Source organism: Oncorhynchus clarkii, chromosome 16 (genome assembly GCF_045791955.1).
Source record: "Oncorhynchus clarkii lewisi isolate Uvic-CL-2024 chromosome 16, UVic_Ocla_1.0, whole genome shotgun sequence".
Lineage (NCBI taxonomy): Eukaryota > Metazoa > Chordata > Actinopteri > Salmoniformes > Salmonidae > Oncorhynchus > Oncorhynchus clarkii.
Window position 1 is genome coordinate 53,504,692 of NC_092162.1, and position 118,992 is coordinate 53,623,683.

At 44.8% G+C, this 118,992-nt stretch overlaps 1 protein-coding gene across 1 annotated transcript; it reads left to right on the plus strand.

Annotated features, from left to right (window-relative positions):
• The first annotated feature begins 18,562 nt into the window (after positions 1-18,562).
• Positions 18,563-88,765, plus strand: LOC139368728 (semaphorin-3G-like). The gene is made up of 16 exons (XM_071108021.1): positions 18,563-19,021; positions 46,196-46,356; positions 55,041-55,103; positions 64,671-64,790; positions 70,820-70,910; positions 72,366-72,482; positions 72,699-72,841; positions 76,544-76,658; positions 76,774-76,843; positions 77,056-77,200; positions 81,210-81,441; positions 81,555-81,646; positions 81,765-81,806; positions 81,938-82,163; positions 85,340-85,473; positions 87,305-88,765. The coding sequence occupies exons 1-16, from the start codon at positions 18,913-18,915 to the stop codon at positions 87,797-87,799; spliced, it is 2,355 nt and encodes a 784-aa protein (XP_070964122.1). The 5' UTR covers positions 18,563-18,912; the 3' UTR covers positions 87,800-88,765.
• Positions 88,766-118,992: the final 30,227 nt, after the last annotated feature.

The window sequence follows — 118,992 nt, forward strand, 5'->3', positions numbered from 1 at the left end:
AGTTTGAGAAACAGACACCTCACAAGTCCTCAACTGGCAGCTTCATTAAATAGTACCCGCAAAACACAAGTCTCAATGTCAACAGTGAAGAGGCGATTCCAGGATTCTGGCCTTCTAGGCAGAGTTCCTCTGTCCAGTGTCTTGTGTTCTTTTGCCCATCTTAATCTTTTCTTTTTATTGGCCAGTCTGAGATATGGCTTTTTCTTTGCAACTCTGCCTAGAAGGCCAGCATCCTGGAGTCACCTCTTCACTGTTGAATGTATTTCTGATACATTTTATGTTATTTTAATGGACAAAAAAAGTTGCTTTTCTTTAAAAAACAAGGACATTTCGAAGTGACCCCAAACCTTTGAATATATATATATATATACACAGTATATCACAAAAGTGAGTACACCCCTCACATTTTTGTAAATATTTGAGTATATCTTTTCATGTGACAACACTGAAGAAAGGACACTTTGTTACAATGTAAAGTAGTGAGTGTACAGCTTGTATAACAGTGTAAATTTGCTGTCCCCTCAAAATAACTCAACACACAGCCATTAATGTCTAAACCGCTGGCAACAAAAGTGAGTACATCTCTAAGTGAAAATGTCCAAATTGGGCCCAATTAGCCATTTTCCCTCCCCGGTGTCATGTGACTCGTTAGTGTTACAAGGTCTCAGGTGTGAATGGGGAGCAGGTGTGTTAAATTTGGTGTCATCGCTCTCACACTCCCTCATACTGACTGGTCAATTTGTGGAATTTCCTTCTTAATGCGTTTGAGCCAATCAGTTGTGTTGTGACCAGGGGAGTAGACCGAATTTTTTGGGGGGGATAGGCCTCGAATAATTTGGACAGGTATTTTTTCGACTTATCTATTACATTTTTTTGCGATGTGCACTGTATATTACTTCGTAATACAATTGTTTGTATTGTAATACAACCTCGTTACATATACAAATAATTACCAATCCCGGCATTTAAAAATAAGACAGTAATTTTAGACCAGTTGCCAACTTGCCAACAACATAAAATGTATCTTCATGCACACTTTAATCTCGATAGGAAAACAAGTCTATATTTGATGTTACCATTTATACCACGGCAGGCAGTAGTACTATAAAAAGGTACCTTACCTTCAGTAGACGTATCATAAGGCGTGACCTACATCACAAGGCACAGACAGCGAGGCTTTGAGTTGAATATGGTGATGATTTCATCATAATCCAATGTATCTGTCAGTTCACGGCCAAAAGACAGTAAACTGAAGTGGTTTAGCCGGGCGCTTGTCTTTGATGTGCAAAGACTATTTTTTATTCTAGTTGTTGTTGCGAAAAGTCTCTCCACACTGCATGATGTCATTGGAAGTGTGACAATGATCCTTAACAGAGAGTTAAAATATCATCAGGGCAGCTGTCAAGTACACTCATTATGGAGGAAACGTCACTCTTTCCCATGTTCATTTTACGACTCAACTGCTGAATAAAAACAGTGAATTCAGCATCCTCAATTGATATTGTATAATGATCGCATGTGGTCTTCAACTGCTCTTTAAGGCTGCAGGTTTGGGATTCTTTGGAAAAGGAGGCTGCCGCTCGCATGATCCCATGTGTCTCCTTGAAATCTTGAGTTTAACTTAGTAATCTGTCTGTCTAGAATATTGTTCCAAAGTTGCCTCAGGTCACCGTCACTCTTGATGCTGGATGTTTTCCCTAATGAAGTTGTGACTACACTGTCTGTCAATTTTACAGGCAGTTTTCGCTGCCGTAATGCGCTCACACCCCAATTACTAATATCATGCTTAATCCTCATCTCTTCAGTTAGCTTGAGAACTTTATCAGTCCGTCCCCTGAGTCTCCCCCTGAGTTAGCTCTGAACTTAGAAAAGCTGCTTTTGAGGATTTCAATTAAACCAATACAGTCCGTCACAGATAATGTAGAGCTTTGTAATCCCTTCGTAGCAAAATCACTAGTGTCAAACAATTTACTAAACGTGACTAACAGGAATAAAAACGTCTTGTTCTGGATTTGTTGTAAGAGGGCATCGGCTTCTAATGTGGTTTGTCCACAAGCCTCTGGAAACTCTGCAAGAACCTCTAAAATGACATCTAGCAATAACAGCACTTTACACACAGACCCTGATTTTGAACTACGTGGAAGACGCAGAATGAACTTCATCTTTTATCCTGCACAGTAACAATGATGCTGCACACTCCAGCAACTCGTTCTGAATTTCACGGCTCGTAATCGTGGCATTGTGAGGTAGCTCATTAAACCTGTTTTGTATTCCTGAGTCATACTTTGAGATGAAATTGAAGATTTCTAAAAAGTTACCTTTGTTGATTGTCTCTTTGGTTTCTCTATGCCCTCTGAGTGGAATTTCCTGCTTTGCACACAATTGAACAATATCTATGACCACTTTAACATGTGCACGGTTTCCTTCTATAAAATCCATGTTTGCATCAGCACGTATTTGGTTCAACACAGTCCCACGAATTCTAGGCCCATGGTTTCTCCTTTTAGGATTCACATTTTTCAAGGGCACTAGCATGTAATTTGCTATTCTCGTGTTTGCAGCAAGCATTTCTTGTGAGTTTCCAAATGTCTGAATTTGACATTTGCCCCAGAAAAATGCAGACAAAACTTACAATAAATTGCATCTTTTGCTTTACTATACTCAATCCACACGAACTGGTCATACCACCTTGAAGAGAAGCAGTGTGATTTGCCGTTTATCATACTTGAAGGGAACTTTGCTAGCTTTGGTTGACAGGCTGGATCATCAACGGCAGACACATCTGTCGGTGGACCTACTGCAGGGTCACCCCCGCCCGCAGCATCAAGAAAGAGTGGAGACGGTGGGGTAGGCAAGCATGCCTGGCTCAATGGGGCATTGGCGGTTGTGATGGCGATTGCAGTTGTTTCTATCCTGGCACCACCTGTTAATGTCTCATTCTGGAAGCCATCGGTAGATTGATCCAAATTATTTTCTGGCACACACTCCAATTCCTCCAGACGTCTTTTTTTGAAAAACCTATCGATCGACATTTGGTTTGCCATTGCTAGAAGTACTAAATTAACTTAGCTGGTGAGTCAATTCGAGTAAGCTAGCGTGGTAGAGCTTGTAAGTTTATTTGCTACAAAGTTTATCCACGTGACATTGCCAGGTAGTTCAGGTAAACAACCATATAATTTAAAAAAAAAAATGTAACCAATTGTCGGAAGCCAAATTGATTGTCACGGACTATTTCTTTGTTACATAGAAAGTGAATCTCACATGCATTTATTTAAAAAATGTAATAAAATATATACAAATAAAAATGTATATCGAATAATTTCTGGAACTTTTTTGGGGTAGGCCTGAGATTAAACTGGCCTTACCCGTGGCTACGCCGCTGGTTGTGACAGAGTAAGGGTGGTATACAGAAGATAGCCCTATTTGGTAAAAGACCAAGTCCACATTAGCTCACATAAGCTAAGAGAAACGACAGTCCATCATTACTTTAAGACATGAAGGTCAGTCAATATGGAAAATGTCAAGAACTTTGAAAGTTTCTTCAAGTGCAGTCGCAAAAACCATGAAGTGTTATGATAAATCGTGCTCTCATGAGGACTGCCACAGGAATGGAAGACCCAGAGTTACCTCTGCTGCAGAGGGTAAGTTCATTAGAGTTACCAGCCTCAGAAATTGCAGCCCAAATAAATTCATCACAGAGTTCAAGTAACAGACAGATCTCAACATCAACTGTTCAAAGGAGACTGAGTGAATCGGGCCTTCATGGTCGAATTGCTGCAAAGAAACCACTACTAAAGGACACCAATAAAAAAGAGACTTTCTTGGGCCAAGAGACATGAGCAATAGACATTGGACCGGTGGAAATCTGTCCTTTGGTCTGATGAGTCCAAATGTGAGATTTAATGGTTCCATCCGCCGTGTCTTTGTGAGACGCAGAGAAGGTGAATGGATGATCTTCGCATGTGTTTCCCACCATGAAACATGGAGGAGGAGGTATGATGGTGTGGGCATCCTTTGCTGGTGACACTGTCAGTGATTTATTTAAAAACACACTTAACCAGCATGGCTACCACAGCATTCTGCAGCGACACGCCATCCCATCTGGTTTGCGCTTAGTGGGACTGTCATTTGTTTTTCAACAGGACAATGACCCAATGCACCTACAGGCTGTGCAAGGGCTATTTGATCAAGAAGGAGAGTGATGGAGTGCTGCATCAGATGACCTGGCCTCCACAATCATTCGTCCTCAACCCAATTGAGATGGTTTGGGATGAGTTGGACCGCAGAGTGAAGGAAAAGCAGCCAACAAGTGCTCAGCATATGTGGGAACTTCTTCAAGACTGTTGAAAAAGCACTCCAGGTGAATCTGTTTGAGAGAATTCCAGGAGTGTGGAAAGCTGTCATCAAGGCAAGGGATGGCTACTTTGAAGAATCTAAAATATATAATGTATTTTTATTTGTTTAATACTTTTTTGGTTACTACATGATTTCATATGTGTTATTTCATAGTTTTGATGTCTTCACTATTATTCTACAATGTAGAAAATAAAAACTCTTGAATGAGTAGATATGTCCAAACTTTTGACTGGTACTGTATATACAAAGTGCATTAGGAAGGTATTTTGTTATGTTACAACCTTCTTCTAAAATTTATTAAATAGCTTGTTTCCCCTCATTTATATATAAGAATAAAACTGAAATACATATTTACATAAGTATTCAGACCCTTTGCTCAGTACTTTTTTGAAGCACCTTTTGCAGCGATTACAGTCTCGAGTCTTCTTGGGTATGATGCTTGGCAGACCTGTATTTGTATTTCTCCGATTCGTCTCTGCAGATCCTCTCAAGCTCTGTCAGGTTGGGTCTGGGAGTGTCGCTGCACAGCTATTTTCAGGTCACTCCAGAGATGTTCAATCGGGTTCAAGTCCGGGCTCCGGGTTCCAGGTTTCCTCCAGACGTGAAGCTTGGCATTCAATATTGGTTTATCAGACCGGACAATCTTGCTTCTCATGGTATTAGAGTCTTTAGGCGCCTTTTCGCAAAATCCAAGAAGGCTGTCATGTGCATTTTACTGAGGAGTGGCTTCTGTCTGGTCACTCTACCATAAAGGTTTGATTGGTGGATTGCTGCAGAGATGGTTGTCCTTCTGGAAGGTTCTCCCATCTCCACAGAGTAACTCTGGAGCTCTGTCAGAGTGACCATCGGATTCTTAGTCACTTCCCTGACCATGGCCCTTCTCCCCTGATTGCTCAGTTTTGACAGGCTGCCACTAGAAGAGTCTTGGTGGTTCCAAACTTCTTCCATTTAAGATTGATGGAGACCATTGTGTTCTTCAGGACCTTCAATGCTGCAGACATTTTTTGTACCTTTCCCCAGATCTGTGCCTCGACACAATCAATTTTAGAATAAGGATGTAACATAACAAAATGTGTAAAAAGTGAAGGGGTCTGAATACTCTTCAGAATCTTTTTCCAACAGTCTTGAAGGAGTTTCCACATATGCTGAGCACTTGTTGGCTGCTTTTCCTTCACTCTGCGGTCCAACTCATCCCAAACCATTTCAATTTGGTTGAGGTCAAGGTATTGTGGAGGCCAGGTCATCTGATGCTGCGCTCCATGTCTCCTCTTCTTGGTCAAATAGCCCTTACACAGCCTGGAGGTGTGTTGGGTCATTGTCCTGTTGAAAAACAAATGACAGTCCCACTAAGAGCAAACCAGATGTGATGGCGTGTCGCTGCAGAATGCTGTGGTAGCCATGCTGGTTAAGTGTGCCTTGAATTCTAAATAAATCACTGACAGTGTCACCAGCAAAGCACTATTACACCACCTTCTCCATGCTTCATGGTGGGAACTACACATGCGGAGATCATCCGTTCAACTACTCTGCGTTTCGCATCTACAGTGCCTTGCGAAAGTATTCGGCCCCCTTGAACTTTGCGACCTTTTGCCACATTTCAGGCTTCAAACATAAAGATATAAAACTGTATTTTTTTTGTGAAGAATCAACAACAAGTGGGATACAATCATGAAGTGGAACGACATTTATTGGATATTTCAAACTTTTTTAACAATTCAAAAACTGAAAAATTGGGCGTGCAAAATTATTCAGCCCCTTTACTTTCAGTGCAGCAAACTCTCTCCAGAAGTTCAGTGAGGATCTCTGAATGATCCTAAATGACTAATGATGACAAATACAATCCACCTGTGTGTAATCAAGTCTCCGTATAAATGCACCTGCACTGTGATAGTCTCAGAGGTCCGTTAAAAGCGCAGAGAGCATCATGAAGAACAAGGAACACACCAGGCAGGTCCGAGATACTGTTGTGAAGAGTTTAAAGCCAGATTTGGATACAAAAAGATTTCCCAAGCTTTAAACATCCCAAGGAGCACTGTGCAAGCGATAATATTGAAATGGAAGGAGTATCAGACCACTGCAAATCTACCAAGACCTGGCCGTCCCTCTAAACTTTCAGCTCAAACAAGGAGAAGACTGATCAGAGATGCAGCCAAGAGGCCCATGATCACTCTGGATGAACTGCAGAGATCTACAGCTGAGGTGGGACACTCTGTCCATAGGACAACAATCAGTCGTATATTGCACAAATCTGGCCTTTATGGAAGAGTGGCAAGAAGAAAGCCATTTCTTAAAGATATCCATAAAAAGTGTCATTTAAAGTTTGCCACAAGCCACCTGGGAGACACACCAAACATGTGGAAGAAGGTGCTCTGGTCAGATGAAACCAAAATTGAACTTTTTGGCAACAATGCAAAACGTTATGTACGGCGTAAAAGCAACACAGCTCATCACCCTGAACACACCATCCCCACTGTCAAACATGGTGGTGGCAGCATCATGGTTTGGGCCTGCTTTTCTTCAGCAGGGACAGGGAAGATGGTTAAAATTGATGGGAAGATGGATGGAGCCAAATACAGGACCATTCTGGAAGAAAACCTCATGGAGTCTGCAAAAGACCTGAGACTGGGACGGAGATTTGTCTTCCAACAAGACAATGATCCAAAACATAAAGCAAAATCTACAATGGAATGGTTCAAAAATAAACATATCCAGGTGTTAGAATGGCCAAGTCAAAGTCCAGACCTGAATCCAATCGAGAATCTGTGGAAAGAACTGAAAACTGCTGTTCAAATGCTCTCCATCCAACCTCACTGAGCTCGAGCTGTTTTGCAAGGAGGAATGGGAAAAAATGTCAGTCTCTCGATGTGCAAAACTGATAGAGACATACCCCAAGCGACTTACAGCTGTAATCGCAGCAAAAGGTGTCGCTACAAAGTATTAACTTAAGGGGGCTGAATAATTTTGCACGCCCAATTTTTCAGTTTTTGATTTGTTAAAAAAGTTTGAAATATCCAATAAATGTTGTTCCACTTCATGATTGTGTCCCACTTGTTGTTGATTCTTCACAAAAAAATACAGTTTTATATCTTTATGTTTGAAGCCTGAAATGTGGCAAAAGGTCGCAAAGTTCAAGGGGGCCGAATACTTTCGCAAGTCACTGTACATGGAAACAAAAATCTCAAATTTGCACTCATCAGACCAAAGGACAGATTTCCACCGATTTCCATCTAATGTCCATTTCTCATGTTTCTTGGCCCAAGCAAGTCTCTCATTCTTATTGGTGTAGTGGTTTCTTTGCAGAAATTCAACCATGAAAGCCCGATTTACGCAGTCTCCTCTGAACAGTTGACATTGAGATGTGTCTGTTACTTTTTTCTGAGGCTGTTAATTCTATTGAACATATCCTCTGCAGCAGAGGTAACTCTGGGTCTACCTTTCCTGTGGTGTTCCTCATGACAACCATTTTCATCATAGTTCTTGATGTTTTTTTCAATTGCACTTGAAGAAACTTTGAAAGTTCTTGAAATGTTCCGTATTGACTGACCTTCATGTCTTAAAGTAATGATGGATTTGTTTCTCTTTGCTTATTTGAGCTGTTCTTGCCATAGTATGGACTTGGTCTTTTACCAAATAGGGATATCTCTTGTATACCACACCTACCTTGTCACAACACAATTGATTGGCTCAAATGCGTGAAGGAAAGAAATTCCACAAATTAACTTTTAACCAGGCACACCTGTTAATTAGGGAAAGGCGCCCGTCAACGGGACTGGTGTAAATCATGGAGTGCCTTGTGTCATGATCACAGATATTAGAGAAACAACAAATGTCGGTACATATACAGTTGAAGTCGGAAGTTATACACCTTAGCCAAATACATTTAAACTCAGTTTTTCACAATTCCTGACATTTAATCCTAGTAAAAATTCCCTGTTTTAGGTCAGTTAGGATCACCACTTTATTTTAAGAATGTGAAATGTCAGAATAATAGTAGTGAGAATTATTTCTTTAAGCTTTTATTTTTTTCATCATATTCCCAGTGGGTCAGAAGTTTACATACTCTCAATTAGTATTTGGTAGCATTGCCTTTAAATTGTTTAACTTGGGTCAAACGTTTCGGGTAGCCTTCCACAAGCTTCCCAAAATAAGTTGGGTGAATTTTGGCCCATTCCTCCTAACAGAGCTGGTGTAACTGAGTCAGCTTTGTTGGCCTCCTTGCCTGCACACGCCTTTTCAGTTCTGCCCACAAATTTTCTATGGGATTGAGGTCAGGGCTTTGTGATGGCCACTCCAATACCTTGACTTTGTTGTCCTTAAGCCATTTTGCCACAATTTTGGATGTATGCTTGGGGTCATTGTCCGTTTGAAAGACTCATTTGCGACCAAGCTTTAAGTTCCTGACTGATGTCTTGAGATGTTGCTTCAATATATCCAAATAATTTTCCTCCCTCATGATGCCATCACCCCCACAACATGATGCTGCCACCCCCGTGCTTCACGTTTGGGATGGTGTTCTTCAGCTTGCAAGGCTCCCCCTTTTTCCTCCAAACATAACCATGGTCATTATGGCCAAACAGTTATATTTTTGTTTCATCAGACCAGAGGACATTTCTCCAAAAAGTACGATCTTTGTCTCCATGTGCAGTTGCAAGCCGTAGTCTGGCTTTTTTATGGCGGTTTTTGAGCAGTGGCTTCATCCTTGCTGAGCGGCCTTTCAGATTTTGTCGATATAGGACTCGTTTTACTGTGGATATAGATACTTTTGTACCTGTTTCCTCCAGCATATCCACAAGGTCCTTTGGTGTTGTTCTGGGATTGATTTGCACTTTTCACACCAAAGTACATTAATCTCTAGGAGACAGCACTGATTTTGAAGGTAGGCCTTGAAATACATCCACAGGTACTCCTCCAATTGACTCAAATTATGTAAATTTGCCTATCAGAAGCTTCTAAAGCAAGCTGTTTAATTAAAGGCACAGTCAATTCAGTGTATGTAAACTTCTGAACCACTGGAATTGTGATACAGTGAATTATAAGTGAAATAATCTGTCTGTAAACAAGACATTTGAGGGATGGTTGAAAAACAAGTTTTAATGACTCCAACCTAAGTGTATGTAAACGTCCGACTTCAACTGTAAGTGTCTGATAAGGTTTGATAAATTCACCTCTGAAGGTGAAATGTGTACTTACATTCTGAAATCTTGCTCTGATTTATCATTTCAAGGGTGCCAGAAATAACATGAAGTGTCGTTTTGTTTAGATAAAATAATTTTTCATATTCTAAAAAGGTCCATATAGCATGCACGATTGATTTTGTATTTCCTCTCGTTCAATTTGCAGAGAAAGGAATCTGTGAAAATCTAACGCTAAACGTTGTTTCAACCAGTCAAATTACATTCATATTTATTCCTCAGAGATCCTAGAACGTATCCAGACTTCACTATATCATTGGGAGTGTCGTATATCCCACAGGACACCAAATTTGGTCAGAAAGTGACGCCTTCAAGGCGCACCGATGACACAGGAGGTCTTCACTTGATTGACTGTAACTTTGTCAAATAAGCACCAATCGGGATTTAACAAATCTAGCTAGATAGCCAATGAGCTGGGCTTTACGGGAGTATGCACAATTTTGCTGCTAACCTTGTGCGACAGCAAGCATTTTCCTTTTGGACAAAAATGGCAAGAATATGGAGAGTTGTGAAGTTATTAAAACTAGGTGTTTTGCAAATGTTGAACTTACAATATGGCTACTAATACTGGAAAAGCTAAATCAAATTCCAAGTATACAGATTTGACAATATTCTTGCAGAAAAATGTAATGTAAATGTACATTTGGGCAAATCCTGAAGGACACCTGGGTGACTTCACACTAAACGTAATGTATCTTGTTCATACTTCAAGTTACCAGTCTGAAACTTTGCACATACACTGCTACCCTCTTGTGGACACCATCGGAATTACAAGCAGAGTGATGGCTAGATTTGGGACCTTTCTGTTGGATTTCAAAGATGGTGGTTGAATGAAATACAAAAAAAAAATGTCTTTGTATTTTCTTCTACCAGATCTATTGTGTTATTTTCTCCTACATTCAATTCACATGTCCACAAACTTCAAAGTGTTTCCTTTCACATGGTACCAAGAATATGCAACTCCTTGGTTCAGGGCCTGAGCTACATGCAGTTAGATTTGTGTATGTCATTTTAGGTGAAAATTGATAATTAATAATTGAAATGCATTCCAGGTGACTTCCTCATGAAGCTGGTTGAGAGAATGCCAAGAGTGTGCAAAGCTGTCATCAAGGCAAAGGGTGGCTACTTTGAAGAATTTCAAGTATAAAATATATTTGTTTATTTGTCTCACACTTGTTTGGTTACTACATCATTCCATATGTGTTATTTCATAGTTTTGATGTCTTCACCATTATTCTACAATGTAGAAAATAGTAAAAATAAAGAAAAACCCTTGAATGAGTAGGTGTGTCCAAACTTTTGACTGGTACTGCATTTTTTTCTTTATTATTACATTTCCTTGTTTCAGGTCAACATCATCAGAAAATTAAAAATGCACTTTCAGTTCTCCACTCTTTTACAATGTGTCATAGTGTTTCCTGTAGTTAATATGCACAATGCATAATGCCCAGACAGGCTGTGCTGGTATATGTAAAAATAAGGAAAAGGGATGTGCTGAGACAGACTGATGAGGGAGGGAGGGAGGGAGGGAGGGAGGGAGGGAGGGAGGGAGGGAGGGAGGGAGGGAGGGAGGGAGGGAGGGAGGGAGGGAGGGAGGGAGGGAGGGAGGGACAGATAGTCATCTGGCAGAGGTTGTCCCAGTGTTTAGATGTGGCCTCGGTGCAGAGACTGATAAGCAAGAGGAAATCTCAGATTAGCTGTAATCAGCACAGCCTCGTTTATCTGTTCACACTTTGACCCATCCATTCAGAGAGAGAGAGAGAGCGAGAGAGAGAGAGAGAGAGAGAGAGAGAGAGAGAGAGAGAGAGAGAGAGAGAGAGAGAGACTCTGCCCTTTAATTCCCCACAGCTAAGGGAGAAAGGGATGAAGAGGGAGAGGAACCAGAGTTCCAGCTCCAAAATAACATATATTCCACCAATCCAATTACTTAGAACTTGGTTTGGTCTCCAAAACTAAGTTAGAAGAGTTAAGCGCCTTGCAGGGATGGAAGTTTGCACAGTACAGACAAGGTACAGGATCAGTACAGACAAGGTACAGGATCAGTACAGACAAGGTACAGAACAAGGTACAGGATCAGTACAGACAAGGTACAGGATCAACACAGACAGGCTGGACTACATAGCCTTTGAACATGTCACTGTGTATAGGGAGTGGGACCACAAAACGAGCCAAGACTTAGGGTGTGTGAAAGGGAAAGCCCCCTGGCCATCTGTTTCCAGTTGGGTTTGATCTCTCAAACTGATCTGGGGCCAACAATATGCCCGTTCAGTGACACACTCACTGGTCGCGGCTACGTGCTTGCATTAAGGCAGCGCTGTGATCGGCCCATCAGAGGCATAAAATAATCCAGTTTACCTCAGTCTAAGGACTGGGCCCAGCACTCTGCTGTGTTGTAGGCAGGGGTCTGGTTTAGTTGAAACAGGACCATTTCTTAATTTTAAGACAAATTCGATTTTAGTTGAAAGAAGGTATCATCTTCAGGAGAGTGGGGTAAGTTGAGCCAAAAGGGTAAACTGAGTCACCCTTGTGAAGGAAGAAACCACATGGAACAAGTGGTAAGCAAGTTAAGTCCAAAAAAATGATTTTCACCAAGTCAAATGAATTGATTTTGTTAGAGGTTTCATGATGCTTGTACACTACATGACCAAAGGCACTGATGTTGGGCGATTAGGCCTGGCTCGCAGTCGGCGTTCCAATTCATCCCAAAGGTGTTTGATGAGGTTGAGTTAAGTTCTTCCACACTGATCTCGACAAACCATTTCTGTATGGACCTCGATTTGTGCACGGGGACATTGTCATGCTGAAACTGTTGCCACAAAGTTGGAAGCACAGAACTGTCTAGAATGTCATTGTAAGATGTAGTATTACAATTTACTTTCACTGGAACTAAGGGGCTTAGCCTGAACCATGAAAAACAGCCCCAGACCGTTATTCCTCCACCACCAAACTTTACAGTTGACACTATGCATTGGTGCAGGTAGTGCTTTCCTGGCATCCGCCAAACCCAGATCCGTCCATCGGACTGCCAGATGGTGACCGCTTATGTGCAGCTGCTTGGCAATGGAAACCCATTTCATGAAACAGTTATTGTGCTGACGTAGCTTCCAGAGGCATTTTGGAACTTGGTAGTGAGTGCAACAGATGATTTTTACCGTCTACGTGCTTCAGCCCTCGGCGGTCCCATTCTGTGAGCTTGTGTGGCCTACCACTTCGCGGCTGAGCTGTTGTTGCTCCTAAACATTTCCACTTGACAATAACAACACTTGAATTGTTGAATTAGTGGTTGTGGTAGTGGTAATGTTTAATTCAGTACAAAAATGTGTAGGCGGCTTAATTTACCATATCCCACGGCTCAACTTACCCCATACCCAGGGTAAATTGTGCCAAGACACCACTTTTTTTGGACAAGCTATGTTTTCAAAACTGTTTACATGAATTCTGATTATTTCCAGGGATACCTAACATCCTGAAATATAGGTAGATATCTTTGTTAGAAAGAAGATTATATTTCCCTTGACGCAGTGATGCTGAATGTAAAATATAGCACAATTTACCTCACTCTCCCCTACCTATAAGATAAATGGTTTGGTTTGGATTGGTCTTATGTTCTTTCTCCAACTTTATGGGCTGCTTGACACATATTGTTCCTACTGTATGGAAGATTCACTGGGGATCGGGACTGGTGAGAGATGGTAATGGCATGTATTGACTGGAGAGTGTGTGTGTGGTCTGTGGGGAGTACTATAGAGTCCAGTACATTTCTCTCCCTGCTGGAATATAACGGTAAACCCTGAAGGCACCCAGAAGATACACACGCACACTCACACACACACACACACGGGCACACACAGACACACACACACTGATAGACCACCCGTGTGTAACACTAAAATCAAACAGACCTAAATATTGACCAAAAAAACAATCACTCAACACACAACGCATTCTAGGCTCACAAAGCAGTAAAGCAGTGCTACACATACACACAACCACACTGCCACCCTCCCTTTGACAGACTTGATGAATGGCTTTCTGGACGGAGGGGGTAAACAAATAAACATCAGAAACCATGATCTCTGGGTCAGGGGTTATAGGTCACGGTGAATGACAATGCTGCTGTGATCATCTGTGTTCAGGTCACGACCTTAACATTCTGCACCAATCACAGCGCAGCATCACTGTCCCTGAGCCAAATGTAATGGACTATCTGCCGTACTTAACATTATCGTTGCATATCATAAATACTTATTTAGTCAGAGTGTCTTCCAGATTCCAGACGCTCTAGAGATGATAAAACCATCCATCAGGAAGGGAGATTATCCTGATATGTCTCCCCATAGAGGGAGCACTACTCTGGGGCCCGGGGCCAGGGAACCGTCCCTCAGCCCTCCTGGGTGTAGGCTAGGAGCCAGGGAGCTATCAGTTGGGTCAGTAGTGGATAAGAGGGCTATTGAGCAGTCACGCCGTTCTAGAGATATGAAGGTTTTGGAGAGTTCCAAGAATACAGTGCATTCAGAAAGTATTCAGACCCCTTGACTTTTTCCACATTTTGTTACATTGCAGCCTTATTCTAAAATGGATTTAAAAAATGTATAAATCCTCATCAATACCCAATAATGACATGTATTACAAATACAAACTGAAATATCACGTGTACATAAGTAATCAGACCCTTTACTCAGTACTTTGTTTATTAAGCACCTTTGGCAGTGATTACAGCCTTGAGTCTTCTTGGGTATGACGCTACAAGCTTGGCACACCTGAATTTGGAGAGTTTCTCCCATTCTTCTCTGCAGATCCTCTCAAGCTCTATCAGGTTGGATGGGAAGCGTCGCTGCACAGCTATTTTCAGGTTTTTCCAGAGATGTTCGATCAGGTTCAAGTCAGTCTGGGCCACTCAAGGACATTCAGAGACTTGTCCTGAAGCCTCTCCTGCTTTGTCTTGGCTGTGTGCTTAGAGTCGTTGTCCTGTTGTAAAGTGAACCTTCTCCCCAGACTGAGGTCCTGAGCGTGCTGGAGAAGGTTTTCATCAAGGCTCTCTCTGTATTTTACTCCGTTCATTTTTCCCTCAATCCTGACTAGTCTCCCAGTCCCTGCCGCTGAAAAACATCCCCACAGTATGATGTTGCCACCACCATGCTTCACCGTAGGTATGGTATTGGCCAGGTGATGAGTGGTGAATGGTTTTCTCCACACCTGACGCTTGGCATTCAGGCTAAATAATTCAATCTTGGTTTCATCAGACCAAAGAATCTTGTTTCTCATGGTCTGAGAGTCCTTTAGGTGCCTTTTGGCAAACTTTTGGCACTTCTCCCCCGATTGCTCAGTTTGACCAGGTGGCCAGCTCTAGGAAGAGTCTTGGTGGTTCCAAACTTTTTCCATTTAAGAATGATGGAGACCACTTTATTCTTGGGGACCTTCAATGCTGAAGACATTTTTTGGCACCCTTCCCCAGATCTGTGCCTCGACACAATTCTGTCTCTGACACATCTATTCCTTCAACCTCATGGCTTGGTTTTTGCTCTGACATGCACTGTCAACTGTGGGACCTTATATAGACAGGTGTGTGCCTTTCCAAATCATGTCAAATCAATTGAATTTATCACAGGTGGACTCTAATGAAGTTGTAGAAAAAGTCAAGGGGTCTGAATACTTTCCGAATGCACTGTAGATCCCTGAGGAGCTCCAGAGATTGTTTCAAAGTCCCCATGGTACTGAATGTTACTGAGAGCACAGGCAACGCTATGAAATGGGTCATGGGGTATTGGGGAGGAAAGGGAGTAAAGGAGAGGCAGGGTAGCATGGTGAGAGAGAGTGAGAGTGGGAGTGGGACAGAGGGACGAGGAAAATTCTTGGTCAGGGGAGGGTTGAGAGAAGAAGGAGTGTTGTGCAGATAGAAGGGAGTAGGGAGAGCTCATGACGTATTTGAGGGGAGCGAGTGGGAGGAGGATGGGTTAGGGTGGGACAGTGAAAAGGGTCATTATTCCTCAATGGGGAATAAAACCAGAAAGAAGGTATAACTGGGACTGCTCTATTTCAGGCGAAACCACAATCCACAACTGTGTGTCTGGGAGTCAAAAACAATATCCTCTCAGTCTCAGCGCAGTTAGAAAGGCTTTTCAAATTACATGTACTGTATAGTTAACCGTGTCTTTGTTTGTTTCAGTACATGAATCGTAACATGCATTCTTGTAATACAATATGTGTTGTTTTTGACTGAGTATCAGTTGTTCATTCTGACTATGTACTGTATGTGAGGCAGTAGTAGCGTTGAGTCTGTTGACTACGAAGCTCCTCCTAGTAAGCAGCTCCCTCCCATGCTGCTGTGTTTAAAGGCACCGGTCAGCGGTCACTGTACAGGTCAGTCTGCAATTAGGGTCTGCTTAGACTGAGGCCCTCTGAGGTGTCTACAGGGCTCCTGAGCACCCCTGACAACCCCCAGGGTCAAAGGTAAAATGTAACTAGGCTAGGTCCATGAGCCTGGGGGTTAGGCCCACTGATATAACCATGGCAACCCAGATGGCTGATAGGTAGGGTGGCAGGTACATTGTCTCATGAAATGTACTAGTTATGCACACAGCAACTTGTGTAGCCATTTACCCTCAACACATCCAGACCCATCTACAGTCACTCTGCACCTGCACTAAGATACTATATATATTGGAGGTAAGGTACTATATATATCGTCTCTCCTTTCTGTCCAGACTATAGCTGCACACAGACACACACACACACACACGCATCCCTCTCTCCTCTCCTCCCCTACTCTGGAGAGTGCAGAGGATAGGCTGAGGTGAGGCGGACTGTAGAAATAGATTCTAGACTGGTCCCAGTGGAGACACGCAGCCTACTGCTCCTCTCTCCTCATTCCGCTCTGATCCACTTCCACTCCCAGTGTCCACGCGCAGCTCAGCTCCAGAGAGGGATGAAACATTTATGAACCCCCCCTTCCTGTCTCTAATGGATAGGCTGCCCGCTGGCTGTGGCTCTCCCACCACTGCCTCCTCTAGCTAGCAGAGCAGGGAACATGGAGACCATGCATGGAGGGTAGCGGACAGCTAAGTTAGTATCGTACAGTTATATCACCTTCACTGAGTATGTGGACATCTGAGTCACATCACACTATTTCCAAATCATCAAGATTTGACCCTCAATACAGGGGCATTGGACGGGAGGAGAAGAATATAGTGAAGAAAATGCGTTAAAACGTTTTAATCAAGAAGCCTCACACTATGATTGTCACAGTTGTATATACTGAACACAAATGTAAACAAACATGCAACAATTTCAAAGATTTTACTGAGTTACAGTTTATAGAAGGAAATCAGTCAATTTAAATAAATTCTTTAGGCCCTAATATACAGATTTCACATGACTGGGCAGGTGCGCTGCCATGGGTGGGCCTGGGAGGGCATAGGCCCAGCCACTTGGGAGCCAGGCCCACCCACTGGGGAGCCAGGCCCAGCCAATCAGAATTTGTTTTTCCCCACAAAAGAGCTTTAATACAGACAGACACGCTCCCTCAAAACTTGAGACATCTGTGGCATTGGGTTGTGTGACAAAACTCACATTTTAGAGTGGCCCTTTATTGTCCCCAGCACAAGGTGCACCTGTGTAATAATCATGCTGTTTAATGAGCTTCTTGATATGCCACACTTGTCAGGTCGAAGGTCTATCTTGGCAAAGGAGAAATTCTTACTAACAGGGATGTAAAGACATTTCTGCACGGAATTGGAGAGAAATAAGCTTTTTGTGCAATGGAACATTTCTGGGATCTTTTATTTCATGGAACATGGGACCAACACTTTATATGTTGCGTTTATATTTTTGTTCAGTATATGTATTATTTTTATTTTATTTTATACTTCACACTTAAGCTTAAGTATTTACTGTACACTGCATGTGACTTGATAAAAATGTAATCTAAGCACTTGGATAGTATGGTAGGGCATCTGTCATTGCGTAGTGGTTGTTTTCAATGTGTTTTATGTCATGCGATCTTGATGATAGGTGCTGTCAGACTTGTGTGTGTGTGTCTGCATGTTCAATATGGCCTCAGTATGGCCCAACTGGACATGGAGTGTGTCATAGAGACAGACCCAGACATAATCATAATCATACACACACACACACACACACACACACACACACACACACACACACACACACACACACACACACACACACACACACACACACACACACACACACACACACACACACACACACACACACACACACACACACACACACACACACACACACACACACACACACACACACACACACACACACACACACACACACACACACACACACAGAATATAAGCAGTTCAACATTCTCTATGACATTCTCAATCATACTACTTCTGATCTGGAGGACTCACTAAACACAAATGCTTCGCTTGTAAATGATGTCTCTGTGTTGTAGTGTGTCCCTGGATATCTGTACATTTAAAAAATCTATTGAAAATTGCACCGTCTGATCTTCTTATTATAAGCAATTTGAAATGCTTTATAGTTGTACTTTTACTTTTGATACATAAGTATATTTGAGCAATTACATTTACTTTGATACTTAAGTATATTTAAAATCAGATACTTTTAAACTTTTACTCAAGTATTATTTTTCTTGATGACTTTCACTTTTACTTGAGTCATTTTCTATGAGGGTATCTTTACTTTTACTTAAGTATGACAATTGGGTACTTTTTACACCACTAATTGTTACTTTGTTCAATATGTTTTTCAGTTAAATCTAAATCCTTTAAGGTCTTCTTGAGATTGCATCACTTTGCCCCAAATATCCAATAGTACTTCTTGCGCACAGACCTTGATAATTTATTCGTTTCACTCCATGTCAGGTTAAAATACCTAAACAGACGCAGGGTTTGAGCTTTACTCAATTACAGCCCCTCATTGACAAAATAATGTAACAAACTTATTTATCACATAGTGTGTAAAGTGGACTCTCCGATGAGCATGTTCGTTGAGAGCGTGTCTGGCGAGAGGCGGGTCGCTTGGAACGCTTCTCTTTGCTGGCTGCTGCTCTGTTCTCTTTCTCCTCCAGAGAAAGGCGGGGTTGTATAGCGAAGTCTGTTCAGAGGTAGAAACAAACCCACGCTGTCAAGCCCGGCACAGAGAGAGTGGTGGACCCGGAACAAACTAATATCTGAGAAGATTATGGACGGAGTCTAGATACAGGAGTGACTGAGTCCTTCACGTTTATGACAAACAGTTTTATAACTTATGAAAATACAGTGCTACAATAATTTTGAATTTAAATATTCGTTTGTTACAGAGGTGAATTGCAAAACTTCCCAAACTCAAAGATCTATCGAAATTCAAAAGGACATTTCCAAGGATGAAGGAATTATCATATTTCTGCCAGCGGATGATTCGGTTTGCTCTTCTTCTAACAACAGTCTCAACTACCAAGATGAACATACCACGACTCAGACTTTCATACAAAGGTAAAATACATTCAAATACATTCATTTGATCACATTTATGTTTTCTGGTCAGCTATATTGATTATTTTTCTTATTTTCAAATGTTTTATTATTTCAACAACGTCTAAGACCCGGATGGGGAGGAACGTTTTGACCGATCTAGGCTTACAACTGGGGAATAATTAAATTATTATTTTGCCTAATAGTCTATTCATATTCAACTATGTGTCATCATTTGAAAATAGATTTTGACAGAATGCGCACAAGGTGTTTGAACATGTGCATTACTTTTTCCAGGGCGTGTATGTGAATTATAGCCTATTGCTTTGTATCCATTATTAGGCTACCCACTCCCATGTAAGCACCTCAAAGTTGAAGAATGTAGGCTAGTGTGTGTTTGTGTTTGTGTTCGCCTGTGTTTTCGACAAGACACATCACAGACGCCAGGGCTCTCCACAGAGCAGAGCCATTCAAAGCGTGTGAGCCCAATTGTGGGCAACAGTATGAATTTCTTAAAGGTGTGTTGCAAATAATATTGTAGAGTATTATAGGCCTATGCTTGCACAATTCAGACAATGGGATAAAGGCAATTAAATATATTGGTGTTAATGAAATTATATTCTATGTGCTGTTGAATTCATTGTAATCTACATAATGTATTGGACAATAAGAAATACAGTATGTTCTATTGTTCAGTTCATGAGAACATGAGTGTAATGTGTAAGATTTTTGAGAACATTGAAAAAATTAAATAGGCCTAGATACCAAAAAAATACAATATTCTATAGGTATATTATAGCTACAAATTTAGCTTCTGAGTGTTTTTAATGCACAGGCCTGTTTTATATAATGTGGATGAGTTAAATATTTTAATTCCTCAGTGTTATAACCTACATCCCACGCACAGGCTTCTTGGAGGGTCTTGTCAAGGTGGGAAATGATTGTTTAAATATGGTTGATTGTGGTCTACTGTAGGCAGCGAGCGGTTAGTCGAAGCCCCACATTTAGTGTGTTGGTTTTAACGTGGATACATCGCCGACCTTTCTCCCTGAAGGGATTTTTGGTGTATTTTCACCTCCTTGCGGTCTGGCACACCGTGGCGCGCGAGACGTTTATTTCATTCCTGCGCCGCAATTAAGTTTTATAGAGCGAGCGGACACTGCTGTTCGAGACGGAAACCTCTAGGCTCTGTCTTCGCACACTCAACTATGACAATATATGGATTCATAATGTATTGTCTAACCACTTACATTCAACTGCTGTTTTATCTGCGGCTCATAGACTAGAGTGGGATAAATCAATCTCACAAGGTTAGAAATGTGGAATTATGGTTGTACATGCCTTGAACGTGTGATATCCCTGAGTATCTTTGTCATCTCAGGCTGCCTGTATATGTAAATGCTTGATTTGGCGGGAACATAGAGTTGTAATTTCCTGGTCAGTGTTCACAAACATGGCCCTTCTCCAGTCCCAGTGGGTCTGCAAGCATTAGTGATAAAAGTCAAAAGGGATTTCCTCCTGTTGGACTAGATGTTTTCAATAGAAAATAATTATGCTCATATTTTCTTTATCCTGTTGCTGAAAAAATGGCACATCTGACTGACTTGTAAAATGTAGCTGGTATTGACTCAAATCTTTCCCCTAGCCAGATCCTACTATAAAGCCGAGATATCATCCTTCCCTGGGGATTTAGAGGCAATTTAGAAAAAGGAAAAAAAGTGTAATTATCTTATTTAATCAATTAGTATGGGTATTTAAAGCAGGAAGGGGTACTAAGCAGCACCCCTTCTCTGAATCACCACAACCTCTCCTTCCCTCCATCTGTTACACCCCTCCTCCCATCTACTCCTTCACTCAAAGATAATCATCAGACTGTTAAGCCTCCAATCGGTCCTTCAGACTAGAGTCCCAGGTCCCCCTAACCCTCCCCTTTACTCCTTCCCCCCCTTCACTCCCCCATTCCCCCCTCCCCTCCTTCTAACCCTCTTCGCCCCCTGGTGGTATTGGTTGATGTTGGTATTGGATCTGTTGGTGCCCCTGCCTCCTGCTCTGTGTGATTAGTCTGGGTGTCAGGCTGGATGGATGGTTGGTGTCGGAGCAGGCAGTGTTTGTGATGTGAAGTGGGGAACCCCTGGTGGTGTGCTCTTAAAGTGGGTCTGGGTCCCCGGGGATGGGGGTCTAGGGGCCGGGTGTGTACTAGGGGTCTCAGGGGGTGTCATTGTAGCCCCAGGTCTGTTCTGTGTGTGCTGGTGAGTGTTTGTAGATGGAGACCCCCAGCTCCCTGGCCCTCTGTCTCCTCACCTTCTACCATGTCCTCCCTTCTCCCCATCCTCCCCCTCCTCTGCCCCATCAGGCATATGTAGACCTCAGCAGGGTAAATAAGCCTGTACACGCTCAAATGCACTGACACAAACAGTCGCACACACACACACACACACACACACAAACACACCTCTCTCTTGCTCACATGTACACAAGCACAAATGCACACATAAACACAGGGCTCCTCATCTTCATCCACTTTGAAAGGATTCAATTTGTTTCCAGAGTACTGCAGATGGAGAGGCTGTTTGTTTTAATTCATTAATGTGTTTGTTTTTAGTGTTTCCCAGATGTTGTTGAGGGGGGATTGAGAAGAAGCTGAATAATCTGTCATTGTCTGGAGATCCAGAGGCTGGAATGTTGGGTGTTTCCATCCCTCTCTCTCTAGTTCCCAGACTTCTGCAATTATCTAGAAACATAAGGCAGAAAAAGGGGTCTCAGAAACCAATCCAGTTGGCTCATCACACCAATTAACAGCATACTGTACAGCTCCGAGAGTGAAATACGGAGTAAAACCTTTTGGTGTATGACAGAGGTTGACAGAATTGGAGTGGACTGCTGGCATTGCCTCTCAGCTCAACTCCAGGAGTGTGTTTTAGAGTGTGTATCCATGAAAATTGTCATTATGGAATCACTTTAGGAAAGCAGAAGCTCAAGAAAGTCTGAGGAGTTGTTCTAATTAAGCAATAAAGCCCAAAGGGATGTGGTATATGGCCAATATATCACAGCTAAGGGCTGTTCTTAGCCCCAGAGGTGCCTTATTACGGTTTTAAACTGGTTACCAACATAATTAAAGCAGTAAAAATATATGTTTTATCATACCCTTGCTATACGGTCTGATATAGAGCTCGAACCACCCAGTTTATAATATAGACTGTCTACCATTGAGTGGTGGATTGTTCTAGAATGTCCATCAACAATGTCTGTGTTCCAGTATCTCAAAAAACAAGATGGCTGCCTTGCTGCTGCTATGCAGGAATGATGACAGTAGCAGCTAGACGCCCAACACCTCAGCGCTGTCATCTCTTCTCTTATCACACTCTGTGACGCTCTCACACGTGTGTGTGTCTGGTGTCTGAGCCCTGATAAAGTGTCACCATGTCTGCCACCTCTGCCGCAGCACTCTGAAGTTACAGCTCCCAGACGACAATGCCGTCAGATCACACAGCACCGACAGAGGAGTGGAGAGAGGGAGAGGAACACATGAGATGTGTGAGAGAGGAGAGGGGAGGTTGGGAAAATATAAGAGAAAGAAAGAGCCCGAGAAAAAGTTCCACCTGTCAGACCTATGGAAACTCTCCGGACTCTGGCAATCCTATTGTGTTTTTCTTTATGCCTATAAAGGAAATTACAATGAAGTGATGTTGAGGAAAACATATTTCTTGTCAGGACAGATCATTTGATGTGGAACCAGAGGGTTTTTGTAATGCCTCTCCTCAGACCCCCTCTACTCCTCAGACCCCCTCTACTCCCAGCACCCCCAATATCTCCCAGTCCCAGTAAGGGCATGTCAGTGTGACTGGGAAGTAATGATTACACATTACCGTCATGACCCGTGGCTTCCTTCTGGTCCAGTGGTGACTATCACTGAGAGCTATACACGGCCTCTAATTAGGTAACATGCCTTTCTCCCCCCGTTTCCCTTGCTCCTCTCCCCATACTGTCTCATCTGGTCGGGGTCTGGGCTTTTCGGTCTGTGATGGCCAGGTTCCGTATTGAGTGGAGAGTGATCTGATGTTGAGATGTTTTCAGTGTTTAGATTTGGTTCTGATAAGCTACAGTTACTGTACTGTGTTGGTCTATCCAAGTCACTAAGGGCTAACTCTGGGCTTTCCCATGCGTTTAGCTGTTCTGTTTGGAGTCATGTCCATTAACTCATTTCACACACACACACACACACACACACACACACACACACACACACACACACACACACACACACACACACACACACACACACACACACACACACACACACACACACACACACACACACACACACACACACAAACACACACTCTGATAGACTCATCTCTTGGTCTGTTTCTTTAACCTCTGTAGATCATTGTCTGTGGAACCATTAGGGTCCAGCTGAGCCGCAGCATTTAACAAACTAAAGCAGCACCGTAGAGAACAGCTGGGTCAGTGTGGCAGGCCTCTACAAGCCTGGCTCTATAGGAGGACTGTGTGTGTGTTAAGGGAATGTTAGGGAAAAGAGAGGGATTGATGAATGCATGAATGAAGAGGATGGTGGTATAGCGATGGAAGGAGGATACAAGGAGGGCTAGCAATGTGTGTGTCTGTGTGTTGGTGTGTGTGAGAGAGAGATTGTCTGTGCAAGTCTGTTTGTCTATATACACACTATACATTACAGCATAAGTCTATTTTTGATTGTGTGTGTGTGCGTGTGTATTGTATATGTGTATAAATCAGTGATGTGTATAAACGCTGGATTACTGAGGACACTGTATTGAAACCATCATGCAGCCATCTTGGTACTCCTCCTCAATTATAAAAAAGCTTGGAAGCCTCCAGTATTTATGCTGCAGTAGTTTATGTGTCGGGGGGCTAGGGTCAGTTTGTTATATCTGGAGTACTTCTCCTGTCTTATCCGGTGTCCTGTGTGAATTTTCGGTATGCTCTCTCTAATTCTCTCTTTCTCTCTTTCTTTCTCTCTCTCGGAGGACCTGAGCCCTAGGACCATGCCTCAGGACTACCTGGCATGATGACTCCTTGCTGTCCCCAGTCCACCTGGCCGTGCTGCTGCTCCAGTTTAAACTGTTCTGCCTGTGGCTATGGAATCCTGACCTGTTCACCGGACGTGCTACCTGTCCCAGACCTATTATTTGACCATGCTGGTCATTTATGAACATTTGAACATCTTGGCCATGTTCTGTTATAATCTCCACCCGGCACAGCCGGAAGAGGACTGGCCACCCCTCATAGCCTGGTTCCTCTCTAGGTTTCTTCCTATGTTTTAGCCAACGTGCTTCTACACCTGCATTGCTTGCTGTTTGGGGTTTTAGGCTGGGTTTCTGTACAGCACTTTGAGATATCAGCTGATGTACGAAGGGCTATATAAATACATTTGATTTGAATTTGATTTGATTTATTATATTACAAAAACCTTAATGTTAACATTTAAATAAAAGTAAATTTTTTTAGAGACTACTAATGTTACTATCCCCTAACCTTAACCCTTAACCACACTGTTAACCTTATGCCTAACCCTAATCTTAATCAAATCTTTTTTTTGTTATAGACTTTGTGGCTGTGTTAACTAGTGGAAACCCTAATTCTATGCTTTACAGATGTAGACTGACTGTAGCTCCAGATTGGATTAGATTTAGGCTGGTGACGCCATTACAGTTTGTTGCTCCTAGTTCACTGTTTTAGTCAGACTCAGACATGAGTTAGCTACCACCATAGCTGAATCCATTATTTAGTTTTGCCCTATAAAATACAGAATATATTTGTATGAGCTACGAACTAACTTGCAAATCCGACTTGTAGTCTAACGTTAGCTAGCATGTAGCTAGCTAGCTAGCCTGCCTCGCTACTATTATCAAATGATAACGTTACATAACCAACAGTATCTCTTTTCTTTCAAGGGCCAGATTAATCGATTCCCCTCAATGAAGGGAAGAGGGGCAATTTGCACGTGGAGCTTGGCAAAAGGGGGTATGATATCTTGACATCACTGAGGATCCAAACTCTGTTTTGGATGAGAATGACTTTATGACCAAAATTATCCTATTTACACTTTGTAGTAAATTTTTACACTAGAATAACTGTTTCTGACTCGTATCGATGCCACATATACCTTTTTAAAGGGATTAGTTCCTGTTTAGGTGCAACTTATTCTTTAAAGGTGATGGATGCCAGGGATTTGATGTCGGCTCTCGGTTTCTTCATAAAAGGCTCTCCCTCTCCTAGTCTTGGGTAAACAGCTCAGACCTCTGCATATTTCATCATATTTCATTGGAGAGAAAGAGAGAGCAAGAGGTCCTGCTTGGCCCATAGTGCAGGCAAAGAAAGAAGGAGGGAGAAAATTTGAGAAAAATAGGTCTGGAGTTTGAGGAGGAGGGAGGAGTATTTACTTTAGGCTTTCAACCTACAGCAATCCCTGCATTCACTGTTACTCTGTGAGGAGTGAGTGGGGTTTGTATATTTTCTGACTGCTGGTGGGGTTGGCCCTTTCTGCCGTGGCTAGTTGACCCGGTGAGAGAGTTAGTGAACAGGGCTACAGTTTCAACCGGGGTCGCAGGGCCGTGGTCCTAGGGGTCTCCTTGGGCTATGGTACTGGGGGTCTGGGGAGCTGGAGGGAGGTTTCGGGGGGTAGTAGTATTGATAAGAATGTCTAAATGCAAGGGGGTCCTGTACATTACCCCCCCATACTACTGTAATCACATTGATTGAATGTCACATCTAATTCTCTGATTTCTGCTATTGGCTGATGTTCAGTGAGGTAAACACAGGAAGCCGAGAATATTATTCTTGCCTTTTGGCAAATGAAACAGAGGATTGGTAGAGTGGAAGGAAGGTCCTGTGGTCTCAGTGTGTTGGTCTGGGTGAGGCTACGTATGTGGGTGTAATGTTGAGTATTGTAGAATTAGATTGGATGAGGAATTAACTTAGAGTCTGTCTGTATGTTGTCTCTGTGCGTGTGTGTGTGTGTTAGTCAGTTAGTGTAATGTGTGTGGATATACATGTGTCTACCCATGTCTTCGCACTAGAGATCCATAGTTGTGTGGCTGTGGGGCCAGTGAAAGGTGAGCAGGAGAAAGCATGGGGTGATGGGAACCCCCTCTGAGAGCGTTCACAGCGCACGGGGAACAAAGTTAGTGTCGCTCACAATGATGTGCGTCGCTGTGAACAATCCCCCCCACTGCAGGTAGCATTTGGACACGGACTTTGTTGGGACACGGACTTTGTTCCTCATGCGCTGTGAACGCTCTCAGAGGAGGTTCCCATCACCCCACGCTTTCTGGGGCGGCAGGTAGCCTAGTGGTTAGAGCAATGGGCCAGTAACCAAAAGGTTGCTAGATCGAATCCCAGAGCTGACAATGTAAAAATCTGTTGTTCTGCCCCTGACCAAGGCAGTTAACCCACTGTTAGGCCGTCATTGTAAATAAATAATTTATTCCTCACTGACTTGCCTAGTTAAATAAAGGTATAATAAAAAATTGTCTCAGCAATCAATTCATTCCACCCTGGAGCTGTTGACAGGAAGTGCCAAGAGCAACAACGCCTGCTGCATTTGATATAAACTCAGCAAAAAAAGAAACGTCCTCTCGCTGTCAACTGCGTATATTTTCAGCAAACTTAACATGTGTAAATAGTTGTATGAACACAGCAATATTCAACAATTGAGACATAAACTGAACATGTTCCGCAGACATGTGACCAACAGAAATTGAATAATGTGTCCCTGAACAAAGGGTGGTTCAAAATCAAAAGTAACAGTCAGGATCTGGTGTGGCCACCAGCTGCATTAAGTACTGCAGTGCATCTCCTCTTCATGGACTGCACCAGATATGCCAGTTCTTGCTCTGAGATGTTACCCCACTCTTCCACCAAGGCACCTGCAAGTTCCCGGACATTTCTGGGTGGAATGGCCCTAGCCCTCACCCTCCGATCCAACAGGTCCCTGACGTGCTCAATGGGATTGAGAAAGAGGGCTCTTCGCTGGCCAACACTGATATTCCTGTCTTGCAGAAAATCAAGCACAGAATGAGCAGTATGGCTGGTGGCAGTGTCATGCTGGAGGGTCATGTCAGGATGAGCCTGCAGGAAGGGTACCACATGAGGGAGGAGGATGTCTTCCCTGCAACACATAGCGTTGAGATTGCCTGCAATGACAACAAGCTCAGTCCGATGATGCTGTGACACACTGCCCCAGACCATGACGGACCCTCCACCTCCAAATCGATCCCGCTCCAGAGTACAGGCCTCGGTGTAATGCTCATTCCTTCGACGATAAACGCAAATCAAATTAAAGTTCATTTGTCACATGCATACAACAGGTGTAATAGACCTTACAGTGAATTGCTTACTTACAGGCTCTAACCAATGGTGCGGGACAACAAAAAAAAGGAAATAAAAAGTGTGTGTGTAGGTAAGTAAAGAAATGAAACAACAGTAAAAAGACATTTGAAAAAGAGTAGCAAGTTATATACAGACACCTGTTAGTCAGGCTTATTGAGGTAGTATGTACATGTAGGTATCGTTAAAGTGACTATGCATGTATGATGAACAGAGAGTAGCAGAAGCGTAAAAAAGAGGGGTTGGCGGGTGGTGGGACACAATGCCGATAGCCCGGTTAGCTAATGTGCGGGAGCACTGGTTGGTCGGGCCATTTAGGTAGTATGTACATGAATGTATAGTTAAAGTGACTATGCATATAAGATTAACAGAGAGTAGCAGCAGCGTAAAAGAGGGGTTGGGGGGGGGCACAATGCAAATAGTTCCAGCTGTAGAACATTTTGAGGATCTCAGGAACAATGCCAAATCTATTTAGTTTCCTGAGGATGAATAGGCTTTGTCATGCCCTCTTCACGACTGTCTTGGTGTGTTTGGGCCAATCTAGTTTGTTGTTGATGTGGACACCAAGGAATTTGAAGCTCTCAACCTGCTCCACTACAGCCCCGTCGATGAGAATGGGGACGTGCTCGGTGCTCCTTTTCCTGTAGTCCACAATAATCTCCTTAGTCTTGGTTCGTTGAGGGATAGGTTGCTATTCTGGCACCACCAGGCCAGGTCTCAGACCTCCTCCCTATAGGCTGTTTCGTCGTTGTCTGTGATCAGGCTGTTGTGTCGTCATCAAACTTAATGATGGTTTGGGAGTTGTGCCTGGCCATGCAGTCGTGGGTGAACAGGGAGTACAGGAGAGGACTGAGCACGCACCCCTGGGGAGCTCCAGTGTTGAGGATCAGCGTGGCAGATGTGTTGCTACCTACCCTCACCACCTGGGGGCGGCCTGTCAGGAAGTCCAGGATCCAGTTGCAGAGGGAGGTGTTTAGTCCCAGGATCCTTAGCTTGGTGATGAGCTTTGAGGATACTATGGTGTTGAACGCTGAGCTGTAGTCAATGAACAGCATTCTCACATAGGTGTTCCTTTTGTTCAGGTGGGAAAGGGCAGTGTGGAGTGCAATAGAGATTGCATCATCTGTGGACCTGTTTGGGCGGTATGCAAATTTGAGTGGGTCTAGGGTTTCTGGGATGATGGTGTTGTGTGCCATTACCAGCCTTTTAAAGCACTTCATGGCTACGGACGTGAGTGCTACGGGTCTGTAGTCATTTAGGCAGGTTGCCTTTGTGTTCTTGGGCACAGGGACTATGGTGGTCTGCTTCAAGCATGTTGGTATTACAGACTCAATCAGGGACATGTTGAAAATGTCAGTGAAGACACCTGTCAGTTGGTCAGCACACGTCCTGGCAATCCGTCTGGCCCCGCAGCCTTGTGTATGTTGACCTGTTTAAAGGTCTTACTCACGTCGGCTATGGAGAGCGTGATCACACAGTCGTCCGGAACAGCTGATGCTCTCATGCATTCCTTAGTGTTGCTTGCCTCGAAGCGAGCATAGAAGTGATTTAGCTCGTCTGGTAGGCTGTTGTCACTGGGCAGCTCACGGCTGTGCTTCCCTTTGTAGTCTGTAATAGTTTGCATGCCCTGCCACATCCGATGAGCGTCGGAGCCGGTGTAGTATATTTCAATCTTAGCCCTGTATTGGCGCTTTGCCTGCTTGATGGTTCGTCGCAGGGCATAGCGGGATTTCTTGTAAGCTTCCGGGTTAGAGTCCCATGCCTTGAAAGCGGCAGCTCTACCCTTTAGCTCAGTGCGAATGTTGCCTGTAATCCATGGCTTCTGGTTGAGGTATGTACGTACAGTCACTGTGGGGACGACGTTCTCAATGCACTTATTAATAAAGCCAGTGACTGATGTGGTGTATTCCTCAATGTCATCGGAAGAGTCCCAGAACATGTTCCAGTTTGTGATAGCAAAGCAGTCCTGTAGTTTAGCATCTGCTTCATCTGACCATTTTTTTATAGACTGAGTCACTGGTGCTTCCTGCTTTAATTTTTGCTTGTAAGCAGGAATCAGGAGGATAGAGTTGTGGTTGGATTTACCAAATGGAGGGCGAGGGAGAGCTTTGTACGCATCTCTGTGTGTGGAGTACAGGTGATCTATAATTTCTTTCCCTCTGGTTGTACATTTAAAATGTTGATAGAGATTTGGTAGAACTGATTTAAGTTTCCCTGCATCAAAGTCTCCGGCCACTAAGAGCGCCACCTCTGGGTGAATGGTTTCCTGTTTGCTTATTTCCTCATACACCTGACTGAGTGCGGTCTTAGTGCCAGCATCTGTCTGTGGTGGTAAATAAACAGCCACGAAAAGTATAGCTGAGAACTCTCTAGACAAGTAGCGTGACCTGCAGTTTATCACAATATACTCTACTTCAGGCGAGCAAAATCTGGAGACTTCCTTAGATTTCGTGCACCAGCTGTTGTTTACAAATATGCACAGACCCCCCTCCCCCCCCCTGCTCTTACCGGAGTGTTCTGTTCTATCCTGCCGGTGCAGCGTGTATCCCACTAGCTGAATATCCATGTCGTCATTCAGCCACGATTCCGTGAAACATAGGATATTACAGTTTTTGATGTCCCGTTGGTAGGATATTCGTGATCGTACCTCGTCTAGTTTATTGTCCAATGATTGCACGTTGGCGAGTAATATTGACGGTAACGGCAGCTTTCCTAGTTGCCTTCTGCTGGTCCTCTGCGTCGCTTCCTTTTGCGAATAATTGGGATGTCTGTCCTGTGGGGTGTTTGGAGAATATCGTCCTGCTTGTTGTTGCTGTTGTTGAAGAAATCTTTGTCTAATCCGAGGTGAGTGATCGCTGTCCTGATATCTAGAAGCTCTTTCCTTCCGTAAGATACGGTTGCAGAAACATTATGTACAAAATAATTTACAAATATCGCGAAAACCCCCCACATAATAGCACAATTGGTTAGGAGACCCGTATAACGGCGGCCATCTCCTCCTCCGACCATCAAAACCAAAACCACGACTCGTCAGTGAAGAGCACGTTTTGCCAGTCCTGTCTGGTCCAGCGACGGTGGGTTTGTGCCCATAGGTGACGTTGTTGCCGGTGTCGTCTGGTGAGGACCTGCCTTACAACATTCCTACAAGCCCTCAGTCCAGCCTCTCTCAGCCTATTGCGGACAGTCTGAGCACTGATGGAGGGATTGTGCGTTCCTGGTGTAACTCGGGTAGTTGATGTTGCCATCCTGTACCTGTCCCGCAGGTGTGATGTTCGGATGTACTGATCCTGTGCAGGTGTTGTCACATGTGGTCTGCCACTGCGAGGATGATCAAATGTCCATCCTGTCTCCCTGTAGCTCTGTCTTAGGCGTTTCACAGTACGAACATTGCAATGTATTGCCCTAGCCACATCTGCAGACCTCATGCCTCCTTGCAGCATGCCTAAGGCATGTTCATGCAGGTGAACAGGGACCCTGGGCATCTTTCTTTTGGTGTTTTTCAGAGTCAGTAGAAATACCTCTTTAGTGTCCTAAGGTTTCATAACTGTGACCTTAATTGCCTACCATCTGTAAGCTGTTAGTGTCTAAACGACCGTTCCACAGGTGCTTGTTCACTGTTTCCCATTAAGCATGGGAAACAGTGTTTAAAACATTTACAATGAAGATCTGTGAAGTTATTCGCATTTTTACCAATTATCTTTGAAAGACAGGGTCGTTTCTTTTTTTGCTGAGTTTAGTTATTGATATTTGTATACAGATGCACGGATGCGCGCACACATATAAGCGCGCACACGCACACACGCACACACACACACACACACACACACACACACACACACACACACACACACACACACACACACACACACACACACACACACACACACACACACACACACACACACACACACACACACTGCGATCATTACCTCAGCACTCCTGGCGATTACATAGGCCGCCGTTAACTTATACTTGAGCCAATACTCCATACAGGCCACGTGTGTGTTAATTAAGAGAGTAGCTCAACATGGGGTGCTGCCTGCCACTGATAGGGAGAGTCAGCTGGTACAGGGGCCAGGGAGACTGCCTGCCTACTAGTGTTAACGAGGGTAATTTCTTCATTACAGAGAGAGAGAGGAGGAGGGAGACCTTCTCAGCAGGGTCTGGCAAGACTAGCCTGGACTGGACTGGGCATTCCAGTACCCCTCTAGACCCTCCAGAAGTGGCCTGGTTCTGACCCACCTTGTTGGGAAGCACTAGAACATTTGACAGATGATGTACCATTTTATTGTGTCATCACATGCCTGTCCGTATCATCACATGCCTGTCCAATTTCACGGCCCTCCATACCAGCCATTCCCAATTCAGCCCTAATTCCCCCATAATGCCAGGTTTAGGTTGTTTTATGACCACTGTGTGTGAACCAGTAAGGTTTCGACTGAGTTTTGGGTGAAACCTCACTCCACTGTGAAAGTCATTGGCGAAGTTTACAGTGTCCTAGGCTGTCCTTCTGGCAAGGGGTTGATTGAGGTCTGGGATGCTGAGGTCACCCTCTCCCCCCCTCTCTCCCTCTCTACCCTTTTCTGGTTGGCTCTACAGGGGGATCGTGTGACCCTGTCAGATAAGCATCCTGAGACGTGAGACGACTGATAAAAAATATGTTCCTGTGTGTGTGTGTGTGTGTGTGTGTGTGTGTGTGTGTGTGTGTGTGTGTGTGTGTGTGTGTGTGTGTGTGTGTGTGTGTGTGTGTGTGTGTGTGTGTGTGTGTGTGCGTGCGTGCGTGTCAGTGTCCAGTGGATCGCTTCAGACAGAGCCCTGGCAGTGGTGTGAAGAATGTACTACAGCTCTACCTCAGAATCCACAGGGACAACTTATGTCTCCACTGAGGACCTTCACAACACCGAGGTCAAACAACACTATGTGAGGTCTTAGACATAGAATGTCTAAATGGGTTTTTAAGAAGCAAAAAAACGAGCTTAGGAGTTGAGGGCAGGCCCAACGCCCCTTCAATGTGTACATTACTCTCTCTGTCAAACAGACACACAGGCACTTCCTCACACATACTCAGTGTAGAGCTTCACCATATAATGCCATAGAAAGACCAGGTCCATACCAGTCAGTAGTAACCCAGAGTATTGTGTCACCAGCCAAGACAAACACCTGACTTCTGTCCCATAGACTCAAGTAGCCATAATAGACCCCATAGAGATTCGCAGTCTCCATACACTGTGGAAGAACCTCGTTTGCATTCTCCTTGCGTCCTCTCGCCTTTCTTCTCTTCTCATTCTCAAAACCCATTGGAGGAGAAGCTCAGAGGGGAGGGACCTCTGGCATTCTCAACCAATGGGTTTTGAGAAGGAGACGAGGAGAGAAGACCTAAGGAGAATGCAGTTGAGATCTTCCCTGTAAATAGGATCTAATTAGGAAAGAACAGCTCTGGGGATGATACACAGCACTTGTTTTTCTGGGTGGAATTGTTATTTTCCTGTGTGTCTGTGTGTGCGTGCAAGTTTGCTTACTTGTGTGTGTGTGATTCTGTGGTCGGTTATATATGACAGGCCCGGAGATGGTAAAGGACACGTGGGCAGAAAATACAGGGCTTTCATGTGTCACGGGCATCTGTGGTGGGGCAGGTGGACACAGATAATGGTGGCAGCCAAGTGGGTCCCCTGTGGGTCCGTGCACAGAGGAGGGGGTGGGTAGTCCAGACAATGTGGAAAAGATGGAGGAGGAGGTGGGAGGGTTGATTTGTGTGTAGACCCAGATTCCTGCCATTCTTGGCACACAGCAATAATATACAGCAGTGCTAAAACAAGGAACACTGGCCTGGGAAGTCTTTTAGTAGTGTAATAACTTTAGTGTATGTGTGTATGAGTGTGTGCACGTGTTTATCTATAATAGTGGGGACTAGAAGTCTCCACAAGAATAGTAAACTAACAAACATTTGACCAACTGGGGACATTTGGTTAGTCCCCACAAGAGCAAATGCTATTTCTATGGGGTTTAGGGTTAAGGTTAGAATTCGTTTTAGAATTAAGTTTATGGTTAGGAGCTAGGGTTAGGTTTAGGGTTAGGGTTAGGTTTAGGGTTAGGGAAAATAGGATCTTGAATGGGACTGAATTGTCTGTCCCCACAAGGTTAGTTATACAAGACTGTGTGTGTGTGTGTGTGTGTGTGTGTGTGTGTGTGTGTGTGTGTGTGTGTGTGTGTGTGTGTGTGTGGTGTGTGTGGTGTGTGTGTGTGTGTGTGGTGTGGTGTGTGTGTGTGTGTGTGTCTCTGTGTGTGTACACTATAAAAAAAGCCAATATAACCAATTGCTTAAACAGCGTTCTACTGTGAGTTGAGTTTACTTTAAAAGGACAAGAATTTGAGCTAATGTGTTCAAGTTTGTTTACTCAGCAAACTCTGCTCAAAGTGAGCTGAATATCAACAAGCTTGTTGAGTAAAATTACAAATTAATGTTTGCTCAAAATCCCTCAAAACTACACCCATCATTATCATACTTCCCACCATAGTTGATTAAACTTATGCCACACAGCGATAAATATCATACATGTTTCTAAAATAATGAAATGTGTTAGTTATTGGACTTATTGTACCCAATAGTGAGATATCTGTTCCAGTTCATATGATTTAGGTAGCTCAATAATCAATCTTGGCAAGGCCTCTGAGAAATATGCAAATAATGTAGAATACATTCTCAAGTGGAATTGTATCTTCACTTAACCTACATTTCAAAATTGAGTGATCATACAATTCAACCAGAGAATGTATGTTGGTTCTAATATATCACCAAATTTTAAGCAAACTTACAATCCTATTGCAGCTGATTGCCTTACAATATTTTTTTTTACATTGTGTGTGAACCTGTCAGATGGAGGCAGAAGGTGGGTTAGAGATGTAGCGATGAGAGGCATGAGGTGGAGACAATGAGAGAAGGGATGTGAGTGTTTCACCATAGTGTGGCTACGGGGGTCTAATGGGCATCAGATGTGTCCCCCTCCTCTGCCCCTCTCCCATCACCCCCCCATCCCTCACCCTGAGCTCAGAATAACACTCCTCCAGCCAGCCCTTAACACACTAACTACTAACACTGCTTGGCTTGGGGCACAATTTGTACCTACAGATGATACAGTCAGATAGAAGAGCCTTGAGCACTCCCTCACACACAGCCTACTTTTCACCAGCCTCTCTCTCTCTCTCTCTCTCTCTCTCTCTGCCTTAGTCTCTCCTTCTCACACTATTTAAATATTTATTTTCCTGTCTAAGCACTGAAATAATACAGCTAGATTGGGGTTATGTCTATGAGAAGCCCCATCCATCAGAGAATGTCTTTACATACACAGCTGTGATGGAGGAGGAACATGTTGGCATGTAAGCCATGTGGCTGAGGCATCCAGAGGATCTGTATTGAGTACGATTTCCCAGAAGTGATTGGATGTTATGGTTACAGAGAATGTAGGAAATTGCATGTTGAATGTTTTGTGAGTTTTTTCCCAAGCCTGGAGTTGGTCAGAGGTTACCATTAGGCAAAACTGGTTAACTCATCGTTGTTTCCACTTAATTCCAACCCCCAAAATCTATGTGATGTCGTTGAAGCAACGCGGAAATCTGATTGGATTTGCAAAAAGTCCTCAACGTAAGGGCATTTGGTCTTTTTTTCACCCAACTTTTAACCTAAATCCAATGATAGGGTGATATTAGTTGTAGATTTCACGTTGAGTTCATGTTAATTAACAACTCAACCTAATGTAAATCAAAACTAGACGCTGAACTGACGTCTGTGCCCAATGAGCATCATTATCCCTAGTCAAAGTAGGTGGCTGAGGCATCGTCTGGGTCAATGGTGTTGTGGTTAGCACTCAGACAGACCATAATCAGGGACACTCTGCATTAATATTGAATTGGTATTGGGTTAGTATTTGGATAGTCTGGGTTAGTCTGGGATTTCCTTGGTTAGGCTGTCTTATCTGTTGAATCAATATTATCCCTGGGCTCAGGTGTCACACACACACTCTGAGGACCATCCAGACAGGGAGGTGGACACACACACACACACACACACACACACACACACACACACACACACACACACACACACACACACACACACACACACACACACACACACACACACACACACACACACACACTATTACGGGGCATTAGCCTATGGGGTGCCAGTATAGTGCGACCAGATGAAGGGCTCAGACCAGATGTTTACACTCTTAATCCACTGGATAAACAAACAGGAAGACTGAAGAGGAGGGGAGAGGAGGAGGAGAACCCTCGATAGACTCCCAGCCTCCCTGATCCCCTCCTCTCTCCCCCCAGTCTCCAGTGTTTGGTTCCCAAAGCCCCAGACCCACAGAGAGTGACCCCTCTTTCTCTGTTTATTTGTGTCTGTGGGACACTGCAATGGGAAGACAGTGAATGTTGGTTAAAAGCTGCATGTAGGAGCATAGTTAGTTTTGTTGAGTTTAAGGCAGAGGGTTTTGCTGTGATAATCAATATTTGACACATTGACAACAAATGGTTATTACTTAGATTTGGCAAGAATGTTCTTATTTTGGAGCATTGCGTTAATGTAAATGTGGCATATTTATCTCCATATGTACAATGTTGTTCTTTACATTTGGGGTTATTTTTTTGGTAACTGTAGGGTTCTAAACGATTTGGCAGATGTTTTACTGTCGTGAGGTTTTTTAAAGAGGGAAAAAGACAGAGAGTTGCAGATGGAGAGCGAAGGAGAAAAAGAGGAGAAGTGTGTGGTGTTTGTGTGAAGTATGACTGTTTTCTGAGGCGTCAGGCTGTTACAGTGATAACAAGCTACAGATGAGCTGAAATCTGTTAGGTATTAGCTTGCCGCCACCACCTTTCTGTGTGTGTGTGTTTGATTGTGTGTGTTTTATGTGTACCTTCAGTTTGGGGGGTTTGGGAACAGGGGGAGGAGATAGTGGCTATAGGAATGGAGTAGGAGCTGCATCACTGATAGGTTTCATTTCCTCCTCTCTTGTCAGAACACAGAGGTGAGAGCAGAGCAACAGATCTCGACCTCATAGTTGACTTTCTCGAGCTTCAACACTCACTCCAGACTGAAATCTATCCTCAGCTCATACAGATTTAGTGGAAAACACTGAACCCCTACATGCATTTACAGGTGTACGCTGATAACTTAAAATGAAAGCAGTGACTGAATTTCTGCAAGTGTTCAGTTGGACTCTGTTCAGTTAGACACTGTTCAGTTAGACTTTGTTCAGTTAGACACTGTTCAGTTAGACACTGTTCAGTTAGACACTGTTCAGTTGGACTCTGTTCAGTTAGACACTGTTCAGTTAGACACTGTTCAGTTGGACTCTGTTAAGTTGGACTCTGTTCAGTTAGACTGTTCAGTTAGACACTGTTCAGTTGGACTCTGTTCAGTTAGACACTGTTCAGTTGTACTCTGTTCAGTTAGACACTGTTAAGTTGGACTCTGTTCAGTTAGACACTGTTCAGTTGGACTCTGTTCAGTTAGACACTGTTCAGTTAGACTCTGTTCAGTTAGACACGGTATCTTTGTCTGTAACATGATCTGCTACAGAATAGTATTGATGGATGTTTCCTTCTGCTTATACTGTACATGTGTCTCAACCCTATCTCCTACCCTATCTCTCTTCTGTACTGTCTGTATTTGCTAACCTGTCTGTCTCCAGTATATATAGGTATACATATGTCACCTGTGGCCTTGTGGCCCTCATCTGTACTTATCGCTGTGCTCCCCTGTTTGTTAGGAATGTATGTCAGTACCCCCCCCCCCCCCTATTTCTCCCCGTTGATGCTCATGTCTACAGGACCTGTTTTTGTGTCTGTGAGTTAGATCTCCTGTCTGTCAGTTTGTCCGTCCATCCGTATGTCTGTATGCTGAGTCAGTGGTACCTTAGGCTGCGTTCTGTTGGGAGGTAGGCTTAGTCTTTGAATTGGAAAAGGCTTCAAATAACTTTTATGAGGTCTTAATAACAGGCAGCCCTGTTGTTTGGCTTCTGCTGTAGCGATGGTTTCATCAGATTCCAATTAAAGGGGTTGGGTCTGACTCGTGCCACCTCAGCTTTTCCATTCATATACATTTTATTCACAATTAGGAAATATATGAGGGGAAAAACACTGTAAAGTGAAAAGTGTTCTCCAATGCTTTCTACAGTTCATTATGGTGATGAGGGATAACTGTGTGTGTGTGTTGGTGTTTAGCTGGCTGTTAAAAAGCTGTAATAGTGTTTATGTACATGGGAAGACCAATGCCTAGAGCTTGTATGATATCATCAGTGTATGTCTCTGCATGTCTGTCATCTCTCCGCTGTCACCTTCTCTACTTCTCTACTGAGTCTCTCGGCCTTTCCGCGCATGCACACACACACACACACACACACACATACACACGCTGATAGACGAGCCCCTGTCACTCAGTGCTCCTCAGTGTTCGCTGAGTGATGCACAAGGTCCCCTCTGTACCCAGCGACACCTTGTCCATCCGTGGGGCCCAACAGAGTTCTGGGCGTCAGGTCCTCACAAGACACAGAGAGAGAGACACACACCCCACACACAACCCCCCACTACCAGACACAGAGAGACCCCCCTCCCGACACACACTGGGCTGATCAGGCAAAAACATACAAACCACCACCTCACATCGAACTTGAACTGCGTATCTAGGCCACTCTTGCAGAGAGAGACTGTAGATGTGTTTGTTATTTGATGTTGTCCCCAGAATAGCTGGAGATCCAACAGTGAACTAATGTCTGTGAGACATTAAAGAGTAGAAATGGCAGGCTGAAGAGATGTTTGAAATATAATTACAACACTCCCTGAGCTGAACAATACCTCAGGTACCACTCTGCCTTTTAATGAGCTCAACGCTCTGATGGTTAGAGATGGTTAGAGATCAAAGGATTTTCTCTCTCTCTCTCTCTCTCTCTCTGAGTTCCACCTCCTGACTCTCGATTGGTTTTGGGAAGAGGGAGATCTGATGTGTACAGACCAGTCTGGCAACACTTCACAGAGACCACCGACAGAGACACACACACACAGTTTTTCTGTCTTCTCTTACAACACTCCAGCCAAGATGTCAGGGGAGCATGCCTGGCCTCCCTACTGTGCTCTATGTTTATGGTATGCGTGTGTTTGGTCGATCTGGGTCTGCACTGTAGAGGAGAGCCAGTAAGAAGAAGGCCCTGAGTGGATACTGTGCACACTAAAAAGTAGGGTTCCTCAAGGGTTCTTTGGGTGATTCTTCAGTATGGAACCATATTGTCCCAAATAACCCTTTGAGGCCTTCAATGGTTATTTTCAGTTCAAAATATGAGTGTTTCCTATTTTAGTGATGAAGGGTAGTGTCATTCCAGTTGATCTAATCTGTTGTGTTATGCTATGACAGTCCTATTTGGCTTAGTTGGTAGCGCATGGCACTTGCAATGCCAGGGTTGTGGGTTAAATTTCCACCGGGGATCAGTACGAACAAATATGAAAATATATGCACTAACTACTGTACGTCGCTCCGTCTGCTCAATGACTGAAATGTTCATAGAAACACGTTGTACTCTATATGACAATGGCCAGTGATGGTGTCTTGAGAAAAACTCACGTATGGTAATTGAGAATGGTTGACTAAATCAGTAATTCTTCATTTTCTGCATGGGAACACCAGCCATTCCAGAGCTAGCACAGCTGATTCAACTTACTAATAAACACAATAACAACACCTATGGACGTTTAACAATATAATATGGCTATTAATCTAGAATTAAAACCATGTATGGTTCTACAAAGAACCTTCCATAAAGGTTCCATAAAGAATCAAAAAAGGGTTCTATTTAGCAGCAAATAGGGTTGTAACCATAGTGCAATCCTTGGGGTTGTAACCATAGCGGAATCCTTGGGGTTGTAACCATAGTGGAATCCTTGGGGTTGTAACCATAGTGGAATCCTTGGGGTTGTAACCATAGTGGAATCCTTGGGGTTGTAACCATAGTGGAATCCTTGGGGTTGTAACCATAGTGGAATCCTTGGGGTTGTAACCATAGCGGAATCCTTAGGGTTGTAACCATAGCGGAATCCTTGGGGTTGTAACCATAGCGGAATCCTTGGGGTTGTAACCCTAGCGGAATCCTTGGGGTTGTAACCATAGTGGAATCCTTGGGGTTGTAACCATAGCGGAATCCTTGGGGTTGTAACCATAGCGGAATCGTTGGTGTTGTAACCATAGCGGAATCCTTGGGGTTGTAACCATAGCGGAATCCTTGGGGTTGTAACCATAGCGGAATCCTTGGGGTTGTAACCCTAGCGGAATCCTTGGGGTTGTAACCATAGTGGAATCCTTGGGGTTGTAACCATAGCGGAATCCTTGGGGTTGTAACCATAGTGGAATCCTTGGGGTTGTAACCATAGTGGAATCCTTGGGGTTGTAACCATAGTGGAATCTTTGGTGTTGTAACCATAGTGGAATCCTTGGGGTTGTAACCATAGCGGAATCCTTGGGGTTGTAACCATAGCGGAATCCTTGGGGTTGTAAGCATAGCGGAATCCTTGGGGTTGTAACCATAGCGGAATCCTTGGGGTTGTAACCATAGTGGAATCCTTGGGGTTGCAACCATAGTGGAATCCTTGGGGTTGTAACCATAGTGGAATCCTTGGGGTTGTAACCATAGTGGAATCCTTGGGGTTGTAACCATAGCGGAATCCTTGGGGTTGTAACCATAGCGGAATCCTTGGGGTTGTAACCATAGCGGAATCCTTGGGGTTGTAACCATAGCGGAATCCTTGGGGTTGTAACCATAGCGGAATCCTTGGGGTTGTAACCATAGCGGAATCCTTGGGGTTGTAACCATAGCGGAATCCTTGGGGTTGTAACCATAGTGGAATCCTTGGGGTTGTAACCATAGTGGAATCCTTGGGGTTGTAACCATAGTGGAATCCTTGGGGTTATAACCATAGTGGAATCCTTGGGGTTGTAACCATAGTGGAATCCTTGGGGTTGTACCCATAGTGGAATCCTTGGGGTTGTAACCATAGTGGAATCTTTGGTGTTGTAACCATAGTGGAATCCTTGGGGTTGTAACCATAGTGGAATCCTTGGGGTTGTAACCATAGCGGAATCCTTGGGGTTGTAACCATAGCGGAATCCTTGGGGTTGTAACCATAGCGGAATCCTTGGGGTTGTAACCATAGCGGAATCCTTGGGGTTGTAACCATAGCGGAATCCTTGGGGTTGTAACCATAGTGGAATCCTTGGGGTTGTAACCATAGTGGAATCCTTGGGATTATAACCATAGTGGAATCCTTGGGGTTGTAACCATAGTAGAATCCTTGGGGTTGTAACCATAGTGGAATACTTGGGGTTGTAACCATAGTGGAATCCTTGGGGTTGTAACCATAGTGGAATCCTTGGGGTTGTAACCATAGCGGAATCCTTGGGGTTATAACCATAGTGGAATCCTTGGGGTTGCAACCATAGTGGAATCATTGGGGTTGTAACCATAGTGGAATCCTTGGGGTTGTAACCATAGTGGAATCCTTGGGGTTGTAACCATAGCGGAATCCTTGGGGTTGTAACCATAGCGGAATCCTTGGGGTTGTAACCATAGCGGAATCCTTGGGGTTGTAACCATAGCGGAATCCTTGGGGTTGTAACCATAGCGGAATCCTTGGGGTTGTAACCATAGCGGAATCCTTGGGGTTGTAACCATAGCGGAATCCTTGGGGTTGTAACCATAGTGGAATCTTTGGTGTTGTAACCATAGTGGAATCCTTGGGGTTGTAACCATAGTAGAATCCTTGGGGTTGTAACCATAGTGGAATACTTGGGGTTGTAACCATAGTGGAATCCTTGGGGTTGTAACCATAGTGGAATCCTTGGGGTTGTAACCATAGCGGAATCCTTGGGGTTATAACCATAGTGGAATCCTTGGGGTTGCAACCATAGTGGAATCATTGGGGTTGTAACCATAGTGGAATCCTTGGGGTTGTAACCATAGTGGAATCCTTGGGGTTGTAACCATAGCGGAATCCTTGGGGTTGTAACCATAGCGGAATCCTTGGGGTTGTAACCATAGCGGAATCCTTGGGGTTGTAACCATAGCGGAATCCTTGGGGTTGTAACCATAGCGGAATCCTTGGGGTTGTAACCATAGCGGAATCCTTGGGGTTGTAACCATAGCGGAATCCTTGGGGTTGTAACCATAGTGGAATCTTTGGTGTTGTAACCATAGTGGAATCCTTGGGGTTGTAACCATAGTGGAATCCTTGGGGTTGTAACCATAGTGGAATCCTTGGGGTTGTAACCATAGTGGAATCCTTGGGGTTGTAACCATAGTGGAATCCTTGGGGTTGTAACCATAGCGGAATCCTTGGGGTTGTAACCATAGCGGAATCGTTGGGGTTGTAACCATAGCGGAATCCTTGGGGTTGTAACCATAGCAGAATCCTTGGGGTTGTAACCATTGCGGAATCCTTGGGGTTGTAACCATAGCGGAATCCTTGGGGTTGTAACCATAGCGGAATCCTTGGGGTTGTAACCATAGCGGAATCCTTGGGGTTGTAACCATAGTGGAATCCTTGGGGTTGTAACCATAGTGGAATCCTTGGGGTTGTAACCATAGTGGAATCCTTGGGGTTGTAACCATAGTGGAATCCTTGGGGTTGTAACCATAGTGGAATCCTTGGGGTTATAACCATAGTGGAATCCTTGGGGTTGTAACCATAGTGGAATCCTTGGGGTTGTACCCATAGTGGAATCCTTGGGGTTGTAACCATAGCGGAATCCTTGGGGTTGTAACCATAGTGGAATCCTTGGCGTTGTAACCATAGTGGAATCCTTGGGGTTGTAACCATAGCGGAATCCTTGGGGTTATAACCATAGTGGAATCCTTGGGGTTGCAACCATAGTGGAATCCTTGGGGTTGTACGAATAGTGGAATCCTTGGGGTTGTAACCATAGTGGAATCCTTGGGGTTGTATCCTTGGGGTTGTAACCATAGTGGAATCTTTGGATTTGTAACCATAGTGGAATCCTTGGGGTTGTAACCATAGTGGAATCCTTGTGGTTGTAACCATAGTGGAATCCTTGGGGTTGTAACCATAGTGGAATCCTTGGGGTTGTAACCATAGTGGAATCATTGGGGTTGTATCCTTGGGGTTGTAACCATAGTGGAATCTTTGGATTTGTAACCATAGTGGAATCCTTGGGGTTGTAACCATAGTGGAATCATTGGGGTTGTAACCATAGCGGAATCCTTGGGGTTGTAACCATAGCAGAATCCTTGGGGTTGTAACCATAGCGGAATCCTTGGGGTTGTAACCATAGCGGAATCCTTGGGGTTGTAACCATAGTGGAATCCTTGGGGTTGTAACCATAGTGGAATCCTTGGGGTTATAACCATAGTGGAATCCTTGGGGTTGTAACCATAGTAGAATCCTTGGGGTTGTAACCATAGTGGAATACTTGGGGTTGTAACCATAGTGGAATCCTTGGGGTTGTAACCATAGTGGAATCCTTGGGGTTGTAACCATAGCGGAATCCTTGGGGTTATAACCATAGTGGAATCCTTGGGGTTGCAACCATAGTGGAATCATTGGGGTTGTAACCATAGTGGAATCATTGGGGTTGTAACCATAGTGGAATCCTTCGGGTTGTAACCATAGTGGAATCTTTGGTGTTGTAACCATAGTGGAATCCTTGGGGTTGTAACCATAGTGGAATCATTGGGGTTGTAACCATAGCGGAATCCTTGGGGTTGTAACCATAGCGGAATCCTTGGGGTTGTAACCATAGTGGAATCCTTGGGGTTGTAACCATAGCGGAATCCTTGGGGTTGTAACCATAGTGGAATCCTTGGGGTTGTAACCATAGTGGAATCTTTGGTGTTGTAACCATAGTGGAATCCTTGGGGTTGTAACCATAGCGGAATCCTTGGGGTTGTAACCATAGCGGAATCCTTGGGGTTGTAACCATAGTGAAATCCTTGGGGTTATAACCATAGTGGAATCCTTGGGGTTGTAACCATAGTGGAATCCTTGGGGTTGTAACCATAGTGGAATCTTTGGTGTTGTAACCATAGTGGAATCCTTGGGGTTGTAACCATAGTGGAATCCTTGGGGTTGTAACCATAGTGGAATCCTTGGGGTTGTAACCATAGCGGAATCCTTGGGGTTGTAACCATAGTGGAATCCTTGGGGTTGTAACCATAGTGGAATCCTTGGGGTTGTAACCATAGCGGCATCCTTTTTTTGGTGCTATATAGAAACATTTTCTTATGATTCTTCATAGAACCTTAGGAAAGTGTTATTTATGAAACCATACAGGTTCCATTTAGAACCGTATGAGCATGGTTATTTATAGAACCTTCAATTTTCCCCCCCATATAATACCAAAATGGGTTCCAAGCCAAATAACCCTTATATGGCACTACAGTGCCTTCGGAAAGTATTCAGACCCCTTGACTTTTTCCACATTTTGTTACGTTACAGCCTTTTTCTAAAATGGATGAAATAAAAAAAATCCTCAGCAATCTACACAGAATACCCCATAATGACAAAGTGAAAACAGTTTTTTAGAAATTATATACATAAGTATTCAGACTCTTTGCTATGAGACTCGAAATTGAGCTCAGGTGCATCCTGTTTCCATTGATCATCCTTGAGATGTGTCTACAACTTGATTGGAATCCACCTGTGGTACATTCAATTGATTGGACATGATCTGGAAAGGCAAAAACCAAGCCATGAGGTGGAAGGAATTGTCCTTAGAGCTCCGAGACAGGATTGTGTCGAGGCACAGACCTGGGGAAGGGTACCAAAACATTTCTGCAGCATTGAAGGTCCCCAAGAACACAGTGGCCTCCATCATTCTTAAATGAAAGAAGTTTGGAACCACCAAGACTCTTCCTAGAACTGGCCGGCCGGGGACAAAGGCCGTGGTCAAGAAACCGATGGTCACTCTGACAGAGCTCTAGAGTTCCTCTGTGGATATGGGAGAATCTTCTAGAAGGACAACCATCTCTGCAGTGCTCCACCAATCAGGCCTTTATGGTAGAGTGACCAGACGGAAGCCACTCCTCAGTAAAAGGCACATGACAGCCCGCTTGGAGTTTGCCAAAAGGCACCTAAAGACTCTCAGATCATGAAGAACAAGATTCTCTGGTCTGATGAAACCAAGATGGAGCTCTTTGACCTGAATGCCAAGAGTCACGACTAGAGGAAACCTGGCACCATCCCTACGGTGAAGCATGGTGGTGACAGCATCATGCTGTAGGGATGTTTTTCAGCTGCAGGGACTGGGAGACTAGTCAGTATCGAGGCAAAGATGAACGGAGCAAAGTACACAGAGATCCTTGATGAAAACCTTCTCCAGCTTGCTCAGGGCCTCAGACTGGGGTGAAGATTTACCTTCCAACAGGACTACGACCCTAAGCACACAGCCAAGACAACTCAGGAGTGGCTTCGGGACAAGTCTCTGAATGTCTTTGAGTGGCCCAGCAAGAGCCCGGACTTGAAACCTGAAGAGACCTAAAAATAGCTGTGCAGCAACGCTCCCCATTCAACCTGAAAGAGCTTGAGATGATCGGCAAAGAAGAATGGGAGAAACTCCCCAAATACAGATTGTAGCGTTATACAAGCTTGTAGCGTCATGCCCAAGACGACTCAATGCTGTAATCCCTGCCAAAAGTGCTTGAGTAAAGAGTCTGAATACTGATGTAAATGTGATATTTTATATTACCATATATTTTTTTTAAATTAACAAAAATGTCTAAAACCTGTTTTTTCTTTGTCATTGTGGGGAATTGTGTGTAGATTGATGAGGAAAAATATATATTTAATGAATTTTAGATTAAGGCTGTAATGTATCCAAATGTGGAAAGGGCACGGGGTCTGGATACCCTCAGAGGGCACTGTATATATAACCATTTGTTTTTAGTGTTGTGTGTGCGTGTGTGTGCGTGTGTGTGTGAGCATGCGAGCAAACATGCGTATGTGTTGATGGGTGGTGTACCTCAGAGTAGCGCGTTCCATGTCAAGCCCAGATAACTCTTTCTGCAACTAATGTGTATTACAGGCGTATGACATCCTATAAACACTGGGACTCCACTCAAACTGCTATTGATCTTTATTTGTCATCTCAGAACACAGAACACTGAGTCATTCTCTAGCTGAGCCAAACCTTCCAGTTCTCTAATGTTCTGGAAGACCCCTGAATACCTCTGAACAAACATGGAGATCTCCTTCCCAGCAGGGAGTCCACCCAGAACAACAACCCAAATTCCATCTTAATCACAAACTGACTTTTCTTCAGCATATTGAGCAGATTTATAGGAGTCTTCCGTATTGATGTATTGCATACAAAAAAGAAAGAGAAACATAATTAAAAACAGGTTAGTCCATATTTGCACAGTATGGCTAATAACATAGGACATGACTGCATGTGCTGAAATACAACAGAGACATAATCTAAACGACAGGCTCCTCACTGGTCACAGACATCAATTCAACATCTATTCCACTAAATGATGTGGAAACAACATTGATTCAACCAATGGGTTTCTACGTACTCCATGAATGGAGACCAGGTCAGGTCAGATTTCTTCCGGGACCCACACACGGTGTACCTAACCTTTTCAAATGGCAGAGATGACATCACCTCCTTGACCTACTGCATATTGATGTTTTGCTTAGTTTTCCACTGGGTTTATATATCTTCACATGCCCACTCTGTTCTTCTCTGCATCCATCCATCCATCCATCCATCCATCCATCCATCCATCCATCCATCCATCCATACTCCTTCACCTCCTCCTCCCACAGACCTTGTAGCCACCAACCGGTCCTCTATCTTCAGTGGTCACCACGGTGAGCTTTCCCTGAGCGCTTTGTTTCTGGACGAGTACCATGACCGCCTGTTCCTGGGGGGCAAAGACGTCCTCTACTCCCTGAGACTGGACCATACCAACCTGGACTCCAAAGAGGTGAGTCCATGTTCCCTGTAATATATATTGTACCGATAGGCCAATGGGGGGAGTTTAAACCCCTCCACATACTCATCAACTCATGTACAATAAACCCCACATAAATAATTATTCCTAACTCACCCATTGTCTTAGTGTTGTTGTTTGAGCTGCTGACTAGGGTGGCATGTACATCTCACCAGGACTCCATATAGTCACTTAACACACAATCTTATCCAGAGCAATTTACTGTAGTGAGTGCATAAATCATACTTTTTGTACTGGTCACCTGTGGGAATCAAACCCACAACCCTGGCATTGCAGGTGCCATGCTCCACCAGCTGAGCCACACAGGAATACCAACCTCAAATGTCTCTAAATCATCTCTCTTTAATCCAGCTCCAATTTTAGGATTCCTAACTTAATCCCTGTAGAGATTAACACTTTGTAACAGTTTGAGTTAGTGGACAGTTAGTCTGTCTGTCTGTCTGGCTGTCTGTCTGTCTGTCTGGCTGTCTGTCTGGCTGGCTGTGTCCTCATTCACCCTGTGATATACATCCTCCTGTGTGTGTCACACTTATCCTGGTCTAGAGTTTACACTAAGCTGGTCTCTTCTTATCAGGTCTCTGTGGTTTCCCACCTGATAGGGTAGCAGAGGGAGAAAGAGCGATTGAAAAAGAGAGACAGGAGAGAAAGCTTAACCATAGCCCCAGGTTTCTCCAGCCTCCTCCTCACATATCATTACCTCTAGAATTATTTAATCCCCCTCTATCCCTCCTTCTGTCTGGTCCTCCATCATAGACTAAGCTCTCTGCTCCTCCCTCTCTGCCTCTGTATATCACTTAACCTGCTATGTACCAGTTTACTGTTAGACTCCATTTAGAAAGTTAACTCACTATTTATTATATATATTTTTTATGTAGGGAGAAGATCAGCTTTAATATTGCAGATATATTGTAGCTTCCATCAATGTAATTGTCTGCATCACTTCCAATCCCCATATATTTTGTTGGCGCATATACATACATACATATATTAACAGTTGAAGTCGGAAGTTTACATACACCTTAGCCAAATACATTTAAATCTCAGTTTTCACAATTCCTGACATTTAATCCTAGTAACAATTCCCTGTTTTAGGTCAGTTAGGGTCACCACTTTATTTTAAGAATGTGAAATGTCAGAATAATAGTAGAGATACAATTTGAAATAAATAATTATTTCTTTCATCACATTCCCAGTGGGTCAGAAGTTTACATACACTCAATTAGTATTTGGTAGCATAGCCTATAAATTGTTTAACTTGGGGCAAATGTTTTGGATAGCCTTCCACAAGCTTCCCAAAATAAGTTGGGTGAATTTTGGCCCATTCCTCCTGACAGAGCTGGTGTAACTGAATCAGGTTTGTAGGCCTCCTTGCTCGCACACGCTTTTTCAGATCTGCCCACAAATGTTCTATGGGATTGTGGTCAGGGCTTTGTGATGGCCACTCCAATACCTTGACTTTGTTGTCCTTAAGATATTTTGCCACAACTTTGAAGTATGCTGGGAGACCCATTGCGACCAGGCTTTAACTTCCTGACTGACGTCTTGAGATGTTGCTTCAATATATCCACATAATTGTCCTGACTCATGATGCCATCTATTTTGTGAAGTGCACTAGTCCCTCCTGCAGCAAAGCACCCCCACAACATGATGCTGCCACCCCCGTGCTTCACGTTTGGGATGGTGTTCTTCAGCTTGCAAGGCTCCCCCTTTTTCCTCCAAACATAACCATGGTCATTATGGCCAAACAGTTCTATTTTTGTTTCATCAGACCAGAGGACATTTCTCCAAAAATTACGATCTTTGTCCCCATGTGCAGTTGCAAGCCCTAGTCTGGATTTCTTATGGCGGTTTTGGGGCAGTGGCTTCTTCCTTGCTGAGCGGCCTATCAGGTTATGTCAATATAGAACTCGTTTTACTGTGGATATAGATACTTTTGTACCTGTTTCCTCCAGCATCTTCACAAGGTCCTTTGCTGTTGTTCTGGGATTGATTTGCACTTTTTGCACCAAAGTACATTCATCTCTAGGAAACAGAACGCGTCTCCTTCCTGAGTGGTATGATGGCTCCGTGGTCCCATGGTGTTTATACTTGCACACTATTGTTTGTACAGATGAACGTGGCGTTTGGAAATTGCTCCCAAGGATGAACCAGACTTGTGGAGGTCAACAATTGTTTTTCTGAGGTCTTGGCTGATTTCTTTTGATTTTCCCATGACGTCAAGCAAAGAGGCACTGAGTTTGAAGGTAGGCCTTGAAATACATCCACAGGTACACCTCCAATTGACTCAAATTATGTCAATTAGCCTATCAGAAGCTTATAAAGCCATGACATCATTTCTGGAATTTTTCAAGCTGTTTAAAGGCACAGTCAACTTAGTGTATGTAAACTTCTGACCCACTGCAATTGTGATACAGTGAATTATAAGTGAAATAATCTGTCTGTAAACAATTGTTGGAAAAATGACTTGTGTCATACACGAAGTAGATGTCCTAACCGACTTGCCAAAACTATAGTTTGTTAACAAGAAATTTGGTTGAAAAACGAGTTTTAATGACTCCAACCTAATTGTATGTAAACTTCCGACTTCAACTGTATATACATATCTTTAAAAAAAATACATATGTCCTTTATTACCCTCCAACCCTACCACCCCTCCCTCAATTGGAGCAAACTAGTGAACAACAATGCTTAGGCCTGTAATTCCAGTTTATACATACTATATACATTTTATGTATATTTTAAGTCAACTCACTATTAGTAATGTCTATACTCCTAGGCTCAGTCTGGCTAGGCCCACTAGTCTTTGACAGGGAGAAACAAACATGGATGAGTTGGAGAGATGAGGTCACAGAGACCAGGTTGGCCTGTGAACTGCCCACAGCTCACTGCCCACAGCCCACAGCTCAGTGCCCACAACTCACTGCCCTCAGCCCACAGCTCACTGCCCTCAGCCCACAGCCCACAGCTCACTGCCCTCAGCCCACAGCTCACAGCCCACAACTCACTGTCCTCAGCCCACAGCTCACTGCCCACAACTCACTGCCCTCAGCCCACAGCTCACTGCCCACAACTCACTGCCCTCAGCCCACAGCACACTGCCCACAACTCACTGCCCTCAGCCCACAGCCCACAGCTCACTGCCCACAGCCCACAGCTCACAGCCCACAACTCACTGCCCTCAGCCCACAGCTCACTGCCCACAACTCACTGCCCTCAGCCCACAACTCACTGCCCACAGCCCACAGCTCACAGCCCACAACTCACTGCCCTCAGCCCACAGCCCACAGCTCACTGCCCTCAGCCCACAGCTCACAGCCCACAACTCACTGTCCTCAGCCCACAGCTCACTGCCCACAACTCACTGCCCTCAGCCCACAGCTCACTGCCCACAACTCACTGCCCTCAGCCCACAGCACACTGCCCACAACTCACTGCCCTCAGCCCACAGCCCACAGCTCACTGCCCACAGCCCACAGCTCACTGCCCACAACTCACTGTCCTCAGCCCACAGCTCACTGCCCACAACTCACTGTCCTCAGCCCACAGCTCACTGCCCACAACTCACTGTCCTCAGCCCACAGCTCACTGCCCACAACTCACTGCCCTCAGCCCACAGCTCACTGCCCACAACTCACTGCCCTCAGCCCACAGCTCACTGCCCACAACTCACTGCCCTCAGCCCACAGCCCACAGCTCACTGCCCACAGCCCACAGCTTACAGCCCACAACTCACTGCCCTCAGCCCACAGCTCACTGCCCACAACTCACTGCCCTCAGCCCACAGCACACTGCCCACAACTCACTGCCCTCAGCCCACAGCCCACAGCTCACTGCCCACAGCCCACAGCTCACAGCCCACAACTCACTGCCCTCAGCCCACAGCTCACTGCCCACAACTCACTGCCCTCAGCCCACAACTCACTGCCCACAGCCCACAGCTCACTGCCCACAACTCACTTCCCTCAGCCCACAGCTCACTGCCCACAACTCACTGCCCTCAGCCCACAGCCCACAGCTCACTGCCCTCAGCCCACAGCTCACTGCCCACAACTCACTGCCCTCAGCCCACAGCACACTGCCCACAACTCACTGCCCTCAGCCCACAGCCCACAGCTCACTGCCCACAGCCCACAGCTCACTGCCCACAACTCACTGTCCTCAGCCCACAGCTCACTGCCCACAACTCACTGTCCTCAGCCCACAGCTCACTGCCCACAACTCACTGTCCTCAGCCCACAGCTCACTGCCCACAACTCACTGTCCTCAGCCCACAGCTCACTGCCCACAACTCACTTCCCTCAGCCCACAGCTCACTGCCCACAACTCACTGCCCTCAGCCCACAGCCCACAGCTCACTGCCCACAGCCCACAGCTTACAGCCCACAACTCACTGCCCTCAGCCCACAGCTCACTGCCCACAACTCACTGCCCTCAGCCCACAGCTCACTGCCCACAACTCACTGCCCTCAGCCCACAGCCCACAGCTCACTGCCCACAGCCCACAGCTTACAGCCCACAACTCACTGCCCTCAGCCCACAGCTCACTGCCCACAACTCACTGCCCTCAGCCCACAGCACACTGCCCACAACTCACTGCCCTCAGCCCACAGCCCACAGCTCACTGCCCACAGCCCACAGCTCACAGCCCACAACTCACTGCCCTCAGCCCACAGCTCACTGCCCACAACTCACTGCCCTCAGCCCACAACTCACTGCCCACAGCCCACAGCTCACAGCCCACAACTCACTGCCCTCAGCCCACAGCTCACTGCCCACAACTCACTGCCCTCAGCCCACAGCTCACTGCCCACAACTCACTGCCCTCAGCCCACAGCCCACAGCTCACTGCCCACAGCCCACAGCTCACAGCCCACAACCCACTGCCCTCAGCCCACAGCTCACTGCCCACAACTCACTGCCCTCAGCCCACAGCTCACTGCCCACAACTCACTGCCCTCAGCCCACAGCTCACTGCCCACAACTCACTGTCCTCAGCCCACAGCTCACTGCCCACAACTCACTGTCCTCAGCCCACAGCTCACTGCCCACAACTCACTTCCCTCAGCCCACAGCTCACTGCCCACAACTCACTGCCCTCAGCCCACAGCCCACAGCTCACTGCCCACAGCCCACAGCTTACAGCCCACAACTCACTGCCCTCAGCCCACAGCTCACTGCCCACAACTCACTGCCCTCAGCCCACAGCTCACTGCCCACAACTCACTGCCCTCAGCCCACAGCCCACAGCTCACTGCCCACAGCCCACAGCTTACAGCCCACAACTCACTGCCCTCAGCCCACAGCTCACTGCCCACAACTCACTGCCCTCAGCCCACAGCACACTGCCCACAACTCACTGCCCTCAGCCCACAGCCCACAGCTCACTGCCCACAGCCCACAGCTCACAGCCCACAACTCACTGCCCTCAGCCCACAGCTCACTGCCCACAACTCACTGCCCTCAGCCCACAACTCACTGCCCACAGCCCACAGCTCACAGCCCACAACTCACTGCCCTCAGCCCACAGCTCACTGCCCTCAGCCCACAGCTCACTGCCCACAACTCACTGCCCTCAGCCCACAGCCCACAGCTCACTGCCCACAGCCCACAGCTCACAGCCCACAACCCACTGCCCTCAGCCCACAGCTCACTGCCCACAACTCACTGCCCTCAGCCCACAGCTCACTGCCCACAACTCACTGCCCTCAGCCCACAGCTCACTGCCCACAACTCACTGTCCTCAGCCCACAGCTCACTGCCCACAACTCACTGTCCTCAGCCCACAGCTCACTGCCCACAACTCACTGTCCTCAGCCCACAGCTCACTGCCCACAACTCACTGTCCTCAGCCCACAGCTCACTGCCCACAACTCACTGTCCTCAGCCCACAGCTCACTGCCCACAACTCACTTCCCTCAGCCCACAGCTCACTGCCCACAACTCACTGCCCTCAGCCCACAGCACACTGCCCACAACTCACTGCCCTCAGCCCACAGCCCACAGCTCACTGCCCACAGCCCACAGCTCACTGCCCACAACTCACTGCCCTCAGCCCACAGCTCACTGCCCACAACTCACTGCCCTCAGCCCACAACTCACTGCCCACAGCCCACAGCTCACAGCCCACAACTCACTGCCCTCAGCCCACAGCTCACTGCCCACAACTCACTGCCCTCAGCCCACAGCTCACTGCCCACAACTCACTGCCCTCAGCCCACAGCCCACAGCTCACTGCCCACAGCCCACAGCTCACAGCCCACAACCCACTGCCCTCAGCCCACAGCTCACTGCCCACAACTCACTACCCTCAGCCCACAGCTCACTGCCCACAACTCACTGCCCTCAGCCCACAGCTCACTGCCCACAACTCACTGTCCTCAGCCCACAGCTCACTGCCCACAACTCACTGTCCTCAGCCCACAGCTCACTGCCCACAACTCACTGTCCTCAGCCCACAGCTCACTGCCCACAACTCACTGTCCTCAGCCCACAGCTCACTGCCCACAACTCACTGTCCTCAGCCCACAGCTCACTGCCCACAACTCACTTCCCTCAGCCCACAGCTCACTGCCCACAACTCACTGCCCTCAGCCCACAGCCCACAGCTCACTGCCCACAGCCCACAGCTTACAGCCCACAACTCACTACCCTCAGCCCACAGCTCACTGCCCACAACTCACTGCCCTCAGCCCACAGCCCACAGCTCACTGCCCACAGCCCACAGCTTACAGCCCACAACTCACTGCCCTCAGCCCACAGCTCACTGCCCACAACTCACTGCCCTCAGCCCACAGCTCACTGCCCACTACCCACTGCCCACCACCGCTTCTTAAGAGCTTCAACAGCCACTCTGGCATATCATATTTGGGAAGTGTTTGAACTGTTTCAATACAGTCTTAATGGTAATGACCGACCATGGCAGAAATAAAACAAAAACATGCCCATTAAACTCATGTAAATGTGCCACATTAACATGTAAATATTTTAGTCTAAACTGAAATGATTGCAGCTCGATATAGACCTTTAGCTTTTGAGGAGTGTTTGTGTGTAAAACCAAACTTGTTTTATGTTGCCATAAATGTGGTCGGTTCTTAACAAACATGTCCCCCTAGTTTCAGTCACACTAGAGACTAGATAAGAGTAGATTTAGTATGTATGTGTAGTTTAGTATGTTATGGATCTACTTGATGCATGCCACAGTAAGGTCCTTGATTGGCCAGCTCATGCCAGGGTTTGTCAGTGCTTGTTATGATTGGCTGGTGCCTGGGCTTTCCGGCCAATGGATGACACTACTGAGCCAAACAGGAAAAGGAATTTAATCAGCGCACTGACAGCCAAGCTCTGGTAAGAAGTTGCCCTAAGGCACAGAAACCCAAGCTGACCAGATCAATGTCTAGACATAGGGGAAACTTTATCCTGCAATTGGTGTTGATGACTAACATGTCAGGATGGTTAAACAGAGGGACGGAGTTATAGAGACAAATAGAACATGATGACCACAGTACTTCCTATTTGAATCCAGGAAAGGAATATTAGCATAAATAGCGCAGTGTTGACTATCAGATTGACTGATTCTGTGGTTCAGACCATAAAAAGGCATGTTTCAGACAGGCAGGCAGGCAGGGATTTATTGTGGTTCAGTTCCAGACAGGCTCGATAAAGGGATAGAGTGTGATTTATAGAGGAGGCCCTAATCCTTTCTGTAACATTCATTTATGATATGATAGCTGTGTTACAGAAAAGCACCTGTATCAGGTGTCGTTTTCTCTCTTATGATGAATGGCCATGCACTATAATGTAGGAGCACGCATGTACATGCACTATAATGTAGGAGCACGCATGTACATGCACTATAATGTAGGAGCACGCATGTACATGCACTATAATGTAGGAGCAACGCATGTACATGCACTATAATGTAGGAGCACGCATGTACATGCACTATAATGTAGGAGCACGCATGTACATGCACTATAATGTAGGAGCAACGCATGTACATGCACTATAATGTAGGAGCACGCATGTACATGCACATAAGCACAGACACAAATACACATGGACACAATTGCGGATGGACACGTACGCACACTGTCACAGAAAGTTACTGCTTCCTTGATTGTTTTCTTGGTACTCTGTATAGACCTCTTCCCGAAAGCAAAATAAGCTTTTAAATGAAACACACAAAAAAGCCATCTGCGAGTCAGTAATTTACAACACAGTATCTGATGGTGCCAAAGAGGGGCTTTCCAAAAACAATTTTGAATAAGCTGGATATTGATGATATAGAACACACCGTAAATGTATCACACGGCCTAAATTACTACACTGTGATTACAGTTCCATGTTCGACCCACCCACATCAATTAGCACTGATTAGCCCATGGATGATTGTGTGGGAGCAAAGACTTAGTGAGATACCTGCTTGGATTTCATGTGATCTAGTACGTTTTCATTGTTTAAACTGTGGCTAATAATGTTCTCATGCTCTAATTGCCTGTAGTTATATTGTGGATTTAGGCAGTGAACAATGTTATGACGTGATTTATAATTTTATTATTCTCTCTCTCTCTCTCTCTCTCTCTCTCTCTCTCTCTCTCTCTCTCTCTACCCTCTCTCTCTCTCTCTCTCTCTCTCTCTCTCTCTCTCTCTCATTGTAGATCTACTGGCCTCCGTTGCCTGGTAACAGAGATGAATGTGTCCAGAGAGGGAAAGATTCTCAGGTGAGTGACAGCTCAGTCAGGCCTCTCTACTTCCTATTTACTCAAATAATGTCACATCTATGGTTTCCACCGGTCTAGCCTATTCAGCTGCTCTATCAGCCACTCTAGACAGTAACATTCTAGTTACCTTACTAACTGTACTGTACATTCTACATTGCCACATCTGGATCATGTTATCAGGAAGCTAAACAGCAAATTGATGTCGACAGTTGGCTTGCTGTGTCAACACTCCCTTTTCCTATATCCTACAGGCGACAGCCATAGTCCCATGCATCATCCCACCATCCCTTCATCTATCCATGCCTCCATCCCTGGGTACAGTGAAGTTGTTTAACAGCCAGTGAATGAGATAGGGAGTCTTTCAATATCTAGTAATATCCCCTCCCACATGGCTGAGGTATCCAGAGTCGGGGTCCCAACACAATGAACACCAGTAATTACATCTTTAAGACTGCCCATAATGAAACTGGCCCTCACTCCCCAGTCAGACACTCTAAAGACACTTGCGGTTCCATGTTTAATATCTTCTGTCCCCTAAGCCTTGGGTAACGACAGAAAGTGAAACAACCCTCGCATCTGGTCTGGGTTAGGGGGTTTGGCCTGTAAAACAGGACTAATCTGTCTCTGTGGATGTGGAGGCAAGTTTAAGACCCCCCCATTGGGCGTCAACACTGGCCCTATAGGTAACTGTGGCGTTTGAAGTGGCAGGTGAGGAGGGTATCTAATATCAGGAGTTATTATGCGTTTCCTCCTCCTGTATGAGGTGTTCTTAGGGGAGAGGAGCAGTCGTGACGGGTTAAAGTTGGGCCCACGGTAACTCAATCTAACCTGTGCCAAGGGAGCCGTGGGCTGTGTGTGTTTAAACTCCCCTCCAGAGACACACCCATGCACCCCAGAAGCACTCACCTACCATCAGACTCATTCAGACCACAGTTCAAGTTGCTGGAGATACATTGTTTGTCAGAGAGGAAGAGGGGCCCATGTTTCTAGTCCAGTGTCTAGCATCATTAACAATGACTGGGCTGGGAGGTAGAGGCGAAGTGGGAATGTGTGTACAGGGTCACATCGGTAACACTTCTCACCTCTAGTTCCTCCCAACCGGAATACGACACACCACCTCCACCCCAGTGCCTTCTGAGGCTAGGGACTCCATGAGAAAGGCTTTTAGGTACTGTATGTGTTGTTTACCCTATGTAAGAGGGGGAGGTCCCCAGTGGACAGGCCCAGGTATGTCGTTGTCTCTGGGTCATTGATGGGGTGCCCTCTCTGCCGCTGTTCTCTACCTGACAAAGACTCGGACATGGACACACACTCAATCAGGGCTCTGTTTGCACCTTTCCCCGCTGCTAGACAAAACCCCAGGCAATGTCATAAGTCAAAAAGTTGCAAAGGCATGGATAGGTGTTGGTTTGATTGGTTGAAATGGACTTGTTTGTGTTTTTGTCAGAGAGAAAGGCTTGGTTCACAACCCTTACTGAGGACTGATGTTATCCCAGTGGATGCAGGGACATGTGAGTGTGTACAGAGCAGCTCATTCCGTCACAGATGGACACTTAAATGTGTGTTCTAAATATACCCTGTCTGCCTATGCCAGCGGGCGGGTGAGTGAGGACAGAGCTATCCCTCCCTCTCTAACTTTGTTAGGCATTGTTGGACATGGAGACCTCCCATTAAACAAACACTGTGGAGTGAAGCGGGCGCTGGCACTGACTAGACACTGACTAGACACTGTCTAGACGCTGACTAGACACTGACTAGACACTGACTAGACACTGACTAGACACTAACTAGACACTGACTAGACACTGACTAGACACTGACTAGACACTGACTAGACACTAACTAGACGCTGACTAGACGCTGACTAGACGCTGACTAGACGCTAACTAGACACTAACTAGACGCTGACTAGACGCTGACTAGACGCTGACTAGAAGCTGACTAGACACTGACTAGACACTGACTAGACACTGACTAGACACTAACTAGACACTGACTAGACACTGACTAGACACTGACTAGACACTGACTAGACACTAACTAGACACTGACTAGACACTGACTAGACACTGACTAGACGCTGACTAGACGCTGACTAGACACTGACTAGACGCTGACTAGACACTGACTAGACACTGACTAGAAACTGACTAGACGCTGACTCGACGCTGACTAGACACTAACTAGACGCTGACTAGACGCTGACTAGACGCTGACTAGACGCTAACTAGACACTAACTAGACACTGACTAGACACTGACTAGAAGCTGACTAGACACTGACTAGACAGCCTGGCTGGTTTTAAAGCCGGAGCGCGTTGTGTTACTATTGTTGCACCTATTCAGCGTTCTGATGGTCACAATCTGTCTCCTTCCCTTATACACAATGTGTCTGTGTCTTGGAGCTGTAGGATGTGCATACTACTTCCCTCCATTGACTGTGGGGGGAGTTAGAGGTGGGTGCGTGTCTGTGAGGGTATTTTATTGACTGGCTAAAGGAGGGGAACCGGCTGTTCAATGGGGCTGTGTGACCCCGCTGGTTGACCACTGGGTAACACCTAACGTGTTTGCTTTATGATGGCCTTTCTCACAGGTCGCGACCACATGACCCCTAATTTCATTGCCCCCAGCAGACATAGATGTCCCACAGCCCCTCCCTCAGCAGGAACCAGACAATAACAAAGCAGGAACTACCGGGGTTGTGGCTTTGGGAGAGTTATTAAATCAAATCAAATCAAATCAAATTTTATTTGTCACATACACATGGTTAGCAGATGTTAATGCGAGTGTAGCGAAATGCTTGTGCTTCTAGTTCCGACAATGCAGTAATAACAAGTAATCTAACTAACAATTCCAAAACTACTGTCTTGTACACAGTGTAAGGGGATAAAGAATATGTACATAAGGATATATGAATGAGTGATGGTACAGAGCAGCATAGGCAAGATACAGTAGATGGTATCGAGTACAGTATGTACAAATGAGATGAGTATGTAAACAAAGTGGCATAGTTTAAAGTGGCTAGTGATACATGTATTACATAAGGATACAGTCGATGATATAGAGTACAGTATATACGTATGCATATGAGATGAATAATGTAGGGTAAGTAACATTATATAAGGTAGCATTGTTTAAAGTGGCTAGTGATATATTTACATTGTTTCCCATCAATTCCCATTATTAAAGTGGCTGGAGTTGAGTCAGTGTCAGTGTGTTGGCAGCAGCCACTCAGTGTTGGTGGTGGCTGTTTAACAGTCTGATGGCCTTGAGATAGAAGCTGTTTTTCAGTCTCTCGGTCCCAGCTTTGATGCACCTGTACTGACCTCGCCTTCTGGATGATAGCGGGGTGAACAGGCAGTGGCTCGGGTGGTTGATGTCCTTGATGATCTTTATGGCCTTCCTGTGACATCGGGTGGTGTAGGTGTCCTGGAGGGCAGGTAGTTTGCCCCCGGTGATGCGTTGTGCAGACCTCACTACCCTCTGGAGAGCCTTACGGTTGAGGGCGGTGCAGTTGCCATACCAGGCGGTGATACAGCCCGCCAGGATGCTCTCGATTGTGCATCTGTAGAAGTTTGTGAGTGCTTTTGGTGACAAGCCGAATTTCTTCAGCCTCCTGAGGTTGAAGAGGCGCTGCTGCGCCTTCTTCACGATGCTGTCTGTGTGAGTGGACCAATTCAGTTTGTCTGTGATGTGTATGCCGAGGAACTTAAAACTTGCTACTCTCTCCACTACTGTTCCATCGATGTGGATAGGGGGGGTGTTCCCTCTGCTGTTTCCTGAAGTCCACAATCATCTCCTTAGTTTTGTTGACGTTGAGTGTGAGGTTATTTTCCTGACACCACACTCCGAGGGCCCTCACCTCCTCCCTGTAGGCCGTCTCGTCGTTGTTGGTAATCAAGCCTACCACTGTTGTGTCGTCCGCAAACTTGATGATTGAGTTGGAGGCGTGCGTGGCCACGCAGTCGTGGGTGAACAGGGAGTACAGGAGAGGGCTCAGAACGCACCCTTGTGGCCCCGGTGTTGAATGCCGAGCTGTAGTCGATGAACAGCATTCTCACATAGGTATTCCTCTTGTCCAGATGGGTTAGGGCAGTGTGCAGTGTGGTTGAGATTGCATCGTCTGTGGACCTATTTGGGCGGTAAGCAAATTGGAGTGGGTCTAGGGTGTCAGGTAGGGTGGAGGTGATATGGTCCTTGACTAGTCTCTCAAAGCACTTCATGATGACGGATGTGAGTGCTACGGGGCGGTAGTCGTTTAGCTCAGTTACCTTAGCTTTCTTGGGAACAGGAACAATGGTGGCCCTCTTGAAGCATGTGGGAACAGCAGACTGGTATAGGGATTGATTGAATATGTCCGTAAACACACCGGCCAGCTGGTCTGCGCATGCTCTGAGGGCGCGGCTGGGGATGCCGTCTGGGCCTGCAGCCTTGCGAGGGTTAACACGTTTAAATGTCTTACTCACCTCGGCTGCAGTGAAGGAGAGACCGCATGTTTTCGTTGCAGGCCGTGTCAGTGGCACTGTATTGTCCTCAAAGCGGGCAAAAAAGTTATTTAGTCTGCCTGGGAGCAAGACATCCTGGTCCGTGACTGGGCTGGATTTCTTCCTGTAGTCCGTGATTGACTGTAGACCCTGCCACATGCCTCTTGTGTCTGAGCCGTTGAATTGAGATTCTACTTTGTCTCTGTACTGGCGCTTAGCTTGTTTGATAGCCTTGCGGAGGGAATAGCTGCACTGTTTGTATTCGGTCATGTTACCAGACACCTTGCCCTGATTAAAAGCAGTGGTTTGCGCTTTCAGTTTCACACAAATGCTGCCATCAATCCACGGTTTCTGGTTAGGGAATGTTTTAATCGTTGCTATGGGAACGACATCTTCAACGCACGTTCTAATGAACTCGCACACCGAATCAGCGTATTCGTCAATGTTGTTATCTGACGCAATACGAAACATCTCCCAGTCCACGTGATGGAAGCAGTCTTGGAGTGTGGAGTCAGCTTGGTCGGACCAGCGTTGGACAGACCTCAGCGTGGGAGCCTCTTGTTTTAGTTTCTGTCTGTAGGCAGGGATCAACAAAATGGAGTCGTGGTCAGCTTTTCCGAAAGGGGGGCGGGGCAGGGCCTTATATGCGTCGCGGAAGTTAGAGTAACAATGATCCAAGGTCTTTCCACCCCTGGTTGCGCAATCGATATGCTGATAAAATTTAGGGAGTCTTGTTTTCAGATTAGCCTTGTTAAAATCCCCAGCTACAATGAATGCAGCCTCCGGATAAATTGTTTCCAGTTTGCAGAGAGTTAAATAAAGTTCGTTCAGAGCCATCGATGTGTCTGCTTGGGGGGGGATATATACGGCTGTGATTATAATCGAAGAGAATTCTCTTGGTAGATAATGCGGTCTACATTTGATTGTGAGGAATTCTAAATCAGGTGAACAGAAGGATTTGAGTTCCTGTATGTTTCTTTCATCACACCATGTCACGTTGGCCATGTGGCATACGCCCCCGCCCCTCTTCTTACCAGAAAGATGTTTGTTTCTGTCAGCGCGATGCGTGGAGAAACCCGTTGGCTGCACCGCTTCGGATAGAGTCTCTCCAGTGAGCCATGTTTCAGTGAAGCAAAGGACGTTACAGTCTCTGATGTCCCTCTGGAATGCTACCCTTGCTCGGATTTCATCAACCTTGTTGTCAAGAGACTGGACATTGGCAAGAAGAATGCTAGGGAGTGGTGCACGGTGTGCCCGTCTCCGGAGTCTGACCAGAAGACCGCCTCGTTTCCCTCTCTTTCGGAGTTGTTTTTTTGGGTCGCTGCATAGGATCCACTCCGTTGTCCTGTTTGTAAGGCAGAACACAGGATCCGCATCGCGAAAAACATATTCTTGGTCGTACTGATGGTGAGTTGACGCTGATCTTATATTCAGTAGTTCTTCTCGACTGTATGTAATGAAACCTAAGATGACCTGGGGTACTAATGTAAGAAATAACACGTAAAAAAACAAAAAACTGCATAGTTTCCTAGGAACGCGAAGCGAGGCGGCCATCTCTGTCGGCGCCGAGTGGATGGGTGAGAGATTTGAATGTTTAAAGGATTTGTAGGAGACTTTTGAAGAACTTTGTGAGACTCTGAGACTTCATGCATCAGGGAGCTGGAAACTCAGCTTGGTGCCATTTGGCACAGTGCCTTGGCATTATCCAGCACTGCCAGAGGAAACGTTCCACTATGTTCATTAATGGGTACAGCCGTACTTATTGGTACAAACGTGGAAGTGACTTGCTTTAAAAAGTGAATCATCTACTAACCAAGGACAAATATGCAGACAGACACTGTGGATCGCTCTAGGCTAACAGTACGTCTAAGCTTACTTGATATGAACAACTACTGCTGGGCTAAAGAAACCAAACTTTAGGAGTTGAGCACGTCTTATAGTGCATTTGATGCCTACGCTTGTGTCTACCACTTGTCTGGGAGCTGGTGGGATTGTGTTGTGTGTCTGTCTAAGTTATCAATGTTCACATCTGTAGTCTGCTCATCTGGCCTTCCCCTCAGCACACTGCTTCTTTGCTCTTTCTTCTCCATGTAGCTCCAGCTGTGTGGACCACAGAGACTTGGACTGAAGCATCCTGCTTTTTCCAAAACAGCTTTGTGTGTGCCTCTTTGTGTGTGTTTGCATCCATGTGTGTCTTCGAGTGTGTGTGCACAGCTGTACGCCTGTTTGACGGTGTGTGTGTTTGTCTTTCTCTCTCTGCGTGTGTTTGTGTGTTTCCCCCAACGATGGTCTTGATTTCCTGTTAGTGTTAACAGCGCTGATTGCTCTCCAGTGAATGCATGCTGTTTACACTAGAACAAGATGTCTCCATCCCTCAGTATAATCATCTGAGGCCTGATGGTATTACCCTACCACCCCGCCTGTCTGTTACGCACTCAATATTATGGAGAAATACATTACGAAGGATCTGCCACTCATCAGTTTATACACTGAGTGTATAAAACATTAGGAACATGGAGGAGACAGGGCCAGGATGCTGCTTCTCTCCACTGGGACCAGTCTGGAGTCTATTTCTACAGTCCGTCTCACTACAGCCTACCCTCTATACTCTACCAGAGCAGGGGAGGAGAGAGGGATGGTGGTAGGTGAAGAGAGGGAGGGAGGGAGCGTTTTGGGTAATTAAAACCTGAGAGGAGGAGTATGTGCGTAAAGGAGGAGTGTGTGTGTGTGTGTGTGTGTGTGTGTGTGTGTGTGTGTGTGTGTGTGTGTGTGTGTGTGTGTGTGTGTGTGTGTGTGTGTGTGTGTGTGTGTGTGTGTGTGTGTGAGAGGAGTGTGTGTGTTTACGTGAGGAGGGTGTGTGTGTGTGTGTGTGTGTGTGTGTGTGTGTGTGTGTGTGTGTGTGTGTGTGTGTGTGAGGAGTGTGTGTGTGTGTGAGGAGTGTGTGTGTTTACGTGAGGAGGGTGTGTTTGTGCGTGAGGAGTTTGTGTGTGTGTGTGTGTGTGTGTGTGTGTGTGTGTGTGTGTGTGTGTGTGTGTGTGTGTGTGTGTGTGTGTGTGTGTGTGTGTGTGCGTGTGTGTACGTGAGGAGTGTGTGCTTGTGTGTGTGTGTGTGTGTGCATGGGGGTGTGTGTGCGTGAGGAGTGTGTGTGTTTACGTGAGGAGTGTGTGTGTTTACGTGAGGAGTGTGTGTGTGTGTGTGTGTGTGTGTGTGTGTGTGTGTGTGTGTGTGTGTGTGTGTGTGTGTGTGTGTGTGTGTGTGTGTGTGTGTGTGTGTGTGCGTGTGTGTGTGTGTGTGTGTGTGTGTATAGTCTGGACAGGAAGGAGAGCCAAGTCATGTTTGGCTGATATATGAAAAGCACACCTGGCTTCACTCCAAACCGCCAATATACTGTACAGTGGGTGTACAAAACATTAGGAACACCTTCCTAATATTGAGTTGCACCCCCCTTTGCCCTCAAACAGCCTCAATTCGTTAGGGCATGGAATCTACAAGGTGTCGAAAGCGTTCCACAGGGATGCTGGCCCATGTTGACTCCAATGCTTCCCACAGTTGTGTCAAGTTGGCTGGATGTCCTTTGGGTGGTGGACCTTCTTGATACAAACGGGAAACTGTTGAGCTTGAAACAAACAGCAGCGTTGCAGTTCTTGACATAAACCCCGTTCAAAGGCACTTCAATATTTTGTAACATGTCTCCTCCCCTTCATCCACACTGATTGAAGTGGATTTAAGTGACATCAATAAGGGATCATAGCATTCCCCTGGATTCCCCTGGTCAGTCTATGTCATGTTCAGAATGTTTTGTACATTAAGTGTATAATAGTGTATAATACTCAACTTACAAAAAAAATGTAAGCTGAAATTGGGATTTTATTTTAGGAATAAGGCCTTTTCTTTTGAAGCCAGAAGGAGGCTAGTATCAGCTACATTTATGCCTTTACTAGACTATGGGGATATTTTATATATGAATGCTTCCGCTCAGTGTTTGAGATCAATTGACACCCTTTACCATGACACTTTGAGATTCATTTTAAACTGCAAAACCCTTACGCACCACTGCACTTTGTATACCAGGGTTGGCTGGCCTTCTCTAGTCACTCGTAGGCTCAGTCACTGGTATACTTTTATTTACAAAGCCATTTTGGGTTTACTACCTTTTTATTTGGGCATTTTTATTGTTCAGAAATGTGGTGGGTACTCTCTTCGTTCGCTGGACTTTATCCTGCTAACTGTTCCAAATGTCCCAACTGAATTTGGTAAAAGGGCTTTTATGTACTCTGCGCCATCGCCTTACAAAATACTTTTAAACTGGAAGAACTTGTCCCGATTGGTGTTTTTAAATCATTATTGAAGGATTTTGAGGCTGATTCCCTGACCTGCCAATGTTTATCATTTGCTGTTTTACACTCTTGTGAATTCAATGGTTTTTACTAGATTACTTTTTCATGTTGTCTGTCTGTAATTTTTTTTGTAATGACTAGGTGCTGCCTATCTTGGCCAGGGCACTCTTGAAAAATAGATTTTAATCTCAATGAGCCCTCCCTGGTATTTAAAAAAAAAAGTAGTCACACACACACACAGCAGCTAAGTGGACGAGTTTGACCCTCTCACCCTAGGGCAGTGACACTCTTGGCTTGTTTCCTGTTGGTCACTGTGACACCACTCCTCAGCTTCTATTGGGAAACTTCAAGAAAAGGATACATCTGTGCCCTACTCTTCCTGAGGGCTTGAGGATTCTATTTTATCTTATTCTGTCTCTAGATCTCCTCTCTTATGCTCCCCCCCCCCCCTCTCTCTAGCTCTCCATCTTTCTCCTTCTCTTCTCTCTGTTGCCTGATCCCTCCATGTGGCCCTGTCTTTGGCTGTGGGAAAGATCTGGGAAGCCCAGCGTTTGTTGAAGTTTATTGTTTTTCATCTTTTCAAATCTTGTTCTTGGCCCTTATTGCTAACATGTGGAATCAATGGCCTTTGTTAAGAAATATTTTTGCTCTACACAAAATGGTCAGAAAATGGTTGACAGTTTATTGTTGTCCTGTGTATGTGTATTTATTTAACCTGTGTGTGTGTGTGTGCGTGTGTGTTCACAGACGGAGTGTGCCAACTTTGTGCGCCTGCTGCAGCCCTATAACCGCACCCACCTGCTGGCCTGTGGTACGGGTGCATTCCAACCCATGTGTACCTATGTGTACGTGGGCTACCGTGGAGAGGTAAGACCCCACTGCATCACACACACACACACACACACACACACACACACACACACACACACACACACACACAGAGGCTCTGACAGATGAGTCACCCTGGTTTTGCTCTACATACTCTCTCCTCCAGCAGCTGAGATCAGATGAGGCTGTCTGGTCTGATGCTGACTGACTCCCATACCTTTGACTGCCTCAGTCTCCTCACCTCGTTGTAAAGCTGTAGTATTGTGATCATGGCAGTACCAACTACTCCCTATGGATTGTCTGTCTGTCTCCGTTGTATAGTATTTGTTACCTGATACTGTCTTATTGGATCCAGTCTGTGAGCACAGTGGTCTCTCTCTCTCTCTCTCTCTCTCTCTCTCTGAGACAGTGTGTACAGAAAGAGGCAGCAGGCTGTAGCCGTCAGTAACGTTCAGTGCTCTGGCTCCAGGCTCAGAGCTCCAGGCTGAGGACACATGGCCCAGGGTTGTGCTCCAGCATGCAGCTGTCCAGCGGGGCCCTGCTGCCCTGGTGTGAGGCCCTCTGTAGGTGCCTGTATGTGGTGAAACCCCACAAAGCTGCACACAGGCCCATGTGGCTCACCCAGCAGGAGGGGATCGGACTGGGCAGGAGGGGATGAGGCACTGGGCTTGGAGGGTTGGTGAGGGCTCCACCTATTCAAGTTGGGGGATGGAGGTTGTGGAACCAACAGGGTGTTATGTGAGACAGGGAGGGTATATTTATAGGCAGGGAGTGGAAGGGTGGTCTGTCTGTGGTGGTGTGTTGGTAGTTAGGGTGGAGGCTGCTGGATTAACTGTGTGGAGGGTTGTGTGTTCTGCCATGCTGGCCCTCTCTCTAAATTCATCATCCTGTGTGCTTTGGACCTATGCTTTATTACACTTCATTAAAAACCTTTAGGTCTTATCTTTGTGCTGCCTCTGACAAGCTCACCATGACACTGAGAACAATACATCGACTTTGTAGAGTAGAGCAGCATAGTGTGTGTGTGTGTGTGTTTGTTTGTTTGTGTGTGTGTGTGCATGCTTGTGTGTGTGTTTCTATGTCTCTCTGTGCCTGTGTGTGTTGGTAGATGGATACGGTGTGTTAAGGTGTGAAGGCGACGTAAGGCAGCTGACTGCACATCTGTCCTGGGGAGGCTTGGAACAGAGGGGAAACACCCTGTCAAAGGTCATCCCACCCACAGACCGGCCTGAAGGTTCATGACCCTCCCCCCCATGAGCAAATAAAATATGAATAGATAAGAGAAACAACAACAACAAAAAACGTTTTTTCGCAATAAAGTCCTGCGGTCTTAAAACTAGCGTGTGTGTGGCAGTGGAGGCTGCTGGGGGAGGACGGCTCATAACGGAAACCATATGTTTAAGATTTGATACCATTCCACTTATTCCGCTTCAGCCATTACCACGAGCCAGTCCTCCCCAATTAAGGTCCCACCAACCTCCTATGGTGTGTGTGTGTGTGTGTGTGTGTGTGTGTGTGTGTGTGTGTGTGTGTGTGTGTGTGTGTGTGTGTGTGTGTGTGTGTGTGTGTGTGTGTGTGTGTGTGTGTGTGTGTGTGTGTGTGCGCATCAAAGAGCATGTGTGTGTGCCAGTAGTCGTGTCAGGCTTGGTAGTGGGGTTGCTGGGCTGTTTGGCTTGGCAGGGCTGACTAGAGAACGACAACAGACATGACTAGCGCCAGTCCCCTCGCTCTGCACCGAGTTACCACAGAGAGACTGGATCTGAGTGAGCCGAGCCAGGAGGAGAAAGAGAGGGAGGGAGGGAGTAGAGAGAAGGGGGGTGGGGAGGGAGAGATGGATGAAGTAGAGAGAGAGGGGAGGGAGAGACGGATGAAGTAGAGAGAAAGGGGAGGGAGAGATGGATGAAGTAGAGAGAGAGGGGAGGGAGAGATGGATGAAGTAGAGAGAGAGAGGGGAGGGAGAGGTGGATGAAGTAGAGAGAGAGGGGAGGGAGAGATGGATGAAGTAGAGAGAGAGGGGAGGGAGAGATGGATGAAGTAGAGAGAGAGGGGAGGGAGAGATGGATGAAGTAGAGAGAGAGGGGAGGGAGAGATGGATGAAGTAGAGAGAGAGAGGGGAGGGAGAGATGGATGAAGTAGAGAGAGAGGGGAGCGAGAGATGGATGAAGTAGAGAGAGGGGAGGGAGAGATGGATGAAGTAGAGAGAGAGGGGAGGGAGAGATGGATGAAGTAGAGAGAGAGAGGGAGGGAGGGAGTAGAGAGAAGGGGGGTGGGGAGGGAGAGATGATGAAGTAGAGAGAGAGGGGATGGAGAGATGGATGAAGTAGAGAGAGAGGGAGAGATGGATGAAGTAGAGAGAGAGGGGAGGGAGAGATGGATGAAGTAGAGAGAGAGAGGGGAGGGAGAGGTGGATGAAGTAGAGAGAGAGGGGAGGGAGAGATGGGTGAAGTAGAGCGAGAGGGGAGGGAGAGATGGGTGAAGTAGAGAGAGAGGGGAGGGAGAGATGGATGAAGTAGAGAGAGAGGGGAGGGAGAGGTGGATGAAGTAGAGAGAGGGGGGAGGGAGAGATGGATGAAATAGAGAGAGGGGAGGTAGAGATGGATGAAGTAGAGAGAGAGGGGAGGGAGAGATGGATGAGGTAGAGAGAGAGGGGAGGGAGAGATGGATGAAGTAGAGAGAGAGGGGAGGGAGAGATGGATGAAGTAGAGAGAGAGAGGGGAGGGAGAGATGGATGAAGTAGAGAGAGAGGGGAGGGAGAGATGGATGAAGTAGAGAGAGGGGAGGGAGAGATGGATGAAGTAGAGAGAGAGGGGAGGGAGAGATGGATGAAGTAGAGAGAGGGGAGGGAGAGATGGATGAAGTAGAGAGAGAGGGGAGGGAGAGATGGATGAAGTAGAGAGAGAGAGGGAGGGAGGGAGTAGAGAGAAGGGGGGTGGGGAGGGAGAGATGATGAAGTAGAGAGAGGGGATGGAGAGATGGATGAAGTAGAGAGAGAGGGAGAGATGGATGAAGTAGAGAGAGAGGGGAGGGAGAGATGGATGAAGTAGAGAGAGAGAGGGGAGGGAGAGGTGGATGAAGTAGAGAGAGAGGGGAGGGAGAGATGGATGAAGTAGAGAGAGAGGGGAGGGAGAGATGGGTGAAGTAGAGCGAGAGGGGAGGGAGAGATGGGTGAAGTAGAGAGAGAGGGGAGGGAGAGATGGATGAAGTAGAGAGAGAGGGGAGGGAGAGGTGGATGAAGTAGAGAGAGGGGAGGGAGAGATGGATGAAGTAGAGAGAGAGGGGAGGGAGAGATGGATGAAGTAGAGAGAGAGAGGGAGGGAGGGAGTAGAGAGAAGGGGGGTGGGGAGGGAGAGATGATGAAGTAGAGAGAGAGGGGATGGAGAGATGGATGAAGTAGAGAGAGAGGGAGAGATGGATGAAGTAGAGAGAGAGGGGAGGGAGAGATGGATGAAGTAGAGAGAGAGAGGGGAGGGAGAGGTGGATGAAGTAGAGAGAGAGGGGAGGGAGAGATGGATGAAGTAGAGAGAGAGGGGAGGGAGAGATGGGTGAAGTAGAGCGAGAGGGGAGGGAGAGATGGGTGAAGTAGAGAGAGAGGGGAGGGAGAGATGGATGAAGTAGAGAGAGAGGGGAGGGAGAGGTGGATGAAGTAGAGAGAGGGGGGAGGGAGAGATGGATGAAATAGAGAGAGGGGAGGTAGAGATGGATGAAGTAGAGAGAGAGGGGAGGGAGAGATGGATGAAGTAGAGAGAGAAGGGAGGGAGAGATGGATGAAGTAGAGAGAGAGAGGGGAGGGAGAGATGGATGAAGTAGAGAGAGAGGGGAGGGAGAGATGGATGAAGTAGAGAGAGGGGAGGGAGAGATGGATGAAGTAGAGAGAGAGGGGAGGGAGAGATGGATGAAGTAGAGAGAGAGAGGGAGGGAGGGAGTAGAGAGAAGGGGGGTGGGGAGGGAGAGATGATGAAGTAGAGAGAGAGGGGATGGAGAGATGGATGAAGTAGAGAGAGAGGGAGAGATGGATGAAGTAGAGAGAGAGGGGAGGGAGAGATGGATGAAGTAGAGAGAGAGAGGGGAGGGAGAGGTGGATGAAGTAGAGAGAGAGGGGAGGGAGAGATGGATGAAGTAGAGAGAGAGGGGAGGGAGAGATGGGTGAAGTAGAGCGAGAGGGGAGGGAGAGATGGGTGAAGTAGAGAGAGAGGGGAGGGAGAGATGGATGAAGTAGAGAGAGAGGGGAGGGAGAGGTGGATGAAGTAGAAAGAGGGGGGAGGGAGAGATGGATGAAATAGAGAGAGGGGAGGTAGAGATGGATGAAGTAGAGAGAGAGGGGAGGGAGAGATGGATGAGGTAGAGAGAGAGGGGAGGGAGAGATGGATGAAGTAGAGAGAGAGGGGAGGGAGATATGGATATAGTAGAGAGAGAGGGGAGGGAGAGATGGATGAAGTAGAGAGAGAGAGGGGGGGGGATGGATGAAGTAGAGAGAGGGGGAGGGAGAGATGGATGAAATAGAGAGAGGGGAGGGAGAGATGGATGAAGTAGAGAGAGAGGGGAGGGAGAGATGGATGAAGTAGAGAGAGGGGAGGGAGAGGCAAAAGAGAGGAGGTAAAGTAAAGAGAGTAGAGAGGTGCTGTAAGGAGGACAAATGAGGTATAGAGAATGAGCTATAGAGAATGAGGTATAGAGAATGAGGTATAGAGAATGAGGTATAGAGAATGAGGTATAGAGAATGAGGTATAGAGAATGGAAAGTAAAAGAGGTTTGATTATGTGAAAAAGATGAACTATGGAGATTCACAAAGCAAGAGTTCTAATTGGAATTTGAATTCAAGCTGATTGATCTGATCACGATAACTAATGTTACTAGATAGATTTTATTAAAAGGAGGTTAGTTTCTGTGCGTATAGGGTACTGTGTACTGTATGTGTGCAGCCCGGAGAGTTACACAGCTCAGGGAGAGGTAACATATGGTGCTGCTGCCACTATTTAGCTCACTGAGAGAGGAACAGCAGAGATCCTCTACCGCTTGCGCTTGCCAAAGGGAGGGAGGGAGGGAGGGAGGGAGGGAGGGAGGGAGAGGGAGAGGGAGAGAACCTGACCACTGTGACTGACCCAAACTTAAGGAAAGCTTTGACTATGTACAGACTCAGTGAGCATAGCCTTGGTATTGAGAAAGGCCACCGTAGGCAGACCTGGCTCTCAAGAGAATACAGGTTATATGCCCACTGCCCACAAAATGAGGTGGAGACTGAGCTGCACTTCCTAACCTCCTGCTAAATGTATGACTATATTAGAGACATTGTGGAACTCAAAGCCAACCTTCCTCACTGACAGTGTCAATATAGCTGGAAAGGTCCTTGTGCCACTGGGAATCCCTGTGTGATTCAAAGCCAACCTTCCTCACTGACAGTGTCAATATAGCTGGAAAGGTCCTTGTGCCACTGGGAATCCCTGTGTGATTCAAAGCCAAGGAAAGGGCCACAAAATCAAGGACATACAGTGTTATTTTAATCATGGTAGCGTTATTAAGTGTAATTTTATCCTGCTGACTTCCATGTCATGGTGTCCTACATGACAGTGTGTACAGTCATTCAACCAGAGAACCACAATGCCTCATTATCTGCACTAGGAACTGCTACCCAGAGCTGGAGACTGTGGATAGTTCACAGAGAGGACATTCATCTGGGTCCTGATTCACTTGGAGCTCATCCTGTCTGTCTTTTTACACTCACAGTGTTACCCCTTGTTACTCCTGTCCCTCACTGATGACATCACTACAGTCAAAGAGTCACTACTGTATTAGGGCATAGAGATACATTCAATTAAGTGTTCTATTTAATTATATGTATTAGAGTGACGTACTGTATGTTGAAATATTTACAATGAGTTCAGTAATTGCCCTTACGGCCTTACATTCAAATCGTAAGATTTTCTTAAGAATTTCACTGTAGCCTGTAATTGCACTTGCAACCCTGGACATGTGACTATTAAGCTTCTAATCTAATATTTTAATGATATGTGATATGATATGTGATATCTGGATTTTTCCTAATCCCATTTTTCTTTTTTTCTCCTAAACAGCATGTTTTCACCATGGACCCTACCAAAATGGAGAACGGACGGGGGAAGGTTCCTCACGACCCCAGCCTCCCCTTCGCTAGCACCTTAATTGGTAGGTCCTGTATTCTGTGTCTTTATTAGTCCAGTATGTTTATCTCAACACAACAGCCGGAAGGGGTTTGAGGTTTCTGATTCTGTGAGATACACTGTAGTAAGGGTGTTCCTCTCTTGTTGTCATTCCACATAGCTTGTGAAATAAGCCAGATTTACTGCCTCAACATGCAACTCTAGAAGTCGCAGGGGTGAAAAGTGTGTGTGTGTGTGTTTGTGTGTGTGTGTGTGTGTGTGTGTCCTCCCACCCTGCCTCAGTCCACTCTGCTGCTGAACCCCACAAACTCCAGGATCTGTCCCAAAATGCATTGGATCTGGCAGGCAGACACACAGGGACGGCCAAAGGCCCAGCAGTCTATCCTTGAGCACACTGATACACAAAAGACAACCCCTACACAAACAACGTAATATTCCACTAATGCTCACTCACTTACACTGTATAAAGCTAACATGGAAAAACACATTAAACACACACACACACACACACAAGTTGTGTACATGTTCTACACTATTGAATCACACATCTATTATCCTCTATTCATTCTGTAGGGACTTTTGAATCATGATTAAGGTGTAATTTCTGGTCGCAATGGATAGATTCATCAGACAGGGAGAGAGAGAGAAAGAGATGGGGGAAGAAATAAAATAGAGAGAAAGAGAAGGGGAGACGGAGAAGGAGAAAAAGAGAGAGGAAGACAGAGCGTATTTGTCATGGCCATTGTGTCCCACTAGTAAAGAGAGCTCTTTGGCAGGGGGAGGACAGGAGGTCAGTAACCCTCCTCTTTGCTTCCTCACACACACGCATCCCTCTGATGTTTCTCTGCATCTCTTCTTTCTCTGGGATAAGCTATTGAAAGAAGCTATTGCCTTTCAGCGGGGCCAGAGTCTGCATTAATCACACTTCTCAAAACTCTGTGGGACCAAGCCAGACTGACTATCTTTTTGTGCATGCTCAGGGGTGTAAGGCAGCCCCACTGTCTCTGTACAGCTAGCTGCTATTATAATGGTTGGTTGGGAAACGATCATCGGAGCCATAGATACACACACGTGTGCTCGCACACACAGGCACTTCCATCCTCAGTCAGTGAAGTGATGGCAGGGCTTAGGGAGCTATGACACGGCCACTGTAGATGAATATACTCTTGTTAGGAGCATGACCTGAGCTCTGTCATGTAGAGCAGGGATAGCATTTCATCTGATACGAGTTCAGTTGGGAATGCTGTCTGATTCAATGGGAGATGTTGTTACAGACAGTTGATCTGATCTTTGTCCAGTCTATGAACCTTCTCTAGGGATGCAGGACATGTGGCTTGGGGTATGTCTACTATATTGGCCAATTTTGTATTCCTGTCATCGTGACATTTTTGCCCTGCCATCCCTTATTTCCTCATCCTCTCTCCTCATCCCCTCCTCTTTCATTCTCTTCCTCCATCCTTTCCTCTCTGTCTGTTCCCAGGTGGGGAGTTATACACAGGGCTGACTGCAGACTTCCTGGGTAGAGACTCAGTGATCTTCCGTAGTCTGGGAGGTCGCTCCACCATGAGGACTGAGACGGACCAGAGACTGCTGCATGGTACAACAACTGTACTCTACTCAGCACCCACACTGAATACACACCTAAACCAATATCAATTATACACCCATTCTACACCATTTGGTTCTTACATCTTCTATAGACACTACTTGCTAAGAAATAACTCCTATTTGCTCTCTTTTTAAAAATGTATTTTTCACTGACTCTCTCACTCACTCACCCACTCACCCACTCTCTCTTCTTCCCTCTCTCCAGATCCTAAGTTTGTTGCGGCCCACCTCATCCCTGATAATGATGACCGTGACAATGACAAGGTGTACTTCTTCTTCACGGAGAAGGCCATGGAGGCCGGGAACAGAGAGGGGGCCATCCACACCCGCGTAGGACGTGTGTGTGCGGTAAGAGAAATATACATACAGTTGCACCTAACTAAATCGCATACCACCCCAACAGATCAACAGATGATGCAATCTCTATTGCACTCCACACTGCCCTTTCCCAAATGGACAAAAAGAACACCTATGTGAGAATGAGGTTTATTGACTACAGCTCAGCAATCAACACCAGAGTGCCCTCCAAGCTCATCACTAAGCTAAGGACCCTGGGACTGAACACCTTCTACAACTGGATCCTGGACTTCCCGACGGGCCACTCCCAGGTGGTGAGGGTAGGCAACAACACATCCACCATGCTGACCCTCAACATGGGAGCCCCTCAGGGGTGCGTGCATAGTCCCCTCCTGTACTCCCTGTTCACCAGAGGCTGTGTGGCCGCGCACGACTCCAACACCATCATTAAGTTTGCCTCTACTGAAACAATGGTAGTAGGCCTGATCACCAAAGACGCTGAGACAGCATATATGGAGGAGGTTAGAGACCTGGCCGTGTGGTGCCAGGACAACAACCTCTCCCTCAACGCCAGCAAGACAAAGGAGCTGATGGTGGACTACAGGAAGTGGAGGGCCGAGCATGCCCCCATTCATATCGACGGGGCTGTAGTGGAGCCAGTCAAGAGATTCAAGTTCCTTGGTATCCACATCACTAAGGACCTATCATGGTCCTGCTACGTTCCCCAGCTAGAAATCCAAATAATGTTGCTCAAACAGAAACTAGGATTTAGCAGGGGTTCTGTAAGACACTCATGGGTGTGTCCACTGAAAGTTGACTAACAACAATAACTGGAACCTAAACGACACTCACCATGAGGGACCACTAAATTTGCCTAAGAAGAGGCAAACAAAAGAAAACCCACACAATAAACTTAAAGACAGGAAGCAAACCAAAAACGTGGAGCAAAATTAAATCGGGGAAATCAGACAAAGGAATGTTATTTAAAAAAATATCTAAATAGGGAGTGCCAACTAAAGGTGGGCCAGCCACTCTTAAATAGCACATGGGCCAGCACAGGTGAAACACCTTCCCACTAACGAGATGGCAACCAGCACAGGTATAACACATACTGACGAACGAGGTGACCCCAATGGTGCGCCCTACGTGCTAACGAGCTACACGTGCTAAAGTCCAACCTCAAAACATAAATGGAAAAACCAAAGCCTGTACAGTCAAAACACACCAACACAGTCTTGAAGAGGGCACGACAACGCCTCTTCCCCCTCGGGAGGCCCTCAGACCCTCAGAAAGTTATACAGCTGCACCATTGCGAGCATCTTGTCTGGCTGCATCACCACATGGTATGGCAACTGCCATAAGCATGCTGGACAGTTAATCACATGTCTACCTAGACTATTTGCATTGACTCTCTTGCACTGATGCTATTTGATTTATTTAACTCGGCAAGTCAGTTAAGAACAAATTCTTATTTTCTATGACAGCCTAGGAACAGTTGCTTAACTGCCTTGTTCAGGGGCAGAACAACAAATGTTTACCTTGTCAGCTCAGGGATTTGATCTTGCAACCTTTCGGTTCCCAGTCCAACACTCTAGCCACTAGGCTATGCACACTCACTGGACTCTACCCACACACTCACACATACTACCATGATACACCAACATTGGAGGGAAAGGGCTCGTAAAGTAGGCTTTTCACGGTAAAGTTTACACTTGTTGTATTCGGTGTATGTGACAAATATAATTTGATTTGATAGTTCACTCTCCAGGACCCCCGAGGTCAGTCTTCAAATTCTCTGAGACCACGTCATGATCTGGGGCTTGGGAACTGGATCATGGCTCAGAGTTATTTCCACAGTGGAGCTTCAGCTCGGCCATAGTGATAGTTTAACGTTTAGTTACAGGAAGATGTGCTTATAGTATCGCCTTACAAGGAGGGTCTCTAATGGTTTAGTCAGGCCACAGGTGGGCGGGTTGGGGAGAGCTGACATTCCCCAACAATTGGCGTCTTTCTTCCTCCTTACACACACAGCTGTTGGATGTGCTCTGGTATGAGCGTCAGAGTGTGCATCTCTCTCACACAGTCATACATTCCTTCTGACACACACACACACACACACACACACACACACACACACACACACACACACACACACACACACACACACACACACACACACACACACACGCACACACACACACACACCACAGCTGACAGGTTCGCAATCTGCTTTAGATTCGCCATCTGCTTTAGAGTCTAGGCAATTTATAGTGTAACATTCCTTTGCTCACACTTACAAGTATATGGTTCTCACACAAACAAACACACACAGTCCCCACAGTCCCCCCCAAATCTCTCTCCATACATCGTATATTTCTTCCTGTACATCCCTCCCCAAGGCGTTGTTAAACACTGCCTGCTATTATCAGTTCCACCAGAACAGGACCACATCCTTCCAAGAAAGCAATGATCTGATCCCAGACAGCTTACACAGCCCTGGTGTCTATTAAACGACCCTGTCTGTCTGTACGCTGCCTGTATGCTAGCGCTACAACAATACACTATAAAACAGTATGGAGGAGAAGACAAGCTCATATGATTACATCTCCATAACCCGTGCTATCTGTCTCCCCAGTGTCCAGTGCATGGTTATAGAAGGGTTTACTAGACAACTTTCCCACGGGAGAGGACAGACAGAGTTAGTTAGCTACAGTATGTACTTCTATGCATTTTAGTCCTGCTGCCGTATGGATAATGGTTATTCTTTGTTTGGGTGTAACTGATAAACTCTATTTGTTTGCCTTGTATTGACAATTATACTGTATAGTCAGTGTGAGCCATCTCTCCTCTCTCCCTCCCTCTTTTGGTTAGTGTATGTGTTGTCTGTATGACTGAGATGTTATGGTGATGATGGTGGTGGTGTGGTGATGGTGGTGGTGTGTTGTCTGTATGATTGAGATGTAATGGTGATGGTGATGGTGGTGGTGTGTTGTCTGTATGATTGAGATGTAATGGTGCTGGTGGTGGTGGTGGTGGTGATGGTGGTGGAGTGTTGTCTGTATGATTGAGATGTAATGGTGATGGTGATGGTGGTGATGGTGATGGTGGTGATGGTGATGGTGTGTTGTCTGTATGATTGAGATGTCATGGTGATGGTGGTGGTGATGGTGGGGGTGGTGGTGGTGTGTTGTCTGTATGATTGAGATGTCATGGTGATGGTGGTGGTGATGGTGGGGGTGGTGGTGGTGTGTTGTCTGTATGATTGAGATGTCATGGTGATGGTGGTGGTGATGGTGGTGATGGTGATGGTGTGTTGTCTGTATGATTGAGATGTCATGGTGATGGTGGTGGTGATGGTGGGGGTGGTGGTGGTGTGTTGTCTGTATGATTGAGATGTAATGGTGGTGATGGTGGTGATGGTGATGTGGTGAGTTGTCTGTGTGATTGAGATGTAATGGTGATGGTGATGTGTTGTCTGTGTGATTGAGATGTAATGGTGATGGTGGTGGTGATGGTGATGTGTTGTCTGTGTGATTGAGATGTAATGGTGATGGTGAGTTGTCTATATGATTGAGATGTTATGGTGATGGTGGTGGTGATGGTGATGGTGATGGTGTGTTGTCTGTATGATTGAGATGTTATGGTGGTGATGGTGGTGATGGTGATGTGGTGAGTTGTCTGTGTGATTGAAATGTTATGGTGATGGTGGTGGTGATGGTGATGGTGATGGTGTGTTGTCTGTGTCCTCTATAGAATGATGCAGGTGGACAGAGAGTGCTGGTGAATAAATGGAGCACCTTCATCAAGGCCAGACTGGTGTGTTCTGTACCTGGGCCTCATGGCATTGACACACACTTTGACGAGCTGGGTGAGACACACATACACACACACACACACACAAGCACAAATAATGTATGCTCGCAGGCACCAAACCTGAGCACATTAACAAAAGTACTCAATAACGCTTGTATTTTGTTTCACAGAGGATGTTTTCCTGCTTAGAGGCAAGGATGAGAAGAACCCAGATGTTTATGCCATCTTCAGCACCATCAGGTGAGCTCCACACATGGTTACACACGTCCATATCGCCGTCTATGTATTTGACAGTGGTTGCATTCCTCCAGACCCATCCCTTACCATAACAAGCGGCAAGGCGGACATTTTGTTGTTTTTCAAATCCCAGTCTGTAGCTTTAACATGTACAATGGAGGAACCAAACCCTAATGAAATCAGTCCCTAACATTAAATGTTCCTCTCTCCCCTAGTAACGTGTTCCAGGGCTTTGCAGTTTGTGTGTACCGTATGGCAGACATCAGAGAAGCCTTCAACGGGCCTTTTGCACACAAGGAGGGACCTGACTACCAGTGGGGGGCTTACGAGGGCAGAGTGCCCTATCCAAGACCTGGGGTGGTGAGTAATACCATACAGTACCATACTGCAGGCTACCATGCCATATCTACAAACTAATACTTTGTTTCAGACTCCTTGTCAGCTTGCTTGTGTGAGAGAGATCAGGTGATCAAACTGGGGCGAGAGACAGAAATTGAATGAGAAAGGGAGACAGACAGCGACAGAGAGAATGAAGAAGAAACTCCAACAGAGGGATAAAGAGCTAGTCCAGTGTGGTTACTGTTGGTCCTCCCCTCAGCAACTCTGCCTCATGTTTTCTTGTCATCCACAGCGCTGTAATTTAGCTTCATTCAGGGCCCGAGTGTCAGAGCAGAGTCGGCACCTCTGTGGTTTCAATCCACACACACAGGCCTGATTAAGAAGTATGTCCTGGCCGAGAGAGAGAGAGAGAGAGAGAGAGAGAGAGAGAGAGAAGACATTCAGGGGCACGCCTGTAATTCATTTTTTATTTTACCTTTATTTAACTAGGCAAGTCAGTTAAGAACAAATTCTTATTTTCAATGACGGCCTAGGAACAGTGAGTTAACTGCCTTGTTCAGGGGCAGAACGACAGATTTTTACCTTGTCAGCTCAGGGATTCGATCTTGCAACCTTTCGGTTACTAGTCCAACGCTCTAACCACCCATTGGTGTAAAAGAACCCCAGCATTGTTGATTTTTTTTAAATGGTTTGTTTCAATCTCTATGTTTTTGCAACTAAATTGATTTATTAATTCATCTAATGCTACTCAAATATAAATAATATATATTTATCTAAACTAATCCAATATGTTACTTGTTGTTCCAGTTTAAATGGTTAAGTAGTCTCATGTGCTGTATTAGTAGTTTTCCCAACCTGGCAGTTATTCTGAAGAATTCAAAATGTTGGATATCCCCACTCTGGTTGGATTCCAATAGGAAATACACATCATAATGTGACTTGCAGGCCTGAAACCCATGAGATTTAGGTCATTGTATTAGGGTAAAACTAGGCCCTCAAAATAAGACCTTATTAATAAATACTTTGTACGTTGTATTGTGTTAAAGAATTGAATGTTAATGATAACATATTCGCTTAGGATCTCACTTGGTGAAGACCACAGGTCTACAAATCGATGAATGCAACAACCATCAAAAAATAGTGTCATGGGCATTAACTACAATTCACTGGAAAGCCAAGGCATTCTGGGAAATATTCAAATAAGGCTTTACCCGAGCATTGTGTTAATTTAATACTGACAAGTGTGGACCCGTATAGACACTGGATAATTTACTGTGTACATGCTCCTATACTAATACTCTACATATGCTGGGGGAATCTGCTCCAGTTTGCTCATTCCTGAGGTTCACCAATGTAAACACTCCTAAGCCAAAGGCACCCTAAATTACTGGATCAATATATAGCTGACTGGCTTGGATCTGTGTGTGTCTCAAATAGCACCCTATTCCCTATAAAGTACACGACTTCTGTCCATTGTCCATAGGGAATAGGGAGCCATTTTGGATGCATCCTCTGTTTGGCACTGTGGAGACATTTGGCTATCTCCTCCCTCAAACAGAGATCACCTCAGCTGTACTGTTTCTGCAAGCTATTGTGCAATCTTCTGTGATTTAGTGCTTAGGCGGTGTGCATAGTTTTCACACCCGTAATGAGAGTAGATAAGAATTTGGCAACAATTTTTTCTCCATTCCTGTCAATTCAGGAATTTAGATAGGCTTTGATAGCAGTAGTAGTGCGTGAGTGAAATCACTGGGGAAGCTAAAAAAAAGCATTATTACAACCTACAGCCAGTCAAAAGTTTGGACACACCTACTCATCAAGGGTTTTTATTATTTTCTACATTGTAGAATAATAGTGAAGACATCGAAACTATGAAATAACTCATATGGAATCATGTAGTAACCAAAAAAGTGTTATACAAATCAAAATATATTTTAGATTTTAGATTCTTCAAAGTAGAGTTACCTCTGCTGCAGAGGTTAACTTCATTAGAGTTACCAGCCTCAGAAATTGCAGCCCAAATAAATGCTTCACAGAGTTCAAGTAACAGACACAACTCAACATCAACTGTTCAGAGAAGACTGTGTGAATCGGGCCTTCATGGTCAAATTGCTGCAAAGAAACCACTACTAAAGTACACCAATAAGAAGAAGATTCTTGCTTGGGACATGAAACATGAGCAATGAACATTAGAACATTAGACTGGTGGAAATCTGTCCTTTGGTCTGATGAGTTCAAATGTGAGATTTTTGGTTCCATTCGCTTTGTGAGACGCAGAGAAGGTGAACGGATGATCTTCGCATGTGTGTTTCCCACCGTGAAGCATGGAGGAGGAGGTATGATGGTGACACTGTAAATTATTTATTTATCCGACCTCAACCCAATTGAGATGGTTTGGGATGAGTTGGACCGCAGATTGAAGGAAAAGCAGCCACCAATTGCTAAGCATATGTGGGAACTCCTTCAAGACTGTTGGAAATACATTCCTCATGAAGCTGGTTGAGAGAATGCCAAGAGTGTGCAAAGCTGTCATCAAGGCAAAGAGTGGCTACTTTGAAGAATCTAAAATCTAAAATATATTTTGTTTTGTTTAACACTTTTTTGGTTACTAAATGATTCCATATGTGTTATTTCATAGTATTGATGTCTTCACTATTGTTCTACAATGCAGAAAATAGTAAAAATGAAGAAAAACCCTTGAATGAGTAGTGTGTCCAAACTCTAGACTGGTGCTGTATTGTGTTGTGATAATTGCATTGTTTGCTCTGTATCCTGTTAGTTCATATGCCTTGCGACTGTGATATATAGGCCTAAAGGCCGAGACAAAGAGAAGACATATTGGCAGAATAAATTCAACCACAGCTTTGTTTCATCACAGGAGATGCCTCCATTATTCCAGCACCATTCCAACATTTCCACATCATCAAATCACCAATGTTTACTCTAATACAGCGACAACTCAAAGATACTAAACACAATTTAGTCCAAAACTTTGTCATACAGTACACGCTTGAATTTGTTGTCTTAGGCTACCTGGCTAAAATGCTTGTTAGCTAGCGTAACTTATTTTCATTGGCAACTTTAGCTAGTTAACATTAGCCTTCTACATCTAGCTACATATTGAACTCCCATCGTCTCAGGCTAGGTGCACAATGTAGCAAACATTGGTTGGATCAGAATCGGCGTTATAATCATTGGCTAGTACATAGAATTAAGTAAAACCACAAGATCAAATCCCCATCTCCATCCATGGCTAATTTAGAAAAGGGCAGCAACACAACAAGATGCAACAATTCAAATTGTTTCTGTCAATGACATATGCTCTCGATGCAATTTGATAGGAGTGACGCCAAATCCAAACTGGCTTCCCTTTACACTTTTTTTTTTTGGTGCGCCAGGACCAACGCTGATTGGCTATTATTTTTTTTTAAATGATCAAGGGAGGCCAAATGGGCCCTTACATTCAATGTTATGGGCAGCAACACTGTCATAATCTTTTGGACCAGACTGCTTTAGATAGATGACCTACACATACAGAGGGGCTGTTTTGCTCGCTCGGATGCTATCTCCGGTAGATACATTCAGCCTCTTGCGATTTGAAGGAAAATTATGAAACATAGAGACGAACGATACATTTTATATATATTTTTTTTGTCATTTTTGGTGAGGAAGCCTGGCTTCCGTTGGCATCTATGAATACACGCCACTGTTCGATAATGAAAATCTATGTCCATTCCAACTTACAGTAACTGAAATTATTTTTTTGCAATGCTGTCAGAAGTGCCTATGGATTAGTCAATGTTATGACAGAATTTTAAAAAATCTTCCCAAGCAGTGTTGAATATGACTCCCAGCCAAACATTGTAAGGGAGTCACAGAGAAACACAGACCTAACTTAACTAAATTACTCATCAACTGATCTCTAAAAACACAGCTGAATAAAACATTCATGTCACATTCCCCCTTTTACATTTAACACAAATCATATGTTTTTATAAAATGATTACTAAAGAGTTCCTCTCATCTCCAGTGCCCCAGTAAGATCACCAACCAGCCTGGCAGACAGTTTGGCAGTACCAAGGACTTCCCAGATGCAGTGCTCCAGTTTGCCCGAGGGCACCCCCTGATGTGGCGACCGGTGTACCCGGCCATGAAGCAGCCTCTGCTGGTCAGGGCCAACTTGCCCTACCGCCTCAAACAGATCGTGGTGGACCGTGTAGAGGCAGAGGATGGACAGTATGACGTCATGTTCATAGGCACCGGTTTGTCCTAACTTCTCCACATTTCTGTAATTAGTCTGAGTTTTGACTAGTCAGGAAACTTGAGTGTATTGGGATGTAAGTTGACCATTTTGACCTCTGACCTCTGACCCCAGACATAGGCACTGTTCTGAAGGTCATTGCATTGCGCAGCGGCAACACTCTGGACACAGAAGAGGTCACTCTGGAGGAGCTGCAGGTCTTTAAGGTAACTAGATAAGATGCCTCCTTTCTCGTCTGTCTCCCCTCCTCCTCGTGTATTTAAAAGTCTAACCAATTCACAATGTCTGAATGCGAATGAAATATAATATTTTTATGTTATCAAGGTGCCAACTCCCATTACCTCTTTGGAGATCTCAGTAAAAAGGGTGAGTAAATGTAAATTATTTATCACAGTTGACATAAACTTAAAGAAAACATGCAAGCACTGAAGCCAACACCACGATAAAACATTAGATTCTCATTCTCTGGTTGTACTCTGACCCCTTTCCGCACACAGCAAGCACTGTACGTGGGTTCTCCGGTGGGTATGGCCCAGCTGAGGCTTCACAGGTGTGAGACGTATGGGAAGGCTTGTGCTGAGTGCTGCCTGGCCAGAGACCCCTACTGTGCCTGGGACGGCACCTCCTGCACTCGCTACACCTCGCTCAGCAGACGCCGCTATCGCCGTCAGGACATCAGGCATGGCAACCCGGCCCTGCAGTGTATGGACCAGAACCTCAGTGGTGAGAGAGGGGGAGATGGAGGGTAAAGGGTGGGAATGAAAAGCTTGGGAATGAAATGAGTGTAAATGAATTACAAAATGAAGATGATAGACTATGTGAGAAGGACATACAGCACGGAGACTCACAACATGCCAAGTGCCCTTGTAGGAAAGTAGGGCACTCTAATATCCTGTTGATAAATGCTTATTCAAATGTTGTGCATGACAGAGGTGTGAGGGGGGTGAGCTAGTCTGGCTGTCATGGTGGCCAAGCGGAAATTGACCCAAAGTATTTGCTCCAGGGAGGACACAGAGGTCAAACCTGTCCATTGAGAGGCATTAGACTCTGAGAGGTGAGGTAGGACAAACACTGGGACGGCATCTGTACATAGCCCATCTGTAAACAGCCCATCCAACTACCTCATCCTCATACTGTATTTATTTATTTATCTTGCTCCTTTGCACCCCAGTATCTCTACTTGCACATTCATCTTCTGGAGCAGAACTATCACTCCAGTGTTTAATTGGTATATTGTAATTACTTCGCAACCATGGCCTATTTATTGCCTTACCTCCCTTATCTTACCTCATTTGCACACACTGTATATAGACTTTTTCTACTGTATTATTGACTGTATGTTTGTTTATTCCATGTGTAACTGGTCTAACTGTCTAACTGCTTTGCTTCATCTTGGCCAGGTCACAGTTGTAATGTAAATGAGAACTTGTTCTCAACTATGCGACTATATTTAACTATATTTAACTATGGTTAAATAAAGGTGAAAAAAAAAATCGTAAATGGTACCCTATTGCCTACATAGTGTACTACAGGAAGGATTGGTTTGGTTACTTTCTAAATGTAATCTGTTATAGCTGCTAGTTACCTGTCCAAAATGTTTATCAGGAATGTAACTTTTGGATTACCCAAACTCAGTAACTGATTACTTTCAGTTACTTTCCCTTTAAAAGGCATTAGATGAAGACAAAAATGACGCATCAAACACATTTAGTGTGTCATCATAAATTTGGTTTGTCTGAATGTAAAAGTGATCCAATAAGTAATCATCTAGTTTTTCAAAAGTATCTGTAATCTGATTACAATATTTGTGCTGGTAACATAACTGTTTACAGTTAGTGTTTTTGTAACCAGATTACACCCAACCCTGACTACAGGGCTTTGGTCAAAAGTATAGTTCACTACAGTATATAGGTTATAGGGTACCATTTGGCCTGCAACCTGGGTCTGTAGAGAAATAAATATAAATAGCATCTCTGATTTTCTCTCAGGGGAGAGACATACACTGTAAACAATGTATAGGTTGGATAACCAAAGGCCAGTTGATATCATGTGTAGTTTATATTGTATAGCCCAGTGTCAGTTCTACAGTCGTGGCCAAAAGTTTTGAGAATGACACAAATATTAATTTTCACAAGGTCTGCTGCCTCAGTTTGTATAATGGCAATTTGCATATACTCCAGAATGTTATGAAGAGTGATCAGATGAATTGCAATTAATTGTGTCAGCAAAGAAGCCACTTCTCTCCAGGAAAAACATCAGGGACAGACAGATATTCTGCAAAGGGTACAGGGATTGGACTGCTGAGGACTGGGGTAAAGTCATTTTCTCTGATGATACCCCTTTCCGATTGTTTGGGGCATCCGGAAAAAAGCTTGTCCGGAGAAGACAAGGTGACCGCTACCATCAGTCCTGTGTCATGCCAACAGTAAAGCATCCTGAGACCATTCATGTGTGAGGTTGCTTCTCAGCCAAGGGAGTGGGCTCACTCACAATTTTGCCTAAGAACACAGCCATGAATAAAGAATGGTACCAACAGATCCTGTGAGAGCAACTTCTCCCAACCATCCAGGAACAGTTTGGTGACGAACAATGCCTTTTCCAGGTTGATGGAGCACCTTGCCATAAGGCAAAAGTGATAACTAAGTGGCTCGGGAAACAAAACATCGATATTTTGGGTCCATGGCCAGGAAACTGCCCAGACCTTAATCCCATTGAGAACTTGTGGTCAATCCTCAAGAGGCGGTTGGACAAACAAAAACCCACAAATTCTGACAAACTCCAAGCATCGATTATTCAAGAATGGGCTGCCATCAGTCAGGATGTTGCCCAGAAGTTAATTGACAGCATGCCAGGGCGGATTGCAGAGGTCTTGAAAAAGAAGGGTCAACACTGCAAATATTGACTCTTTGCATTGACTTCATGTAATTGTCAATAAAAGCCTTTGACACTTATGAAATGCCTGTAATTATACTTCAGTATTCCATAGTAACATCTGACAAAATATCTAAAGACACTGAAGCAGCAGACTTTGTGAAAATGTATATTTGTGTCATTCTCAAAACTATTGGCCACGACTGTAGAGGGAAGTGGAAATCATGTGTAGTTTATTTTGTAAATCCCTGTGTCAGGTCTAGAGCGAAGTTGTTATCTGATAGAACACAAGCTGTGTTTGACTGAGGTGTCAGATCCCTGTGTAAAATGTGCATCCCTCTGTTGGGAGCCAGAGTGATAGCAACATGAAACACATGCTTTATCTTAAAACAACAAACTTTGTATATACTGTACACAGACAGATACTGTAACACAGATTATCACAAATATACACAACTTGTGCTGTATTTGGGTTCCTTGTCTGTATCTTATAGGCATGAAACATATGCTATGGTGCAGTTGAAATACACAGCATTACCGATGTGTAAGAAATGACATCATACACAAGCTGTGGGCTGAATGAGAGGGTCTTTAAGAACCTTTTAATTTACCAAGTAATGGAAACTAGGTTGTATTTATGGAGAAGCTTCACTGAACCGTGACACGCCTGTGCTGAGAATAAGACAGATCCCTGTCGGTTTGTCATGGTGTGAGAGGGGAACAGAAGGGCGGGGAGAGGGGGAACAAAAGAAGGAAGGGTGTAGCAGTCAGAGGGGCGGAGAATGTGTGTTTGCTCACCCGAAGGTGTGTGTGAGGGGTGATGAAAGTTCTCTGCCAGGCCTAGGAGTTCCTTAGGGTTCGATTGCATTACACTGACATTGAATAAAGGCACTAAAAAGGGAGATTTTGTGTCTACCATAGCTGAAGATGACATGACCAAAGTCACAGGGCCAACTGAGAACACACCATACTCTGAAGATCACATTTCTAACTGTACATATTCTAATGTTGTGTCTGCTGTGCTACAGTGGAAGAGCTGGACGTAACAGAAGACAGGGTTGTGTACGGGACAGAGAACAACAGCACCTTCCTGGAGTGTGTCCCCCGCTCCCCCCAGGCCACTGTTACATGGCTGCTCCAACGAGACGGCCGCAAGGAAGAGGTGAGATAGATTGATCAATGGAGGGAGGGAGAGAGTGTGAGAGACAGATGGAGGAATCACGAGAGTGTTGGAAAGAGATGGGGAGAAAGAGAGGGAAAGTCTGATGGAGGAATCACGAGAGTGTTGGAAAGAGATGGGGAGAAAGAGAGGGAAAGTCTGATGGAGGAATCACGAGAGTGTTGGAAAGAGATGGGGAGAAAGAGAGGGAAAGTCTGATGGAGGAATCACGAGAGTGTTGGAAAGAGATGGGGAGAAAGAGAGGGAAAGTCTGATGGAGGAATCACGAGAGTGTTGGAAAGAGATGGGGAGAAAGAGAGGGAAAGTCTGATGGAGGAATCACGAGAGTGTTGGAAAGAGATGGGGAGAAAGAGAGGGAAAGTCTGATGGAGGAATCACGAGAGTGTTGGAAAGAGATGGGGAGAAAGAGAGGGAAAGTCTGATGGAGGATAGAGCAAGAGATGGAGCAATAAGAGGTATGAGACAAAAAGCAGAGAACAAGTTAAAAAAAAACTGAAAGACCTCGGGGAGATTTAAAGAGATGTTTGAGAGAGCGAGAGAGCGAGAGAGCGAGAGAGAGAGAGAGAGGGAGAGAGAGCGAGAGGGAGAGAGCGAGAGAGAGCGAGAGAGAGGGAGAGAGAGAGACAAGTCCGCTCCAGCTTAGTGCCCTGTTACAGGTACAGTAAAGCTCCTGTTTCCTCAATGCCAGGGTCTCTTTATGGTTCCTCTAGGCTTAATGGAGTGTTTCAGTCAAGCATGTACGTATTAAGACATTAGAGCAGCTTTCTATTTCCCACCAAATAAACCTGGCTCTCAGCTGTCAATTGGAGAAACCAGGCTGCCCTGTTTGCTTTGGCACAAATACACACCGTGGCAGAGAGAAAGGACAAAAAAACTACTGCTGAATTTCATGGCAAAATTCTTCTTAGCCTTCCAAGCTGAGAAAACAGCACAAAAACTCAACGTTCACCCCTTCCCCCTCTCTGTGCCATACCTCATCCACTTTGCATCCCCTCATCTCTCCATCTCACCACCACTTTGCATCCCCTCATCCCTCCATCTCACCACCACTTTGCATCCCCTCATCCCTCCATCTCACCACCACTTTGCATCCCCTCATCCCTCCATCTCACCACCACTTTGCATCCCCTCATCCCTTCATCTCACCACCACTTTGCATCCCCTCATCCCTCCATCTCACCACCACTTTGCATCCCCTCATCCCTCCATCTCACCACCACTTTGCATCCCCTCATCCCTCCATCTCACCACAACTTTGCATCCCCTCATCCCTTCATCTCACCACCACTTTGCATCCCCTCATCCCTCCATCTCACCACCACTTTGCATCCCCTCATCCCTTCATCTCACCACCACTTTGCATCCCCTCATCCCTTCATCTCACCACCACTTTGCATCCCCTCATCCCTCCATCTCACCACCACTTTGCATCCCCTCATCCCTCCATCTCATCACAACTTTGCATCCCCTCATCCCTTCATCTCACCACCACTTTGCATCCCCTCATCCCTTCATCTCACCACAACTTTGCATCCCCTCATCCCTTCATCTCACCACCACTTTGCATCCCCTCATCCCTCCATCTCACCACAACTTTGCATCCCCTCATCCCTCCATCTCACCACCACTTTGCATCCCCTCATCCCTCCATCTCACCACCACTTTGCCCTCTTTATTTCTTCTGTTATTTTTTACCTCTATATGTTCCCCTCTTGCCTTCCTATCTCCCCTTCTCAATCTCTTCTGTTCTCCCTCCATATCTCTCTTGTTATTTCCCTTCTCTTCCTCCATCACCCTCCCTTTCTCCCTGCAGGTGAAGCTGGATGACCGAGTGATGCATATGGAGCAGGGCCTGCTCTTCCGCCGTGTGTTCCGTCAGGATGAGGGTGTGTATGTGTGTCTCTCCCGTGAGCACGGCTTCACACAGACCCTCACCCACCTCTCCCTGGAGGTCCTGCAGGGGAACACACTGAGTGAGCTGCTGGCCCGTGACGACACCCCCCTCGAAGGTCCCCTGGGGGTAAAGGGGTACCGGTCCTGGCCACCCTGCCATGCTTACAGGAGCACCAACCCCCTCAGCCACCTGCGCCCCTGGTTCAAGGACATCATGCAGCTGATCGGCCCGTCCAACCTGCCGCACGTGGAGGAGTACTGTGAGAGGTTGTGGTGCAACGACAAGCTGCGGCGTAAACACAAGAGCATGCTGGACAAGTACCGGCAGGCACAGGATAGCGCGCGTAAGACCCGCAATAAGGGCTCCGGGGAACGCAACCGGACGCCGCGGGACGTCAGTAACCGACAGCCGTAGAGGGGAGGGAGAAACAGATGAAGGGAGGAGAAAGAGAAGGACTACATGACATGATGAATGAGAGAACGAAGAGGTGGTAGTGATATGTATTGTAGGAAGATGTGCTGCCAACAGGGATGAGGGTTGAGACTGATTTGGAGGCAGAAGGGAGGAGGAGAAAGAGAGCGACAGGTACTCATGGCACTCATCAACTCTCATTTGCTTCATGAAAAACCCTCAACTGTTTCCACAAAGGGACCCTTCTCCTCTCCACGCACCCTTGCAACCTCAGTGTCTCTGTATGATTATGGATTGACTGTAACATGCTGCAAATAGTGTGTGTGTTGGACTGCTACAACTGATCTCCTTCAACCCAACATTACACTCATTTCTCGTAGGTCATTGAGCCCATTCCATGTTACCCATTCTGTGACTGCTTCTGTGTTCTTCGCTCTGTACCCCTTAAAACTGCATTTCCGGAGCCTTTGCCTTACCCTGCACCTCAACACACCCTACACTGCTATGGCTCACTTCATATACAGTCAAAAAGTTATTTAAAGAACCCCAAAGCACCGTTATTTTTTAGCAGTGTAATCCCATCACCCTGCAAATTATTCACAACAGCAAATTCTATCCACACACACTCACACACACACTGTTGAGCGAACATACAAGCACACACACACAACCATCACTCAACCAGCCATAACAACATACAAGCACACTCACACAACCATCACTCAACCAGCCATAACAACACACAAGCACACTCACACAACCATCACTCAACCAGCCATAACAACACACCAGACAATTGCTTTAACTGGAAGTTGCCATGAGACGATTGTTGACGGTTCAACAGAGAAAAGGCCTGTTTGTTGCTTTGTATTATCAGCTAGACTCCAGGTCCCACCATTCCTTTGTGTGTCGTAGGTGTTGTTCTCACTCCTGACAAAGGAAGGAAAATAAAAAGGGTCATTGGCGCTGGCTGAATGTTCTGCTGCTGCTTTGTAAACACTGGTTCTTAATTTAAATACAGGATTTCTGTCTCCGTTGTTGAAATACAATGTTTCACTAACATACTTCACGGGAAGCTCTCCTTCCACGGGCGCTGGTTGTAGCGGAGGGTGGGAGAGTGAGAGCAATTATTAGCCTCCTGTCCTCCTGTCCTCTCCTTTTTCTCCAAATATTGTTTCTGATCGTATGTTAGACCGACCAGATGGGACGGAGAGAGTGTTGCAGGACTTGTATAGACAAGAATGGGGAGTTGATGACTATTGATGATTGGATTACTGTAGGTATGCCCTGGTTTGAGTGGTTCACTATACAGTACCAGATCTTATTCTGATTGGTTATAAAGATGGCATTAACACAGTATTTTTCACCAAAAGGGAAAATACACTGCTCCACACAACACAATAGCTTATAGCACACAACTATGCAAAAACAGGATTGTTGAGTAACTAAAAAAAACAATAACAGTGAATATGAATAAAACAATGAAAATGCCATTTGTTTTAGATTTTTCTGGAGCTCCATCTCGCAGGTACTATCAGCAATAGTTTAAAGAACAAAACAGTCGTTTTGTTTTGAAAATGTCAATCATAGACTACAACATAAAGTTGTAAAGTGAGCCGTCGATGACGTGTGGTTTGTAACTCATTGGCGGGTCTCTTTCACAGGGAAGAGCCTAATTTAAATGTTGTATTTATGTCTTATTTAATGAGCTCTCCTGCATGCGGTGTAAGTGTACTTAACATACAGTACCAGTCAAAAGTTTGGACACACCTACTCAGGGTTTTTCTTTATTTTTTTTACTATTTTCTACATTGTAGATTAATAGTGAAGACATCAAAACTATGGAATCATGTAGTAACCAAAAAAGTGTTAAACAAATCCAAATATATATTTGAGATTCTTTAAAGTAGCCACCCTTTGCCTTGATGACAGCCTTACACACTCTTGGCATTCTCTCAACCAGCTTCACCTGGAATGCTTTTCAAACAGTCTTGAAGGAGTTCCCACATACTGTATGCTGAGCACTTGTTGGCTGCTTTTACTTCACTTCACTCACAACCAGCTGTGGTAGCAATGCTGGTTAAGTGTGCCTTGAATTCTAAATAAATCACAGACAGTGTCACCAGCAAAGCACTCCCACACCATCACACATCCTCCTCCATGCTTCACGGTGGGAACCACACATTCGGAGATCATCCGTTCACCTACTCTTTCCTGTGGCGGTCCTCATGAGAGCCAGTTTCATCATAACGCTTGATGGTTTTTGCGACTGCACTTGAAGAAACTTTCAAAGTTTTAGAAATTTTACGGATTGACTGACCTTCATTTCTTAAAATAATGATGGACTGTCATTTTTCTTTGCTTATTTCAGCTGTTCTTGCCATAATATGGACTTGGTATTTTACCAAATAGGGCTATCTTCTGTATACCACCCTTACCACCTTACCAACTGATTGGTTCAAATGCATTTAAGAAGGAAATAAATTCTACAAATAAGTGTTTAACAAGGCACACCTGTTAATTGAAGTGCATTCCAGGTGAATACCTCATGAAGCTGGTTGAGAGAATTCCAAGAGTGTGCAAAGCTGTCATCTAGGTGGTTACTTTGAAGAATCTCAAATATAAAATATATTTTGATTTGTTTAACACTTTTTTGGTTACAACATGATTCCATGTGTGTTATTTCATAGTTTTGATGTCTTCACTATTATTCTACAATGTAGAAAATAGTATAAATAAAAACCCTTCAATGAGTAGGTGTGTCCAAACTTTTGACTGGTACTGTATAAATGCATTTCTTCCCCCAAACATAAACCTCTGACTGCATTTTCTTGCTGACTCCCATACACTTGTCTGTCTTTCTGTAGGAGAGCTTCTGTGATGTTTTGCGTGGTGACGTTTAGGGACCAGGTTGTGGTGGGTTTGTGGTGTTGTAAATTTGTGGGCCTATAGGGTTGGGGAATGGTTTAACGAGCCAATGAACAAGCAGATTGGCACATGTGGTTTTCTGTTGCCAATTAGAAAAACACGACTTCTGTCTTGGAGGTGTGTGTCACGGTTTTCTGTATGGGAAAGAGAGTCGGACCAAAATGCGGCGTGGCTATTGCGATCCATGTTTAATGAAACTGAAGCAACACGAATCCAATACAAAAACACAATAAACGTAACGAAAACCGAAACAGCCTCATACTGGTGCACATACACACGACAGAAAAAGGACATAAGGACAATCACCCACAAAACGCAACACCAAACAGGCTACCTACATATGGTTCCCAATCAGAGACAATGACGAACACCTGCCTCTGATTGAGAACCATATCAGGCCAAACATAGAACTAGACAAACTAGACATGTAACATAGAATGCCCACCCAGCTCACACCCTGACCAACCAAAACATAGAAACATACAAAGCAAACTATGGTCAGGGTGTGACAGTGTGTTTCCTGGCCAATTCCACGTTTGGTTAATGATGCTTGTCCCCCTTGAGACACTGTAGAGACGGAAGCATATTTCACTTCCTCAAAATTCCCTGAATGAGTCTAAGATAATATAGGAAATCTGTGATTAAATTAAGTTTTTACTGAGAATGTTTCAGTTGGCAATTGTAAATCTAACTAAGGTATTTGGTGCATTATTCTCAAGTAAAAAAAATTGCATTTTGTCTTACGTAAACAAAGTCGGGCTGCTGAGCAGGTCTGCCTCATTGTCTATGCTATTGGATAGAGAGCAATCACCGCAGCTGTTCACCTCAGGTTAATGGCAAATGGACATTGTCAAATCAAAACCCAACCTTCATTTACCCATTGTGACACACGGATGTTCCAAACTCCATTTTAGACGAGATTGACTTTAAGACCAAACTTATCCTGTTTACACGTTGTAGTCAATTTTGACACTAGAATAACTGTTTCTGACTAATATTCATATCACATAGGCCGTTTTCAAAGGGATTTGTTGCTTTTTAAGGCTGTGAGAGTTGTAGGCAAGTGTGTGGGGATGTGGGATGTTGTTGTAGGGAGTGGGTGTATGGGGGTTGTGGTCCAGTGGTAGAGATTAGTTCTTTCAGGTCAGAGAGGAAGGAGAGTCCCGATCAGAGCCAGGAATAATGCAATCACACAGACAGACCAGACTGCTTTTATCAATCTACAAGATGCTTGCTTGCGTGCGTGCCTTTGCAGCAAGGTATTTGTGTCCAGGGATCAGCGGCTGCTCTGTGTATGAGTGTGTCTGTTTGTCATCTGGCAGTGCAGTGTTCAATGTTTTGTCTGTTGTTGGCATGTTTGGAGCAGGCTAATGAAGTATGCCAAATCAATTGTAATACTATCCCTGAGTAACATCTCAGGGGCTTTGTCTACACAGGCAGCCCAAATGTGATATTTCTTTCACTAATTGGTCTGTTGACCAATCACATCAGCTCTTTTCACATCAGATTTTGTTCAGAGCTGATCTGATTGGTCAAAAGACCAGTTAGTGAAAAAAAGTTCAGAATTGGGCAGCCTGAGTAAACACAGCCAATGAGTCTGAAAAAGACTGAATTGATTTTAGGATAAAATGGTTCCTTGAGTGTACACATTAGATATGCCCTATTTGAGTGTAAACGTGCAGTAGGTTGTGGTGCATTTCATTTTTGAATCCAGCCCCCAGCCTTGTTATTGTTATCAATGAAGGTACTCTTGCGTGTAATTGCCAGGGTAACATCTGTATAAAAGCTTAGAATTGTTTTTAGTTTTTTGTCGGGGAAGCAAAAGACATGGTCTCATAAACCCAACCCCAACCCAATCACCTAAACGCCTTGACAACCTGAGCACAGACACAGCCACAGAGCCTGTCCTGAAACTGTAAAACACCTCAGCCCATTCTGTCCTCATTCTTCACTGTGTGAAACAAAACGGCAGAGTGGTACAATGTGACATTGTCGGAGGGACATAGGCTGCGTTTACAGAGGCCGTTCAATTCTGATGTTTTTTTAGTGGGACTTTGACCAATCAGATCACCTATGAAAAATATTTGTGAAAAGATCTGATGTGACTGGTCAGAAGACCAATTAGTGGAAAAAATATCAGAATTGGTCTGCCTGTGTAAACGCAGCTTTAGGTGGTCAGACTTATGGGCAGCAGCATTAACCGTAGAGGCTCCGTTGGACCCAATCCCCCATAAACCCTCTTTATACACACAGCAGGGGTGATGGGAACTCCAGCTGCTGCAGCTATTTCACTTAAGGCCCTTAACTCGTTAAAGATCAGCATTGCACACCGGTTACAGTCACGTTAGGTGCTCGTTAGGAGCCACCAAGGCTTAGCTTAAACAGGTGGGTCTCCTTCAATGATTTTACCTCTTTTGAGGAAGCCTTTGCATATCTGATTTGAATCTGTTCTTTTTTTTCGGTCTGAACAGCCAATAAGCACGTTGAATCTGATGTTTCAACCCACATTTCAAACCACTTTTGTTGGTGGTTTGAAGTCAGATACAAATCTGATTCCTGGCCATAAGACTTGTATTGTTTTATTTAACCTTTATTTAACTAGGCAAGTCAGTTAAGAACAAATTCTAATTTATAATGACGGCCTACCAAAAGGCAAAAGGCCTCCTGCAGGGACGGGGCCTGGGATTCAAAATAAAAAATAAATACTATATAAATATAGGACAAAACACACATCACACATCAACAAGAGAGACAACACAACACTACTTAAAGAGAGACCTAGGACAACAACATAGCAAGGCAGCAACACATGACAACACAGCATGGTAGCAATGCAACATAACAACAACATGGTAGCAACACAACATGGTAGCAGCACAAAACATGGTACTAACATAATTGGGCACAGACAAGAGCACAAAGGTCAGGAAGGTAGAGACAACAATACATCACACAAAGCAGCCACAACTGTCAGTAAGAGTGTCCATGATTGAGTCTTTGAATGAAGAGATTGAGATAAAACTGTCCAGTTTCAGTGTTTGTTGCAGCTCGTTCTAGTCGTTAGCTGCAGCGAACTGAAAAGAGGAGCGACCCAGGGGTGTGTGTGCTTTGGGGACCTTTAACAGAATGTGACTGGCAGAATGGGTGTTGTATGTGGAGGATGATGGCTGCAGTAGATATCTCAGATAGGGGGGAGTGAGGCCTAAGAGGGTTTTATAAATAAGCATCAACCAGTGGGTATTGCGACAGGTATACAGAGATGATTGGTTTACAGAGGAGTATAGAGTGCAATGATGTGTCCTATAAGGAGCATTGGTGGCAAATCTGATGGCTGAATGGTAAAGAACATCTAGCCGTCTCTGTAATCTAGCATGGGTAGGATGGTCATCTGAATCAGGGTTAGCTTGGCAGCTGGGGTGAAAGAGGAGCGATTACGATAGAGGAAACAAAGTCTAGATTTAACTTTAGCCTGCAGCTTTGATATGTGCTGAGAGAAGGACAGTGCACCATCTAGTCATACTCCCGAGTACTTGTATGAGGTGACTACCTCAAGCTCTAAACCCTCAGAGGTAGTAATAACACCTGTGGGAAGAGGGGCATTCTTCTTACCAAACCACATGACCTTTGTTTTGGAGGTGTCCAGAATGGTTAAGGGCAGAGAAAGCTTGTTGGTTACTAAAAAAGCTTTGTTGTAGAGCATTTAACACAAAATCTGGTGAGGGGCCTGCTGAGTATAAGACTGTATCTACTGCATATAAATGGATGGGAGATATTCCTACTGCCTGAGCTATGTTGTTGATGTAAATTAAGAAGAGTGTGGGGCCTAGGATCGAGCCTTGGGGTACTCCCTTGGTGAGAGACAGTGGCTGAGACAGCAGATTTTCTGACTTTATACACTGCACTCTTTGAGAGAGGTAGTTAGCAAACCAGGCCAAAGACCCCTCAGAGACACCAATACTCCTTAGACGGCCCACAAGAATGGAATGGTCTACCGTATCAAAAGCTTTGGCCAAATCAATAAATATAGCAGCACAATATTGCTTAGAATCAAGGGGAACAGTGACATCATTGAGGACCTTTAAGGTTGCAGAGACACATCCATAACCTGAGCGGAAACCAGATTGCATACCCGAGAGAATACTATAGACATCAAGAAAGCCAGTCAGTTGATTATCGACAAGTTTTTTCCAACACTTTTGATAAACAGGGCAAAATATAAATAGGCCCATAACAGTTAGGATCAGCTTGATCTCCCCCTTTAAATAAAGGACAAACTGTGGCTGCCGTCCAAGCAATGGGGACCTCCCCATAAAGGAGAGACAGGTTAAAAAGGTCAGAGATAGGCTTGGCGATGATAGGGGCAGCAACCTTAAAAAATAAAGGGTCTAAACCATCTGACCCAGATGTTTTTTGGGGGTCAAGTTTAAGGACCTCATTGAGAACCTCAGACTCAGAGACTGTCTGCAGGAAGAAACTTTGTAGTGGGGCAGGGGGGGAAAAAGAGGGAGGAGCATCGGGGTAGTTGCGTTAAAAGGGGTGGGAGATGAGGAAATGTTGGACAGGCAAGGAGGCATGGCTGAGTCAAATAGGAATCCTGACTTAATGAAGTGGTGATTAAAGATCTCAGCCATGTTCTTCTTGTAAGTAACAACCACATCATCAACATTAAGGGACATGGGCAGCTGTGAGGAGGAGGGTTTATTCTGCAGGTCTTTAACCGTTTTCCAGAACTTCTTGGGGTTTGACCCACAGAGAGAGAACTGAGAACTCCTAATAAATAAACAAATTAGGCACATTTGTGGAGTCTTGATACAACATTTTTAACAGAAATGAAATGGTTCATTAGATCAGTCTAAAACATTGCACATACACTTCTGCTGTCTAGTGGCCAAAATCTAAATTGCACCTGGGCTGGAATAATACATTATGGCCTTTCTCTTGCTTTTCAAAGATACACATTTTTAAAGTTTTTTCTTTCTTTGTATTATCTTTTACCAGATGTAATGTGTTATGTTACATTTCCACAAAAGTGTTTCCTTTCAAATGGTGCCTCAGGGCCTGAGCTACAGGCAGTTTGTAACGGGTGTCGTCGTCTGAAGGACCAAAGCGCAGCGTGGTAAGTGTTCATGACTTTTAACTAATTGAACTGAACACTGGAACAAAATAACAAAGAGAATAAACGAAACCGAAACAGTCCTGTCAGGTGCAGAAAACACTAAACAGAAAATAACAACCCACAAAACATAGTTGGGAAAAAGCTACCTAAGTATGGTTCCCAATCAGAGACAACGATAGTCAGTTAACTAGCATGTTGATTGTTTACAAACACATTAGTGAATGAGCTAGAAAGCTACACAGCTACCTAGTTGATTGCTGTGGCTAATCAAAAATAACTTTGACATTTGGATCATCTTATTCGTTGAGGCTTTACACTATGATTTTGAACGTTCAAAGCAACTGTGAAACATCAATGGAAGGTGTTGTTGTCACCTTCAATTGCTACAAAATTATATTTATAAATACTGTACATATTCTGAGTGATAGGAAGCACGAGCACCACCAACCAGCCTTCACCACTGCTCACCCATCCTTTGTTACTATGACAACTAGCATAGCCATGTCAGTGTCACAGTATAGACTTTTCGCCCGTTCCTTCGCCCCGACCTGGGCGCGAACCAAGGACGCTATGCACACATCAACAGTCACCCTCAAAGCATCGTTACCCATCGCTCCACAAAAGCCGCGGCCCTTGCAGAGCAAGGGGAACTACTACTTCAAGGACTCAGAGCAAGTGACGTCACCGATTGAAACGCCACTAGCGCTAACTAGCTAGCCATTTCACATCGGCTACATCAGCAAATTACTGCTGTCTGAACACACACACACACAAATCCAATTTGGTCGCTTGTTGAAAAACAAGACAGATTTGAGCATTAAGGCCTGCAACGTGAACAAGGCTTTAGACAGATTTGAGCATTAAGGCCTGCAACGTGAACAAGGCTTTAGACAGATTTGGGCATTAAGGCCTGCAACGTGAACAAGGCTTTAGACAGATTTGAGCATTAAGGCCTGCAACGTGAACAAGGCTTTAGACAGATTTGAACATTAAGGCCTGCAACGTGAACAAGGCTTTAGACAGATTTGAGCAATAAGGCCTGCAACGTGAACAAGGCTTTAGACAGATTTGAGCATTAAGGCCTGCAACGTGAACAAGGCTTTATACAGATTTGAGCATTAAGGCCTGCAACGTGAACAAGGCTTTAGACAGATTTGAGCATTAAGGCCTGCAACGTGAACAAGGCTTTAGAGCGTTTTTTGACAACTAAGGGGTTTCCTAATATGGATGCTGTAATGACGTTGCATTGTGATATGCTGGGCCATAAAACTCCATGTCAACCTTACCTATTCCATTGTGTTAAGTAAATATAAAATGTAGACACTAAAACAGGCCCAGAGACGATTATGTGCCAAATCTGTCGATGTGCCCTTGAGCAAGGCACTTAACCCTAACTGCTCCTGTAAGTCGCTCTGGTTAAGAGCCTCTGATAATTTACTAAAATGTAAATGAAAAAAATGCTTACAGGCAGAGAAAGTACCCCTATAGATAGTGTTGGGAAGCTACTCTGAAAATATAGTTTACCAAGCTACCAATTACTTCACACTGGAAGAAGTTAAGCTACCCTATAGCTGTATATAGTTTACTTAACTAAATGTACTTTGAAAAAGTAGTTCACTACATCCAAACTACTTTCTGGTAAATTATCATATCTAAATCTGAAATGTCAGACTACAAATTGCGAGAACAGATCACTCTGGTGTCAGATGTCAACAGAATGTGTCATTTAGCCTATTTAACACTGTTTCAAGTGACAATTGGGCAGGTTTGATAATGAAAAAGGAAATGAATTCTTGGCTGCTTCACCATTATTCTATTTTGACAAGAAAGCAGCGTGCAGGTCCAGTAGTAAGCCACACCTCCACATGGCAAACATGAAATGAACTACGGAAAACATTACCAATATTTGCTTTTAGTTCAACTACCGCCAAGCTACTGCAAAATGTAGTTATATTACTACATAGTTGAACTACATGTAGTTCACTACAGTACTCCTCGACAGTGCCAATATAATGTACATGCCTTAGTTAATGGTTTCACCAGCTAGTACGCACAAACTTACATAACTACTATCTCTGTTTAACATCCCATAAACACACTTTATATAACGTTTAGACAATATAAAACACTGTAATAATGCCACAGGCCCAATCCAACATCACTCTGGGGACATACAGTGCCTTGCGAAAGTATTCGGCCCCCTTGAACTTTGCGACCTTTTGCCACATTTCAGGCTTCAAACATAAAGATATAAAACTGTATTTTTTTGTGAAGAATCAACAACAAGTGGGACACAATCATGAAGTGGAACGACTTTTATTGGATATTTCAAACTTTTTTAACAAATCAAAAACTGAAAAATTGGGCGTGCAAAATTATTCAGCCCCCTTAAGTTAATACTTTGTAGCGCCACCTTTTGCTGCGATTACAGCTGTAAATCGCTTGGGGTATGTCTATCAGTTTTGCACATCGAGAGACTGAAATTTTTTCCCATTCCTCCTTGCAAAACAGCTTGAGCTCAGTGAGGTTGGATGGAGAGCATTTGTGAACAGCAGTTTTCAGTTCTTTCCACAGATTCTCGACTGGATTCAGGTCTGGACTTTGACTTGGCCATTCTAACACCTGGATATGTTTATTTTTGAACCATTCCATTGTAGATTTTGCTTTATGTTTTGGATCATTGTCTTGTTGGAAGACAAATCTCCGTCCCAGTCTCAGGTCTTTTGCAGACTCCATCAGGTTTTCTTCCAGAATGGTCCTGTATTTGGCTCCATCCATCTTCCCATCAATTTTAACCATCTTCCCTGTCCCTGCTGAATAAAAGCAGGCCCAAACCATGATGCTGCCACCAGCATGTTTGACAGTGGGGATGGTGTGTTCAGAGTGATGAGCTGTGTTGCTTTTACGCCAAACATAACGTTTTGCGTTGTTGCCAAAAAGTTCAATTTTGGTTTCATCTGACCAGAGCACCTTCTTCCACATGTTTGGTGTGTCTCCCAGTTGGCTTGTGGCAAACTTTAAACGGCACTTTTTATGGATATCTTTAAGAAATGGCTTTCTTCTTGCCACACTTCCATAAAGGCCAGATTTGTGCAATATACGACTGATTGTTGTCCTATGGACAGAGTCTCCCACCTCAGCTGTAGATCTCTGCAGTTCATCCAGAGTGATCATGGGCCTCTTGGCTGCATCTCTGATCAGTCTTCTCCTTGTATGAGCTGAAAGTTTAGAGGGACGGCCAGGTCTTGGTAGATTTGCAGTGGTCTGATACTCCTTCCATTTCAATATTATCGCTTGCACAGTGCTCCTTGGGATGTTTAAAGCTTGGGAAATCTTTTTGTATCCAAATTCGGCTTTAAACTTCTTCACAACAGTATCTCGGACCTGCCTGGTGTGTTCCTTGTTCTTCATGATGCTCTCTGCGCTTTTAACGGACCTCTGAGACTATCACAGTGCAGGTGCATTTATACGGAGACTTGATTACACACAGGTGGATTGTATTTATCATCATTAGTCATTTAGGTCAACATTGGATCATTCAGAGATCCTCACTGAACTTCTGGAGAGAGTTTGCTGCACTGAAAGTAAAGGGGCTGAATAATTTTGCACGCCCAATTTTTCAGTTTTTGATTTGTTAAAAAAGTTTGAAATATCCAATAAATGTCGTTCCACTTCATGATTGTGTCCCACTTGTTGTTGATTCTTCACAAAAAAATACAGTTTTATATCTTTATGTTTGAAGCCTGAAATGTGGCAAAAGGTCGCAAAGTTCAAGGGGGCCGAATACTTTCGCAAGGCACTGTAATTGCTGGTGTTGATTCATACACAAAACACACCCTGTTAGTTGACTGTCTATCGAGATACTGCTGCTCCATGAATGTGCCATGTACAGACTTATGTCCACATTGTGGTTTATCAGGTGTAGAAATCCCAGCATGTATCTGCAGCAACACGCCATCCGGGGTTGTGTTTGCTATAGAGCACAGATGAAATTGGCAATGTTTAAACCACTGCTAGTCATGGCTTCAACCTGGATGTAATAGAGGTTGAGTCCGTCTACAGGGTAATCACTGCACCAGAGAAAAAACAACATCCACAGAGCCCAATCCAAACAGCTCATAGCCTTTGACAACCGTCTGGTCTATGAAGTCTTTGAAACGTCCACCAGAATCAGACATGAGAGGATCTGAGGACTGTTCCCAGATCAGATTTCTGTCTCTAGCCCCAACCTGCAATCAAACTGCCAACCTGGTGTTCTGGGAGGCAGAAGGTTGGGACAAAGTTCTGGGTCTGACAGACAGTTTGTGTGTAACTGGCACTCTTCAGCTGCCAGTAGAGCCAGGGGCAGACCTCACCTCTCCTCTGGTGGGACTCAGACACACAGACAGAGGTGGAAGAAGACTGATACAAGGTTATTATAGTTGTGTTTTTATATTTGCTTTTATTTATATACATTTAAAATGTATATGTATGCATATATATATATATATATATATATATATATATATATATATATATATATATATATATATATATATATATATGTGTGTAATTCTGTTTAGTTTGTTAGTATTCAGACTTGACTTACTAGTAAGTTTTAATTTTATAAAAACATTTATTTTTGTTTTTTTATTTTAAGATTCAGTTGTAGTATTATGGACTAGGCTTGGTGGGTATAGCGTATACCGGGGTATTTGGAAATAGCTACGGGATTTAAAAAAAAAAGTTTTTCAACATATTTCTATATTTGTAGCTACTTTTAAGTAAATGCCTGCAGTCAACTTGTGAAATATGTTGGAGATAAAGCAGATTGCGTTCTTCATTTCCCCTGTCACATTATTTTGCAAAGTCATTGCTTTTTTTGCTTCAATCGAGTGATCAGGGACATGCAACTATAGTTGTCCTTCACAGAAAATGAATTAGTGCAACACATTCAGCAGAAAATAGCTTCATTGTCATCAGATGACAACAGAATTGCGACACTATTTGGCTGGCAGCCATACAAGTAAATGAGCTTACAATGTAAAAGCAAGGTATAAAAAAAACTGTGCCTGACCATGATATTGCTAATGTTTACCATAGAAAGAATATCATCAGCCAAATTTCCAAATGTTTTGCTTAAAGTTAATGTTGCATTTTTACCAAAGATTAGGGCGACTCCTAAGTTTAACTTGCTAGTTATCTAAGCAAGTGGCTGAATTAATATTATTCCTGCCGTGCTTGAGAAGTCAAAGCCCTTTGGATGAATTCTGTACAGCTGCCACTGCAGTTTGATTTCCTTGCGTTTTTTATTGTCAGATCTGGGGCTGTCTGCTCCTCCCCTATCTTCTCCAAGCAGAGCAGGCAGTTTCCCTAGCAACTCCCAGACTCCACATAGACACAGTGTGCACACAGTATTGTTCTTCCTTCAGACAAGCATGCATCAAAACTTTCATTTGCAATGTTTCTCATTCACATTTGCATGTAAGTGACCAGAAATGACATTCGGTAACTCCTACCTATATATATATATATATGTATAACTTTATAAGCTGAATTGCCTGCCTTTGCAATTTGTTTATTTTTGTTTGCGCTCGTTAGCATATTTAGCTAGTAGCCTCCAAGGAAATTCGCTATTACTTGTGCTAATTTTGTTAGAATTCTGGCAATAGACGCCCAATGGTCCTTTTTGCATTTTTTGGTGCCCCTTGTGTACTAAGCCGGTAATACCATAATTCCCGGTGTGAGAGAAGGACAATATGAGGATATGACAATCGGGATACCACCCAACCCTATTAGGGACAGAAAGTAGCCTAGGCATGGGAGGCTAGTCTTGTGTACTTACCAGACTCAATGAATAACTGAACCAATGCTTCTTCTCTTTTTTTATACTCATTGAAATGAGGTTGCCAGGTTTCTGCTCTGTTGTCCTGGGGAAGAGGTTGCCATTTGCATTGTCAACGCAGCAGCTAGCTCTTGTGGCTGTCTGACTTTGTCAAATTGTTTGACTGCTTCTTTGTGGATGTTGTTCAGGTGAACTTTCAAGTTGGAAGGGTTTGTCCCTTTGATCTCCATCTAACACAACAATACATTATACAATACAATACAACTTTTTTCTCTCATATTAATGTACTCAAAATAATCTGATATGGGGCTTTGTTGTTATCAACCGACCACTGGTGGTTTAGGGTTTACTGCCGCCAGTGTTCATATCGCAGAGTATTTGAATAAAGTTCACCTTTCCCCAATTTAGGTCCTGCCCTGTTCACGCTCCCTCGCCCATGCTTGCATTGCCTGACAGTCACCCCGCCCATTTCACAACCATTTAAATGAATGGGCTTCCATTGTTTCATCGTCCCTACATGCTTTATGGATCTCAGCCATTATGAACAAGCTAGGCCTATTCGAAACATCACCATTTCCTGGCAACATTTCCCTGCCAGATTCAGAAGCTGGAAAACCCCATTCGACTTTTGTTTAAGTAAAACATACATTAACTTGGAACATAGCCATTTAAAGGTATATTGTAGATAGTGCTCTATTTCTAAAAGGTCGAGGAAAGGATATCCACTATCCCCATTTATTTAGCTATAAGCATTGAAGCCTTGGTTGAGCGCATAAGAAAAAAGGATAGACTAATGGATCTGTGGTAAAATGTCTATCTAACATGCACCTCAGCTACTCAATGTCACATCAACATCCCAGTACACTCGAATGTGACCAGTATCAGTACTTCTGGAACACATATACAGTAGAAGAATGAGGTAGTTGTAGGGATTGGAATAAAAATATTCAAAAACATGCATCCTGTTTGCAATAAGGCACCAAATTAAAACTGCAACAACAAAAGAATGTGGCAAAGAAATTCATTTTATGTTCTGAATACAAAGCGTTATGTTTGGAGAAAATCCAACACAACACGTCACTGAGTTTTCAAGCATGGTGGTGGCTGCATCACGTTATGGTTATGCTTGTCATCGGGAAGGACTAGGGAGTTCTTTAGAATAAAAAGATAAACGGAATGGAGCTAAGCACAGGCAAAATCCTAGAGGAAAACCTGGTTCAGTCTACTTTCTAACACACTCTGGGAGACAAATTCACCTTTCATCAGGACAATAACCTAAAACACAATGCCAAATATACACCTCAGCCACACCTTCATTTATTTGATCTCCACTCTAAATGAATAGTTGGTGAATAGCATGTTATTCCCATGCTTAAGTTCAAGGTCAGAATACGCATAGAGAGAAAGGGCATAAAAAGGACTTCCATTCTATTTACGTTCACTTAACTTGGGTCGGAATCGGCCCCTTTAGCGTCTTACCCAGAACGAGTCACAGCTGTAATCGCTGCCAAAGGTTATTCTAACATGTGTTGACTCAGGGGTGTGAACACTTATCTAAGTATTTCATTTTCAAACATAAATTTGCAAACATTTCAAAAAACTATGTCATTATGGGGTGTAGTGTGTAGATGGGTGAGAAAAAACGTATATTTAATACATTTTGAATTCATGTTGTAACAACAAAACTTTTGAACGGTAGTGTAAGTATTCAGAGCCTTTAATCAGTACTTTGTTCAAGCGCCTTTGGTAGCGATTACCGCCTCAAGTCTTCTTGGGTATAACGCTTCAAGCTTGGCACACCTGTATTTGGGGACTTTCTCCCATGCTTCTCTGCAGATCCTCTCAAGCTCTGTCAGGTTGGATGGGGAGCGTTGCTACACTGCTATATTCAGGTTTCTCAAGCGATGCTCCATTCCGGGCTTTTGCAAAAACCTCTAAAAACCTGTTTTTGCTTTGTCATTATGGGGTACTGTGTGTAGATTGATGAGGGAAAAAACGATTTAATCAATTTTAGAATAAGGCTGTAACGTAACAAAATGTGGAAAAAGTCAAGGCGTCTGAATACTTTCCAGATGCACAGTACACGTAGATAGGGATAAAGTGACTAGTCAACAGGATAGAACATGAACAGTAACAGCAGTATATGTCAAAAGAGTCCGTGCAAAAAGGGTCAATGCAGATAATCCGGGTATCTATTGGTTAACTATTTAAGTAGCTATTTATCAGTCTTATGGCTTGAGGGTAGAAGCTGTTCAGGGTCCTGTTGGCTCCAGACTTGGTGCATCGGTATCGTTTGCTGTGCGGTAGCAGAGAGAACAGTCTATCATTGGGTGGCTGGAGTCTTTGACAATTTGCAGGGCCTTCCTCTGACACAACGTGCAATAGAGGTCCTGGATGGCAGTGGCTCGACCCCAGTGATGTACTGGGTCATACACACTACCCTCTGTAGCGCCTTACGCTTGGATGCCAATCAGTTGCCATACCAAGCGGTGATGCAGCCCATCAAGATGTTCTCAAAGATGCTGCTGTAGAACTTTTTTTTTTTTTTTAACTCTGTTTATTAAGTTTTGAACATACACACATACAGACAAGACAAAGCAATATAAATAATATACTCAACTAGAAAAAAAATAAAATAAAAATAAAAATAAAATACAAATAAAAAAATAGCTTTAAAGATACCATACTTTAGACAAGTTAAACACACCAGGCAGAAGGCTACAGAGGTTAAAGGGCAATCTATAGTACAGGGACAGGGCAAACATCTCACCATTGTTCCTGTAAACAGTCAAGGGATAAGGGTGGAGAAATGCAACCACTCAACAGAGAGTCATGGCCACAGACCGACCATCCACTGGACAAGAAAAAAGTTTACAATGCTTTAAAATAAAAAAAATAAAATGATTATTCATGTAGGCGTGAACAAAATGTAAAAATAACTGGGAAAAACAAGCTCACACTTCAGTCTCTGCCTGGGCAAGATGAACAAGGCATCTGCGGACCACAATCAATAAGCACATGGATCTTAATCCCCCCCCCAGCAAAAACACAGAGAGAGACTCCCCCAACCCTTAAGTCACAGACTTATTTTAGTATTAATTGGAATGCCATCAGAGGATGGACTGTTTAAAGTAAGACCGGAATGGAGACCAAGCCTCATCAAACAGTTTGGGGTTCCCACGTGAATTGAATTTAATTTTTTCTAGTTTCAGAGAGCACAACACATCCCTCACCCAATATTTATAAGATGGGGGAGCTGCCATCTTCCAGTTCTGTAGTATTAGCCGTCTAGCTAAAAGAGTTGTATAAGCAACAGTGTCCGACTGGATTCTTGATAGGGGGGTACCCATGGGCAGTACTCCAAAAAGGGCTGTAAGGGGAGACGGATCTATAACAGTGTCAAATATATCAGAGAAACATTTAAATATTAATTCCCAGAAACCTGACAGTTTATGACAGCCCCAAAACATATGCAACAGTGTGGCTGGTTCCACCTTACATCTGACACAGGTAGGATCAAAATCAGAGAATATTCTTCCAAGTTTGGCCCCCGACCAGTGGATACGGTGAACCACCTTGAATTGAATGAGGCTGTGTCTAGTGCTAAAAGAGGACGAGTGCACCCTGTGCAGCACAGATTCCCAGGCGTCTTCCCCAAGTTCCTCCCCCAAATCCTTTTCCCATCGAGTCTTTAAAGGCACCAAAGAAGGGTTCTGTAAGTCATGAATGATTGCATATACATCTGAAATTGCGCCCCTAGGAAGCTTGTTCAGCTCCAAGATGCTCTCTATAGCTGTATTCGCAGGCCTATTGGGAAATCCAGGTGTATTAGCCCTGACAAAGTTTCTAGTCTGGAGATAGCGGAAAAAGTGGGATTGGGGGAGATTGAACTTTTCCTGCAGCTGAGAAAAAGAGGCAAATGTACCATCAAAGAATAATTGGGCTAGCGAGGAAAGGCCTAGTGAGTGCCAAATGCCAAAAGCCCCATCATTCAAAGATGGAGGAAATAAAATGTTGATTGGGCCTGATAGAGAAAAGCCTCGGAGGTTAAAGGCTAAACGGAACTGATTCCAAATTTTAAGAGACTGCTTTACAATTGGGTTGGCACACCTTTTGCCTAGGGACACTGGGAGAGACGAGCACAGCACAGAGGAAAGTGCTGCAGGTTTACACGATTCAGACTCCATCTGGACCCAGAGTGGTCTAGGGCCAGTAGGATCAGTCTGCAGCCAGTACAGAACGGCTCTAAAATTTGCAGCCCAGTAGTATGTCTGAAAATTTGGTAGAGCTAAACCCCCCAATGACCTAGGCTTCTGTAAATGTTTTCTACCAATCCGTGGTACCTTGCCATGCCAAATAAAATGCATGAATGTTTGATCCAGTGAAATAAAAAAAGATTTTGGAATAAAAATGGGTAAACATTGAAATAAATATAGAAACTTGGGCAACACATTCATTTTAATGACATTAACCCTTCCGATAAGAGAAAGGGGTAGCGAATTCCAAAAAGTTAAAGATTGTTTCAATCTGTCTGCTAGAGCAACAAAGTTTTCCTGAAACAAATTAGAATATTTCCTTGTCACTTTTACTCCCAAGTAAGTGAATTGATCCCGGACAATCCTAAACTGAGAACTTGTGAAAGCAGCCTTGTTTACCGGAAAAAGCTCACTCTTGCCTAGATTCAGCTTGTACCCTGAGATTGATCCAAACTTTTTAAGAACAGATAGGGCACGTGGCAATGAGGTATCGGGATTGGAGATAAACAAAAGGAGGTCGTCAGCATATAGCGAGACTTTCTGCTCCCAGCCCGCCCTGATTATGCCTTGAATGGCATCATTAGAGCGTAGTGCAATGGCGAGAGGCTCGATTGCCAAAGCAAACAACAAGGGGGAGAGTGGGCAACCCTGTCTGGATCCGCGGTGCAAGGGAAAATAGTCAGAGGACAAGTTATTAGTCCGTACCGAAGCCATGGGGGAAAAATAAAGAATCTTTATCCACGCAATGAATTTGGGGCCAAAGCCAAATCTATAAAGGGCAGCTGTTAGGTAATCCCACTCAACGCGGTCAAACGCTTTTTCGGCATCAAGTGAGACCACCACCTCCGGGTCCTCCGACGCTGGGGAGTACAGTATATTCATAAGGCGCCTAATATTGAAAAATAAATGCCTATTTCTCACAAAGCCAGTCTGGTCAGAGTGTATTACTTGGTGCAGCAAGCCTTCCATACGGATGGCTAAAAGCTTAGCTAGGATTTTGTAATCACAGTTTAAAAGCGAGATTGGGCGATAGGATCCACATTCCAGGGGATCTTTGTTTTTCTTTAGTAGTAATGAAATTGAAGCCTGATAAAGACTAGGCGGCAGCTTTGAAGTATTGAGGCACTCTGCAAATAGTCGGGACAAGAATGGGCAAAGCAGACCAGAAAACGTCCTGTAAAATTCGGTTGGAAAACCGTCCGGACCCGGTGATTTACCACTTTTCATTGCGGACACTGCTGTTACAATCTCCTCAAGCGTAAATTCTTCTTCTAGACAGTCATGGGAGTCTGTATCAATTGAAGGCATATTCAAGCCATTAAAGAAGGAGTCAATCAGCAAAGGGTCTTGAGGGGATTCAGAGGTGTATAGCGCAGAGTAAAATTGTTTAAATTGATCATTGATCTCTTTATGTATAACTGTGGTGGCACCAGACGGGGTCCTTATTTGTGGGATTAGCCGTGAGGCCTCAGATTTACGGATCTGATGTGCAAGGAGTTTACTGGCCTTGTCGCCTTGTTCATAGACTTTGTATCGAGCTCGCAAGAGTAACTGTTCAGCTTGCCTGGTAGAAAGCTCATCAAATTCAGATTGGAGTAGTTGGCGCTCTTTATGCAGATCAGAGGAAGGATCCGTAGCATACTTCTCATCCAATGTGGCTATGGACTCGCTCAGGTCCCGAAGTCGCTGGGAGCGAACTCTGTTTTGGTTGGCTGTATAAGAAATAATTTGGCCACGTAGGTATGCTTTGAGAGACTCCCATATGGTAGAGCAGGACATACCTGGTGTTGAATTAGTTTCTAGGAATAAGGCAATTTCAGAAGAAATGAAATTGACAAACTCCTTATCTGAGAGTAAAATGGGGTTGAGACGCCATTGATAACACCTAGGGGGTCGCTGGGGAAACTCTAGTTCAAGCACTAATGGTGAATGGTCAGAGATAACAATACTCTCGTAAGTACACTGCCGAAGGTTAGGCAGAAGTTTTTTGTCCAAAAAGAAGTAATCAATCCGGGAGTATGTTTTATGAACATGAGAATAAAAGGAATACTGTCTATCTGTAGGATGTAGGAAACGCCAGGCCTCAAACATAGCATATTTCTGAAGAAAGGATTGAATAAGTAGGGCACATTTAGATGGGCCTGTATTTATTTGTGAGGACTTGTCCAGAGCTGGGGACATTTTACAGTTGAAATCCCCCCCTAAAATCAACAAATGAGAATCTAAATTGGGAATAGCAGACAGAAAGGAAGAAATGAAACTTGTGTCATCCCAATTGGGAGCATAAACACTAGCCAAAACAAGAGGGGTAGAAAACAGTTCACCAGTTACTATGACGTATCGTCCCTTAGGATCAGCAATAACCTCAGAAGCTACAAAGGGAGTAGCCTTATCAACCAGAATAGCAGCACCTCTTGATTTACTATGAAAGTTTGAGTGGAACACTTGACCAACCCAGTCCTTACGCATCCTAAAATGCTCACCAGTCCTCAAGTGAGTCTCTTGTAGAAATGCAATATTTGCATTCAAACCCTTTAAGTGCGTCAACACCCTCTTACGCTTCACCGGGTTGTTAACCCCTTTCGTATTCCAAGAAATGTACTTGATCGTATTATTTCGGCCCCTCTGGGCATTCCCGTTATTCAACCCTGTCATCAGAGCATAGAATGGAAAAGCAATGAGCGCCCAAAACCCATAGAATAACTTGTCCCAGAGTAATAATGTACGGTGGTAAATGTTTGGAAAAAGTACAGAAAAACAAACAAACAAAAAAACTAAAAAGACAGAATGACAACATTAGAACTGAACAATTCAACCTGCCCCCCCACCCCCTCCCCCCATCCCAGACAATACCTCCCCAAACGAGGTACAAGCCTAAATAGAACATGTTCTCTTCGCACAGTATGTCTGTGAGAGTGCGGTCTTAAACCTAAACCCACAGTCCCGCTCTTTAAAGTCGTGTTTTGTTAGTGGATCAAGCAGCAAAAAGAAAGATTTGTATGTATTTTTTCAAATAAAAAAAAGGCGAATCCCTTGTGCAAACGGAGTGACAAAAGCACCACTTGTAGATGTATATAATTGTATTCACCCGTCTTATAACAGGCATTGAGAGAAAAAATAAATAAAATGTATAAAGGCTCTCAGCCAAAAATCTAATTTGAAGTAAGGAAATCGTAGTTAGACAATCAAAAATAATAGTAATTATAATAGTAGTCTAGTTGAAGCTGAGACAGCTTACAACCAATACCAAAAAACTACGTGTGCGCAACGTTGAACGTTTGCTGGGCATAAATGACGCTCAAAACTTTTTAAATGAAAGTGAGGCTCCAGAAACCATGTAGCCTCAGGAGACATTTACTGTTTACTGGGTCAATGCAAACGGATGCAGTAAACAAATAACTAAAACTATTTTGAATCACTGAGACAATGTGTAAACAAACTAAATAGGTGAGCGAGATAAGGCACGCACACTAGATAATCAAAACATTAGATCACATCAAATAAGCCTGAATAGTTTCACCAGCTATACAAGACTAGCCTGTTATATCTAAACACAATTGTACCACAAGTGGGGTACTTACAATCCACACTGTGAGCATATTCAAGACTTCTTGATGTGACGTTGAATGTGAGCCATAGCCTCATCCGGAGATTCAAATGTGTGGTCTTTACCCTCATGAGATATCCATAAACGGGCCGGGAATCGCAGTCCATACTTCACACTTGGATGGTCCCGAAATACTCGTTTGGCCTGTCCGAAAGCTGCGCGCTGCCTGGAAACAGTGGGGGAGTAGTCCTGGTAGATGGAGAAGCTCTGTCCTTGAAAGCTCAGAGTGGTATTGCGGGCTCGTCGGAGGATCTCCATCTTCTCATGAAAAAAGTGCACTCAAAGAATTATGTCACGGGGCCTCTCCCCATCCCGGGGCTTTGGGCGCAGCGACCGGTGGGCTCGATCAATCAGGGGCTTTTTATCTAAGGCAAGAACATCCTTCAGCAGCCCTGAAACGAAATCCGTGGCGCGATGCATTTCAGCGGACTCTGGGACTGATACAAGTCTCAGATTATTACGTCGAGAGAGTCCCTCTAAACTCACACAGCGCTCCCTCAACTTTTTCAAATCCGCAGCTAGGCGTTTAACTTCAGTCTCCAGGGATGTAGTTAAATCGGAGACATTAGTAGCGGAGGCCTCCAGTGCTGCAATCGTTGTAGTGTGTGATGCAGTTGTTGTTTTGAGTAATGTAATTGCCGGCACAGTCTCGTTCTGCAGGATGGTTAAATCTGCTTTTAAAGTATCAGAAACCTCCTGTATTATGGCCTCAATCGTAGCAACCACCTGTGTTTTCATTTCAACTATCTCAGAGCGTAGTAGCCTGATGGCCTCGAGAATGTTCATTTCAGCGCCGCCAGGCCAAGCCGTGCCCCCGGGTAAAGTGTGCGTCCCCGGGCCCTCAGACTCAGGGGAGGGCGGTGATGAGAGCGGGTCTTGTAGGCCGGGTTTTCTCAAAGTCATGCTCTTGGCCTTATGTTTGGTCGACATGCTGACATTCGGAAGCAAAGTAGTCTTGGTTTTTACGGAAAGGGATCACCAAATTAATATTTGAAAATAAATACGGTTCTGCTGCAGAATTCACATAAACTTTAAGAATACCACAGGAGCAAACGGAGAACACGTCAGTCACACATGGCGTCCCCTACCATCCCCCCTGTAGAACTTTTTGAGGATCTGAGGTCCCACGTCAAATCTTTTCAGCCTCCTGGTGGAGAAGAGGCATTGTGGTGCCCTCTTTACAACTGTATTGGTGGTGTGTGTGGACCATGATAATTCCTTAGTGATGTGGAACTTGAAGATCTAGACCTGCTCCACTACAGTCCCATTTATGTGAATTTCCACAATCTTGCTGACGTTGAGGGAGAGGTTGCTTAATGATGGTGTTGTAGTCGTGTGCGGCCACGCTGTCGTGGCCCCCGGTCAGCATGGAGGATGTGTTGTTTCCTACGTCAGGAAGTCCAGAATCAAGTTGCGGAGGGAGGTGTTTAATCCCAGGGTCCTTAGTTTAAGGATGAACTTGAATGGCGCTATGGTGTGTGTGTGTGTGTGTGTGTGTGTGTGTGTGTGTGTGTGTGTGTGTGTGTGTGTGTGTGTGTGTGTGTGTGTGTGTGTGTGTGTGTGTGTGTGTGTGTGTGTGTGTGTTCGTGTGTGTGTGTGTGTGTGTGCGTGCGTGCGTGTTCGTGCTTGTGTGCCTGCGAGCGGCATGTTAATGAATTATTTTAGTGTCTTTGAAAGTATTCCTTATGCTGTGCAATTCCTCATGATCTCTACCAGCTATTGCTGAAATATTGATTTGTATTAAAAAAATGACACATTTTGATAGTAGGTTCAACTTTAATGCCAAAAGATGACTCATTTTCGTCATCTTGCTCTTCCCAGAACATGACCCACTACAGTCATACAGGGAAGAACTCTTGTCATTTACAGGCAACCATTTGCTGTGAGCCAATATGGGAATCTCCCAGATAGTGCAACACAGTCATAATCAGTACAGAGGATGTGTGTGTGTGTGTGTGTGTGTGTGTGTGTGTGTGTGTGTGTGTGTGTGTGTGTGTGTGTGTGTGTGTGTGTGTGTGTGTGTGTGTGTGTGTGTGTGTGTGTGAGCGTGCGTGCGTGCGTGCGTGCGTGTGTGTTATCTCAGAACTAATGACCAAAGTGGGCCGCAGCGCAGGCTGGGTAGAGTGTGATGTGAAAAAGCAGGAACAGGCAGTGTGTGACTCCAGCCGTGTGATAACTGCACCAGCTGTGCTAAGTAATAACACAGCGACCTAAGGAACCTGAGATACACTGTTCAGAAGTAGGTCATACAATGGATACCAGATACAGTCAAACTCTCTTTCTCTCAGTTGTTTTCCTTCACTCACTTCCTCTCTTTCGCACACACTTAAACCTGTTACATCCCGTGCTAATACAAACAAATTAGGGTAAATCAATAGGAAAACACATTAGAACTAATAATGAATGGCTTATGAGTTAAATCATTTCCCTACATTTCAGTGTTGTCACAGCTCACTCAGCCGTCTTTCATTGTAATCACAGGATGTCTCCAGTTCTGAGAGCCACCTTCTCGTGCTACTTCCTTCCTGTGGGTGTGGGCCCTGCCGTAAGCATTGTCCACTATAGCCATATATTCCTGTCCGCTCACTTACAGTAGCTCAAACACACTACCCTGCTCTATTTACTCTGCACAGCACAGTTCAATGTAGCGCAAAGCAACACAATGTAGTTCTGCTTCGGAAAGCACATTACTGGACATAGGTGAAGTCATTGATGGATTGGATAGTAAGAGAATGCAACTTTCTCTGCTAGTGGGTGCCAGTTTAGTCTATCCACCATACCGTTCCATCCAGGAGAGACTAGAATACATAATGGAGATAATGTATTTTCTAATGTGCTGTGGTCTGAACCTAACACTCAGACCACAGATGCATGCCACGCACCTGCCCGCCCGTTCAGCATCATTACTCTGGACGGTTCTGACTTAGAATATGTGGACAACTACAAATACCTAGGTGTCTGGTTAGACTGTAAACCCTCCTTCCAGACTCATATTAAGCATCTCCAATCCAAAATTAAATCTAGAATCGACTTCTTATTTCACAACAAAGCCTCCTTCACTCATGCTGCCAGACATACCATCGTAAAACGGACTATCCTGCCGATCCTTAACTTTGACGATGTCATTTACAAAATAGCCTCCAACACTCTACTCTGCAAATTGGATGCAGTCTATTACAGTGCCATCCGTTTTGTCACCAAAGCCCCATATACTATCCACCACTGTGACCTGTATGCTCTCGTTCGCTGGCCCTCACTTCACATTCGTCGCCAAACCCACTGGCTCCAGGTCATCTATACGTCTCTGCTAGGTAAAGCCCTGCCTTATCTCAGCTCACTGGTCTCCATAGCAGCACCCACCCGTAGCACACGCTCCAGCAGGTTTATTTCACTGGTCACCCACAAAGCCAATTCCTCGTTGGCTGCCTTTCCTTCCAGTTCTCTGCTGCCAATGACCTGAACGAATTGCAAAAATCACTGAAGCTGGAGATTCATATCTCCCTCACTAACTTTAATCATCAGCTGTCAGAGCAGCTCACAGATCATTGCACCTGTACAGAGCCCATCTGTAAATATCCCATCCCAAGTATCTCATCCTCATATTGTTATTTATTTATTCACTCCTTTGCACCCCAGATTCTCTAATTGCACATTCATCTTCTGCACATCTATCACTCCAGTGTTTAATTGCTAAATTGTAGTTACTTCGCCATGACTTCCTATGTATTGCCTTACCTCCCTAATCTTACCTCATTGGGTACACACTGTATATAGATTTTTTTCTATTGTGTTATTTACTGTATGTTTGTTTATTCCTGTAACGACTTTCTTACTGGGAAGGAGAGGCGGACCAAAACGCAGCGTGGTTAGAGTTCATGTTAATTTAATAAGTTAACTAAAACATGAACAGGATACAAAACAATAAACGTGAAAACCTGAAACAGTCCTAACTGGTGCATAAAACACAAGGACAGGAAACAATCACCCACAAAAACCCAACACAAAACAGGCTACCTAAATATGGTTCACAATGACTAACACCTGCCTCTGATTGAGAACCATATCAGGCCAAACATAGAAATAGACAAACCAGACACACAACATAGAATGCCCACCCAGCTCACATCCTGACCAACACTAAAACAAGGAAAACACAAAAGAACTATGGTCAGAACGTGACAATTCCATGTGTAACTCTGCGTTGTTGTTTGTGTTGCACTGCTCTGCTTTATCTTGGCCAGGTCGAGGTTGTAAATGAGAACTTGTTCTCAACTGGCCTACCTGGTGAAATAAAGGTGAAATAAAATAAAAACAAATAAAAGACCATAGGCACGCTATATCACAGAGAAGCAGACAGCTAGATGACATCACAGTATTTTGAGGTGGTAGGTAGCCTAGTGGTTAGAGCATTGGGCAAGTAACTGAAAGGTTGCTAGATCGAATCCCTGAGCTGACAAGGTAAAACCTTGTTATTCTTCCTCTGAACAAGGCAGTTAACCCACTGTTCCTGGTAGGCTGTCATTGTAAATAAGAATTTGTTAAATGAAGATTAAATAAAAAATTATAATAAAAAATAAATCCCACAACATTGCCCCCATCAATCCAGCGTCTGATCCTTTAAGATAATGTTGTTCAAGCCCTAATGAAACATACTTATTTTAAGTGGTAATTTCAGGTACGGTTTCCATCCGTTCTGTGTAAATTGCCCTGGAGGCTGTGTAAGCACCCTCAACCTCTCTCTGTCTCTCTCTGCCTCTCCAAGCCTCTCTATGTCTCTCTCTGCCTCTCCCAGCCTCTCTCTGTCTCTCTCGGCCTCACTCTGCCTCTCTATGTCTCTCTCTGTCTCTCTCTGCCTCTCCCAGCCTCTCTCTGTCTCTCTCTGCCTCTCCCAGCCTCTCTATGTCTCTCTCTGCCTCTCCCAGCCTCTCTCTGCCTCTCTCAGCCTCTCCCAGCCTCTCTCTGTCTCTCTCTGCCTCTCCACCACACACTCTGCTCATTGTCCTCTCCTCTCCGTGTTCTTCTCCTTTGCTCTCTGCCCACCTCTTGCTGTTTGTTTTTTAAAGAAACACTTTCTGTTGGTGTGTGTTTGGGTTGTGTGGTGTTGTGGTTGTGGCTTAGATCTGTCAGCGTTGCTCGTGGCCCAGGGTCCAGGGCTCAGGGAGGGGAGGGGAGGGAGCGAGAGAGGGCTGTCACTGAAACCCTGCCTCCTTTATGTCAACACTCTCTCCAACACAACACACGGGGGTTAATCACTCCAACAAGAGGGAGATAATTACTTCTAATTAGAACCATTCATCATTAGACCTGTCACTGCATGGTGGGGGGTGGGGGGTATGTGTGTGTGTGTGTTTGTGTTTATGTGTCGTTAAGTAGTTGTTACAATGCAGTGGGGAGAGGGAGAGTGAGAGACTTTTCAGGGTTTTTCCACCATACTGCCTGCACTGGACACTGGCCCTCTCTTTAACTCTTTAACCACAGAGGCCAGACTCATTCAGACTGCACCTTAAAACATATACTGTAGACGTCCTGCTTGGCTAAGGAAAAATAATGAATAAGCTCAGTAAGAAAGCTACATTAGGAAGTTAGGGAAAATCAGTGAGTATTACACAGTAAATGAAAAGACTTGGCCTCTCCTCGGGCAGTAAATCACAGTGCTTAAATCATTGAGTGAGAGGCAGAGAAATTATGATTCTCCTATGATGACTGCTGGATGTAGAAGCCACTTGCCTCAGTCCCCACTGTCTTTCTGCCAGATGACATTCTCATTCTCTCTCTCTCTCTCTCTCTCTCCTTCTATCCCTGTATACTGTATATACTGTAAATATCTCTCTTCCCCCCTTCTATCTCTTCTTCCCCCGGCCAGGACGCAGAGAGCTGAGATGAGGAGATTACTCTCCTTGACACATTCCAGTGGCCCAGTGGTGGCCCCATAAAGTTTGCCCCTTAGGGTTGTAATGATGTGCAAAACAACCCTGGAAGCAACAGTCATAAAGATGCATTCAAATCTTTTCCCCAGGTGACCTGTGTGACTATTTATGTACTGACATGTACTGTATGTGTAACTGATAGATGCGCGCGTGCGCGCACACACACACACACACACACACACACACACACACACACACACACACACACACACACACACACACACACACACACACACACACAACCATGTATGTATGTAAATTGTAAAGCCTTTTGTCTGTAATGTCTTTTTCGTTATGTGTCGGATCCCAGTAAGACTAGCTGTCGCCATTGGCGTTGACTAATGGCGATCCTAATAAATTAAATTAAAATCAAATTATGTAGTTAGGAAGGTAGCTTAGCGGTAAAAGTGTTGGGCCATTAACTTAAAGGTTGCTTGTTCCAATCCCAGAGCCAACAATGTGAATTTATTTTTCGATGTGCCCTTGAGCTTTAGGGTGACCCTGGCTGTGACCCCACTCTCAGAGGGTGTCTCGGGGAGTTGTGATATGCAAAAACATATTTGAAATAGGACAACTATAAACCCCCATCAAATTATTATTAGTATGTTAGCATTCTCTTAGGTGCATGATGATCAGTGAAAAAAGAACTTGGCGGGGGCTAGGGTTAGGAGCTAAAGTTAGGGTTAGGGTTATGGTTTTGGCTACGGTTAGGATCTAAAGTTAGGGTTAGGGTTATGATTTTGACTAGGGTTAGGAGCTAAAGTTAGGGTTAGGGTTATGGTTTTGACTAGGGTTAGGAGCTAAAGTTAGGGTTAGGGTTATGGTTTTGACTAGGGTTAGGAGCTAAAGTTAGGGTTAGGGTTATGGTTTTGACTAGGGTTAGGAGCTAAAGTTAGGGTTAGGGTTATGGTTTTGACTAGGGTTAGGAGCTAAAGTTAGGGTTAGGGTTATGGTTTTGACTAGGGTTAGGAGCTAAAGTTAGGGTTAGGGTTATGGTTTTGACTAGGGTTAGGATCTAAAGTTAGGGTTAGGGTTATGATTTTGGCTACGGTTAGGATCTAAAGTTAGGGTTAGGGTTATGGTTTTGGCTACGGTTAGGAGCTAAAGTTATGGTTACGGTTATGGTTTTGACTAGGGTTAGGATCTAAAGTTAGGGTTAGGGTTGAGCTGGGGTACGGACATGACGTTAGGGTTAGGGTTGAGCTGGGGTATGGACATGAAGCTAATGTTAGGGTTGAGCTGGGGTATGGACATGACGTTATGGTTAGGGTTGAGCTGGGGTACGGTATTGACGTTAGGGTTAGGGTTGATCTGGGGTATGGGCATGATGTTAGGGTTAGGGTTGAGCTAGGGTATGGGCATGACATTAGGGTTAGGGTTGAGCTGGGGTATGGACATGAAGCTAATGTTAGGGTTAGGGTTGAGCTGGGGTATGGACATGACGTTAGGATTAGGGTTGAGCTGGGGTATGGACATGAAGCTAATGTTAGGGTTAGGGTTGATCTGGGGTATGGACATGACGTTAGGGTTAGGGTTGAGCTGGGGTATGGACATGACGTTAGGGTTAGGGTTGATCTGGGGTACGGACATGACGTTATGGTTAGGGTTGAGCTGGGGTATGGACATGAAGCTAATGTTAGGGTTAGGGTTGATTTGGGGTATGGAGAAGACGTTATGGTTAGGGTTGAGCTGGGGTATGGACATGACATTATGGTTAGGGTTGAGCTGGGGTATGGACATGAAGCTAATGTTAGGGTTAGGGTTGATCTGGGGTATGGACATGACGTTATGGTTAAGGTTGAGCTGGGGTATGGACATGAAGCTAACGTTAGGGTTAGGGTTAGTGGCATGACGTTATGGTTAGGGTTGAGCTGTGGTATGGACATGAAGTTAGGGTTAGGGTTGATCTGGGGTATGGACATGACGTTAGGGTTAGGGTTGAGCTGGGGTATGGACATGACGTTATGGTTAGGGTTGATCTGGGGTATGGACATGAAGTTAGGGTTAGGGTTGAGCTGGGGTATGGACATGACGTTAGGGTTAGGGTTGAGCTGGGGTATGGACATGAAGCTAACGTTAGGGTTAGGGTTGATCTGGGGTATGGACATGAAGTTAGGGTTAGGGTTGAGCTGGGGTATGGACATGACGTTAGGGTTAGGGTTGAGCTGGGGTATGGGCATGAAGCTAACGTTAGGGTTAGGGTTGATCTGGGGTATGGACATGAAGTTAGGGTTAGGGTTGATCTGGGGTATGGACATGACGTTAGGGTTAGGGTTGATCTGGGGTATGGACATGAAGTTAGGGTTAGGGTTGATCTGGGGTATGGACATGACGTTAGGGTTAGGGTTGATCTGGGGTATGGACATGAAGTTAGGGTTAGGATTGAGCTGGGGTATGGACATGAAGTTAGGGTTAGGATTGAGCTGGGGTATGGACATGAAGTTAGGGTTAGGGAAAGGGTTTGTCCTGTTTGGTCCCAGTCGGGAGACCAGATGCTGCTGGAAGTGGTGTTGGAGGGTCAGTAGGAGGCACCCTTTCTTCTGGTGTAAAAAATATCCCAATGCCCCAGGGCAATGATTGGGGACGTTGCCCTGTGTAGGATGCCGCTAACTTAATTGGGTGTCCTGACTCTCTGTGGTCACTAAAGATCCCATGGCACTTATCGTAAGAGTAGGGGTGTTAACCCTGGTGTCCTGGCTAAATTCCCAATCTGGCCCTCATACAGTCACCTAATCATCCCCAGTTTACAATTGGCTCATTCATTCCCCTTCCTCTCCTCTGTAACTATTCCCCAGGTCGTTGCTGTAAATGAGAATGTGTTCTCAGTCAACTTACTGGTAAAATAAGGGTTAAATAAATTAAATTAAAATATTTAAAAAACCAAACATTCAAACAGTGTATACTACTATCCTGTTACATGCTGGTGCAATGTGTGCCCCTCTGAGAGTGCCCTGTAATCTCAGGAGAGGGCATGAGGTACTCAACTGCATGTTAATCTAAGCCCCTCTGTAACCCTGTAAAACAGGCTGCGGAAATGAGTCCTCAATTAGGCTTGCTGGTCCTAGGACCCCACGGACATCCCAGCTCATGAGTTCATACACACATACCAAGCCCTTCTCTACTAGCAAGCACGGTAAGGGGAACAGGGGGAGGGGGGGGGGGGGGGGGCTAATGGAATGCCAGTTTCAGCAATACAGTAATATGTCAATGTGATATTTCACAATTATTTTCTACACATTTGCAAAAAATTGAAAAAACTGTTTTTGCTTTGACATTATTGGGTATTATGTGTAGATTGATGAGAAAAATAAACAATTCAATCTATTTTTGAATAAGGCTGTAACGTAATACAATGTGGAAAAGTCAAGACTTCTGAATACTTTCCGAATGCACTGTACGTGTGTGTGTGTGTGTGTGTGTGTGTGTGTGTGTGTGTGTGTGTGTGTGTGTGTGTGTGTTGTTTGTACATGTGTGTATTTGTGCATGGGCATGAACATTGATCAGCTCTGTGACAGCAGGGCCATTATGATATTTCTAT

Bases quoted from the DNA above. Each gene is read 5' to 3' on its own strand.
- LOC139368728 (XM_071108021.1), top strand. From the start codon at position 18,913: ATGAAGGAATTATCATATTTCTGCCAGCGGATGATTCGGTTTGCTCTT. The intron at 72,842-76,543 runs GTAAGAGAAATA...TGTCCTCTATAG, and splicing joins GCGTAGGACGTGTGTGTGCG to AATGATGCAGGTGGACAGAG. The intron at 85,474-87,304 runs GTGAGATAGATT...TTCTCCCTGCAG, and splicing joins GAGACGGCCGCAAGGAAGAG to GTGAAGCTGGATGACCGAGT.